This window comes from Lampris incognitus, chromosome 9 (genome assembly GCF_029633865.1).
Source record: "Lampris incognitus isolate fLamInc1 chromosome 9, fLamInc1.hap2, whole genome shotgun sequence".
In the NCBI taxonomy this organism is placed as follows: Eukaryota; Metazoa; Chordata; class Actinopteri; order Lampriformes; family Lampridae; genus Lampris; species Lampris incognitus.
Window position 1 is genome coordinate 43038068 of NC_079219.1, and position 141886 is coordinate 43179953.

A 141886-nucleotide genomic window follows, 5' to 3' on the forward strand; every position below is an offset into this window, starting at 1 on the left:
CTGTGTGATACTTGTAGTCGGCTAGACGGCTATATTTTTCGTTTCTATGTTAGCCTATCTGGTCGTTTTCTTTTCACACAATAATCTGATCTAGTCCTAGCCTACATTATTGGACGCCAGTTTGGATAAGATTTATGCGCCATTTTAAGGCCGTCTTCAATGTCCTGAAGAAGTTGCCAGTTTAATAATATATATTATACACATTATTATAGCCTACCTGGCTGTTTATTTATCTAGCCTAAGGTGTAGGGAGGTGAGGCATTCTGTAATTCATTTCATAATACATTTATCATTAAGCTAATTTTGTTGAGTAGGCTTATGTGTTTTTGTTTTCCCCCTCCCGACTCAGCCATATATTAGGCTATAATTCAATATTGGTCGCACTCCCTCTGGCTGTAGGCCTACTTTTGAATGTTATTATTTCCTGTGTCCTACCATGGAAGTGTGGTTTGTGTGATAGGCCAAACACTCATTACTGAGTAAGGATAGGTTAGTGGCTTATTAGCCTAGGCCTATCAATATTTTCGTAATAGGCCTACGCTTTTCTCCGCCTCCGCCTGGGCTCTAGGCCTATAGCCTATGGTTTTACTTTTAAGGTCGATTGTTTTTGGGCTACTGTTCGTTGTGGCCTAATTATCTACATATACTGTTTAGGCCTATCTTCTATGTTGTTTTTATAGTGTGGGGAGGTGGGGTTTTTTGCAATTATTATTTTTTATTTCATAATACAGTATGTGTTGGGTTTTTTTCTCCCCTCCCGACTCAGGCCTAGCCATATATTAGGCTATAATTCAATATTGGTCGCACTTCCGCTGGCTGTAGGCCTATGTCTGAATTTTATTGTCGATGGTTGTTTTTGGGCTACTGTTCGTTGTGGCCTAATTATCTACATATACTGCTTAGGCCTATCTTTTATGTTGTTTTTATAGTGTGGGGAGGTGAGGCTTTTTGCAATTATTATTTTTATTTCATAATACAGTATGTGTTTTTTTTTCTCCCCTCCCGACTCAGGCCTAGCCATTAGGCTATAATTCAATATTGGTCGCCCTCCCTCTGGCTGTAGGCCTACTTCTAATGTTATTGTTGATGGTTGTTTCTGGGCTACTGTTCGTAGTGGCCTAATTATCCTCATATACTGCTTATCTTTCATGTTGTTTCTTGAATATAATTCTGGTCGAATTTGCTGGATAGAAGCATTGCTTTGCATACCAGTCACAGCCTAGAGAAATGCAGGAACATCTCTATGCCTGTGTGCGCAATGGGGTTAATGTTATGTGGGTGGGTTTAGTTGGGATTTTTTTTGTTACTGTTTTCATTGATGCATCTTTCACTCGGACGAATGCCAGGTCAGTGGTCTGTCTAGTCAGCCGTTTTTACACTCTCAGCCCATGGCGATTCTAACGTTTATTAGCCTTAATGCCAATGGTCTGAATCACCATAGCAAGCGTGTTGCACTGATGGAGGTGGTTCATAAGAGGGGGGCAGACATCAATCTTTTACAAGAAACCCACAGATTATCCTCTGATATGAAAGGACTAGCTAATAAATATTTCAAGGTTGTGGCATCATCGTGCGCAAACAGTAGAACAAGAGGGGTAGCGATACTCTGCCGCCGCAGATTAAATATGGTTGTGAATGAGTGTTTCTCTGACGAGTCGGGTAGGATAACTTTGGTTAAGGTTTTTGTTGAAGGGCGGTGTATTGCTCTTGTATCTGCGTATGCTCCTAATGGCTGTGTCAAAGACTTTTTCAATCTACTTACTGTCACTATGTTAAAATATTCCGATTGTGCTTTCGTTGTGGGGGCCGATTTTAACGCGGTCATGAATAATGTGCTGGACAGGTCAGGGAGTAGTGCATCGCATGACCAAAGGCGGCCTCCGATATACTCGTAAGGTGGGCTGATGAGGTGGGTGTGATGGACCTTTGGAGAAGGTTTAATCCATCTGCTAAGGACTTTTCATTTTATTCAGCAAGGCATAAGTCCTTCTCGAGAATCGATTATATTTTTGTTTCGCAGGGCTTATTCCAACATATTGATAAGGTTATACTTGTCCCCATGTCCCTTGTCGATCACAAAGCAGTGTTAGCTAAGGCCTCTATCCGCCCTTCTTTAAACAAGGCCCCTCTCTGGTGCTTCAACACCTCCCTCCTGAATGATGAGTCATTTAAGACACAGTTTGTGGCTGCTATGAAAGACTTTTTAGTTATTAATGTCGGATCAGTTGGTGACCCAAGGATTCTTTGGAATGCGATTAAGGGTTTTATTTTGAATAATACTACAGTATATACTTCGACTCTAAGTAAGGCGAGGGCTAGGAAGCTTTGTGATCTTGAAAATAGGTTCATCGCTCTGGACAGTCAGTTACAGGCCAAATACAGTGACAGCACAGCCTTACAGCGCATTTTAGTTAAAAAAGAAATAAATGCTCTCCTTAAACGAAGAGCTGAATTCCAAATACACCGCACAAGGCAGTTTTATTATTTTAATGGGGCAAGACCGAGTCATCTGCTTGCCATGCGTTTGAAATCTAATGAACATTTTGTTGATATTTCTACTGTCAAGGATGCTGATGGCATAGTCAGATCTGATCCTGTGCAGGTGAACAAGGTATTCCAGTCCTTTTATGTAGACCTGTACGCCTCTGAGGTTACTCCAGATGCAGCCAAGCATAAAGATTTTCTAGACAATCTCGTACTACCTCGTCTCACAGAAGAGGAATCTGCCTCACTGAACTCTCCTGTCACTCTGGATGAGTTGAAGGAGGCGGTTAAGGCTATGCGCAGAGGCAAATCACCTGGGTGTGATGGCATCCCCCCCGAATTCTATTTAACTTTTTGGGAAGTCCTGGGTCCACACCTTCTCAACATGATATTGTTTTCTATTGATGAAGGGTCTCTCGCAAGGGATGTGAATATTGCTATTATTTCATTATTATTGAAGAAAGGCAACGATCCCACTGATTGTGGCAATTATAGACCTCTTTCTCTGCTCAATGCTGATGTTAAGATTTACGCTAAAACTTTAGCAGGCCGCCTCCAAAATTATATGCTTAAGTTAGTACACTGCGACCAGACTGGGTTTATCAGAACAAGGCTGGCCTCTGACAATGTCAGACGTTTGCTCCACATTATTGAAAAGCTTCTAGCATTAGAACGCCTGCTGCTGTGCTGTCACTTGATGCTCTTAAAGCTTTTGACCGGCTTGAGTGGTCTTTTCTCTGGTCTGTGCTGGCTGCCATGGGTATCGGTGATCCCTTTATTAATATGATCAGGGTGATGTGTGCTAACCCTACTGCTAGAGTTCTAACCGGGAAGACTTCTTCACCCTTGTTTGATATAGCCAGGGGCTCCAGGCAGGGTTGTCCCCTTAACCCCCTGCTGTTTGCGCTCTCACTGGAACCCCTAGCACAGACTATTAGGCAGTCTGATCTCGTTGTTCCCCTCGTGCTCAATGGTACCTCTCACCTTATTTCGTTATACGCGGACGATTGTCTCCTGTATGTAGCCGATGCCCCCAAATCAATTCCTCCTCTCCTGGATATTTTTGACCAATTTAGTTCCTTATTGGGTTACAGAATTAATTGGACCAAATCAGCGTTATTGCCCCTGAACGAGGCCATGCGTTCGGCCGTACTTCCCCCGCTTGTTCCGATTGTAAGCCACTTCAAATATTTAGGGATTGACATCTTTCCGTCTGACAGTCACAACAAAATCTAACTTCGACTTGATCTTCAAGAAGGTCTCTGAGGACATGAATAGATGGGCTTCAATGCCCAATTCCATTCATGCAAGGGTTTCCATCGTCAAGATGAATATATTGCCGCGGGTTAATTTTGTTAGCTCTATGCTCCCTCTTCCGCCCTCTCCTCGGTACTGGGATAAACTCCATTCAGCGATTACCAAATTCGTCTGGAAGAACAAACCTCCTCGCCTCAAACGCACGACCATGAATCGTAACAGATCAGATGGTGGCGTTGCGCTCCCTAACTTAAAGTATTACTGCTGGGCCTACACCTTGCGTTCACTTACGACCTGGCTCGATCCTGGTGCAGAGGTCGCGTGGGAATCTTTGGAAGAAAACTTGGTTCACCCCATACGACTAGCAGATTTACTGTTTTCTAATATTTCTACTGCCCAGTGTAGGAAACGATTTGGCCCCATCATATCACACCTGGTTGCGGTCTGGAGATCTGTTGAGTCGGCATGTAAGATCACCGCTAAGTGGAACGTTTGTTCTCCTATATTTTACAACCAAGGTCTCCTAGTTGATCGTCGTCCTATCCCGCATAATAGCTGGTCCAGTAGGGGTGTACACTCTCTTGGTAATCTGTGTGATGACCGTGGTCTGCGTTCTTTTGAGGATCTCAGGAATCAATATGATTTACCGGCCTGGTCTTTTTTTTTCTATCTTCAGTTGAGGGCTTCCATGAAGGCTCACGGGGTGCCGTAGCTCTCTTCTCTCCCAGTGCATCCACTTTATAGAATAATTAGTGAAAAGGTTAGTACTAGGGGTTTAGTTTCTGTGCTGTAAGGCTTTATCCTGGAAAGAACATACAAACCCCTTGCGCTGGACACAATTTGGAGAACAGATGTGCCCGATCTGGATACTGAGTTCTGTTGGGAGACGGTGTGGTCTAGCATTCTCTTAGCGTCTAGGAATCCAGATCATCAGCAGATACACCATAATTTTACACATCGGACATATCGCACCCCACGACAGAGGTTTTGTATGAAACTTGCTGATAGCCCAAACTGTACATTTTGTTCGCTGAATGTGGTTGGAACCTTCTTTCATATGGTCTGGGAATGTCCAAGGGTGAAAGGGTTTTGGGAAATGGTTGCTGACAAATTGTCCCAATTTTTGTCGATTACTGTACCCGCTGAGCCTGCGGTATTACTTCTAAATGAGTTCTCTGCACTACATGTACCACTAATCAAGCAGCGCATATTGCTTGCGGGACTCACAGCAGCCAAGAAGATGGTTGCTATGCGTTGGAAAGCTCCAGATGATTTGTCATCTCGTCATTGGTCCCTCTTATATCTGGACATTGTATATTTGGAGCTCTCGACAGTAAAGATCCATGGAGCAAGGGCTGGAACTATAGACATGTGGAATTCTGTGGCCGCTGAGTTGAAGAACTTTATTGACTGAACACTGACCGAGTACTGTATGCCGTTTCTTTTTTGCAATTTTTTCTGTAGTTTTTTTTTCTTCTTCTTTTCTTTTCCCTTTTTTCTCGTTTGTGGGTGGGTTTTTGTTTGCATTATTGTTCATTTGTGTGTCTTGTTTAAAAAATGATAAAATAAAAAATATTTGATCACAAAAAAAAAGAAAATCTGGCAACAAATTAGGCAACAGTTCAGCTGGACTTCTCTGCCCCTAGCTATACCTATCTGCAACAATCAACTCTTTCAACCAGCCAAGATTGATTCGAGATTTGCCATCTGGCACAGACAAGGCCTATCCTGCCTGGGTGATCTTTATTTTGATGGCCTGTTTGCTAGCTTTGCACAATTACGTTTCACATTCAAACTTGAACATTCTGATCTGTTTAGGTATTTTCAAATTCACAACTTTGCCAAATCCAGCACCCCAGCATTTCCACAGTCTCCGCCGGCCTCGGGCAATGGCCATCTTCTTGCAGTTACTGACTTGTCTAAAGGCCATATTTCTTGTATATACAATCTTTTATAAGCAACGACTCCCCCTGCTCTGCATAAGATCAAGACAAGCTGGGAGACTGAACTAGGTATCACTCTGTCCGATGATTGATGGGACACTGCAGTACGTGCAATACACTCATCCTCCTCTTGTGCGAGGCTTAGTCTCATTCAATTCAAAGTCCTTCATAGGATCCATTTTAGCAAAGCAAAATTATCAAAAATTTACCCAAAACTCTCTGATGTTTATGACAGATGCTCTCAAGCACCAGCAGACTTGACTCATATGTTCTGGTCATGCACGAGTTTGACGGAATACTGGAGGTCATTCTTTAACCTTATATCGGAGATTTTGGAATTGAATCTCGACCCATCGCCTCAAATTGCTATCTTTGGTGTCCTTGAGGAGGGAGTTAAAATTACTGCTAAACAAATTAATGTAATCTCCTTTGCCTCTTTAATTGTCCATCGCCGTATTCTCCTCCTATGGAAAAATCGCTCACCCCCCTCAAACATGTCCTGGCTACGGGACTTAATGTCATTTCTGAAATTGGAAAAGATCAAATTTGCTGCCCAGGGCTCAGTTGAAAATGTTTTACAAACACTGGCAGCCTCTTATCTCACTTTGAAACGATGTGCTCTATCCGATTGGACTAGAGCAGTGGATGTGTGATTTGGTTTAGACAACGGTGTACTGTTCTGAGATATGCATTTGCATGCATATACATATAATGTACACTACCGTTCAAAAGTTTGGGATCACCCAAACAATTTTGTGTTTTCCATGAAAAGTCACACTTATTCACCACCATATGTTGTGAAATGAATAGAAAATAGAATCAAGACATTGACAAGGTTAGAAATAATGATTTGTATTTGAAATAAGATTTTTTTTACATCAAACTTTGCTTTCGTCAAAGAATCCTCCATTTGCAGCAATTACAGCATTGCAGACCTTTGGCATTCTAGCTGTTAATTTGTTGAGGTAATCTGGAGAAATTGCACCCCACGCTTCCAGAAGCAGCTCCCACAAGTTGGATTGGTTGGATGGGCACTTCTTTGAGCAGATTGAGTTTCTGGAGCATCACATTTGTGGGGTCAATTAAACGCTCAAAATGGCCAGAAAAAGAGAACTTTCATCTGAAACTCGACAGTCTATTCTTGTTCTTAGAGATGAAGGCTATTCCATGCGAGAAATTGCTAAGAAATTGAAGATTTCCTACACCGGTGTGTACTACTCCCTTCAGAGGACAGCACAAACAGGCTCTAACCAGAGTAGAAAAAGAAGTGGGAGGCCGCGTTGCACAACTGAGCAAGAAGATAAGTACATTAGAGTCTCTAGTTTGAGAAACAGACGCCTCACAGGTCCCCAACTGGCATCTTCATTAAATAGTACCTGTTAGAGCCTGTTTGTGCTGTCCTCTGAAGGGAGTAGTACACACCGGTGTAGGAAATCTTCAATTTCTTAGCAATTTCTCGCATGGAATAGCCTTCATTTCTAAGAACAAGAATAGACTGTCGAGTTTCAGATGAAAGTTCCCCTTTTCTGGCCATTTTGAGCGTTTAATTGACCCCACAAATGTGATGCTCCAGAAACTCAATCTGCTCAAAGAAGTGCCCATCCAACCAATCCAACTTGTGGGAGCTGCTTCTGGAAGCGCGGGGTGCAATTTCTCCAGATTACCTCAACAAATTAACAGCTAGAATGCCAAAGGTCTGCAATGCTGTAATTGCTGCAAATGGAGGATTCTTTGACGAAAACAAAGTTTGATGTAAAAAAAATCTTATTTCAAATACAAATCATTATTTCTAACCTTGTCAATGTCTTGACTCTATTTTCTATTCATTTCACAACATATGGTGGTGAATAAGTGTGACTTTTCATGGAAAACACGAAATTGTTTGGGTGATCCCAAACTTTTGAACGGTAGTGTATATATAGGTACATTGGGCATGCGTTTATGTTGGTGGGTATGCGTGCAAATATAACAATGTGTGGGTGCATACACCTTGGACTTTGGCCTCGCGGGGTGCAGGCGGCGTTTGGGGGCAGATTGTCATGTTGATTTGGTGTATTATCAATTGTCCATACCTTTTTTTTCGTTTTTTTTTTGGGTTATGTATGTTTTGTGTATGTACAAGTATTTTGTACTTTGTCTTTGCTTATTTAATTCACTCATTTATTATTATTATTATTGCTGTTGGTGTGGTTGTTTGTGATATTAGCTATTAGGGGGGGGGGCAATGGTTATCAATGTCTTCCCCTTTTATATACGTATATTTTTTTTTTCTTCTTTGTATTGTGTGCTTTTGTTGAGATGCCGGGGTGGGGTGGGCTGGAAGGGTGGGTAGGAAAAGGAAATATGAAAAATGGTGACTTGTATTCCCAGTATTGTTTGTTGTTTGCTTGTTTTTCACCAATAAAAAATATATATTAAAAAAAAAGAAAGAAAGTGTGGGCTCGATGTCACGTGCTCAGAGCCATAAGACTCAGCAAAGTCCTTGTGCTCTTGGCTACTAAATTGTGGCCCATTGTCACACCACAGTCACTGGGATCCCGTGTCTTGCAAGGATAGCTTTGGTGTGTTTTATCACTATCTTTGCTGATGTGTCAGGCAGCAAGGCATATTCTGGAAAAGTCGACTGATGATCGATGATGACAAGGTAATATTTCCCTGCCAAGTGAAACAAGTGCTCACTTTCCTCCATGGCTCTGCAGGCTTGCTGTGAGCCATAAGGGCTCATTTTGTTGTTGATACCTGTGCCGCTGGCATGTCTCACAGCGCTGCACAAGTTGTTCAATGTCTCTGTTCATGTGCGGCCAAAACATCAGTGCTCTGGCTCGTCGCTTGCATTTTTCTATGCCCAAGTGTCCCTCGTGTGAGTTTTGCCATGTGTGAACGCATTGAGGTGGGTATGACAATCCTATTGCCTTTCATGAGAACCCCATTTACCTCAGTTAGTTCCTCCTTGAAGTTCAGGTATGGGTGTGGTAGCCTTTGTAATCCTGGCTGTTGTATTCTCTCCATAACAACCTGCAGTTCGCGGTCGTTTGCTGTTGCCTCTGCAATCTGCCTCCATTTCTCCTCAGACACAGGCATGTTCTTTTGTATACAGTCTATGTGTATTTGCCCATCTTGAGCTGTACTGCTTGGGCCTGTGTTGTTCAAATACGCTCTGCTAAGAGCGTCTGCCATGACAAGATGCTTGTCTGGTGTGAACTCGAATGTCAGACTGTACTTTTGGAGGCGGAGCACGTGGTAGTGTGTCACCCAGTGCCTTTTTTGAGATCGCCATCAGTGGTTTGCGATCAGTCTCTAGCACCACCTCTCGTCCATAAATGTATTCATGGAACCTTTCACTCCCAAATACTGCTCCTAATGTCTCTTTCTCAATTTGTGCGCAGTTACGCTCTGCTGCATTCATTGCTCTGAATGCGTAAGCTACAGGGAACCACGTACCGTCATGTTCCTGAAGCAAAACTGCTCCTAATCCATCTTTAGAAGCATCAGTGCACACTTTCAATGGGAGCTCTGGGTCATAGAATTTTAAGACTGGATCCTGTATGAGACACTTCTTTAGCTTTTCCCATTCAGCCTTGTGTTCATGCTCCCACTGCCACTCATTTTTATCTTCCAGTAGGCTGCGCAGTGCTCTTGTGTTTGCCGTTAGGTTGGGAATAAATCTGCCCACATAGTTAACTAAGCCCAAGGCACGTTGCAACTCTGTTTTGTCTTTTGGTGTCGGCATTTCTTTTATTGCTCTTATCTTTTCTGGGTCAGCGTGGATCCCTGTTGCAGATAGCTTGTCTCCCAGGTAAGTTATTTCACGCACCCCAAACTGACACTTCTGTTCATTCAGCTTTAACCCTGACTCTTTTGCCTTGGCCAACACTTTTCTTAGCCTCTCATCATGCTCTGATGTGCCAGCTACAGTTAGCAGCAGGGCTATCTTGCAACGGTCGTCATCTTCTTCTTTCCCTACCGCCAGCAGGTAAAACTCAAAACTCTGCCTGAAGCTTTTCCGTTCTCGTAGACATTGCCTGTTAACTTTAGCTCGTCAGGCGGACGTATATTAATCTTTTCTTCTTTTTTTTTACCTTTACTCTGGATTTACCCCTGGTACCATGTAATGACTGCTACTCAGGCCAGACGCTATTCTCAAGTGTGTAGTTTATTCGTCGTTACTGCATAACATACAACACAGTGTACTGCAATATCAGTAACGCCACAGCGCCATCTATAGACTAGGCTGTATCAGTACAGTAGGCTATATAATGTATATGTCTTGCTCGGATATCACTGTGTTTTGCGGCAAAATCAATAAAGCCATTGATTTTGCCGCAAAACACACAAGACAGATACATTAAATACCAGGTGAAGGAATATCATAATCATCATTATCGAGCCTTCCAAGTGATCAGTCCTCACTTGAAGCATCAATGCTGCAGGGGCTTAAAACCCAACTGTTAAAAATGTTAACAAAAATGATATTCCAGAAGTAAATACATCATTAGTAAGGGCGAGTTCTACCCCTCCATAAGGTAGAACTGGCAGACGCCAAAACATATAAATTTGCAGTTCTTCTTGTCATCTATGTTCTTAAACTATTCTAATACTTGGTCCGTGTTTTCCCATTGGTTTACGGGGACTTTTTTCAAGATTTGATTGTTCATGCTATCGATGATTTTTTGCTTATCTTTCCGATTGGTGGGGTTGATCAGTCTACATGTTGGCTTGTTTAAAAAGTTCGGTTTGTGGTCCTTCAAGGTGATAAAGGCTTGGTTCCTGGCAGTGGCATCAATGCAGTTGTCTAATTTTAGGTCCAATGCGATTTTTTTTGTCTTTCATCAGCCTCTCTTCCGGCGATCTCTGCAGCCCTCTTGTATGATTTTGTGACGTTATATTCTAGGAGGTCGCCGTATTGCTCGGGTTTTAATTTATATAAATTAGTGGTTTTGTCGGCTGCAATGAGTAGCATATCATCTTCTTTTATCGTTTTTGAATCATTGTGCAATTGTCACAATCGATGTGCTCAAGTTCTTTTGCGCCCCGGTGCAATTTCAGGACAGACGACCGACAACAGGTATTTCTTGAGGTAGCAATTTATTTAAGGAAAAAGTAGAAAAAACCGTTTAAAAGAGTTGTCCATTGAAATATGTCCATAAAAATAGTGTCTTTTGTGGTTTTCCTATAGGCTACAAAGCATTCCAAACAGTGTTTCTAGATCTGTAGTCCAAAAGGTTCCTATAATCCGATACTGCAAGGATTCCTATACTCCATGTAGGCTACTCATCCCAATTTTGTCAGTCCAAGGCATCTGGTCTCCTCTTCAGGGAGCGCCATCCCGTTCGTTGGATTAGTCGTCCCTCATCGGGTGGATGCGAGACTCCGGGTAGGCGGCTGCAACAGCCAACCGTAGCCGCTCTCGTTCTGTCTGCAGATCCTGCTTGGTCTCCTCATTTAAATGAGTCTCTCAATTTACTACACCTGGGCACAATCAAGATAATCGGGAAAAGGCATGCAGAGTGTTACTCAGTTCATGGGGTGAAGGCGTATCATTGGTTGAACGTCGATCTGCGAAACACGTGAGAAAAAGGCAGACTTCGTCACCAAGTGACACTCCTCCCCCTTTTGAGAGTTGACGTCCTGGCAACCTAAATTTGCGTTCTATGATTGGTACCTTAGTGGTCTTTGCCCGCTGGAACTATCGGGATCTGTCCTCAGCCACTTCAGGGCGAGCGGGGGGCACTCCTGGCACTTCTGGTTCTATATCTGGGGGAAGCAGGGGTCTCACCTCTAATGGTTGAACCACTCGACGTGCAACCCAAGGTTGTTTGAACCACTCCCATCCAGCCCAGGGTGTGGCCGTGTTTTCCTGGACTGGCTCCTCCCCGACAGGTGTTTGCCACTGTGCCGGACATGCTCGCAGGTGATTCCTGTGTATGGTCCGCTCAGGGCCCTCCTCTCCTTCGAGGCGGATCCAGTAAGATGGGTGGCCGGACTGTAGAGCGGCCAGCACCACATGGGGTCTAGGGTCCCAACGATCTGCCAGTTTTCCATGTGCTCTCCTACGTGTGGTGGGGAATGCTTCATTAGTAGGTTGAGTGGTTGTGAATGCAGCTCCAGGCCTGACTCCTCCCTCAGCCAATCTCCTCATCAGGGCCAGGTTATCTAAGCCACCTGTGACCACCTGTGCAATCCTTTTTTTGCCTTCTCTCTTCCTCGGCCTCGCATGTGTCTGGTAGTTGGTGCTGCAGTTCCTGAACTTCTAGCGTGCAACCTCTTTTGTTTGCTTCCACTGTTGTGCTGGTTATCAGGAGTATTTCCTGGTGTCAAGGTTCCCTGCTAGAGGTGGTTCACCTGCTGCTGTTTTGCCTTAGTTTCTTTTGATTACTAACTGGGTTGACCCTTCTTTAGTTTGTTGTTTTTGTTGACGTATTTGACTTATTTTGTTAGTTATTCCCCTCAGCGGTCTGAGTGTCATCTTGTGGGAGGCTAGGAACTTGTGGTGAGGTCCCTGCATGTGTGTGTGTGTGTGTGTGTGTGTGTGTGTGTGCGTGTGAGTAGGAGCACTGGGACACGTGTGTTCTAGCAAACCTCACAGTCTGCTGTGAGGTTTGCTGTGGGTTTGCTGTGCTGCACGGAAAGTGAGTATTGGTAGCACCCCTGGGCACTCCTCATTTAGTCTGCCTTCCACAGTTGGCCTCAGCCTAGCTTTCTAGTTTGGTTACCATTATTTGTGTAGGCTGGGCATTTCTTGGTATTTTAAAGTGTTTTTTATTTTCTTAATTGTATTAAAATAACCTTTTTACAAATTATTTGTAATAAAGATTCAGCGGCTTCATGTTGGTTTTAATCGTTTTTTTTCTTGATTTCCTTAGTAGCTCCAGTTCCGGTCCTTTCTTGTTTTGATTAATTAAATAAAGTATTTATATTTTTGAACCACATCTCTGTCCTTTTTCAGTAGCGAATCTGTTCACCTGGCTGAGCTTCAAGTCCTTAATTCTGGTTTTAAAGAGAAATAGTATTTCCTGGGGTGCAATTCCCCAGGTGGCATTGTTGGCCCTTTTCTTCGTCTTAGCCCTCCATCATATACGGAAATAACGAACAAGCACCCGCTCACCAGGTAGTAGGGGTGGGGCAAGTGGCCCGTTGTTCCTGCGCCGTTGGTCGTACGCCTGCCGTTGTCTGGTACCTTTTCCCGCCTTCTCATAGGCCTCCAAGAGAACCTCGTGGTGATGTAGCACCCACTGGTCCACTGATCTTGTTATGGCTCGCTCACCCCGCGCCGTGGCCCGCCCACCCAGCGCCGGCAGCCAATCGGCTCGTCAGGGCCGAGCTTAGTCATCAGGGCTGGGCTTAAGTTTGGTTGCCTCCCACGTGCCCGTTATCAGTTCGTGTTGTAACCTCCCCGCACCCGCAGTAGCGGCCACTCTCCTCTCACGGTCCTTTTCTCTACGAACTCATCCCAGCCCTTGGTTCATGTTTTTCCCTTACAAAGTTTCCCCATGGGAAGTATCCTGCCGTGTTCCCGTTTGGATTACCCGCGAGCCTTTTTCCCCTTGGACTTTCCGTTTTTTTCCTTGTCGCTCATTGCCTTCCTATGTTTGACTAGTTGTACGCGTAAGGAATAGAGTACGCCAGTTTTCGGCTAACCCCATCTCTGTCTGGTGTCGTGCGCTTCGGGTCTTCCACAAACCCTAACAGTACGAACTGACCATGACGACCCCAGCCGACACAGAGAGCGTACCGGCCAGCCCGCTTCGAGCGGCTCTCATCGAACAGATCCAACTGACTAACTCCCACACCCAGCAGCCAGAGGCGGCCTCCGCTGCGGTGAGAGATCTTCAGACTCGGGTCCCGCCCCTCCAGGCCTGTGTGGGTAACCTAACGAGGCAGCAGGCGGCGCTGGCAAGCCAACAAGCAGAGATCCTGCGGCAGTTGCAAACCATCACGGCGGCTCTCACCATCCAGCCGCCGGGCCAGCCTGCCCCTGGAGTCGTGGGTAACCCGCCCCCTGGGCCCGCTGCCCCGGTTAACCCTGTGGGGCTCAACCCAGTTCCCCGGGAGCCCTGCCTCTCCAGCCCACGACCGTTTGATGGCGACTTTGAGACCTGTGCCACGTTCATCATGCAGTGTGAGCTGGTCTTCCTGCACCAACCCAGCATGTTCACGTCTGATGCTGCCCGGGTCGCTTATGTGACCAGCCTGCTCACAGGCCAAGCAGCTCAGTGGGCCACTGCTTCCTGGTCCATGAAGGCCAGTTTCTGCCTCACCTACGAGGCCTTTGAGGCGGAACTACGGAAGGTTTTCCACCATCCAGTCGGTGGCCAGGACCCTGGTGCTCGGCTGAGCAGTATCCAGTAGGGCAGTGGCAGTGTCACAGACTACTGGGTGGAGTTCAGGCTGGCCGCAGCTGAGAGCGGCTGGAACGACCGGTCACTTCGGGTCACCTTCCGGAGAGGTCTCAGCGAGGCTGTCAAGGACCAGCTAGCCACCCGGGAGGAGCCCACCTCCCTCGAGGACCTGATCAAGCTCGCCATCCGCATCGACGGACGCCTCCGGGAGAGGAGGCGCGAGCGAGCCCTGCGTGGGTCCCCGTCCATTCCCCAGTCGTCCAGCACTCCTAACAGGATCCCTACTCCTGTTCGCCCCACTTTCCCTGTGGCCGTTTCTCCCCCCGCGCCCCAGACCATGACGGGGGAGGAACCTATGCAGCTGGGGCGCACGCGCCTTAGTCCGGCCGAACGGGAAGCCCGGTTCAAGGCGGGTCAATGCCTCTACTGTGGCCAGAAGGGACATCTGGTCAGCGGCTGCCCCACTCGGCCAAAAGACTAGGCTCACTGGGGCCCCGGGAGATCCTAGTGAGCCGACTTTCCTGTTCCCGCCGTCCTGCCCCACAGAACCATCTAGTTAGCGTTACCCTGGCCTGGGCTGACCAGCGGCTCACGGTGGGTGCACTCCTCGACTCGGGGGCTGATGAGTGTTTCCTGGACTCGGAGTTTGCTGCCCAGGCTAACATCCCGCTAGAGACGCTGGAGAAGCCCATGGAGGCCTTCGCGCTGGACGAGCGCTGCCTGGCCAGCGTCACCCAATGCACCCACCCTGTCTCTCTCACCATAGCAGGTAACCATGTGGAGAGACTTCGGTTCTACATCATCCAGTCCCCGTTAGTCCCTGTGATCCTAGGGCGCCCCTGGTTCGTGCAGCATGAGCCACACACCGCCTGGGCCTCTGGTACCATCATGGAGTGGAGCTCCTCCTGTCATGCCCAATGTCTCCAGGCGGCTCCCGCCCCATCCCCCCGACGTGCCCCTAGTACCCCGCCTCCCGACCTCTCCTCTGTTCCCCCTGAGTACCATGAGTTAGGTGAGGTTTTCAGCAAGACCCGGGCCCAATCTCTTCCTCCTCATCGGCCTTATGACTGTGCTATCGACCTCCACTCTGGGGCACCCCTCCCCAGCAGTCGTCTGTACAGTCTGACCATCCCCGAGAAAGCTGCGATGGACGAGTACATCTCCGAGTCCTTGGCAGCGGGGCTCATTCGGCCCTCGTCCTCCCAGGTGGCAGCTGGATTCTTTTTCGTGAAGAAGAAGGACGGGGGCCTCCGACCCTGCATTGACTATCGCCAACTCAATGAGATAACCGTCAAAAACAAGTACCCCCTTCCTCTCATGAGTTCCACCATTGAGCCCCTCACCCAGGGTACTGTCTTCACTAAGCTGGACCTCCGGTGTGCCTATCATCTTGTCCGGATCCGGAAGGGGGACGAGTGGAAGACAGCCTTTAAGATGCCCCGGGGTCATTACGAGTACCTGGTCATGCCGTTCGGCCTCACCAACGCGTATTCCAGGCTCTCATGAATGACATTCTCCGCGACATGCTTGATGAGTTTGTGGTGGTGTACCTCGATGACATCCTCATCTTCTCCAGGACCCTCGAGGAACATGTCCAGCGTGTCCGCCGGGTACTCGAACGTCTCCTCCGGAACCGGCTCTTCGTCAAGGCAGAGAGATGCCGGTTCCATTCCCCTTCCGTTGACTACCTGGGCTTAGTTGTTGAGAGGGGACAGACCCGGGCCGACCCCCGCAAGATCCAGGCTGTGGTGGACTGGCCCAATTCCACATCACGGAAGGAATTACAGAGCTTCCTCGGGTTTGCGAATTCTATCGGAGGTTCATCCGGAACTACAGCTGCGTGGAAGAACCTCTCACCAGGCTGACCTCCCCCTCCCAGCCGTTCATCTGGTCCCCGGCTGCCCGCTCTGTGTTCCAGTCCCTCAAGGAGAGGTTCACCAGCGCCCCGGTCCTGCTCCACCCCGACCCCAAGAGGCAGTTCATCGTAGAGGTGGACGCTTCGGACACCGGGTTGGGGGCTGTCCTCTCCCAGCAGTCAGCGTCTGACCAGAAGGTCCACCCATGCACCTTCTTCTCTCGCCGGTTCCTCCCCGCCGAGGAGAACTACGATGTTGGGAACCGGGAGCTGCTGGCAGTGGTGGCTGCTCTGGAGGAGTGGCGCCATTGGCTGGAGGGGGCGGAACAGCCGTTCACCATCTGGACGGATCATAAGAATTTGACGTTCATCCGGGCAACCAAGCGCCTCAATGGTCGGCAGGCACGGTGGGCCAGCTTCCTCAGTCGGTTTGACTTCACGCTGACTTATCGCCCCGGGTCCCGCAACACGAAGGCAGACTCCCTGTCCCGACAACACCCGAGGCGCTTGGGGTCTTCCACAAACCCTACCAAGTCTATTTATATAAAGTGAGAGTGTATGTTTGTATGTTTGCTTAAAACTCCAGAAATACTCATTGTAGAACAAAAATAAAGTTATCTTTAGAATTAGCACTTTCCAAGGATTGCAGTTTGAAAAACATTTCAAAAACCAAGTAAAAATTTGATTTATTTGCGAAATTTAGTTTATTTTGTGGCGATTTGCAGCGAAGGCGGCCAAGAGCGTATGTTTGTATGTTCGCTTAAAACTCCAGAAATACTCATTGTAGAACAAAAATAAAGGTATCTTTAAAATCAGCACATTCCAAGAACCGCACAGTTCGAAAAATATTTCAAAAACCAAGTAAAAAATTTGATTTATTTGTGAAAGAGGCATTCCAACGATGCTTTGTGGAGACTTCAGGCAAATCCTTCCAGTGGTCAAGGATGGCACTACACCTAACATTGTCAATTCTAGCCTGCAGGCACGCAATGTGGTTTACCCTGAGGCGCTTGCGCACTGAGCGATTAAATACACACACGTTAGCAAAGAAGCTTTATGAATGGATTGAAAATTGTCATTTGATAATTTTCGTTAATAACATTCGTTTTTTCGACATTCGTTTATCACATGTATCATATTGTGTAGGAACCAGATTTGTTTTTTTAATTGTATTTGCTACCCCCTGGTGGTTGTTCTTAGTAGTTCCTTTTGTTAACCCCGGAAACAGGAAGTGCTCCACTTCCTCTCGAGATCTTGCCAGAGACGGCCCATGTTACTGCTAGTTACAATACGACACAATCCTTTCCTTCATAGCTTATACATGGCATCATCTGTAAGTTGCATTTTTTATTGGTATAAAAGTAACATGTATGCGTCATTATGTGTTCTTTGTTGTTTAGTACAGTAGCGTAATATTTTCATTTGTATATCTTCTTTGTCCACAGTTTCACACTTATCCTGATTAAACTGCCAAATTCAACACATCTGTCTGTTCCTTGGAGCTTGATTAGGAGAGTGTTTAGCTGTCTGTATAGCCAATTACACAGTCATGAGGACAACGCTTAGCGAGGACAGAACACATATCATAAATTATCCTATATTTCATCATTGATAATATCGTAAAGATCAGATCGTGTTGGTTGTTTTGATGAGAACATTTTCCTGGGGCAATGCTGGGTACCTCTGCTAGTACCTAATAATCTACAGACTCAAACATTTAATGTTATCAAAAGTGTAACCGCATATCGTCCAAAGCGTTGGTCATCAAAATTGTCAACTAATAATAATAACTTTATTTATATAGCCCTTTTCTAAAACACTGTTACGAAGTGCTTTAAAAAGAAATAAAACCAGACAAGGCAAAAATAAGAGTAAGACAAATAAGAGTAAAAATAAATACAGTATAAATAAATAAAAAAAAATATCAAACATTTGTAAAAGCTTCCATAAAAAGAAAAGATTTAAGACAACATTTAAAAGAAGCTAGGGATTTGGTTCGTCTTAGCTATACAGGAAGATAATTCCATAGTGTGGGGGCTCTAACAGCAAAAGCCCGATCACCCTTTGTAATAAACCGAGACCTGGGAATAACCAGTAGGGCGCCGTCTGTGGATTTTAATGGTCGAGGGGGCATATACCAGGTCAAGAAATCAAAAATGTATGTAGGAGCAAGACCATTTAAAGCCTTAAAAGTGAGCAATACATTTTTAAAATCAATTCGGAATATAACGGAACCAGTGTAGAGAGGCAAGCACAGGAGTGATATGATCATGCCTCTTTGTCTTGGTAATGAGCCAGGCAGCGGCATTTTGTACCAACTGGACACAGTGGAGGGAGCCCTTGTTGATACCAGAATAAAATGCATTACAAGAGACAAACCGAGAATAGATAAAAAAGCATGTACAACGTTTTGCAGATCAGCAGTTGATAAAAATGACCTAATTTTGGAGATTAGCTTGAGCTGTAGAAAGCGTGACTGAACAACATGTTTGATTTGATTATCAAAACTGAGTTTAGCATCGAATATTACCCTCAGATTCCTAGCAGCCTGCTTAAGACTACCTGACAGATCACCAAGATTAGCACCAAAAGGGCTGATGGAATTTTTGGGACTCAACAGAACGACCTCAGACTTATCATCAATAAATTTGGGAAGTTTTTCGGACATCCAGGATTTAACATCAGAGAGGCAGGTTGTGATATTTGCTAGGGCGCTAGGATCTGTGGGTTTTAGTGGCATGTATAACTGAGTGCTGTCAGCACAAAAATGGTCGAGCACATCACGATTTTTGAATGACATGGCCAAGGGGCAGCATGTATATAGAAAAGAAAAGGGGGCCAAGAACTGAGCCTTGAGGGACACCACAACTCAACTGAGCCACCGAGGAGATAGTTACCCAGGGGGAGAAGAAAAAAAAGTTCTGTTGGTGAGGTAAGAGTGTAATAAGCTAAGAGCCAAGCCCTTGATGCCAACCCAAGTCTCTAACTGATGTAAGAGGATGCCGTAATCAACTGTGTCAAAGGCAGCACTTGAGTCTAAAAGAACTAAAATCAAGCAGTCACGTCTGTCTGCAGTCTCGGTACTATGAAGTGCTCTAAAACTAGACTGGAAACCATTAAAAACACTATTAATGTTCACAAAAGAAATCAAGTGAGAATTAATTACTCTCTCCAGAACCTCAGACAGCAAAGTAAATTTGGAGAGTGGTCTGTAGTTACTTAGAGGCAGGGGATCTAAATTAGGTTTCTTCAGCAATGGGTGAACAACGGTATGCTTTAAATGGTCAGGAAAAGAACCTGAATATTTTTTTTTTTTTTTGGGGATTTTTTCCCCCTTTTCTCCAAATTGTACTTGGTCAATTACACCACTCTTCCAAGTCATTCTGGTCACTGCTCCACCCCGTGCTGATCTGGAGAGGGCTGCAGACTACCGCATGCTTCCTCTGATACATGTGGAGTCGCCAGCTGCTTCTTTTCACCTGACAGTGAGGAGTTTCACCAGGAGGACGTAGCACATGGGACGATCACGCTATTCCCCCCAGTTCCTCCTCTCCCTGAACAGGCGCCACGGCAGACCAGAGGAGGCGCTAGTGCAGCGACCAGGACACATACCCACATCCGGCTTCCCACCAGCAGACACGGCCAATTGTGTCTGTAGGGGCTCCCGACCAAGCCGAAGGTGACATGGGGGTTCGAACCAGTGATATCCGTATTGGTAGGCAATGGAATAGACCGCTATGCTACCCAGACACCCCAAGCCAGAGAATAATTACGAATTTGCAGAATAACGTGGCTGATGTTTGAAAATACCTCCTTGAGCAGCTTAGTGGAAATGATGTCTAAGATGTAGGGGAAGGAGTTCATACTGGAGACTATACTCTCTAACACTGAAATTGGAATTGGTTGAAACTGGGTAAAAGAGGCAGAATTAACATGGGAAATGGAGTGAATGCAAAAGCCTGGCTGGATTTGGGACCTGATATTCTCCACTTTATTTAAAAAATGAGTGAGAAATTTTTTGGACAATTCAACATCAGGTCCAAAAAAAAAAAGAAAAAAAAAAGAAGTGGAGGGACCATTAATAACAGAATCAATTACGAACCCGAATCGCCCGCACCGCGGGAGACATCGCTAACCGCTCTACTAAAGAGTCAAGACTCGTCAGCCAGCGGCCAACGTGTCTACTTATCCATGCACGTTACAATATATATATATATATATATATATACATACATATATATATATATATATATATATATATATATATATATATATATATATATATATATATATATATATATATATATATATATATATATATATATATATATATATATATGTGCAACTGCTGGCCAGTTCATTCCTGTTATTCAATGTGGACATTTCTGGTTTGCAAATGATAAAATATTTTTCAGTTAGACATAGATTGCACATTTTACTACTGGATGAATATGCTTTGTTCTTTGAGGGGATTTTCCAGGTGGTTGAATAATGTTTCTGTCCGCCAATAACCAAATATAACAGCTTAAAGATGTTACATTCTTTAAACTGTTGTTTCTAAAGCTACACGTGTGCATTAAAACTCTTTTTGAATGTTCCCTCTGTTAGACCGACGTACAGGTGCATCTCAAAAAATTAGAATATTATGGAAAAGTTCATTATTTTCCATAATTTAATTCAAATAGTGAAACTTTCATATATTCTAGATTCATTACACATAAAGTGAAATATGTCAAGCCTTTTTTGTTTTAATCTTGATGATTACGGATTATAGCTCATGAAAATGAAAAATCCAGTATCTCAACATATTAGAATATTATATAAGAGCAATAAAAAAAGGATTTATAATACAGAAATGTCGACCTGGTGAAAAGTATGTTCATTTATGCACTCGATGCTTGGTCGGGGCTCCTTTTGCACGAATTACTGCATCAGTGCGGCGTGCCATGGAGGCAGTCAGCTTGTGGCACTGCTGAGGTGTTATGGAAGCCTAGGTTGCTTTTGTGATGAGCAGAGCTCTCGCCCCTTCTTCCGGGTCCAGCCACGCCTAACAATCACCCCGAATGACAACAGGTGAGGTTTAATCATCCTGGCGTCCCCTTAAATATAGCCGTGAGCAGCCAGCAGCAGGCTTGCCTCACGTTGTCTTGACCCCGCAGTTCGAGGGATTTTAATATCCAGTTATTGTGTGCATTAGCCTAACGTAGTGGCAGTTTCCTCCCCTCCTGGTGCTGTTTATGGGCGTGTGTGGTGCTCTGCGGGTGGAACCACTGGCCAACGAAGGGTTTGGGCTACACAACGTGCCGCTCCCAGGAACGGATAAAAGAACCATGTCGGCTAACAAGTGAACTCGCTACTGTACCTGCCAAGGAGGAGCTCGAGCTATCTGCTGTTTTTGTCCCCTTTGTTTTCCTAAATTGGTGTATAATTTTGGTCTTTTTTGTGATTTGTCCTGTTACTAAATCGGTAGTGGAAATCTGTGAGTTAGCCTTGGGGATATCAGGTGACTCTTGTTTTATTTTTTATTTCTTTTATTTAATTAGCAGTACAGGTGGGCTGTTAGTGGCTTGCCGGTGGTGGGTCACATTGGTGGAGGGCCCCCCTCCTTTTCCCGTTCTTTCTTTTGGGGGTTTATTTGCGTGCTTGGTTGTGTGTTTTCCAAATTTTGCGTAGCTTGTGGTCTTTTCCGATTAATTTGTCTGCTTTTGTTTTACAGTTTGTGTGAGACCTAGCCCTCATCTCTCCTGGTGGTGGTGATACCCCTCCCCCTCACTCATCCCCTCCTGCAGGTTTCCCTTGACACCCCCCCCCTCCTGTGCTGATAATTATTTTAATCGAGTGGTATCTTTTAACTGATATTAAAATTTATTGTAATAAAGTAAGCCTATTTCAATTGGAAGCTCATATCTCCTGCTCCTGTAATGACCTACTTTTCACTCTCACAGATAACACCGTTTCTGAATTAGCCGTGGAACTTCGGCATGTTTATTTCGCTCCATGCATAACGTGCACATAATCCGACTGACCCTCGTCTACCTTCCCGCTCCCGTGGCTGCTCTGTTTACTATCCCATAACTCCCTGTGTCCTTAAAGGTGTATTCCCCTAATACTGAACTTCACATCCCTCCAACATTCCCAAGAAAGTAAACATTACTTTCCTGCTATAGGATAGGGGTTGAAGTTTCTTTGTAACAAATCCCACTGGAGGTATCACAACATAAACTTTTTTTTTAATTAACGGCATACAAAAACCAAACTAATGCTCCACTACAATACAGTCCAAGGTGTTATGTTATGGCACAAAATCATTAAGCTACTCTGGCCACTTCACGGCAACCCTTCTTGGGTAGCGAGGGGGCCTGACGTTGGGTTGGATTCATCATTGTAAACAAAGTCATTTGGGTCAGTCTCACTCCGCGTGCTGTTGTCCTCTCCCAGTGTACCAGTTGGACCAAGTGTGGGGGACACTCGCTTGAAGTGTGACGCATTTCTTGTCACCACCTGCTGCCCGCGTTGAGCAGTGATCATTGTTCCTTTTGCTGCAGTGACTTGAAACGGCTCCGGATGGAAAAGGGACTGGAATTTGTTCTCTGGTCGCAGTCTTTTCACCAGCACATGGTCACCCACCTTCAGAGCAGGGGATGGGCGACAGAAGTGTTTGTCGTGATGCCCTTTCATCTTCTCTTTTGCTTGTGTGTCTCTGGCTCTCATGAGCTTGTCTGGAACTGTGTTTTGGACATTGGGTAGAGTTGTGCGCACTTGCCTGCTAAAGATGGCCATGGCAGGTGGTTTCCCAGTGGTGCTGTGTGGGGTTGTTCTGTATGCTCTCAGGAAGCGATTCAGTGCTTGTTGAGTGTTTTTGCATTCAAGTGTGGCAATGTGGATCGTTTTTTTCAACGTTTTCATAAAGTGCTCAACCTCCCCATTTGCTTGGGGCCAATAAGGGGTTCTCTTTCTGTGACGTAAGCCTAGGTATGAAGCAAACCTGGAGAAGTCCTCAGAATTGAAAGGAGGACCAGTGTCACTCTTGACAACTTCTGGGATGCCAAATAATGAGAACATGCTGTCTAGCTTTGGTATAACAGCTTTTGCAGATGTGGTGGACACCTTCTCCACCACCGGGAACCTTGAATAATCGTCCATCACGACAAGTAATTACTCTCCATTTGGCAATGAGCAGAAATCCACACTCACCTCAGTCCAGGGTGCAGCTGGAAGGGGAGTCATCTGGAGTGGTGCGTGAGATTGTGTTGTGTTTGTCAATTGCTTGGCAAGCAAGACAGGTTTTGACGCAGTCTTCTGTCTTTTGGTCTATACCAGGGAACCACACTTTTTCCCTCAAAAGTTTCTTTGTCTTTACCAACCCCTGGTGGCCTTCGTGAGCAATGTCAATCACTTGGTTATGCAGGAATGAGGGTATTACCAGCTTGTTATCTCTGAGAAGGAGATCAGATGTGGACACCATGAGCTCTGACCTCTGTGCATGAAAACATCGGAGGAGTGATTTTTGGGCTGGCGACATGTCTGCTGTCTGTTCCAGAAGAGTGTGCCACTGTCCTGTTCTGGCCGCAGCTATGACCCGCTGGAGGCATGGGTCAGACTGTATGGCAGTGTGGATCTCCTGCAGTGTCATAGCACGGGGAACATCATGGTCAATGATGAAACGCACGTGTGTTTCAGCCAGCTCGGTGGCGTGTGTGCTATTCGACTCGTGTGTGGGGACTGGGTGTCTGGAGAAGTAGTCTGCTGGGTTACCAACACCTGCCTTGTAGGTCACAGAGAAGTTGAAGTTCTGTAGCTTTAGTAGCCAGCGTTCAATTCTGGGAGGGGGAGAGGAAGATGGCTTGTTAAACATGGGCACCAGCGGCTTGTGGTAAGTAACCACTGTGAATGGGCATCCGAGTAGATATAGCTGGAAATGAAGGCAGCCCCAGATTATAGCTAAAGCCTCCCTCTCAGTCTGTGAGTATCGCTGTTCTACAGGTGACAGTGTTTTGCTGGCATAGGCAAGTGTGTGCAGTGTACCATCAGAGTCAGTTTGGGTAAGAACAGCCCCTAGGCCTACAGGGTTTGCGTCCACAACAACTTCTGTGTGTTTCGATTGGTCAAAATAGGCCATGACTGTGTCGCTGCTCAGTGCATTTTTGAGTTTGTCAAAAGCTGTCTGGTGGGTTGGGGACCAGTCCCACAGCTGGTCTTTCTTTGAGAGCTCTCTGAGAGGCTGTATCAGGGTGGCTAGACCTGGAATGAAACGACCACAGTATGTGACAAGGCCAAGGAAACTTCTGACCTCTCCTGGGTTCCGTGGGGCTGGGGTCTCCTTGACTGCAGCCACCTTCTTGGGGTCCACTGAGATGCCTTGATCTGAGAATACATATCCGAAAAACTCCACCTTGGTCTTGTTGAAGTCATATTTGTCAGCATTGAGTGTGAGGTTACATTCACTGAGACGCATAAGGACCGCCTCTAGGCTCTTGTCATGTTCTTCTTGGCTAGTGCCATACACCAGCATGTCATCACTGACGTTCAGAACACCCGGGATGTCAAACAGTGTCTCTCTAATGGTGTTTTGGAAAATCTCTGCCGCTGAAGATATCCCAAAGTTGAGTCGTTTGTAGCGCCCCAGGTCCACATGTGTTGTGAAGGTTGTTATGTAGCGGGAGTCAGGATGGAGTTCAACCTGGTGGTAGCCAGCTGTCAGATCAAGTGTGGAAAACACTTTTGCCCCATTGAGGTCTGCTAGAATGTCGTCCACTGTGGGAGTGAGGTTCCTCTCACGCTTGATGGCTTCGTTTGGGCATCTCATGTCAACACACAGTCGGATTTTTCCTAGTTGTTTGGGCTTTGGAGCTACTACCACCAGAGAGACCCATGGCGTGGGGCCTTAAACACTGTAGTGTCAATGTGGATTTTCACTTGGTGATCCTTGAGCTTTCCAATGCCTTGAAAAACGGTGGGGAATTTTTTTTGGAGCATGAGCGGCACACGTACATTGTTTACCAGGCAGACTAAGTCGAGGGCAACTGCTGTCTGACAGCTTACTACAGGAATCGCTGGCTTGTCGATCACGAAGAATGTTTCTCTGACAATTCTGTCTCGGAAGCTGAGTTGTGAGCAGAATTGCCCGCGCATTGGCAGAGGCGTGCAGGAGCCATAAGCAAAAATCTGGACTGATGTGTTCTGCAGTACTGGGCAGGCTGGGAGTGATTGAACTGTGCAATAGTCCATTACATTGACTGAGGCTCCTGTATCTACCAGCACTTCGAGAGGCGACCCATTTATCTGAATGGTCTGTTTTGGCGCTGTGATAGCTGGGTCTTTCAGTGTAAAAAAATATCTGGGGGAGCGGTCTGTGCTGTCTTCATTGGGACGCGGTGAGTGGGCATTTGATTTTGAGGTGTCATCTGACTGTTGACATTGTACATAGTTCCTACTTTGTCTTGGGCGCGACCGGCACATTTTTCAGAAATGATTTTGTTTGCCACAATTGCGACATGCAAGCCCACGTGCTGGGCAGTCACCTTGATGAGGGAATGAGCCACCGCAGTTGAAGCACTCACGTCCGCGCGCGCCTGGGGCCGTATGTGCAGGCTGCCGGGCAGAATGAGCAGGTTGCCTAGCCCGCTGATTCCTGCGCTCTCGTTGGCGCAGAGCCAAAATACCATCCGAAACGGTGTCTGATCGTTTTTCCATTTCACGTGCTTGTTGTTCAGACGCTTCTTCCAGCCTGGCTAGTTCCAGGAGTTTTGTCAGATTCACCGTGGGATCAGTGAGAGCTTTTCTCCTAAGCTTGTGCGATACGCAGGTTTGCACAATGTGGCGTCTTATTTCTGCGTCAACATCAGAGGAACTCACAGGATACTGCAAGTGTGCATAAGCGGACCTAGTATTCCCCAACGGTTTCATTTTCAGACTGTGTAGATTGCCTCAACTTGTACACCTCAAAATCCACATTCCACTTTGGTGAAAAATAAGTCTCAAGTGCCTTAACGGCTTTATCAAAGTCTTTAGCGTCTCCCTTATCAGGCAGCGTCACAAAAATGTCATATACCTGTTCACCCGCATAATGAAGTAGCATGGCACGTTTCCTAGTGTAAACTACTAATAAGACACGTTAGCCCCTAGCTAACGGGTCTGACCCTTTAGCCGAGTGGTTAGTGATGTCGCCTTGTGGTGCAGTACACCCCGTATCGAATACCGCACCGGGCAAGAAAATAACCGGTTACATTGGTGGCAGCGGTGGGATCCGGAAGTGTGCAGATCCTCAGAAGTCTCTTCGGAGCGCGGAACGAAAAAGCGCGAAGGCGCGCCTCCGGGGAGGGTGACGACTGTAAACTACTAATAAGACACGTTAGCCCCTAGCTAACGGGTCTGACCCTTCGGCCGAGCGGTTAGTGATGTCGCCTTATGGTGCAGTACATCCCGTGTCGAATCCCGCACCGGGCAAGAAAATAACCGGTTACACTAGTATTGTCTTTGATGTCCATGGCCAACAAGAAATTTTCGAAACGAGCCTTCCATTTCTCCCATCTAGGTCCCAACGTCCCCGGGGCACCTCCATGGATATCAAACGCCAGGAATGCGTCGCTCGACACGAAAAACTTTGCCATGATGAGATGGCGGATGACTTGGATGAACTTGTTGATTCGTGCTAGCTAGCTCAGCTAATGCAGTTAGCTGAACGTTACTACCCTTTTGTTACTACTGATTAGAGTTCATAATTCAATTCCGCAGTGCAGGTTCCGTCAATCCACACAGTCCTCGTCGCCATTGTAATGACCTACTTTTCACTCTCACAGATGATAACACCGTTTCTGAATTAGCCGTGGAACTTCGGCATGTTTATTTCGCTCCATGCATAACGTGCACATAATCCGACTGACTCTCGTCTACCTTCCCGCTCCCGTGGCTGCTCTGTTTACTATCCTATAACTCCCTGTGTCCTTAAAGGTGTATTCCCCTAATACTGAACATCACAGCTCCTTTTTATTAAATATAAGAACCGGTATATCAAGGGCATCCCCTGGGTGGCTTTGCCCTATTTGCGGTCAGGGGCTTATAGTTGCTCCTGTCACAATAAGCCCCTGACTGAGTACGCAGGTGTGACTCTGACATGGCGTCAGAAAAGACGGGCGTCCATTCTGTAGGACATTGGTCTATAGTGGGCTTTTGAGCACTGTCGATTAGGGTTGGGTATTAAAAACGGTGCCCATGTGGCACCGACCGAAATGTGTCAGGCCTACCGAGTATCAAACTCTTCGGAGAAAAACAGTGCCAAATTTCGATACTTTACGGTAGACGATGTGAACGCTATTGCAGCCAGCCAATCGCTACCGGCGTTGTTGTACACAGGCGACTGGTTGACAAATCAGCATGAATCTATTTGGTATGCGTGTGCGTCTCGTGACTGCGTTGGAGTTGAAAACTGGCGGGCAAGATTCAGTGAGCTACTATGGGTTCCAAAGCGTGGCTACACTTTGTAAAATAGACAGCAAACCTGACAGTAAAATGCAACCGCTGCAAAGCAATCATCAAATGCAAGTCTGGAAATACGTCGAATATGATGAAACATCTGATCACGCATGGGATAAATTTATGAGTGGACAACTGCTCTGTGTTTGATAACGTTACTGTCTGTGCTGCTGCCAACGTTAACGTTAGCTCTGGGACGTCTGCTGCTGGGTCTTCTTCTGGTGCCACTGCTAGCAATGATGAAACGGGTAAGGATGGTTCAGTCAAGTTTTTCTGGTTCTGTTTCGCTAGCTAGCAGTCTGGGTTAAAAAGATGAAGCTAGCTAACGTTAGCAGTCCGACTGAGGTAAAAAAAAGAAATGAAGCTAGTCTAACATCATAGAACCTTAGGTTATAAAAATGAAGCTAACGCAACGTTAGCTAGCGCTAGCTAACGTTAGCAGCATTTCTGAGATAAAAAAAGAAATGAAGCTAGTTTAACGTCATAGAACGTTAGCTATGCTAGGTTATAAAAATGAAGCTAACGTAGCAAGCACTAGCTAACTTTAGTTAACAGCAGTCTGAGGTAAAAAAAGAAAAGATAACGTTAGCTCTGCATTTTCCTGACTTTATCTCTTGTTTCATTCGTCCCTACTCCAAGCCTGCAGTAGTGTAGATCGCCAAGTCGAACCAAGTCAAGTCTCTGTGACTCCATTCTCTTTGGCTAGTACCAATGCTAAGATGAGGAAAGAAAAGAGAGAGAAATGTCATTGGGCTGTAACCCGCTTCATAGTTCTTTTTTCCCTTTGTTGTATTAAGAGAGATGGTTAGCAGCCCTCAGTCCCCATTACAAGCCCCCCTCCAGAGACATACTGTCAAACACTCTGATACCAGCGTGGTACAAGGTAGAGAGGGAGAGAGTGCACGAGGAGTTGAGGGAGGTGAAGGAAGTAGCGCTGACCTGTGATGGATGGACAAGCATAGCGCAGGACCACTACCTCTCAGTTACAGCCCACTTTATACAATCAGGCGCAGGCAAGGTCACAGAGAGTTCTGCAGACCAACCTGTCTACAAAGTGCAGACAGTAGTGAATGTGGCTGCAGAAATTAGCCTTATACTCGAGTTTAACCTCAAAGAGAAGGTGAATATGAATATTAGAATACAAAGTTGACAGTGAGCAGTGAGGTTATCCACCAAACTATCATTCTGACGTTCTAATAACAGTTTGTTAATCTGGCATCTAACAGTCTGTTCGCTGTGATGTACTGTATCGCCTACTTACTCCATCTAACAGGTGGTGGTGATCACCATGGACAATGCCACGAACATGGAAGTGGCGGCCAGGATAATGAGCTACTTGAAGTTGCCTTGTTTTGCTTATTGCCTAAACCTTGCAGCACAGAAGCTCTACTCAGAGCAAAGTGTTGCCAGGTGGGCTGCCCGAATCCGCACGATGGTGGTGTGGCTGTCAGATCTTTGAATTTTAGTGTTTTTAATTTGATAAAGAGGTGGTTTTTTGGTTCTCTGTAATTGGCTTTGTTTACTATCCTTATGGCTCTTTTTTGACTAATGAAGATTGAATCAGTGGTTGGTTTTATGTGTTTATGTATAAATATGGATTCTTTATGTTTTCTTACTTTCCACATTACTTCCACTACTGGTCTTTGCAATTTCCTCAGCCAAATCAGGACCAACACTAACAAAAAATGTATTGAACTCATTTGCAACCATCGTCATGTCATTAATAGTTGAGTTATTACTAGTCAGGAAATGGTTAGGGTATCCTGCCTTCCCACTTCCTTTTTTAATAACATAATTTAATACATTCCATGTTTGTTTAATATTGTATTTGTTGTCCTCTAGTAGTTTACTGTATGTTATATATTGTGATTATACCTGGTCCATTGCCGCCACCTATACAGGCGGACGTGGGTATTGATATTACAGGTGCCTTGGAGTGTCATGTTACAGTTTTGTATAATAAAACCACCGGCTGTCATGACGGAAAATTTCGAATCCGTCTCCCGACTGATTTATGTTGTAAACCTAGCAGTATAAATTGGTCAATACTCTAAGGAAGATACGACACTGTAATAATCCTTTTTGCTGATTCTCATAATTCTTGTTAGTTTGTTTTTATATAGCTTATATCTTTGATAAGCTTCTACTGTCCTTTTCTTTTTTATGATCAGTAGTTTTATTTTCCTTTAACACAAATACAGGCCATGACATCACACATGGATTACAGAGATGGAAGGAACAATTTAACAGGGCCTACTAGACAATATCAAGAGACAGACACATTTGGATTAAGGGTGATCATAGGACGAGTCTTAACAGTATACAAGACAATAGGAACAGCAGATAGAAAGTAAAAAAAAATAAAATAAAATAAAATAAAATAAAAACATAGTTGGCAGATAGAGAGTAGTCTATAAATAGATGTTAAGATATAGATTAGTTGTCACAGATTACACGGGGCCTTTAATGAAGGAAATATAGTGCGTCCACTTGGCCTCATATTTCTCCACCTGGCTGATGAGTCTAAAGGAGAGTCGTTCGTGTGCTGCCACAATTCCCAGATGGGAGAACCATACATTGGTGTGTGGTAGAGTGGCCGACCTCCACTCTGTTACCATGAGCTTTCTACCCAACATCAGGGCTGTCTGGACCCACTCTGCCCGTGCTCGTGGAAGGGCTTTTAAAGGAGTAGGGTCTCCCAGAACAAAGAGGCTTGGAGAAAATGGGATGTCTGTTGTTATTATAAGTTTGATATTCTAATATATAGCTGTCCAGAATTCTTGTGCAACACGGCAAGACCACAGCATGTGGATAAGTATACCCGGGCCCTCCCCACACCTCCAGCAGTCAGGGCTGTCTCTTAGTTTTGCCCTGTATAACCTTGAGGGGGTCCAGTATACCCTTTTAATTATTTTGAACTGTACTAATATTGTCCTGAGTTCCCGTGATGTTTTCTTATAATTCCTTAAAATGCTTTCCCACTCCTTACTGGTAAAGGTAAGATTAATTAACTTTAAATTGGATCCCAAACCATCAGAGTGTTTAGTCAACAACAAGTAATATTTTGAAGCTTCATGGCCTGTGCCAAACACCTTAACTATATCCGACAGTACATCTGAACTAGGCGGGGTTGTGGAGATAGACCCAAAAGTTTGAGACAAGAGGTGTCTTAGTTGAAGATATCTCCAGAACTGCTGTTGGGGGAGGCCATACTGTTGCACAAGCGCCGTGAATGATTTCATCGTACCACCTTCATTATATAAATCTCCTATAACCAATATTCCTTTTCCCTTCCATTGTGTCTTCAACTTGGGATTCAACCAGATACTGGCTGCTAAGTTCAGGTGGGGATTGAATTTGAGTCTTATTGAGATTTGTTTCCAAATCCATTGAGTGTTGACAACTATCGGATGGGTCATAGCTTCTGTAGGCAGTGCAGCGGTTATAAGATGGAGGGGAGGGAAAGCATCACAAAGTGTACTTTCGATGCCAAGCCGGGGGGGGGGGGGTAAAGTCCAGTGGGCAAGATGCCTGAGACCAAATGCTTGGTAGTATAACAGTAAGTTTGGGATACCCAGCCCACCCTGGTCCACTGGCCTTTGTAGTTTTTTCAAATTAAGTCGGGGGCGTTTACCATCCCAGAGGAATCTGCTACATAGCTTGTCAAATTGTTTGAAATATTTAAGCGGGATTCTCACTGGGAGTGCTTGCAGAATGTAATTGAACTTCGCTGTACAGGTCATTTTCAAAACCTTAGCTTTCCCCCATAGTGACAAGTAAAAAGTAGTCCATCTTTCAATGTCTGCACTAAATTGACTCAGTAGAGGCTCGATGTTGACCTTCACTAGATCATCTAATTTAGGGGGGAAAGTCACACCCAGGTATTTAATGCCATTGCTGGGCCAGGAGAATTTATCTCCCTGGAACAAGGTCTTGGGGCAGTACGAGGTTAAGGGGAGGGCTTCTGATTTTTGCCAATTAACTTTGTAACCTGATAAATGAGAGAATCTGTCTATAATTGTAAGCAGTGCAGGAAGGGAGCGCTCAGGGTCTGAGACTAGAACTAGGATGTCATCCGCGTAAAGCATCAGCTTGTGTATTGATTGACCAATTTGTATCCCTGGGAATGCCGGTTCTAATCGAATGGCCGCTGCCAGTGGTTCCAGAGCAAGTGCAAGTAGGCCCGGAGAGATGCCGTCGCCCTGCCTGGTCCCCCTACCTAGCTCAAACCAGGGTGAGATCAGGCCATTAGTTTGCACAGCAGTTTTGGGATGTGTGTACAGGAGTTGTATCCAGGTGATGAATGTATTGCTAAAACCAAATGACTCCAGGGTGAGGAATAGGTAAAGCCACTCAACCCTGTCGAACGCCTTTTCTGCATCCAGAGATATGGCCGCTGAGGGGGAGTTCGCATCAAGAGTGGCCCACATAATGTCTATCAGGCATCTGATGTTGTCAGCATAGCTACGTTTGGGGATAAAGCCCACCTGATCAGGGTGGATCAGGGTAGTGATGACTTTGTTGAGTCTGTTGGCTAGCAGTTTCGATAGCATTTTCATCATAGCCAAGCAATGAGATGGAACTGTAGCTTTTACAATCTACTGGATCTTTACCATTTTTTAAAATTACAATAATAACTGCTTCCATCAGGGAGGGGGGAAGGGAGCCATTTTGAAACGCTTCTGTGTACATATCTAATAGCATGGGGGCTAACTCCAGTGCATAGCACTTGTAGAATTCAGCTGTGAAGCCGTCAAGGCCAGGGGCTTTACCTGATGGTAGGCTTCTAGTGACCTCTACTATCTCCTCAACAGTGATGGGCTCATCTAATAACTCACACTGCTCATCAGACAGAGTGGGGAGGTTCAGACTACCAAGGAAGGTTCGGATTTCCTCACTGTTCGCCTGCAATTCAGAAGTATATGTTACCGGCCTAGACCTAGGGGAATCTGGGCGGTAGCAATGATCCACAGACAGTGGGTACTGTGGACTGGTGAGGTGAGCTGGGTAGATAAACTGTGGATCATAGAAGAGAAACGCATGAGTCCATGTTCACTCCAGCTCGAACCAGTTTATTCTGAGCAGGTTAGGAAGCTGGGAGTAGCTTGACTCCGGGGATCCACAGAAGCGCTACAGCGCCCTCTACTGGCTTGGTGGAGAAACACCCTTACTGCATTGCAATCACGTATCTAAGTTAGATCTCAATCTAAAAAATAGGGGGGGTATAGTTTTTAAGATAAACTTTTCATTGAGGCTATTTCAATCCCTTACACTCTCCCCTGCTTTAGAGATGTCTCCTGACATCTAGAACAAAACTAACGTCCTTTAGTCAGTGTCCCTCATGTTTCTAGCATGTCCACACTGCTTGCGTAGGATAGTAACAGATTTCAGGGATAACTGGGTAGGTCGGACTGGAGTATGGCAAACAGGACAGTATGACATTTGCTCCAAGTCTCCATGGTTGGTAAGTGGGCTGCCCTAGCTGGTCGTACATGAGGATATCTTTGGGTCTGACTTCTCGGGCAGACCTTCTCAGACTTGGCTCCTCGTCACCCGCTGACTCTGAAACAGACTCCATGATCATCCCAGGCTCCTCATCTGTTCCTTGGTCGCCGGTATCATTGTCCTCCGGTTGCTCCTGAACATCCATCGATGGAGGCATGTCAACCACAGGTGTTGGTACTCGTAATGGCTCTGGAGGTTCGTCTAGCGACCTCTCATCAATTTCAGCCTCTTGATGCCATGGCCGATACGCTGGTGCTACAGCTCTGAGCTCCCTGTGAGACTCAGCCTGACGGGGTGGACCTGTCATGGTCTCCCTTCGGTACACAGGCAAGTGTCGGAGGTTATATGAGAATTCTTCCTCATCCTCAGATTCACTAGAGTCTGCTGCCTCCCTGTAGCTTGCCTGTAGCTGTCTTGGTCTTTGTTTTCTCGTTTACTTTCCATGACAGTCCTGTTCATGTTCAAGTGGCAAGTCACTCACTGGTAGGAGGAGATTACGGTGAAGCGTACGGTGGGTCCCGTTCCCTGTTTGTACTCGGTACACAGGTCCGTCTTCAAGCCTTTCAACCACACGGAGAACCTTATCCTCCCACTATGCACGAAGTTTGCCTGGGCCACCTCTCTCTGACAGGTTTCTGACAAGCACATGATCCCCAGGTTGAAGCACAACTCCTTTGACACCTCGATCGTAGTGACGTTTTCCTTTCATTGAGCTCTTTTTGCTGTCTTCCGAGGCGATCTTGTATGCTTCCTGCATCCTAGGAGCCCATGTCTCTGCGTACTTCTCTCGCGTCTGTATCTCCTGCTCCGGTTCATGGTTGAAGAGCAGATCAATAGGCAACCTGGAGCTCTTCCAAACAGGAGATAGAAGGGTGAGTAACCTGTTGCTTCATGCCGGGTGCAATTGTAGGCATGGACGATGTTTGGCAAATGATCTTTCCACTGAGCTTTCTTTTCCTCCTGTAGAGTGCGGAGCATCTGGAGAAGTGTCCTGTTCAGCCGCTCAACAGGGTTCCCCTGCGGGTGGTAGGGAGTGGTTCGAGATTGGGCGATCCCCGCCAGCTGTTGGAGTCGATAGAAGAGCTTGTTCTCAAACTCCCTGCCTTGATCATGGTGCAGCTTTTGAGGGAAACCAAAACGTGGGATGAAGTCATAGAAAATCTTCTCCGCCGCCATCTTTCCCGATTTGTCCTTTGTCGGATAGGCTTGTGCGAACCGCGTGAAGTGGTCTACGAGGACTAAAATGTACTCGTAGCCTCCTCGACTTGGTTCAAGGTGGAGGTAGTCCACACAGATGAGCTCGAATGGACCATTCGTTATAATGGAGCCCATTGGTGCTTTCTCTGGAATGGTGGGCCGCTTCTGCTTGATACAGGAACACCGGCGGATGACGTAATCTTCAATCTCTCGCTGCATGAATGGCCAATAAAACCGCTGCCTTGCCAGGTGGGTGACCTTGTCAGCCCCGATATGCCCCATGTCGTTGTGCAGATGTTTCAGGACTGTTGACTTGAGTGTATTGGGAAGGACCAGTTGTTTATGTTGTCCTGTCTGTCTGTACAGAATCCCTTTGTCCAGTTTGAGTTTGTTCCATTCATGTACTAGTCCTCTTGTTTCTGGTCCCATTTGTCTTTTGTCTTGCTCATTCGGATTCCATCCCCTCCTTTTCAAGGATATCACTTCCCAGATGGCAGCGTCGTTTTTCTGGGCTGCTCTGATATCCTCTGGAGTGCACATGGGCGTGCTCGTCGGCAGGGAGTCATCACTAGAACGCAGTTGCAATGCTGCCACCTATGGCACATCTTCCTCTCTTTTGGCATGTTCCCCCTGCCAGATGGCAGAGATGATATCAGGGGGCATGATCTCTGTGTACTCCCTTATGTGGTCTTGGAGTTTTAATGGATACCGGGACAGAGTATCTGCATCGATGTTCACCCTGCCTTGCCTGTACTTGAGCGTGAAATGGAAGTCAGCTAACTCACCCACCCAGCGGTGCCCGACTGCATTCAATTTAGCTGTGGTTAAGACATAAGTAAGGGGATTATTATCTGTATAGACAGTAAATGTGGGGGCGTAGTACAAGTAATCCCTAAACGTATCACAGATTGCCCACTTTAAGGCAAGGAACTCAAGCTTGCTAGAATGGAGGTGATAGTTCTTTTCAGCAGGCGAGAGTGACCTTGATCCATATGCAATAACCCGGAGCTTGTTTCCATGTTCCTGATACACCACCTCTCCCAGGCCTTCATTGGATGTGTCGGTGTGTAAGACGAACGGTAAATTGAAATCTGGGTAAGCCAGGATGGGAGGATTGGTCAACATGTCAACCAGGCGGGACACCACGGCACTGTGCTCAGGGGTCCATTGGACGGGTGTCTTAGATGGCAACTGGCCACCCTTGGTGCCTTTCAGTGTAGCCTGGGCGGACCTAGATTGGGCAGTTCGCTCACTGGACTCTGTAGGGTTCTCTTGCAGTTTGAACAGAGGGCGTGCTATTCTGGAGAAATCCTGGATGAAGGGTCGATAGTATCCCAGGAATCCCAGCAGAGCACGGACTTCTCCGATGTTCTTCGGCTCTCTCTCCTTCAGCTGAAGCACTGCTTCTAGGTCTTTTGGGTCTACCTGAACACCTTCACTCGACACCAGACGCCCAACATATCTCACTTGGCGCTTGAACAATTCACATTTATTTGTGCATAACTTAACACCATGCTCTCGTAGCCGGCACAGTACTCTTCTTAGATCCTGCACATGCTCCTGAAATGTTTTGGAGAAACAGAGTACATCATCCAGGTATGGAGAACAGCACTTGTTCCTCAGACCATCCAGTACTCCTTCCATACATCGCTGAAATGCTGCCGGAGCATTGGTGAGGCCAAAAGGAAGGCGGAGCTACTCATACAGCCCCCAAGGCGTGCTAAAGGCTGTCAGGTGCCTGGAACCCTCCTCAACGAAGCCCTGATGGTAGGCACTGTCTCGGTCGAGTATGGAAAACCATGAGTAGCCTCCGAGGTTATCCAGTAGGTCTTGAATCCTTGGGAGTGGGTGACGATCAGGAACGGTTTTGCTGTTGAGCCCACGGAAGTCCACGTACAGACGTAAGCTCTTGTCTTTTTTTCTCACGCAGACCACAGGAGAAGAGTACGGTGAAGTTGACTTCCTGATCCATCCATGATCAAGCAGGTTCTGCACATAGTCCTTAACTTCCTTGTACAGTGGTTTTGGGATGCCATTGTAGGACTTTTGAACTGGTGTTTCATCTTTCAGATGGATTTTCAGTTGCAGGTTTGGAATGCAACCTACGTATATCTGCATCATTCTTGGCAAACACATTTGACTCATGGAAGAGCATGTCACGGACTATCTGCTGTTCATTTTCTCCAAGGTGTGACAAGTCAACTGGTGGGTGCCATTTTTCCTCTGTAGTCTGTGTGTTTGAGTGTGTGTCATCCCTTTTCCTTGTGTTGTTGACTTCATCTGAGTTCACTTGGGCAGAGCAGGTTTGGGCGGTGGGCTCAGGACTCAAAGTGGGACACCTGACAGGTTTTACGTCAATGAATTCCTCGAGGGTCCCTAATGCTGTTCTCTGTGCTAAATAAATATCATGTCTAGTGGAGTTCTGGATCGGGACTTTGGTGCATTTTGATGATCCACTAGGCACATCTACGAGAGAGGGAAACAGCTCTAAACCCTCGGGGCAGTTACTGTCTAAACTCGGCTGAAACAACATTTTCCCCCCACCTGGCTACCCCCTCACTCTGCATCTCACTTCTCTGATTTGTCCTGCAGGAATAACAACACCCTTCTTCCCAACTCTCACACTACACTGGGGTGGGGCTTTCTCATGGGTTGTTATCTGGAGAATGGAGATGATGGCCTCTACTGTACTCTCAGTAACACTCAAAGCTTCCTTAAGAATAGCTATAACATCTACTCTATTGCCCTGTTCTGTGTTCTCTCTGATAATCTCTGCGATCACATTGCTACCTAGTAGGGGATTGTTACAATTCTGACTGATCATTACTGGCACTCGGATTGTCACATACCCATGCTTTCATGCTACCTAGCTGAAGGTCAATTTCTGCCCAGCCGTCCAAGGGAACTTCTGTACCATTTGCGGCTGATACTTCGAGATCAAAAGGCAGGGATGTGAATGGCTGGATTCTGACATGGGGTAACTCTTTCTCAATCCATGTTCTTCCCACGATGGTCACCTGAGCTCCGGTGTCCAGTAGCATTTGGAAAGGGATGTCATTGACATAACAGGAGACCATACATCGCTCTCCTACTAGCTGAGCTACACGTTTTCGTGAGGTTTGTTGACCTGGTGGGTTTGGTGCGGTGGTTTTGACCTTTACTGGTGAGGGCCTCTCGCTGCTGAAGGTCGTCGGCTGCCCTTTTCCAACCACCCCCCCCCCCGTTTCCTGACGTCTTCCTTTGCAGTCAGCCGATGGCCCGATGTCCTGCCTGGCTGCAGATGAAGCAATGAGGACAGTTCACGTTGCCATTTTGGACACAGTCATTGCACCTACCCTTGGATTCAGTGACTGGTGGCTGGGAACGAGTCATCATTTGGGTCGGGCCTCCAGGACTCACATTCTCAGCAGGTTTCACCATCTGAGGCATGTGCTGAGTCAAAGCGGACACTTGTGCCGTCAGCTCGGAAATAGCTGCACGGTGGGCCTGTAATTCAGAGTCAACTGCCGTAGGTTTAGTCTGTTCAGTATTGTGTTGAGCTGCACTAGCAGTCACTGGTCTGGTTTTGGCTGGTATACCTTGACGTTTGAGTCTCTCTTCCTCCTCACTGGTTGCTTTGGTAATCTGCTCTAAAAGGAAGTCATCACTAACCTGCATGTTTGAGAGGAAAGGCTTTAAATCACATCTGACATGGCTGTTCTTCTCATTGAACCCTTGGTAGAGTGTGTGGAGGAATGTTCCCTGTACTAGCTTTGCATCATAGCTAAACCCTGCAGCAGGTTGTTGCGACTCAAAGAGAACCCTCTGCTTTAAACATATGACTCTATACAAAAACTGTTGTGGGGTCTCTTTGTCATGCTGTCTAGCATTGCTCAACTCTTGATAAAGCTCAGTAACATTTTTGTCTCTGATGTGAGAACGGAGAAACCTCTTTAACCCTTCTACTGTAAGATCATCCTTGTTGCTTAACATTTCTCTAAACACACCAGGTTTAGTGATCTTAAGTACAGTTCTGATGATCTCTGACTCACTAAACCCGTCTCGCAACCCCTCATCAATCTGTTTGTTCGGACTACCATATGGAATCTCAGAACCAGCATCAGACAATTGACCACCATGTAACTTGAACTCTCTGCGAGGTAAAAGGGTTGCTACATCAGACCATCTTACCACCTGACCTGTGACAGCAGAGGGTAAACGCAGGGGAGTCCCCCCACCAGCTTGGCGGCTGGAATCTGGAGTGGGAGGCTCTCCCGATGGCGTGGAGCTGGCCCTGCGCTCCGTGAAGGGGTCGGTGTTAATGTCTCTGTCCATAGTAGCGGTGTGAGTGTGAATGTCTCCATCTGTACTAGTTGAGTGTGTGGCAATGTCTTTGTCCGTTGAGGTGGGATGTGAAGGCGATTCACCCCCAGTCATGGGAGGTATGGCTTTGCCCACTCCAGCAGAGTCTGTGACTTGGGCAAGCAGCATCTCATCAGTCAGGTCAGTGAGGGCGAGGAGTTGACTCATACCCTCATCTTCCATTTCTTTAAGCTTCTTGCCCCTGACGTAGTCAACAATCAAGTCGTAGAGCTCTGAGTCACTAAGCTCTTCAACCGCAGTCTCTGTGCCAGAATCAAATGCATTTGCCACGTCCTGCAGCTGATTGTCACTCAAACCTGAGAGTTTCTTCTGTATCTGAACGATCAGCGTCCGCCGAGGAGGTACACTCAACATCTTGACTTGACACTTGTGGCCGTCACTCTCTGGATGACGCAAATTGCAGCCTTCCCTGAAGCTTCTGGGCACCGGATCTTGTCGTTGCAGTAACCACGTCCTCCTCTAGGTGGCGCTGAATCCCGGACGAGCCCCCAATTGTTACCGGCCTAGACCTAGGGGAATCTGGGCGGTAGCAAGGATCCACAGACAGTGGGTACTGTGGACCGGTGAGGTGAGCTGGGTAGATAAACTGTGGATCATAGAAGAGAAACGCATGAGTCCATATTCACTCCAGCTCGAACCAGTTTATTCTGAGCTGGTTAGGAAGCTGGGAGTAGCTTGACTCCGGGGATCCACAGAAGCGCTACAGCGCCTTCTACTGGCTTGGTGGAGAAACACCCTTATTGCATTGCAATCACATATCTAAGTTAGATCTAAATCTAAAAAATAGGGGGGGTATAGTTTTTAAGATAAACTTTTCATTGAGGCTATTTTCAATCCCTTACATATACAGGCTAGCGTAAAATTGTCTAAACTCTGCACTGATATCTGAGGAGTCTGATAATAGGGTCCCCCTCTGATCTCTAATCGCTGGTATGGCGCTCATTGTCTCCTTCTGCTTTATGTATCTGGCCAGAATTCTCCCTGCTTTGTCTCTCTCTTCAAATTGTTTTTGCCTGTCTCTGAATAGGGCAAACTCTGCTTTCTCAGTGAGAATGGAGTTAAAATGATATTTAAGATGTGTAAGTGAGGTTAAATTAGTAGGCGTCATGTTTTGTATATAGGCGGTCTCAGCTGTCTCAATTTGTTTTTCTAATTCAATTTGTTTAGCCATATTCCGTTTTTTCTTAAAAGAGGCATGTTGAATGACATGTCCTCTTAGGAAGGCTTTCATGGCTTCCCATGCTGTTCCCATTGATGGGGATGTTAGCAGATTAGTTTCCTTATAGAGGTTTATTTGGGCTTTTAAGGATTCTCTGAAGCCAGCATCCAGAAGAAGGCTTGAATTCATCCTCCATCTTGGAGTCCTATTCAACTTGTTAAAGGGGAGAATGCTGACCATTACGTGAGCGTGGTCTGAAATGTGAATACTACCAATACTAGATGATATTGCAGAGGATACAATGGAGTCTGAGATAAAGAGGTAATCAATCCTAGAGAGTGTGTCATGAGGTGGGGAGTAGTATGTATATTCTCTGGAAGTTGGATTATGTAGGCGCCATACATCTACCAGGCCCAGGTCCTTGCACATATCCTTCAATACACTCACTGACCTACGGGGTTTGGGCCTTGAAGGCTGACGATCCAGAACAGGATCCCACTGTCACCTGATTAAAATCTCCCCCCATGATGACTGGGTGGTCTCCTATCTCCCTCAATTTACACTCCAACCTACCAATAAAGGATGGGTCTTCAATGTTGGGCGCGTAGGCATTAGCTAGAATAACTGAGTGGCCCTGTATTTCAACTAGAACTACTAAGATCCTCCCTGAATCATCTGTGGTCTCCTTAATGCATTTATATTGGAGATGCTTATTAATCAGTATAGCCACCCCCCTATTGCGGCTAGATCCACACGCTACAGACACATATCCCACCCACCCAGTACGTAGTTTTCTTGCCTCCTGATCTAATAAATGCGTTTCCTGGAGAAACCCTACATCACAGTGTTTAGATTTCAGATAAGACAAAGCGTTTTTCCTCTTAGACCCTTAATATTATGTAGCTGGCTAATGACACTATGGTGTAAACAATTTCACACACGATGCAGGGACCACAACGCACACACGGCTGTTCATTTCCATGCTTTACTTGGAACTCTTCTTCTGTTGGTTACAACCCAGACAACAGCAATATAGAATACAGGTGCCACCTAGTGGTCACTGGTAGAATAGCATCATCCATACATAACACTTAACATTTAGCCTCAAGTAGCACACTCCCTTATGTGACTGCATACTGCGCGTGTGCAATATGTTTTTTCATACCCCTATCTGCCTTAGTAGACTCACACAAAAACAAGAAAAACACATAGCGTGGGCATTCAAAGAAACAAACACAAGAACAACTGTGAGTTGTGTAAACTCTGCCATGCAGTCTAACACTGCTTAGCTCTAAAACAAAACAGAATGGTCCGCGACTCGTAGAAATATGCTGCTCTCAGACCAAACCGGCATGGCTCTCAACTATTGCAGACGATTGAACGACGTCAACGCTCATGAACTAAAGAGCGAAATGGTAGCCTAATTTAACACATTTAACCATGAGCAAACATGTTAATGTTACCAACACTATGCAAATATGCAAAGCCTGTTTTCAACCTCGAGCAGAGTGCACTGACATAACAAAACTATTAGGCTGTCAGGCGAGTTAACGTTATGCTCTGCCTGCAACCAACTCCTTCACACGCACTCACCCCCCCTCCCATGTGGTCAGATGATTGCCCTACAACATTTAAAGCTAAAATCAAAATTCACGTCCAACAAATAGAGAACAGAAAAAAATAGCCTAATTCGGCTTTAGCCTAAGTGAAGAAATGAATACTAAAGTATAGGCTAATAAAATAAACCCTGATTTAGTCAGATAAACACAGGCCAGCTCATTGTAAAGTAGAACAGACGTTTCAAATGAGCTTGGACGTTACCTGTACGTTACGTCTTTGAGAGATTGGCAATCCTGCCCAAGGCTTGATTTAGGGGGGGAAAGTTATGTTCTAACGTTATGGGCAGTGAGGAACGATGTTCAGAAGTCTATGGCCCGTATGGATCAGTGGTCAAGTGTGTGGGCTCAAGTTAAGTCAAGTCACAGGGTCTGGATGTACTCTAGGGCTTTTCTTGGGTCCTCGAACTCATGTCGCTGTCCTCCCTGACCCTTAGGGTTGATGACCAACACTGCCGGAAAACGCAGGGAAAATGCAACTCGGCGTTCATGGAGCATCTCCTTGCATTGCTTGAATTGTCTGCGTTTATTATTCACCGCCTTTGCATAGTCAGGGAAGATCATGATGCGATGCCCTCTCCATTCCAATTTACCCTTGTTTCGGCTTGCTTGCATGCTCCGGTCACGGTCCTGAAAGCGCAGGAACCTAGACACAATGGCCCTCGGTGGTTGGTCGTCTGTTCTCCGTGGGGCTAGTGCGCGATGGGCTCTGTCCAGTTCCAAACCTTTGGGAAAGTCCAGACCCAAGATATCCGGGATCACCTCAGTTAGAAATGAGAGAGCCCCTTTATCCTCACAGGACTCGGGAAAGCCTACGAACACAAGGTTGTTGCGGCAGCCTCGGGAGTCTAGATCATCCACCCGCAGCCGGAGTTGCTCGAGTTCGGCCCGGGTGGCAGGCGGGTCCTTTTTCAGGGCCTTTTCGCTATCCTCCAGGAAGCCTGGCCGACCTTCGACGTCGGACGTGCGTGTGTTAATGGCAGTCAGTTTGGACTCCATGGAAGTGATGGTTCGTTGGATTTCATCAAGCTTGTTGTTGTGCCCAGTGGACATGTTTGTCAGGAGGGTGAATATATTCTTGATATCAGTGGCCACGTTGCTAGCAGTAGGCTCGTTGTCTGTGATGTTAGCAGTAGCGTCAGCCAACCCACCACGCTTGCTGCTGCTGCTAGGTCGATCAGGAGAGTCTGCTCTTTTTGACGTTGCGTTCTTTCCTTGGTGTTTCTTTTCTTTTCCCGACATTTCTTCGGTTGTAACTTCGTTTTAGCTCAGCAAATATTAACTATGACGTCGTTCAACTATAATTTAAAACTTATTTTAAAAGCCACGCTGGTCGGAGACGGTCTTCAAACAGCCATTCTCAAACTCCGCGTCACGTGACTCCCTATTGTCCTTTTCTTTAAAAATTCTTTATATAATACATTTTTCTTCTTACATGCCGACAGGATGTAGACGCATGTTCGCGCATACGCAAACAAATCGGGTTTCCGTAACAGATTGGGTAATGACAAGCTCTTTTTTTTTCAATTCCCCCCTTTTTCTCCCGAATTGTATCTGGCCAATTACCCCCTCTGTTTGACCTTAGTCCATGGGCCAGACGATATTTCGGTACACTCAAGGTGGCAAAACTTACTTATAATTTTTGAAAGGATCCATGTCTGTAGATGATATTTTGGTATGATAACCATTCCTGAGTGGCAGCTGTATCACAGTTATCAGCTCATGAAGTTAACCACCCGCTAAACTAAATTGCATTTTAGACGCTGGTGCATATCCTGGTTTAGCCTCATGGTCAGGAAATTTTTCAATGTTCTATAATATTGTCTTTGGTATCATTTTAAAGGGGACCTTCTTAGCTTTCATTCAAGCCTTGTTGTGGATATTTCTCACAAATATAGAGGTCACTTGAGCTCTTCAACCCGTCAATAACACATATCTTTCTGCAATTTTCGCCTAAACTATATACTTTCTTTTAGCCCTGTGGCATCTAGGAATATCAGGGACACAAAACACAAAAACTGGAATACTCACAGGACTGTAAAGATTCAGAAAATGTATAATATACCCATACTATTTCATTGTGTGAGGTGATTGTGAGCCTTAAATGAGAACTAGACCAAAGCCAGTTAGGTCACAAACTGGTCTCTATACATTTGTTTAAATACACAATCAAAATACATGATAAAAAGGAATACCATAGTGAGGTAATGAACTATTTTAATATTTTAAACAACATTGACATTTACATATACTTAGTCAATGATACATGTAATCCCATATCATTAGTGGGTATATGTAATGGTAATGGGTAGGGTAATGGGTATATGTGAATATGGTTACATTATTGTTATCAAGCTCTGGGTAACCAAGTCCAGAATCAACATCCTGTGCATCAATAGACTACTACCACAGTAATACCATCAGAATCATCACACTGTCATTCATCAAACTGCTCGTTTCTCTCATCATCTGACTCCCCAAGTTCAAAGTCCAGTTGTGGACCATCCTGCTGTTTTTGGTTACTGCAGGTCTGTAACCTGCACATGTCTGTGCATGGAAGTCCATTTGACAGGCACATGCAGCTTGGCATTTTGCTTGAATGCACACACTTGCATGTTAGCATTTCCAAGACCACATCTGGTGCAGGTGGGGAGCGCATCCAGTAAATGGCCAGCTTGCCTTCATCGTCTGTCCATCCGTACTCAGTAGGGCTTGGCACCACAGGGTTAGCCTGCAGACAGCACTTCCATATTGCTGCCTGATAGTTGGCTCGTTGAACATGCATAAAGAGACAGTCTCTACATGGTGGCAGCTGGCTGGACTCAACCTCTCCCCTTTTGGTGCAGAAGAGCTGGTAACGCAGTTTGTTCACCTCAGCAGTGCTGCTATTAGCAACATACATCCAACAGGTGAACTGCTCAATTTTCTGGAACAGCTCATCACTCACATTCCATGTCTGTCCCAGTTGACTAAGAGTCTCTTGGCAGGAAGTGTGCTTTCTCACTATCTTCAGGGCATTCAGCTTCCCTCGACCAGCGAATGCACTGACAGTGTCGCAGCCTGTGAAGGCATGTAAGCCAATTAGGCTGTCACAGATGCTGTCTCCAAGTGAACTTGCCAGTTTGGTGATGTCGACAAACCGTGTGCGGTTCTGAGTCCCACACTTCTGGTAGATGGGACAGGTGATGTCCTTCTGGAAGCCAAGACAAAGCACCATGACATCAGTGTCCTCAGCTGTGATGATAACTGACTTTGAGCCCGCATTTGCTGCATGCAATGCATGCAGGAGCAGACGGGTGTCAGCTTCTTCATGTGTGGAGTGCAGTTCTGCTGCTTCCTCACACCCATCTTCTGTCAACTTGTAGCAGGTTTCCTCACAGGTCATGTACAACACCTTGCCATGCAGCATAGTTCTGTATCGTGGGAGTTTCCACTCTTCCACCAGAAACTTGATGAGACTGGTCTTGTTGGAGGAACTGCACAGAAATTTTCTCCACTGCTGGATGTGGTGTCCCCCTGCAAGATTCTTGTACTGGAGAGTGATGTCTCCACCCCGGTTCAGTCGTTCAGCATCTTTGATCGAAGTCTGGTGATAGACATAAAAAACAACATCAATCCTCCCACTCTGTGCTCCCTCATGGAGGACCTGGGTCAAGGCTGACTCTGCCACCTGTGCAAAGGTTTTGTTGTTGCCATTCATTTTTTGGACCAGGCTCATCCCATCAATGATGGAAGTAGATGGGATTGGGATGTCTTCTGCAGGAGATACATTCTTTTCAAGCTCTCTGGCAAGTGCAGCCTTGTTTGTTTTTCGTAAGGACCCATCAGCATTTGCCAGTGCCCATGGTAGTGGGCCCAATGGGTAGGCAAGGACATCCTTCAGATTCACCTTCCTGCTTTCAGCCACCAGGATCATGTGACTGAAAAGGTTTCTATCTGCCTTCAGAACCACATCCTGTGCTTTCTTTCCATGAGCTTGTTTTGTGCTGACATTGGAGAATGTTTTCAGACTTTGCTTGGTCATCTTGTCGTGGAATTTCACAGGTGGTGGGTCTGCATCTAACCTTGTTTGCTGGAATGCTTGGTAGGCCTCTTCTCCTTTCTCAAGAGCTCTCAAGAGATCTATGGTCACATCAGGTGGAGCCATGTTGCCAGTGGAGAGGCTAACCAAATCAATCTCATCAGGGGACATAGGATTGAGCCAGTTATTCTCCATAAGGTCCATGAGAAACTGGACATCTGCTTCATCTCTCTTGATCCTTGGACTCTGTAGATCTGGATGAGACCATTTGCACCTGCCTTGACCTGTCAGGTCTCTCAGCTGTCTGAGGTACATGCGTCTATACTCAGCTGTGAGATAATATTTGGTCACAGCTCCTGGCTTCAAGCTGAATCCCTTTGTCCCTCCAGCTGTTTGGGTGTCTTTGTTCACCATTTCTTCTATAGCTTGGTCAACAGGGATTCGGCCAAAGGGATTGGTGGAGCCCAGTTGGACTGAGAAGCCTCCTTCCATGAATTCTGTGTACACATCTGGGTGTGTGATGGGCAGCTCAGACATCTGGGCGTAGTAGTAGGGGAGATAGCGTGCATAATTCATCCTGTCATAAGCAAAGCACCATGGGATCATTGCTCGAATGCTAGCCAAGTGTAGCCTCCAGTCTCCCTCTCTGGATGCTCAGATGAGCCCCAACAAGATTTCAACCATGTCCAAATAGGACATCCAGAAGTTCGAGAGGCTGCCGTTTCCACCTCTAAGGAACTCACGGTAGACTTCAAATAGATTCATGATGCGTGTACAAGAGCTGTTCTCGAGGACCTCCTTCAAAGCATGTTGTGAGACTTCTTTCCCAAGGCTGTCAATGGTCTTCAGTGTCTCATTCAGGTGAACCATGTCATTCCTGTGAGTTTCTTCCAACCAGGACAGGAAACCATTCAAGGTCAGTCGCATGAGAGCCTCATACAGGAGCTTGTGTAGTCGCACTGCCCTGTTGTACTTGCGGCCATCCATAACACCAGCAATTGAGCCTTCTGCAATCATGCCAGACTCAATGCAGAGGTCTTTGAGTCCAGCATCTTGGAAACGCTTTCCTATTATTGCCAGCAGTGTGCAGATGGTGTGGAATACCCCAAGCCTAACGATGATATCATGGAACTTGTCATGGTGTTTCCATGTGATCTCGACAGCCTTCGCATACAGGGCTTGGTCAAAGACACAGACAATCTTCCTCGGGCCTAAGCACTGCATGATGCTCAGTGACTGGTTAAGCACCTCGTTGACAGTAGACATTTGTGTCGCTGGAGCATTGATGGTAGGCAGATAGCCTATATTGTCGGGGATGACCGTCATCTCTCCTCGAGTCAGGATGTTGAAGCCTGTCCAGCTGCTGACTGACTGTTCTTCTTGTTGTGACATGCGTGCTAGGACCCAAAGAAGGTTTTTCTCTCTGGCAAGCTTAGTATTGGCTGTAGTATCGGCATCTGACTTTTTGCTTTGTGGTGGCCCTACCCGTTGTCCAGCATTGTAAGTTGGTAACATTGGTGGGGGTCCATCAATGCTTCTCTTCTTTGTTTTGGGAACAGTGGGCAGGGCAGTGTTGATCTCTTCCATCTGTGAATAGGACACACTGTGACCAAGTCGGTTGAGGATGTTTATCAACTCTACATTTCCTGTCAACGATTTGACACTGAATGGCAGAACAATGTGCTTTGAAGGCTTGGTATTTCCACATGTCACTGCATATACTATGTCATGGCCAAATGACTGCAGAAGGCACTGCACTCTCTGGGATGCAGGATCAGGATCATTTGAGCCTGTGAGTAGAGAGTACAGGAAGATAATGAGCGACTCTGGAATGGTAGGACATTCTGCTTCTGGTTTGACTTCAGGCAGCCAGGTTTGAGGAACATCTTGACTTTTAATGTCTGCTCTCAATTTGATGGCTGCTTTGGCTATAACATCTTGTGCACTGACCCTTTTCAGGGTCTGCAGCTCCCTTTTGAGAGACTGATTTTCTTTGGCAAGTTCCCTCATGGACAAGTTATCGGGATAGAGGAGGAATGTTCCTTTCTCATCAGGGAATATCTGCAAGGCTCCAGCAAACTCACTCTCCAGGTTTTGCCTTATGTGCTTCTTGGTTGATTCCCTGACTTGGGCAATGCCTTGGGAGTTCATTGAAGCTACCAGTCTAGAAGAGAGATCAGTCATTGTCATCACTTGAGGATTGCCAAAAAGCTCCATCCTGATGAAGAGGAACAGCTCATTGTATGCCTTATTCACAGCAGCTTCATACTGGGCTGCAGCATCATCATCTTCATTGCTGGCAATCTCTCCTTTGGAAACCTCTTCTTTGGTGTAAAGTCTATAGCATGACCTGTGGTAGTGCCCTTCAGCTGCTACAAGGTCTCTACTCACAATGGCAAGGATTCTGCTGTCCCTTTTCTTTGTGGCTGCACTCCTGATCTTTGCATCAGCTCGCAGTTCTCGACACTGCACCAGTACTTCTCTCGTATTCTGTCTCTTGGAATATTTGCTGTTTTTCTGACAAAATATGCACTCTGCATCATAAGTCCTAGATGTACTTGGAGCATGTCGAGCTACTTTCTTAGATTGTTTCTCTTCAGCAGAGACACAACTTTTCTTTTCTTTTGCAAGGAGGCCATCAAGAATTTGCTTCATAGTGAAGATACTGCGACACTTTCTGTGGTAGTAGATTGCTGGAATCTGTCCCTCAGGAATGTCTTTTGCCAGTTTCAAAACTGGTGCATGATTTCGTATCTGAGCTGCCCTGAGCAGAGTTCTCCATGAGTCAACACTTTGTAGTGAAACCAGCTTATCTGTATCATCAGAACAGTGGATAATGCACTCCACCCGTGGGCGCTTTGGTATTGGGTAAAAACTTGCTTGTTCACCAGTGGCCATATTCAGTCAGTTTTCACCTGCCACATACAAACAAATACATGTAACTTAGGTGTATGAACACTACTAAAACAAAGTTTACTTTGCTTCACCAGCGTCATATTACCATTATCTATCTTACATAGCCACAAATAGATACATTACCTAGTTGCTATGCAACAGCTGTATTTTGTCCACATGAGGCCGCTAAAATCAACACAAGATGAAAGTTCCTTGTAGCCACTTTAACTAATCATATTAACATTTACATTAAAAGAACATGCTAACATTATGGGAAATTAGCTTACAATTTTCTCCAGAGTGAGACAAGAAGATAGATACCAGTTTCCTCTATATGTGTTTAGTAGAAAGCTATCTGGCTGCACGTTAGCCTAGCTTAGCACAATGAATGGAAGTACACAGTACTGGTTATCCTTGGTTGTTGGCCAACTAAGAACTGTCCCAGAGTTTAAGCTAGGCTAATCAGTACCAGGGGTGTTGAAATGCTATATTTGTAAAAATCTGGGCAAATACACAATCGTGAGAGGCACAGAAACAGGTTTCCTGAAAGAAAAATGAAATAGCTGCTCATTTGGAAAGGTTATCATGTATTATTTTACTTCTGTTAGTGTACCAAATAAAATGGCACCAGTGAAGTTGTGTCACCTTGGGTGATATCGATATCTGGTCTGACCCATGGACTAACTGGCTTTGGTCTAGTTAGTTTCTTAGTAATAATGCCCTTCTAATTTAAGGCTCACAATCACCTCACACAATGAAATAGTATGGGTATATTATACATTTCCTGAATCTTTACAGTCCTGTGAGTATTCCAGTTTTTGTGTTTTGTGTCCCTGATATTCCTAGATGCCACAGGACTAAAAGAAAGTATATAGTTTAGGCGAACATTGCAGAAAGATGTGTGTTATTGACGGGTTGAAGAGCTCAAGTGACCTCTATATTTGTGAGAAATATCCACAACAGGGCTTGAATGAAAGCTAAGAAGGTCCCCTTTAAAATGATACCAAAGACAATATTATAGAACATTGAAAAATGTCCTGACCATGAGGCTAAACCAGGATATGCACCAGCGTCTAAAATGCAATTTACTTTAGGGGGTGGTTAACTTCATGAGCTGATAACTGTGATACAGCTGCCCCTCAGGAATGGTTATCATACCAAAATATCATCTACAGACATGGATCCTTTCAAAAATTATAAGTAAGTTTTGCCACCTTGAGTGTACCGAAATAGGAAATTTTGGGCTCTGGCCCATGGACTACCTGTCCCAGTCGCTGCTCCACCCACCCTCTGCCGATTCGGGGGGCGCCCCGACCGACCAGAGGGGGCGCTAGTGCAGCGACCAGGACAAATACCCACATCCGACTTCCCACCCGCAGACACGGCCAACTGTGTCTATAGCGATGCCCGACTAAGCCGGGGATAACACGGGGATTCGACCTGGCGATCCCGTGTTGGTAGGCAACGGAATAGACCGCTACGCTACCCGGGCTTAATGACAAGCTCTTGTAATGGGGAATGAGAGACAGCCTGCCACTCTGTGTGAATAGGCCCGGTGCATTAATGTCGCGCTGCGGTGTGTCTGTTTGCATAAGAACTTTCGGTACAACCGGATGCTTACGTCCAACTTAATCATTTTTTAGCTGCTAATTTGAGACTTGGGAGCAGTGTGTGTGTAACCATGGTCAAATTAACCCAGGTTAAGATAACCTATATATAATTACAGTTGAATCATAATAGTGTAGTGGTTATAGGGATACATAATTCCCCTTATTGAGCTAGTAGGAACGTTTGTTTACAGCTGCTGTTTTCTCGGTTCGTGTTTACAGTGACACACTTCCGCTGCGCGGGTTTTTGTGGTTGTTGTTATGGTGAAGGAATAAATGGTGCACGTTGTGTAGTCGAAAGAGAAAGTTGTCACGACTCCTGATTGAGCTCCTCTACAATAGATAAATAAATGAATAATCATAATTATTCAATTTGCAAATAAATAGTAAACAGTAGATAAGTAATTCATGGTATCGATAAATTCATATTCATATTGTTGGTTCAGATTGCTATTTCTTAAAACGCAGTGCGTGCAGTGCTGATTAGCCAATCAGCTGCCTTGCTCGAAAGGGAGAAAGTTCCAGAACTAGCTAGGATTCAGAACGCCAGGCAAACGCTTGAGAGAAGCCACTAGAACGAGAGCTGAAGATAAAAGATTCTACTTTGAAATTGCAGTGAGCTACAACTGTTTCTTTCTTTATCCAAATTGAGTATTTTGTTTGGTTTAATCATCCTCCGGACCCTGGGTTTTGTGTTGTGTCCGAGTATCATCCAGGACTTGGTGAGTCAATTGCTAACTAGCCAAACTTTTCCGTTTTCAATGTCTGTGTGCATAGGCTAGTTAAAGCTATAAGTAGCTCAGTTTTATGCTGTAGATCATATTTTGTGTAAAGATTATTGAGGAGCTACGTTTTTCTTTTGTAAACCGAATTCAGAATGTATTTTTCTTTTGTGCAAACCGAATTGATAAGCTAGCTATTTCCAGTTAGGCTGCAGCAGCATGGTGTATTAGCACAGAAAATTGACCTGCGTCACAGCTAGCTACATGCAGCCAGGCTGTAGTAGCATCGTGCACAAGCATAGGAGATTAAACTGTGTCACGTGTTAGCGGTTGGTAGATTGACTATGTCAATCGGTACTTCTGTTGTTTTCTTTTGATTATTTTATTGAGAGATATGTAAACTAATGTCTTTGCATGTGTGATGTGCCTGTTATAGTACAGGCCAGGTTTTTTTTTTGGATTGGGAAGATCGCGCTTGTTGTTTCATACCCCAAGCTGGAAACAAGATGGCGAGCCACCCATAGGAGACCTGCTGGACCCACGTGGTATGTCTGCGGCTGCAGACAGCTCATTCTCAGGACAGTAGCCTACAGATTAGAGCACCTGGATTGTGGTAGGACTGAAATTTCCAGTTTGTTACTGCAAAACGCGGTTGGACTCAGTGGAGCAACAACGGACTTTCCAAAAAGGACTGATTATAGCCTACATTGATTATTGATTTTGATTGTTGATCTGATATTGTATTGTTAATTGCTGTATCGGCTGACTTTATTACTCATTCATACTGTTCATGGGGTAATGCAATTGTGTGTTACTTTTGGAATTCTGATTTACTGGTTAAGTAACTTAGGTTAATGGAAATTAGAACTGAAACTTAAAGGCCTAATAGAACAAAATAGAACATAAAACAAATTAACATAATTTGTCAACTCAAACAAGAGATAACTTCAAACTACAATTAAAAGGATCCTAAATTAGAACTAAAATATCTATCTAAAATATCTGAAACTCAAAATAGTGGTTTAATAAGGGTTAAATCATAAAGCAAGAGGTTTCAAGGAATTTATCCATTCTCATTATTTTATTATGTAATTGTGTATGTTTCTCTGTCTATGTTTACAATTCTTTATATAAAAACAAGTCGGCAGTTCAAACTCTATTCCCTGGTCTGTGGTCTCCAATCACTTGATGCTGGTTATAAACTGCTCTTACGATCTAGAACTGGTCCTAGTCAACTGTCAACATCTACAGTGCTACACGTGATACCAAAGGACAGACAAAATGATTATGCCCATTTATCCCGGTGCACAGTGGGTGCCAAAATTTCAAAGCCCTTGTAGTCAGGCTAGATATGGGGAATGGAAGGAACAGCTAAACGGGCTTTTGGAAGTACAGAAGTTGACTGAACCCTTAAAGGTGAGCATTTTAATGGGAGCATTAACTGGGATGGCCAAACGTCAATTAGTGTGATTGCAATAGGGCAGCGTGATACAGCTGCTAAAATATTTGCTTCATTAGATAACCTTTATACAGAAAAGATCCCTATGCCGGTATTGAGATCTCAATTCTTTAGTTGTACACAAAAATCAGATAAATTAGTGCAAGATTACATACTGCTCAATCCTGTGGCCCAAGTCCAGCCAGAAGATTGAGTGGGAGACCATCAACTCTGACCTTCTCCTCTTGCTAGAAGGTCAAAAGGGAACAGTTGAAAGAAAACTGGAGAACATAGGAGCCATAATTTACAGCTATGGCGTAGAGATTTGGGGTAAAGGAGAAGATACCCAGTAGGCAGAAAGACCCTTCAACCCAGCCCAAATCCAGGAGGCAGCGGGAAATTGACAGGTTGGTGAAGGAGAGAAGACAACTGAGGAAGCAGTGGAGGAAGGCCACAGAGGGAGAGAGGGTTGGGCTTGACGCACTGCGGGCTGAAATAAAGCAGCGTTTGACAAAGCTGCGAAGAGCAGAACACCTCAGACAATAGCATAAGAGGAAAGAACGGGCTAGGACTCGCTTCTACAGCAACCCTTACAGCTTTGTCAAGAGCTTTTTTGACAGCGAGAAAAATGGGAGCCTTAGAGTCCCCATACGAGATCTGGAAGAGCACCTAAAGAAGACCTACTCTGATGTCCGGAGACATGAGCCAGTCACCATCCCGGATGACACGCCACCAATTCACCCACCTGACCACCATATGAACACAAGACCCCCCACATGGAGCGAGGTGGAGAGGACGGTAAAGCAGGCAAGATCAATGTCAGCTCCTGGGCCCAATGGTATTCAGTATAGACTCTATAAGAACACTCCTGGAGTCCTGAAATACCTCTGGAAGCTGATGAAAGTGGCATGGCAGAAAAGAGTCATACCCAGGGCATGGCAAAGAGCAGGAGGCATTCTGATCCCCAAGGAGAAGAACTCTTCCTGCACCAGCCAGTTTCGCCAGATCAGCCTTCTAAATGTAAAGGGAAAGATCTTTTTTAGAGTGATTGCCCAAAGGCTCTCCACATTCCTGCAAAGAAACAACTTTTTCGATACATCAGTGCGGAAAGCTGGGATCCATGGCTTCTCAGGATGTCTGGAGCATGCTAATATCATCTGGCACCAGATACAAGCTGCCAAGAAGGATTGGAGAGACCTGCACGTGGTTTTCTTAGACCTTGCCAACGCTTTTGGATTGGTTCCTCACAAGATCCTGTGGACGGCGTTTGATTTTTTCCATGTCCCCAGAAACATCACAGAGTTGGTCAAGACCTATTTTCAGGATCTCCAGTTCTGTGTTACAACACAGAACACCACCACCACTTGGCAACATCTGGAAATAGGCATCATGGCGGGCTGCACTATTTCCCCTCTGGCATTCACTATGGCAATGGAGCTTGTCATCTGTGCATCTCGATGGGTGGTGGGAGGCGAAAGGTCCAGGAATGGCCTGCGTCTTCCACCAATCCGGGCGTACATGGATGACTTGACCACCATAGCAACAACAAAACCATGCACCAGGCGCCTGCTGCAGAAACTCCAGGAGAACATCAAGTGGGCACGAATGGAGTTTAAACCAAGCAAATCTCGCAGCATCTCCATTGTTAAAGGCCATCTAACAGATGAACGGTTCTGCATCAGTGATCAACCAATCCCCACAGTCCGGGAGAAGCCCATCAAGAGTCTCGGACGGTGGTACAATGCAGACCTCAAAGACACCCAGCAACTGGAGCAACTTCGCCAGGATACAATCAGTGGCCTTAGGCAAATCAACAACACTGCACTGCCCGGGAAGTTGAAGCTCTGGTGCTTTCAGTTTGGGCTGCTACCCCGACTCATGTGGCCAATAACCATGTACGAAGTCTCACTATCTCATGCCAATCGCTTGGAGAGGCTAGTGAACTCGCAGGTGAGGAAGTGGCTTGGACTGCCAAAGTGCCTCAGCAGTGTTGGACTCTACGGCAATGGAGCCCTCGCACTGCCAATTCCCAGCCTGGTTGAGGAATTCAAATGTGCCAAAGTGAGGCTGGACATGTCCCTCACAGAATCCCGAGACCCAGTAGTGAGAGGAGTTGCTCCAACCCTAGCAACAGGGAAGAAATGGACCCCAGTTGCAGCTGTACTGGAGGCGAAATCTGCCCTCCGCCACCGAGACGTAGTAGGCCGTGTTCAACAAGGCAGAGGCGGCCTTGGCCTGGGAATAAAAACACCTACCTGGCAAAAGGGGACTACTACCGAACAGCAAACTATGGTGGTTGAGGAGGTTTGCCGACAGGAAGAAGCAGCCAGATGTTCTAAAGCCGTAGCACAAGCCAAACAGGGCCGCTGGATGAGGTGGGAGGGTGTTGAAAAGAGGAACCTAACTTATTTATCCGAAATCTTGATTTCGTCCAAAAAAATCAATGACTCAAACAGGGCAAAAAGGGGCGTTCAAGTATCAACGCCGTGAATCAGGCTCCACTGAGCACTGTTGTGTGCCACAGTGTGCGAATTCGGTGCACTATAATTCTCTTTTAAGTTTCCATTCATTCCCTGATAGCGAAGGGATGCATTTACCATCACCAAGAGTACAAAAGTGGTGTGTAGTCGGCATTTTGAACCGGGTGATTTCGCTGTGCCAGCTGCAGGTGTGTGAAGGCGGTTCAAGAAAGGAGCTTTCCCCACACTCTTTGTGTGGAACGAGTAAGTACTCCAAACCCGCACCCAGGCTAGGTGTGTGGGAGCATCCTGCTGTCACCCCTCTCCCAGCTCTGGACTCTCCTGATAATGAGATGGATGTCAGCAGCTGCCTGCAAGAGCATGACTGTTGCATGGCTCCTAATCCTGCCACTTTGGATGATGCCTTGGCCCGAAACGAGTCAATGAGTAAACAAATAGAAGTGCTCCAGAAACAACTAGAGACCGTCCAGCTACAGTCCAAATTCAGCCTGAGGCGATTTGCAGATTCTGATGAGGACATTCGGGTTTACACCAGGTATGTCTGGTTTATATCATTTCATTTAATCGCCCCTGCCAAATTAACCTGTTCAGTCTCTCCACACACACCCCTCCCACCACTACCATCACCACCACCACCATGCCTCTCTCACACCCACCCACACGTAGTAGATTGCAATAAGTACTGGGCTATACTTTAACAACTGTACAGAAGATACAATGTGAAAATTAGCTGACTAATAAAAACAAAGTACAAGATAAAGTTATTTGCAAGGCAGCCAGTTAGCATAGTTCTAATGATGCCGTTACTCACCCTCGTAGTTGTCAATGTAGCTCAAAATGTACATCTTAAACCCCTTTTCTTTTTTCTTTTTTTTTTGCTTGTCTGAGCTACCGAAGAAGCACTCACGATGCGATGTACATCGTTGACCGTGATTTTAGGGAGGTCCTGCAAACAGCGAATGTAAAACAAAGCTATCTCTTCTCTTGAAAAACGGACCGGAAGTTCTTGTGCAAGTACTTGTACGTCGGAAGTCGAACGACGCCATCTTACGCACCCAGGCTGTTGACTGCGCCCTATGCTACTTTCTTTAGAATAAACGAGCAGATCCTGATTCCTGGTGTGACTGGTGTTCTTCAGTCTGGGAGAAACCATCTGACAGCTGCTACAGTTTCATTCAATTAAAAAAAAAACTTCTGGGCTGTTAAGAATATGGATATGTAGGAAGGACAATTACAATGTTGGAGATTCTAAAGTTGCTAAAGCACAAGCAAAGTGACTGCGCTGTAAGAGAAATCATGATAGTGTCAAAAAAATTTAAAGAAGCGAAAGTAAACAAGATGAGAGAAGAAAAGGGATTGTCCTATGATGAAGCTGCTAAAAGAATGGAGAGAAACGAGAACGATGTGAGACAAGAAGCTAAGGAGGACAAGTCAGCATTGAAGCATGCTGAGTTTTGCTTTTGTAAGGACCAGATGAAATTTGTGGCCTTTTTGACAATGGTAGTTAACTGTACGGCTGGAGCAGAAAGAAAATCGGAGAGAATTGACGTAATTATAGTTGCAGCAAGGGCATTTCTGGATGTTGTAGGTATTGTATTTTTAAATCACGTCAGGACACAGTGCTGTCGCTCGACACAACCTCTCCGTGGCATTCTTTATTTAGACTGACACAGCATCAAAGGCAGACCCGATCAAACAACCCAGAGCCCGCAGGCATCACCAATCGATCCCAGCACAATAGAACAGCAACAAATCAAATGCAGCACTGTCGATGTGTGCATACATACCATTCCCCCCCCCCCCGGCAGGATTTCAAACATGAAAGGTTGACACAAAGTCTTCTAGGTGGCCAGGGCGTAAACGTGTGCGAACAGGTCGCGGGGCGGCCTGAGGCTGGGCAGGCCGAGGTGGGGAGGGAGATGGCAGGGGAAGCTGAGGCCCAGAAATGTCTGGGGCCCGTGTAGGAGCTGCATGAAGCCCCGGGGCATCTCGCCATGCTGAGGGAATGGCTATGGTTGTGTCACCAGCTGTGTGTGGCGGAGCTGACACCTTCCGTAGACGACTGGAGTGCCACCGAGTGCCATCGCTGAGGAGGTAAGTGGCTGGGCCCAGCTGACGGGTGACTTGGAGAGGAGAGGACCAGTATGAAGCCATTTTATTGTCTCTGTGGGGCCTGCGGACCCTGACCCAGTCTGACACATTGATGTCTGGCACCCTGGTTCGTTTTGACTGGTCAAACCGTTGCTTCATCCGCGTCTGCTGACGAGTGACTGAGGCTCTGACCCCAGAGGGAGGTGCCTGAGGTGTGGAGGGGCGGAGCCTGTCAAGGGGCATGCACAGTTCCCGGCCTAGCATGAGAGAGGCTGGGGAGACGCCTGTGGTCGAGTGCTGTGTGGCCCGATAGTGCAGCAGAGTGTGACGGATGGCCTGCGTGAAAGAGCACCCTTGGGCCATGTGTGCTCTGAGGCCGTTCTTCAGTGACTGGTGAAAACGTTCAACGCCGCCATTGGCCTGGGGGTGGTAGTACGCAGTGCGTATATGACAGATGCCCTTGCTTTCGAGATAAGCAGTGAACTCAGCAGAGACCAGCTGAGGGCCGTTGTCAGTGGTGATGGCCTTTGGGAGGCCCCAGCGAGAGAAAAGAGAGTCCAGGAAGTCGATGATGATCTGTGAGGTCACAGTGCCGGAAGTGGTGAGTTCAGGCCATTTTGAGTGTAGATCGTAGGCGACCACCATGAAGCGTTGGTGGTGGGGAACTCCATGGATCTCACCACAAATGTCCAACTGCAGGTGTTCCTAGGGCTGAGAGGGCCAGGCGAGAGGTTGCAGGGGTGGGGGAGCCTGGTGGCCAGTCTTGCCACTCACAAGGCAGGCAGAACAGTCCTTCACCAGAGCCTCAATATCTCTGTCTATCCCCGGCCACCACACCAGGTCTCGGCAGCGCTGTTTCAGTTTCACAATGCCCAGGTGGCCTTCATGCGCCGTATTCAAAACACGTGCACGGAGAGCAGCTGGGACCACTGTGCAAAACCCACGTGCCACGCAGGTGTCGTTCCAGCAGGAGAGCTCCTGTCTGACTCGGGCGAATGCAGCCAGCTCCTCTGGGACCTTGTGAGGCCAGCCGTTCTGGATGTAGGTGCGGAGCTGGGAGAGGACAGGGTCCTGTTCGGAGGCTGCCCTCAGCTCCTGCAGAGAGACAGTGGCCTGGAAGGGTGTGTGTAGCATTTGGACAATGTCCTTTTCCACACAGTCAGTGTCCGTCTGTGGAGCTGGGGTGGAGACAGAGCGAGAGAGCAGGTCGGCGACAACATTGTCTCTGCCTGGGGTGAACTGCAGGCTGAAGTTGTACTGGCGGAGGCGGTCAGACCAGCGGTGCAGCCTCAGGGGTTTGTGGCCTGTCCCAGATGTGGACAGCAGCGCTGTCAGGGCCTGGTGATCTGTCCTGAGGGTGAAGGAGCGGCCATAGAGGTAGAGGTGCCACCTTTCACAAGCCCAGATACAGGCTAACGCCTCACGCTCACCCACGGAGTACCGCTGCTCGGTCAGGTTGAGGGCACGGGAGGCGAAGGCAATGGGTTTCTCCACAGCGTTCTGGGTTTGAGACAGCACGGCCCCTATCGCTGTGGCTGATGCGTCACAGGTCACAAAGGTGGAGCTGGAGATGTCGAAGTGAGCCAACACTGGTGGTGAAGTCAGTTGAGTCTTGAGATCACGCACAGCGTCACTGCATGCCTTTGACCACACCCATGGCTCGTCCTTATGCAGCAGCTGGCGCAGGGGGGCTGTGGTCGCAGAGTACTGGGGAAGAAACCTCAGGTAGTAACTTGTCATATCCAGGAAGGAGGCGACCTGGGCGGCCGAGCTGGGCTCAGGGATGGCCTGAATGGCGTCCACGTTGGATTGTAGTGGAGTTACACCGCTCGCTGACAGCCGGAACCCCACGAAGTCGATGGCTGGCACAGAGAGGACACATTTCTCAGCATTGAGAGTTAGCTTGTGCTTGGACAGGGCTGCGAAGACCACGTTAAGGCGCTTGTCGTGGATTTCACTGGTGGGCCCGTGTACCACTATATCGTCCAGATAAATGGCCACGCCCAGTATGCCAGCCAGCACGGAGACCATGATTTTCTGGAAGCAGCTAGGGGCGGAGCTGAGACCGAAAGGCATCCTGGTGTAGCGAAACACTCCTGCATGTGTCACAAAGGCTGTGAGGTTTCGGCTGCTGGGGTGGAGGGGCACCTGTAAGTACCCCTGTCTGAGGTCGAGCTTGGAGAACACCTCAGAGCCATAGAACTGAGCAGTGAGTTCTTCTGAGGTGGGCAGTGGATACTTATCAGGGACCACTGCCTTATTTACTGCACGTAGATCGACGCAGACACGCAGGCCCCCCGACTTCTTCTTAGCCACCACGAGGTTTGAGACCCAAGGTGACACGTCCACCGGTTCAATGATGCCAGCTTCCAGCAGTTGTTGCAGCTCGGCGGAGATCCCATCACGGAGAGCCAACGGGATGCGGCGCAGTGGTTGGATGACAGATTTCACAGCAGGGTTGAGGAGAGGTTGATGGGTGAAGGCGGAGAGGCAGCCCAGCCCCATAAACAGCGATGGCCACTTCTGCTGCCAAGGTGTGGCGACAGTCAGGATTGCTGCCCCCCTTGTGTCTAAGAGGGAGAACCCCAGAGCGGAGAACAGGTCCACGCCCATCAGGTTGGCCCCACGGCGTGCCACATGAAAAACTGCATTAGGCACCAGCTTGGTTCCATAGCGGACAGTCACTTGGAGAGAGCCAACCAGATCGATTTTGGAGTCACCATACCCACAGAGGACAGCTGAGGGTGCGGACAGTGGCAGTGAACCGAAAAATTGACTGTAGGTATCGCCATTCAGGAGAGACACACTTGCACCGGTGTCCAACAGCAGGGGGATGCACACATCATTAATGTTGACTGTGCATGATTTGAATGACACTGGCGCAGAGCTCACCTTGTGAATGACGGCGGTTGAAGACTGGGGGGTGTGGCCCTCTGACCCAGCCGGGGAAGATCGACAGACGTTGGCAAAGTGATTGTGCTTACCGCAGCTACGGCATGTCTGGCCACGGGCAGGGCAGTTCTGAGCCCTTGAAACATGAGACCGAGACCCACAGTTACCACAGGACTGTTGAGGGCGGGGCCGAGAACGCCGTCGTTGCAGTTGCAAGACGTCCCCAGTGGAGTCGGCGCCCGCCTCGCTCTGGTTGGGTTGCGTCCCGAGGGGCAGCCGTGAGTAGAGGGAGGAGTCGTTGGCAGCTTGACTGGAGGTGGCCACTTGCTGTGTATTTAGCATAGCAGCACACTCAGCTGCTTCCTCAACCTGTAGTGCGATGGTAATTGCTCTGGACAGCAGCAGATCGTCTTTTTCCAGCAGGAGAGTCTCACGCACCTTTGCGTTGTTGGTGTGTTCGATTAGCTGGTCGCGAACCATCTCGTCCTGAAGCGCGCCAAACTTGCATGAGCTAGCTAGCGCTCGCAAATTAGCTACGTACTGCCGCACAGACTCACCAGGCAGTTGGTGTCGCTGACGGAATATAAATCGCCGAAGGAGGGCACTCTGTGGAGCAGCGAAATGGGTGCTCATAAGTCCCACAGCTTCGGCAAAGCTTGTGACGTTCCCCAGAGACCCGAGCACACGATGACCCTCTGCTCCCAAGCAGTGTAGCAACAGAGCCGTCTTCCTAGCCTGGCTCACGTCGTCGAGCCCTGAGGCGATGATGTAATTTTCAAAACTATGTAGCCAGCGAGTCCATGGTACCGGAGGCTCGCCAGGTAATGCCAGGAAGGGGGCAGGTGGTGGGAGAGAGATATCAGCCATCCTCGTCGCCAATATTGTATTTTTAAATCACGTCAGGACACAGCGCTGTCGCTCGACACAACCTCTCCGTGGCATTCTTTATTTAGACTGACACAGCATCAAAGACAGACCCGATCAAACAACCCAGAGCCCGCAGGCATCACCAATCGATCCCGATGTGTGCATACATAACAGTAGGAGTTTCTGGAGAAGGTGCGTAGCAGCTGCTGAGAGACTTTTGGTCCCTCTCAGAAACATGAGAAATAACCAGTTTAATTGAGAAGACGAGTTTTTTTTCTTTGTAAACAGACATTCTGGTGCACTCACCATTCCAGATGGTGACGGTAATGCACCAAATCGTGATTTGCCAACCGCCAATAAACCTTAAAAAAAAAAGAAGAAGAAGAAGACGAAAAAGAAGGCGAAGAAGAAGAAGGAGGAGGCGATGTAGGCGGAGGGCTTCTGCTTCGTAGCAGACCTCTTAAATACTAAGGGTCAAAGTGCTGGTCTGGATTTTCGTCGCCGTTTCCGCGTAGTTAGTGTCAATATGCTCCGCACGGTGATCACTGCGTCTCTACCAAGGCTGTCTCGAGTGCTAACTTGTCTCTATTCGGCCTCCGCCATTCCGAAACCAAACACACAGCCCGAAGTCCATTACAACAAGGTATTGTCAACTATCTGTCAACTTTTTAATAGAGTTTTGCGTTAGTGTTTTCTCCTACGTTTACTTGTGTCTTTTCGGGAGGGGGAGGGGGGTACCTTCCCGTATTGCGTCTTGAGCGTAACAGCCAAAAGCAGAAGAGGCAAAAAATGTTTTGCAGTTTGAGGTCGAAGCAGTTGTTTTGGCTAGTTTATATTATTTTTACAATATTGATAGCTAAAATCCAGGTTCGACCATAGGTTTTTGTTTGTTTGTTTGTTTTGCAGTGGGGGAGGACGGCGCGGACCTAAAATTAGAGGCGTTAATAAAAGCTCTGTCCGCGTCGTAATTGCAACAAATCTGCAGCGTGTAGAGATCGCATGACGCTCGATAGTCAACTCGTCTAACGTCACATGTCAACGGTTTATTCTCTCTTACTTCAAAGACATAAATGATACCAAATACTTGCGTTAATCGGTGTCATATTTTCGACTACACGTGGATTCTTCCCATGTAAGGTCTTTTTATGAATTGCACTCCCCATTGTTTTGCTTCATAGTTAGTAGTGCCAATACAGTTAGTGCTGACCGATTTGCCTGGCAGCGTGATTGGTTCAGTAAAATCAGTTTTGTAATTCTTTAACCGCACTGTGAGTGGGACACTACACTCTGCAACCTACACTACTTGCAAAGTGAACAGACTTAATCGGATGCCATATTTTTCCAGCTCTTCATCAACAATGATTGGCAGGATGCTGTAAGTGGGAGAAGCTTCCCTACAATCAACCCAGCAACTGGTGAGGTTATTTGCCAGGTTGCTGAGGCCGACAAGGTATGCACACTCTCCGCATAGACACCTTTATTCTTATTATTAAAGGTTGCATTTGTTATCTGTGTAACAGCTTTTCCAAACAAAACTTTACGTTGTGCATTACCCAGACAAAAGACACAAAATAGAAAAAGAGTTATCCAAAGACAGCCATGACAGTCCATCTTCGATGTAAATAGATTTCTTCCTTGAAGTGATTCCAATTCTAATTGTTTCATTCTTTACAAGTGTTGAAGAAACCCAGCTTTTGCTAGGAGTAAAGGCACGTGCAGAATTGTCAGTAAGAGAACATCAAGGAATGGATGACTTTCTTGATAATTGATATTTAAAAAGTTTTTTGATTCTAAAATTAACGGAAAGCCAGTGAAAAGAAGCCAAGATGGGTTTGATATTCTTCCCCCACCTTTTTTTCTTTTTCTGTTCAGCAGAAGTCTTCCAGCTGCATTTTTGAATTGGCTGTCACAACCTAGCTGAGGCTCTTGTCAAAAAGGGAGACAAGTACAGCTTACAAGAAATATTGATAAATCAAGGGTTCAACGTTAATGTTTTTTTCCCCTTGCCCGGGGGCAAGTGGGTCAGAAATCTACTTGTCCGAAGTCAATTTTTACTTGCCCCTATACAAGTTTTTTTTTAAATTTATTAGCAGTTATCAAATTACAACAAAGACTCTAGTTAATTGTCATGTTTAATTTTTATTTAAGTAAATGAAACATAACAAGGCCAGTGTGTCATAGATGCATAGCAACAAACATTCTTGCATATCGAAAATGGTATGACCCTTCCTTCTGTCCATCCGTCTGTCTTTCTCCCAGATGGACTCATTAACCGTGAGGGATTGAGTCGGGGTGGGGGCTAATAAGGCCAACGGCCGCAGGGAAACAAGTTAAACACCACAAAATGTAAACCATAGTAATTCAGCGAAAGATAAAATGGCCGTAGATGACATAGTAACCGTATCAGAGGGACCCATTGTATGTGGAGTTAGTGACGCTGCTGCGTGCGTAACCTCCCTGGCAGCTGCTGCAGCCAAGCCTGAGCAGGAGGCACAGAGTGACAGGGAGGAGGCAGCAGCAGACCCACCTGTCACGAAGAGCCATGAGAAAGAGGATGAGGATGAAATGGAGTCCGACTCTGACTCAGACGGCACAGTAACAGATTCTCAGTGACCAACAAGTGAACTGTACACTTTGGAGAAAATCAACGTTTTTTTGGATGAAACTGTCAGCAAGTCTGTCAAAGTAATTGATTATTTTCCGGACACAGCTAAATTTGTCAGAACTGCCAGAGCACTGCAAAAACTTGTGGGGTTTGATTTATTCAATGAAAAAAAGCCTTAAGAAAAAAAGCACCTGTTCACAAGGAAGGGGAGGACACTAAAAGACAAAAAACTAACAAATAATTGTAATGAATTACAGGGTGTTATTTTCTCTCTATCCATTCCATTTGTGTGTTTTTTTTCGTCTTTCTTTTCCCTATGCAGACTTACGTTTTGGGTCTTTAAATATAAAAGGAGGGAGAGCTAAGCAGATGAGAGCAGTACTTTATTGATTTTTGCACTCAAACATTTAGATATAATTTTTCTTCAGGATATACACACAGACATGGGTGGGGATTGGAACTACACTACAGATTTCACACTGGACAGAACAAGTGAGGAACCACATTCCTAAGCTTCCATCACTTTATCCAGGTTATTGTTACAATTTGATTTAATTGATGCTTGGAGAACAAAACATTCAAACAGAAGACCGTACACATGGGTAAAGGTTTCAGGGAACAGAGTCGGTGCTGCCAGGCTAGACAGGGTGTATTCATAGATACCCTGTGATGTCGCTGTGTTTTAGCGCCGCCATTTTTGTGTCCGGGTCACAGCTGCACAACCACTACTGCCAGAGCAGACTAGTTGTGATTCTAGAGTCTCTAGACACAAAAAAAGTCATAAGATATGCCCGGGATATGTTGTGCTGTTGGCTGTAACAGCAGTCATCAGAGAAACCCCAGACTACAATTTTATTCAATCGTAAAGGAGTTAGATCGGCAGAATAAATGGCTGGCTTCAATCAGAAGGGACCACACGCAGCCAACTTCTAACTCCAGATTGTGCAGTCAACACTTTGTCACCGGTAAGTTACGTTTGCCTTTAACTTAGTTAATTATTATTTATATCTTTTAGCTCCCTTTGCCAGGAAAACGCTTACAGCAGTATCATAAGCTTGTTATTTGCATACATTATGCTAATGTTAGCTAGCTAACGTTATGCTAATGTTAGCGAGCTAACTATTCAGATTGTGTAGTAAGCTAGCTAACGTTATCTTGCCCTGTGAGGGAAAAGAAGTAATGGTTAGATTTGTTACACTAATCACTTGCCCAGCTATTTTTTAAAAAGGAACGTGTTATTAAACCCAGTAGTTCTACCTTTACTTACCTCTGCACTTAGTTAAATATACAGTAAGGTAGAGAGGAACATTGGAGCAACCTGGGCAGTTGAGTCCTCTTTATTAAGGTGCAAGTGAAAGCACCTTCTTTCACTCGCACCTTAATAAAAAGGCTTCAACTGCTAGGGTTGCTCCAGTGTTCCTCTCCACCTTGATGCTTGTCCTCACTGAGAAGCACAGGATTGCCGATCAGCAGATGCATGCTGAGATCACCCATCTTATTACATATACATTATAATACTTACCTGCAGCATAAAGGTGAATAAGAGAGAAAAATGTCTGAGAGAAAAAGATGAAAGGGAAATTACCTTGCTCAAGTTGGTCAATATCTTGATGGTATGCACACATGTAATATTCTACCACTCTTGCCTCTCTGTCTGCGTAGGAAGAAAAAATTACAACCCCATGAGCCCTGATTATGTACCCAGCCTGTTTGCACACACTTCAGCTGGACAGCGGCAGAAAAACATCTATGCCAACAGTAGGTTTGAGCATACCCAGCAGATGAAATGGAAAAGGACTGAGACTTTGGCCTCTAGCAGTGACACTGACCATGAGACTGTGGCCCCTTCCAGCACCAGCGATGACACCGACAACACCATGGGAGTACAGGCAGACTGTGAGCACAATTACTCTCAAGCCACTCATGACCCAGGCATCGTGGAACCATGCTCAAACGCAGCCTGCAAAGCTACAGTCAAAGCATTAAAAAGTGAGTGTGATCGACTTAGAGCAGAGGTTCATAGTCTAAAGGACAAAGTTGATCTGCTTTCTTTTAACGAAGAGGCATTTAAAGAAAATGATGAAATGGTACAGGAACTCACAGGCCTTCCCAGCTATGCTAAATTAATGGTTGTCTTTACCTTTCTGTAAGGATTTCTGAAAGCTAGTCTAAGACTGACTCCCTTTCATAGCTTTCTGTTAATACTGATGAGAATGAGGCTCAATTTACCTCTATATCTTTTCATCTATTTATTTTGTATGTCTAAGACAAGTGTTGCCAGAATATTTAATAGTACATTGATGTCATGTATGTTAGACTGTCGCCACTTGTATTTTGGCCATCAAAAGAACAAATTCAGGCCAGTCTGCCCATCTGTTTCAGGGATAACTATAGCAACTGCACTTCTATCATTGACTCGAAATATTTATAGAGAAGCCAAAGAACTTGAGCGCTCATGCACAGACATACTCTCAGTACAAGCATCACAACACTGTAAAATACCTGATATCAATTACACCACAGGGTGTTATATCCTTTTGTGTCAAATGGCTGGGGTGGACGCACAAGCGACAAGCACATCACAGAAAACTGGATATCTTGAGAAATTGTCACCAGGAGATGTCATTCTTGCAGATAGAGGCTTCAATGTCAAAGATACGGTTGGCCTGTATTGTGCACAGTTGAAAATACCAAAATTCACCAAAGGCAAGCAGCAACTGCATCCACTGGAACTAGAAGCAACAAGGGGACTGGCTGCCATCAGGATCCATGTGGAAAGAGTCATCGGCCTGGTCAGGAACAAGTACACCATCCTTCAGACCACCATCCCACTGTCTCTCTGCCAAGCAGCCACTCAAGGATAACCTACCTCCCTTGACAAGATGGTAACAGTTTGCTGTGCTCTTTGTAATATTTGCCCATCTGTGATCCCCACAGAATAGACAGGCAGTAGTTGCATGTAAAATGTAAAACTGATACATCAAGGTAATAAATGTCAACTTTACTGTAACCTGTGGACTTATTGTATTTGGCTTTAAATAAACCAACAGTAACAGAGTTTACTTTTAATACAAAAGCAACCTTAACATCTCCAGTAGTACACCATTCATTTCATAATGTCTCCTACCATTTAAAAGAGTAACTATGTAGGGGTTAGAAATCATAAGTTGTCTGCCATCTAGCATATACTATCGTTAGCCTCATAGGATAAATGCCTAAGTCATTTTTTGGCCAAATTGAGATTTCTGCCTACATGTGTTCTCCTCAAGCTGCTGCATCGCCCTGGATTAGTGCCTATGTCCTAAGCCAATCAGAACACTTTTTACATTCAAAAATGACAATCTGCCTAAGTCACTCGTGTGACAAGCATTTTTACGTTGAAAAAAATAAAGAAAAAAGTTGCATACAAGAAAGGCTCCTGGTGCTCGGCTTTCTCTCTTTCCTTATCTGGTAAGATAATTAATATTTCTTTGATTTACTGTAGGCCTAGTGTAAATGTACTCAGTGGATATGAAAATGCGTTTTTTCTTATTATCAGAAAATCGTAAAAAATGACTTAGGCATTTATCCTATGAGGCTAACGCTATGCTATATTATAATTACTTTCTGCACAATCTACGGTATTTGCATGTGTTCAGTGAAGTCAGATGAATGCGTACAGACCATAAAGACAAAAGAAAAAACAGCAACAGTAGATCAGGGGCCTCATAACATTTATTCCAATTACAGCATCCAACTTAAAAGTTGCAGGAGCCAGAGCCAGCAGAGGGTTGAGTGGGTGAAACCAACCATTTTCATCTCTGATACAAACAGGTTAAAAAGGTATGGAGGTGGAGGCAGTAACAATGCAGTATTCCTGCCTTCAGGCCATCTCCAGTGTATGGGGATGGGTTGTGTACAAGGAAATATAAATGTCAGGAAAAGTAAGTTGGGGCAGACGCTTCATGGAAGTTAAGGAATAAAATAAAGCTGAAGGTAATAAATAGGGGTCGCTACCACTAATTGATGTTTTTTCAAATATCGCTCTCTTTCTCTCTCATTCAATAAGTATCATCCGCAGCTCTATCCAAAGAAAATTACGCCAAATGCAGGATTCATGGCTGAGCAACAAAGCTGATGAGATACAGCGCGTTGCAGACAGAAATGACATGAAAAACTTCTACAAGTCCTGAAAGAAGTCTACGGTTCCTACCATCGCTGGCTCATCCCCGCTCCTTAGCTCAGATGGGACAACACTAATCACAGACAAAGGGGAAGTTATTGAAAGATGGGCTGAACACTTCAGGAATGTTTTGAATCGCCCTTCTACCGTCAACTATGAAGTCAATGATCGACTACCCCAAATTCCGTCTGATGAGACGCTGAGCACCCTTCCAACAATGGAAAAGATGCTTAAGGAAATCGGACAGTTGTCAAGCGGAAAAGCGTCTGGCTCCATTCCAGCTGAAATTTATAAAGAAGGAGGGCCTGTGATTGCTAAGAAACTTCAGCAGTTGTTTGATCTCATATGGCAAACTGAAACAGTATCTCAGGACTTTAAAGATGCCTCAATTATCCACCTCTATAAGCGCAAGGGAAATCGCCAATCGTGATAACCACCGTGGAATTTCCCTGCTGTCCATTGCAGGCAAGCTGCTTGCAAGAGTTTTATTAAATCACCTCAGCGCACACCTCGAGAGAGGACTTCTACCTGAGAGTCAATGTGGATTCTGGAAACAACGCGGGACCATAGACATGGTGTTTGCTGTCCGCCAGCTTCAAGAAAAATGCCAGGAACAAAATGTTGACCTGTACTCCACTTTTGTTGATCTGACCAAGGCCTTTGATACTGTCTGCAGAGATGGCCTTTGGAGAATCATGGCAAAGTAAGGATGTCCAAAAAAGTTCATCACCACCATACAACAACTACACGATGGCATGCTAGCCAGAGTCCAAGACAACGGAGTTGCATCTGAGCCGTTCCCTGTCTCTAATGGAGTAAAGCAAGGCTGTGTCCTTGCCCCAACCCTGTTCAGTCTTATGTTCTCAGCCATGCTGTCAGACACCTTCAGAGAGGGGGATGCTTGCATTGCTGCCAATAACTGTTTTGATGGCTCTCTCTTCAACCTTCAGCAGTTTAAAGCAAAAACCTTAGTTAAAACAGGTCTGTGAATGTTCTCATTCATCCAGGTCATGGTTATCCAAAGGAGTTGAATCAAGTGCGACTGGACTTGGTATATATCCGTGAAGACGTTTCGCCTCTCTCATCCAAGAGGCTTCCTCAGTTCATGCCTTTCTAACTAGACTAAGCTAGTCTGACTGGCTGGTGATGAGACTCAGAATTTATCCTCTAGGAGTCATTGTCAGAGCTATTGATATGCGTGGCTCTTTGTGATCCGATGTTTACCAACGCCCGTCGCTAACAGAGCCATAGATATGAGTGGCTCTTTTGTGTACCGATGTTTGGCCGCGCCCGTCATTATCGGAGCTATTGATATGCGTGGCTCTCCTGTGCTCCGATGTCCAGCCGCGCCCGTCGCCATTGGAGCTATTGATTTGCATTTGTTTAGCAGCGACGGTCGTTGGGGTTGTTAGTTTCGACTTCATTGTTCAGTGGTCATGAGAGTCGTTGGAGCCGTTAGTGACCGACTGTTGTTCTTGGAGGCTAGGCTTCTTGAGTCTCCTGGGTAGAGATGAAAGGACGGCATTGTAAGTGGGAGATAGGTGGTGTCGCAGACCTCCTGCTCTGTTGAGAGATGGTTTTTCCAGTTTCGCATAGATGGCTTCTTTCATCCCTCTTTCAAACCATCTATCTTCTCTGTCCAAAATGTGTACGTTGCTGTCCTCGAAGGAGTGTGTCTTCTTCTTTAGGTGTAGATAGACTGTTGAGTCTTGTCCTGAGGAGTTTGGCCTTCTGTGTTGGGCCATCCGTTTGTCTAGTGGTTGTTTGGTTTCTCCTATGTATAAGTCAGTGCAATCCTCATTGCATTGTATGGCATACACCAGATTGCTTTTCCGGGTGTGTGGTACACGGTCTTTGGGATGAACCAGTCTTTGTTGGAGTGTGTTGCTTGGTTTGAAGTATACCGGGATGCGGTGTTTGTTGAAAATTCTCCTGAGTTTCTCGGAGATCCCAGAAACATACGGGATGACTGTGCTATTCCTTCTGTTCCTTTTCTCCTCGTCGCTCACCTGGTTGGTCTTTTTGGAACGTGTTGCAGTTTTCACAAAGGTCCAACTGGGGTAGCCGCAGGTTGTTAAAGCTCCCCTCAGGTGTTTGTGTTCTTCTCATTGGGCCTGAGTGCTGCTAGGTACATTGTCAGCTCTGTGTTGCAATGTTCTGATGATGCTCAGTTTGTGTTCCAGCGGGTGTTGTGAGTCAAAAAGTAAATATTGGTCTGTGTGAGTAGGTTTCCTGTAAACCCCAATGTGGAGGCTCCTGTCTTCCCCAATTTGGACGTCACAGTCCAAGAAGGGCAAACTGTTGTTCTTTACGTCTTCCCTTGTGAACTTAATGTTCTTGTCCACTGAGTTGATGTGTTTGGTAAACGCTTGCACCTCTTGTGTTTGGATTTTGACCCATGTGTCGTCCACATATCTGAACCAGTGGCTCGGAGGTGTTCCTCTGAAGGAGTTCAGGGCCCTGTGTTCTACCTCTTCCATATATAAGTTGGCCACAATGGGCGATACTGGTGAGCCCATTCCACAGCCGTGTTTCTGTCTGTAAAACTGGCTCCTGAATTGGAAATATGTAGTGTTCAGGCAAAGGTCCAGTAGTTGGCAAATCTGGTCTGGGCTGAGGTTGGTCCTATTGTGGAGAGTGTCGTCCCATAGCAAACGTTGCCTCACAGTTTCCAAAGCCTCCATGGTTGGGATGCAGGTGAATAACGAGGTCACGTCATAGGATACCATGGTTTCATCCGGTTCCAGTTTTACGCCTTGGACCTTGTCCACAAAGTCAATGGAGTTTTGGATATGGTGAGGTGTTTCGCCCACTAAAGGGGTCAAGATGTTGGCGATATGTTTGGCAATGTTGTACGTGACCGAGTTTATGCTGCTGACGATGGGCCTGGGGGGGGTTCCATCTTTATGGAATTTGGGAGTCCATATATGCATGGAATGTTATCTTGTGGGTAGAGACGGTGGTATTGTATCCGATCAATGGTTCCTCCTTTCCGTAGTTTCTGTAGGTACTCTATTATTCTCCTCTTGTAACCACTAGTAGGATCGCGTCTCAGAGGTTCATAGGTGTCGGTGTTGCTGAGTAATGACGTGATCTTGGCGTGGTAGTCTGTTGTGTTGAGGATAACCGTGCATCTCCCCTTATCTGCTGGAAGGATGGTGATGTTTTCGTCCTTGCTCAGGGCTGTCACGGCTTTCCTTTCCTCCATGGTTAGGTTGGAAGGAGGGAGTTTCGCATTGGACAGAGCTGCTGATACCTTTAACCTAAGCTGTTCCGCCTCGGTTTCCGTTAGCTTGTTTTTCCTTATGGCTGATTGTGTGGATGTGATGAGGTCAACTATAGGTAGTTGTTTGGGTGTCATGGCGAAGTTCAGTCCTTTGGCTAAGACCTCCTTCTCTGATTGTGAAAGTACCTTGTCCGACAGATTCTTGATCCATCTGTTCTGCGTTCCGTTTTGTGTGGGATTTTCTGTCTTTTGTCTCCAGGTAAGTATATCTGCTTGGCTAGCATTGCTGGTTCGTCGCTGTAAGTTTTGAAACTTCCTTGTCTGCCTTTCTTTGGTTTTGTGGTGTTGAGATAGTTGGGCTTTCTTGGTGAAATCAGTAATCCTCTCCAAGACCGCACCAGGCAAGTGGGATGTTATTTGCTGGAGTAGTTGGTCAGATTTCTCCTTCAGCCCTTCAATAGTGAAATGGACCTGTCTCACTCTTTCATTCAGGAGTTGATTATGTGCCTTCTCTATGATTCTGTCTGCTCTATGTCCTTTCATTGTGGTACACAGGCGCAGGCTAGTGGGTATGAGCCTGTGTTGTCTGCATCTCAGATTGAATCGCAAGTGGTTTCTGTAGTCTGCAATCTTCCGAGCCATCCTTTCATATTCCCTCACCATTTTAAGGGTATCAGACCCAAATTGTTCCGCAACATGTCTGTGAATGTTCTCATTCATCCAGGTCATGGTTATCCAAAGGAGTTGAACCAAGTGCGACTGGACTTGGTATATATCCGTGAAGACGTTTTGCCTCTCATCCAAGAGGCTTTCTCAGTTCGTGCCATTCTGACTAGACTAAGCTAGTCTGACTGGCTGGTGATGAGACTCAGAATTTATCCTCTAGGAGTCGTTGTCAGAGCCATAGATATGAGTGGCTCTTAGTTAAAACAGCAACCATCAACGATCTTCTGTTTTCCGATGACTGCACCCTCAATGCTACATCTGAAGCCAACATGCAACAAAGTATCAATAAGTTCTCAGAGGCTTGCAACAACTTCGGCCTCACCATCAACATAAAAAAGAATGAAGTACTTCATCATCCAGCTCCAGGCAAGTCATACAATGTACCCAACATCACCATAAATGGGCATCGATTAAATGCGGCTGACAAATTCACTTACCTGGGCAGCTCTCTCTGCAGATATGTCAGCACTGATAGAGAGATGACCGCACGACTTGCTAAAGCAAGTACTGCTTTTGGTAAACTCCACAAGAATGTGTGGAACAGGAGAGGCATCACCCAGGAGACAAAATTTAAAGTGTATCGGGCCATAGTTCTCACCATGCTGCTTTACGGCTGTGAAACATGGACAGTTTACAAACGCCATGCAAAAACACTAAACCACTTTCACACCACATGCCTCAGAAAACTTCTTGGCATAAAGTGGTATGACAAGATCCCTGACAGAGAGGTCCTCACTCGCTCAAGACTGCCGAGTATACACACCATCCTCATGCAATCACAGCTTCGTTGGGTGGGCCACGTAGTTCGCATGCCAGACCACCGGCTCCCAAAGAAACTGTTATATGGTGAACTCAAGCAAGGCAAACACTCCCATGGTGGTCAAAACCAGCGTTTCAAAGGCACCTTGAAGGTTTTGTTAAAGGCCTTCACCATCAACTACGATACATGGGAACAGAGAGCTTTGAACAGAGGAGAGTGGCGTGCAGCTGTCCGAAATGGTGCAAACACATATGAGTCTGCCAGGATTGCTGCAGCAGAGAGCCGCAGGCAGGCCAGGAAAGACCGTGCCAGCAATCCTGTAGCTACTCCCACTATCCCATGCCCACGTTGCCAAAGAACATTCAGGGCGCAGATTGGACTAACCAGCCATCTTTGCACCCACAGAATGCGGCCCTTACAGGATGACTAGATGGTCCTCGTCGCTGTGATGGTCAAACAACACCTGCACATACACTCACTGGCCACTTTATTAGGTACACCTTGCTAGTACCGGGTTGGACCCCCTTTTGCCTTCAGAACTGCCTTATCGTGGCATAGATTCAACAAGGTACTGGAAACATTCCTCAGAGAGTTTGGTCCATATTGACATGATAGCATCACGCAGTTGCTGCAGATTTGTCGGCTGCACATCCATGATGCGAATCTCCCGGTCCACCACATCCCAAAGGTGCTCTATTGGATTGAGATCTGGTGACTGTGGAGGCCATTTGAGTACAGTGAACTCATTGTCATGTTCAAGAAACCAGTCTGAGATGATTCGAGCTTTATGACATGGCGCGTTATCCTGCTGGAAGTAGCCATCAGAAGATGGGAACACTGTGGTCATAAAGGGATGGACATGGTCAGCAACAATATTCAGGTAGGCTGTGGCGTTGACACGATGCTCAATTGGTGCTAAGGGGCCCAAAGTGTGCCAAGAAAATATCCCCCACACCATTACACCACCACCACCAGCCTGAACCGTTGATACAAGGCAGGATGGATCCATGCTTTCATGTTGTTGACGCCAAATTCTGACCCTACCATCCGAATGTCGCAGCAGAAATCGAGACTCATCAGACCAGGCAACGTTTTTCCAGTCTTCTATTGTCCAATTTTGGTGAGCCTGTGCGAATTGTAGCCTCAGTTTCCTGTTCTTAGCTGACAGGAGTGGCACCCGGTGTGGTCTTCTGCTGCTGTAGCCCATCTGCCTCAAGGTTCGATGTGTTGTGCGTTCAGAGATGCTCTTCTGCATACCTCGGTTGTAATGAGTGGTTATTTGAGTTACTGTTGCCTTTCTATCAGCTCGAACCAGTCTGGCCATTCTCCTCTGACCTCTGGCATCAACAAGGCATTTTTGCCCACAGAACTGCCGCTCACTGGATATTTTCTCTTTTTCGGACCATTCTCTGTAAACCCTAGAGATGGTTGTGCGTGAAAATCCCAGTAGATCAGCAGTTTCTGAAATACTCAGACCAGCCTGTATGGCACCAACAACCATGCCACGTTCAAAGTCACTTAAATCACCTTTCTTCCCCATTCTGATGCTTGGTTTGATCTGCAGCAGATCGTCTTGACCATGTCTACATGCCTAAATGCATTGAGTTGCTGCCATGTGATTGGCTGATTAGAAATTTGCGTTGACGAGCAGTTGGACAGGTGTGCCTAATAAAGTGGCCGGTGAGTGTATATGTAACGTAAGCTAACATTAGTGAGTCAGTGTTTGCTACAGACATGTTGGCCTAGCTAGCTTAATGTTAGTTTTCACTGTTGTAACTTAATAAAATAAAATAAATATTTGTACAAACCTGTCCACATAAACCAGAATGCCCATCGGTGTCCTCTTCACTTTAATTTCGCCAACAAATCCGGCCTTGAAGTACGACTAAGCGTCAAGACTTTGTATACCTTCAGGCTTTGCTTTGTGTATTTCCCTGGCGTAGAAATCAAGTGCATATAAATATCAGGAAACTTGATTTGTGGACAAATGTTAATGTCCATGGACCACTGGTTATTTGGTAAGCTGTACGGGTCACTGTTAAATCCCACTTCCTTTAATTTAAGCAGATAATCTTGCGTTATAATCCCGGTTTCACTGTTTCCCCTACTAGAAGCAGCCATGTTGCGGGATTTTTTGCCACTCACTGCGACTGAGGGGGCATGTTCCAGTAGGAAAGTGACATCAATGCATATCCTCTACTGGGTAAGCTATGAGCCTTGTTATGTCATGTGACCAGCTTAATGAGATAACTGACTGAAAGTCGCCTCACTTTTGACTACTGTTAAATATGAATTTAACATAACTATTTTGTCTGTCACCTTATTAATTGGTCACATGGCAAAATGAGGCTCACAGCTTACCCTGTTTTGTGGGTGTAATGTACCATGAATGGATCACTCTGTTAATTTCTATTACTAGACTTTGACCCGAATTTAGAGGAAATAAGATTTTATTAGATTAAAAATTTTGAGAACATATTGAAGCTATTGAGAAAGGGGTTTGGCCTTTTAAGGCCACACCACTGCGTAAATAATTTTGAGAGGCACTTTACATGTTTTACATCATTCAGTACCAGTACTTAGGGTTCAAGAAATTATGGATTTTCCATCATTTCAATCCCAGTTTCAGAAAACCAGAAATTTTTTTTATCATTGCCTACCAGAGTCATGGTTTAACACCGGATCAACAGCAGAGGCTATGGTAATAACATGTTTCACTTTTTCAGTCCATGATGAAGGTGATGAGATCAGGAAGAAACCCACAAGCAGTCATAAAACAGTTGCAGACACTGAGCAGGGGCCTCTGCTGCATACATTTAGATTTCAAACCCAAAGAATTTACGCCAGACTTTAGTTTTTATCCACTACACTACTGGTGTGGTGGGTAAATTGGTGGTCAGTACCAGTATTAGATATTTTGCAACGTTCAGTAGGCTACTAGTGAATGATAATGAGTAATATCAGGGACACTTGAGAAATATTAGGCCTACCTGTTTCGAGGTTTAGCCAGTGCAGCGTCAGTTCTGTATTGGGGCTCTTGTCTAGTTTATCTCAACACCGCCTACACACTGCCTCGGCTCAGGCTCCGGCCTGTCACTCAATCCATCCCATATGACAATCTGACACTGTTTACGTTTGCCTGATTTCTATCAATAGTTATACGTGACTTGAATGTGCTATAAAACTGATTTCCACACACCAGTACCTTACAGACTCTCGGATTGCTCTAGGGAAGTTAGTTTATCAAAAAATTGTAAACACTAAAATGAACTCACCAAGCACAAGTAGGAATAAGCTGTGGGGGACCAGCCCAGCCTGCGAATATTCACAGTGCAAACTGTCCTCCTTTGTGCATCCTGTGGAAATCAATGCATCGTACGGCCTTGTCCCAGGTAAACAGAACAGCCCCAAGCTGCGCAACACACCATTTCTCCTTCAACTTCTACAAATCGTCGAGAAATGGGCCAACAAATGCAGGAAAAATCATTGAAACGTCATGATGACAGATCCAGACGTTGGTAGGCAGCATGGCACCCATCAGACGTGGCAGACTCTCAGCCAATCACAGCGCATGTTGCAAAGATCAAAGGATGGCCAGACTCTCTATATATGGCGCTAGGGGGTATGTTGCCCCATCGAAAGAAAATGCCAGACGAAAGAAGTTATCTACCAAGCTACAGTGACAAGAAATGACAATGGCAAAATAGAGACATATGTCAGTCTAACAGAGGGAACAATCAAAAAGAGGTTTAATGCACACTTGTAGCTTTAGAAACAACCGTTTAAAGACTAACATCTTTAAGCCGTTATATTTGGTCATTGGCAGACATTAATTATTCAACCACCTGGACGAGCCTCTCAAAAAACAAAGCATATTCAACAAGTAGTAAAATGTGCAATCTGTCTAGCTGAAAATATTTTACCGTTTGCAAACCAGAAATGTCCACATTGAATAACAGGAATGAATTGGCCAGCAGTTGCAGACATAGATATAAGCACCTATTTTGTAATTATAAATAAATCATGCCAATTGACAAATACCATTAACTTTGTATGCGACCTACCCCCCCCCCTTTACTGGACAGTTACGGATCATGTGTTTTTGAATTTTTGAATGTAGGCACCTCCCCCTTCCCCATTGGACGTTGTGCACGTGATGTGCATGGCAAGGCAGTAAATGTTATGTTCTTTCCCGTGTAACTTTATTGACAGCTGATGATTGCTTATGGCATGAAACAGGCTTTGTACTGTCTCATAAAGAATTTACTTGAATCACTTGATTATATAATATTACCTTATTTTCAGTGTTTCATTACTTTTATTCACTTATGAACATGTCGATTAACTTTTACTCCTTACTCATGTTTGGCTACTTGGCTGAGTGCTTGAGTCCTGACCTAATGAGTGATCAAATCCTTACTAAAAACACTTAATGCTCTCGTATTTCAAGGCTGATGTGGACAAGGCAGTGAAAGCAGCACGCAACGCCTTCAAGCTGGGGTCACCATGGCGACGAATGGATGCCTCTGACCGTGGGCTGCTGCTCAACCGTTTGGCAGATGCTATTGAGAGGGATGCTGCCTATCTAGCGGTGAGCTAGTCAAAAACCTCTATTGTTTTATTGACCTTTCAGCATTATTACAGGTTCCTAAAGACTGGTCGGTCGGGGTGCCTTTTCGGGGGGGAGGGGCAACTGGGGGGAATAGCGTGATTCTCCCACGTGCTACGTCCCCCTGGCGAAACTCCTCACTGTCGGGCAAAAAGAAGTGGCTGGTGACTCCACATGTATTGGAGGAGACGTGGTAGTCTGCAGCTCTCCCCGGATGGGCAGAGGGGGTGGAGCAGCGATTGGGACGGCTCGGAAGTGTGGGGTAATTGGTCACGAGTGGGGTAATTGGTCAGACGGTACTAGGTCTTATAAACCTAGTACTGTCTGTATGAAACGGTTATTTCAAAACTGTTACTTTTTCTCCCCGGAGAAAAAGGGGAAAGAAATCCAAAAAAACCAAAAAAAATAATTACTGAGCTTTGATTGTCAGGGTGTTTACCTTGGGTCAAGGTATCTAAAGGGTTTTCAGAGGCGGTGTTAAACATATTTGAAGAGTTTAATTGTTTATTCATTTTTTCCCTTACTGGAAGGTAATTTTTGGAGGCTATTTGGTAGCTCATCCTTAAGTTTTCTTTTTATGTGTATGAGCTTTTGTGTCTACAAAGTTAATGTTGTATTGGTGTTGCGTTAGGAACTGGAGACACTTGACAACGGGAAACCATATGCCATTGCCTATAGTGTGGACCTGCCCAATGTGGTGAAATGTCTGAGGTAACGCAACATGACATTGATGGGATTTCTGAAGATGGAAATAAGATGGAACAAAATATGATAGATAAGAGAACTGCCTCTTATTAATAACACATTTTATATCTTCTTATTTTATCTTTAATTCCCTAATGTTCTAAACGTTATCATGTCACTCTCCCCTATTGATGGATGAAATTTAAAAAAAGGGAAACGTAGGAACGTTGGTTGAAGAAAGAAAATAAATGGGGTTGATGCCATACAATAGTGCCCTGTATATACATATATAAAGTTGAAATACACCCGAAGGGGAATTTAATTTTTTTTTTGGTCAGTGTAGTAAATGTGTAAGTAACTGTCAGTGGTAAAGATGTAACCTGTGGCAAGTTGGCACTGAATAAGGAACCAGACAGTTTTTCCCCCATCTCGTTAATTGGTTGTAGCACCACGGAAGTTTGTCTCTAGAAACCAGCATTTTACAAAAATTGTCACAAACAGTTCAGATGAACATTGGCAACATCTGCAATATTAATATGGTGTGTGTGTGTGTGTGTGTGTCTGTGTCTGTGTGTCTCTGTGTGTGTGAGAACAGGTACTATGCAGGCTGGGCTGACAAATGGGAGGGGAAGACCATTCCAATAGATGGGGATTATTTTTGCTATACCAGGCATGAGCCTATTGGAGTCTGTGGACAAATCATACCGGTGAGCTGGAGACTGGAGAAATTGTATAAAAACTACCACCTATAGGTGGTGCCTCCACATTCATTCTTAACAGTAGTCTCACTGACACCATGAAGGCTTGAAAAGTAGGCTGCCGTTTGTTGAAATCATCGTGGAGCAAGCTACAGCCATTGTATGAACTCCTGCTAGGAGGAGTTCATACAATATCCTCAACCAGCGAAGACTTTGAGGAATGTAATGTCATCGCCAGGTGGCAATTGTTTTCATTTTTGGTGAATGTGATTTTCTTTTCAATTAGTAAAAGTCCAATTGCATTATGTAAACAACAGTAAAGTGTTGCAAAATTAAACATAGAACAAGTAGGACTTTCCTAAAATATATATAGTCTATATATATAATATATAGACTCATACAAAAATAATACCTCTCAATCATAACCTATCAGTCAATCAATCAATCAGTCAGACTTTATTTGTTTAGCATTTTTCATACAAACAAATGTAACACATAGTGCTTCACACAATAAAACAATAAAATACCCCCCTCACAACCACCCCCCCCCCCAAAAAAATACAACGGTCAGGTCAAAAACCAAGACAATACTGCTAGGGGAAGCTGCCTACCTAGCACTAACGATGGTTAAAAAGACCACTGCCATGGGACCTGAGAGTTCTTGCTTCAAACATGACTGCCAATCATTCTAGTACTTCAGCATGCATATCTTAGACACAGTAATGCCACAAGAAGCCAACCAAAGCAACATGTGATTTTTGATACAGTAGAAATGACTAAAAGGATCTGTAGAACTCGGACATGGGACACAGTACAACTATTTGCTCTTCCACCTAAAATATTGTCTGCAAATTATTAAGCAGAACAGATATTGGCAAATAGGCCACATTATGTCACATTTAAACAAATGGTGCTGGAAACATTGACAATACCCTCTTCTTCTTTCTACCCTTCAGTGGAACTTCCCCCTCTTGATGCAGGCCTGGAAGCTTGGGCCCGCCCTAGCGACTGGTAATACTGTGGTGATGAAGGTTGCAGAGCAGACACCGCTCACTGCACTCTATGTAGCCAGCCTTATTAAAGAGGTACATACACAATAGGCTAAATAACTACTTGATAAATATATACATTAAATGGATGGAAAGTTCGTCAGCTTATTGAAGACTATCACAGTTCTAGTATGTATATGTGATAGGTGGGATTTCCGGAAGGTGTGGTGAACATTCTCCCTGGCATGGGGTCATCAGCTGGTGCTGCCATTGCTGCGCATATGGATGTTGATAAATTGGCATTCACTGGGTCAACAGAGGTAGGATCCTTACACACTCATTTGTAATGTACAGAGGCATGCGTGCATTATAGAAACCAGGTCTTATAAATTGCAAATTAATAAGGATTTATGATCATTCATATCTGCATGAGCAATAACATGCATAGACATATCCATTTTTTTTTTTTTTTGGCATTTTCCACATTGGATAGTGATAGTAGAGAAAGGCAGGAGAGAAAGAGGGGATTACATGCAGTAAAGGGCCTGGGTCTGATTTGAACATTGGTCCCGAGGACCAATCTGCGATGCCGGAAGTTGGCGCGCCCCGGTCCCCGCCTTTGCCGTCCCCCTGGCCTGCATTGCACCCTACCCAATGCTCATCCCCGCGTGTGGTGGGTCCACGAGGTGGTGGCTGCATGTTGTTTTTTCAGGCTGGGCCCAACCGGGCCCCATGGGCCAAGGCCCAGCCACCAGATGCTCGCCGGTGAGCTCCCCTCCCAGGTCTGACTGCAGGAGGGGCCCTGGTTTCCCTTTTCTGGGCGAGGTGCTGTAGCTCTGCTGGTGTAAATTCATTGGTTTTTTTTGGGAATTGCTCTTAGTCTGGCCCCTCGCCTGGGACCACTTTGCCTTGGGAGACCCTACCAGGGGCTATTGCCCCCGACAACACAGCTCCCAGGATCACTGGGACACACAAACTCCTCCACCACGTTAAGGTTGCGATTCTCGGAGGAGTTACAATTGGCTGGATACAATTGGGGAGAAAAAGGGAGGAAAATCCCCCCCCCCCCAAAAAAAAATCTGCAACTCCTACATGATAGCTCTGTCATTCTTAACCACCAGTTGCAATGGCTCCCATCTGAACTTGGGAGGATCCAGCCCATACTTCGTTCAGATGATCCTGTACAGAATCCCCCTAACTTGGTTGTGGTACTCATGTGTCCTGTTGTCACTTGCATCTTACACCTTGCTATTATGTTTTGGACTGTCTGAGGCATATTTACACGGTATGCACCTCAGTTTCTGTCTGTTGTAGTATAATCCTGCTTCTATTGACTTGGTGCTGAGTACCTGCCTTGGTGTTGTCCGTCAGTGTAGCCTTTTCCAACCACTGGTAGGATTTCTGTCTCAACCATCTGCTATAAGCCAATGTCACATCTTGTGTAGGGGCTTGGCTTGCCATTGCCCCTCCTCTGCTTCCCCATCACAAACACATCTCAGCTTCTGGCTGAGATATTCTCTTAGCAGTTAATCCCAAGGAGCAATTTTTCTCTTGTATGCATGGATGCTTTGTGTTTCATTCAGAACAGTGGCTTTTATGCTTACTTAGCCCCAGCCCCCATTTTCCTGGCTGGTGTCGACTCGCTGGGTGTTCAATTTTGAGTGGGCTCTTCTGCCCATTTTGTGGTGTATCCAGCACTTGATATAACTGGCTTCCATTTCCGCTCCTGGCTAGCTTAATATAGTTGGGTATCTAATGACTGGTAGGGCATATGTGTGTGTGTTTTTTTTAGTACTTTATTGCTAAAGTTTTCCTTTACAATATTTGCAAAACATTTTAAAATTTGAAAAAAATTCTAAAAACATGTTTTCACTTTGTCATTATGGGTTATTGCATGTAGATTGATGGGCAAAACTGGCAATTTCATCCATTCAAAATTCAATCTACAACACAAAGAGTGCAAAAAAGTGAAGGGTTCTGATTTTTGTGACTATATATTTACATACACCCACACTCCCCTGTCTTTTTCTTTCAGGTTGGTCATCTGATTCAGCAAGCTTCAGGCAAAAGTAACCTGAAGAAAGTCACCCTGGAGCTTGGGGGAAAGAGTCCAAATATCATCATGTCTGACGCCAATAGTATGTTTTGTATGAAATTGTTTTGGCATTTAGAAGGCAATAATATCTGCTATGTACAGCTAAAAGAATTAGCTGTGTATATTAGTTGTGTCCTAGAAACTGTGTCGGGGGCGTCTGGGTAGCATAGCGGTCTATTCTGTTGCCTACCGATATGGGAATCGCCAGTTCGATTCCTCGTGTTACCTCCTGCTTGGTCAGGTGTCCCTACAGACACAGTTGGCTGTGTTTGCAGGTGGGAAAACAGATGTGAGTATGGGTCCTGGTCGCTGCACTAGCGCCTCCTCTGGTCGGTCAGGGCACCTGTTCGGGGGGGGGGGGGACTGGGAGGAATAGTGTGATCCTCTTACGTGCTACATCCCCCTGGCGAGATTCCTCATTGTCAGGTGAAAAGAAGCGTCTGGCAACTCAACATGTTTCAGAGGAGACGTGGTAGTCTGCAGCCCAACCCGGATCAATGGAGGGGGTGGAGCAGCGACCAGGATGGCTTGGAAGAGTGGGGTAATTGGTCAGATACAATTGGGGAGAGAAAGGGGGGGGAAATCAAAGAAACTGTAAGATATACGTGGGACTGTTTGTTTAATTGGATTTCATTTTCTTAGTACTTTACACAACTTGTGATGTGCAGAACTGTAGTAACTACAGTTGATCAACCACAGCTTAATAAAGCTGATCAGCCACAGCATGAAGATTTGGGAAAGAGTAATAGAAGCTAGGTTAAGAGGAGAAGTGATGATCAGCGAGCAGCAGTATGGTGTCATGCCACGAAAGCACACCACAGATACGATGTTTGCTTTGAGAAAGTTGATTGAGAAGTATAGAGAAGGTCAGAAGGAGTTACATTGTGTCTTTGTGGATTTAGAGAAAGCATATGACAGGGTGCCGAGAGAGGAGGTGTGGTGTTGTATGAGGAAGTCGGGAGTTGCAGAGAAGTATGCAGGAGTGGTGCAGGATATTTATGAGGGCAGTGTGAAGGTGGTGAGATGTGCGGTTGGAATGACAGATGGGTTCAAAGTGGAGGTGGGATTACATCAAGGATCAGCTCTGAGCCCTTGTTTGAAATGGTTATGTACAGGTTGATGGATGAGATCAGGCAGGAGTCTCCGTGGACTATGATGTTCGTGGATGACATTGTGATCTGTAGCGAGAGTAGGGTGCAGGTTGAGGAGAGCTTGGAGAGGTGGAGGTATGCACTGGAGAGAAGAGGAATGAAAGTCAGTAGGAGCAAGACGGAATACGTGTGAATGAGAGGGAGGACAGTGGAATGAGGGTGCAAGGAGTAGACGTGACTAAGGTGGATGAGTTTAAATACTTCGGGTCAACTGTCCAAAGTAAAAGGGAGTGCAGAAGAGAGGTGAAGAAGAGAGTGCAGGCAGGGTGGAAAAGAGTGTCAGGAGTGATTTGCGACAGGAGGGTACCAGCAAGAGTTAAAGGGTAGGTTTACAAGATGGTTGTTAAGACCAGCTATGTTATATGGTTTGGAGACAGCGGCACTGAAGAAAAGACAGGAGCTGGAGGTGGCAGAGTTGAATATGCTAAGATTTTCATTGGGAGTGATGAAGAAGGACAGAATTAGGAATGATTATATTAGAGGGACAACTCAGGTTGGACAGTTTGGAGACAAAGCAAGAGAGGCAAGATTGAGATGGTTTGGACATGTGTGGAGGAGAGATGCTGGGTATATTGGGAGAAGAATGCTGAATATGGAGCTGCCAGGGAAGAGGTAAAGAGGAAGACCAAAGAGGAGGTTTATGGATGTGGTGAGAGAGGACATGCAGATTGGCTGGTGTGACAGAGGAAGATGCAGAAGACAGGAAGAGATGGAAACGAATGATCTGCTGTGGCAACACCTAACAGGAGCAGCCAAAAGTAGTAGTAGCAGTAGTGACTTTACACAACTTAAAGTTGCTGACTGTATTGTACTGAATTTGTGCATGTGCTAAGTGTTGAAAAAGCAATCTTAGGTTTTAACAGTTTTGATTGTGCCTATTGCATTACTAAAAGACTCAAATTCCTTTCAACATTACCGGGTCATGAAATAACATTAAATTGAAGTTGTAAATTAAAAATTTCCCGATTATTGGAGGACCTCTAAATCAGACTACACTTTTGTATGTCAATTAGCAAAAAGTTTTCTCTGTATGATTAGAATTTGTTTCTCCCCCCCCCCCCCCCCATCCAACAGTGGAGGATGCAGTGGAGCAGTCCCACTTTGCTCTGTTTTTCAATCAAGGCCAGTGTTGCTGTGCTGGGTCTCGAACCTATGTTCAGGCAGACATCTACGATGAATTTCTGGAGCGTAGTACTGTGCGGGCCAAGAGACGAGTGGTGGGAGACCCCTTCAACCTCAACACTGAGCAGGGACCCCAGGTAAAATAGGTAGTAGGCCTGTCAGATAGCATTTGAAATTCGAATGTACATTCGAATTATGGTAATAATATTCGAATTTGAATATGAAAATATGAAATTCGATTTTTTGTAATATATTTTTTTAATATATTTTTTCCCCCTTTTTAATATTATTATTATTAATGCACACACGTTTAAATGGAAATAAATGATTTCGTGAAACGTATTTTATGAAAATAAGCATAGCCTACATCCGTAGTAAAACCGGAAATTAAAAAGCTCTTGTCAGTTCCCACGCCGAGCGGGCGGGCTCATAGAACACAGGAAATGGCGGAATCCGAGAAGAACGTTGGCTGTGACCCAAGCGCTAGCACTAGCACATCTCCTGCGAGAGTCATTCATACTCCACAACATCTGAGAAGTTACGTATGGAAATTCTTTGGGTTTTGGGCTGTTAATGGGAAAATCGAAGAGAGAATATATCCACACCTCGGGAAGATGGCTCAGAGATACCTCGCCGTGCCAGGGACATCCGTGCGCTCTGAGCGTGTCTTTTCTGATGCGGGAAACATAGTCACCAAAAAAAGGAGCGCTCTCGAGTCTGAACACGTGGACGCTTTGGTTTTTCTCGCAAACCACTATTAGCACAACTTCTTATACTACTACAGTGAGTAGGACTCTTGATTTTATTTTTTTAAGCCCCGTGGGTCATGGATAATTTACTATGCCTATGTTACTTACGGTAAATTCGTTAACACCATCTGGCCTTTTCCTAGTCAGATTTATTTTACTTGTATGTTACTTAGAGTAGGCCCTAGTTAACATCATCTGGCCTTTTCCTAGTCAGATTTATTTTATGTTTAGGGGTGCTCAACAACAGTTTTTGGACTAATATGTGCGGACAATGTGCTGGAGTTGTATGTTGTCATAAATATGCTGTTAATAAAAACACGGGCTACAATAGACTTACTCTCTCTGTATTGATTTTTGGGGGTGATATGCAAATTCAAGGTATTCGAATGCCATTCGAACCTCAGTGTGTAATATTCGTTATTCGTTCGAGGCCTATTTTTGGCATTCGTTCACAGCTCTAATAGGTAGACACACACACACGTGGACACGTACATCTATCCTTGATAACCAAACAGCTTAAGCTGTCCCCTGTAATCCTCCACTGTACTATGTAGACCTTTCAAACAAGGTTTTGTAATTTGTGGAATTTGACCTTGACTCTATTTTCCCCTTATTTGAAATCTGATTGATTCTGCTTATGTATAAGTGTTATACAGTATTATATTATAATAATTAAAATAATACATTAGTATATTGTATTATTCATACATAATACTTACATATAAATATATCAGTTTCAGAGTTTGCTGATAACAATTGGACACTAAAATTGCTGTTGATAAATATGGCAGTATTAAAAGTATTTGTAGCATTTTAGGTAAAATTCTCAATGTAAATTTGAAATTTGGATGCAGTGAAACATTGAATTGATTTATTCACAATAAAATATTAATTAAATTGGGGCACCACCTCCTTTGACAAAGGAATATTAAGTCTCACCGTCAGTCAAAGGAATATTAAGTCTCACCGTCAGTCAGATTACAAGACATTAGTCTTGTAATTTGAAGGACGCACTACCTCGTGTCAGGGATCTAAAGTATAACTAAACCTTAGACCATTTTATTGAGTTTGATATCTACAGATTAAAAACCATGTAAATGAGTTGGCAGAAAATGTTCTACAGCAAAATAAATTCTCTCTGCAAGTCGGTACTTGTATAGTTCAAATTTCAGTAGCTTTAATCTTAAAACTTTGGGCAAGAGAGACCAGTAGCATATGGTGATTCTGATAGACTGGCTCCCCGACTGTAGACTAGAGAGCAGAGGTTTGACTCTGGCAATATACTACTAGAAGGCAGACGAGGAAGGGGTGTTTCTACTCATGACAGACCAGTCTGTGCATAAAAATATTTAGACAGCCCCCCCCCCAAGATATTATTATACCAGAGGATTACATTTTTCAACAGATATCTTCATGTTTCAGTCACAAATGCAACCAAATACACATTCATCTTCAACTGGTTTAAGAAAGAAATCAATTTGTGCATACTTAAATGGTCCAAATAGAGGGGGATAGGTTGACACTGTCATCAAAGCTTATATATTTTTGCCAAATTTGGCATTTCTAATAATATTGTTGTGCATACCATGTAAAATATGGAGGACACCAATATTTGAAACATGTTAGTGTCATCCCTCACCTTGCTCACATGAGACATGCCACGTTAAGATATGACAAAGCCAAGTGGACAGAAAAGATGGAGGCACCATACCTCATGGTGTGTCCACAAGCCACTTGCATATTTACATCAATGAGAGAAACCATAACCTGTGTTCAGCAATGTCAGCCTTTTTTTTCATAAATGTATTTATTAAATGTTCTACGACTCAAAAACATTACAGCACACACATATATACACTATATGTACAAAAGTATTGGGACACCTGGCCATTACACCTACAGGAGCTTTTATGTCATCCCATTCTAAATCCATAGGCATTAATGTGGAGTTGGTCCCCCCTTTTGCGCTATAACAGCTTCCACTCTTTTGGGAAGGCTTTCCACAAGATTTTGGAATGTGTCTGTGGGAATTTTTGCCCATTTATCCAGAAGAGCATTTGTAAGGACAGGCACTAATGTTGGACGAGAAGACCTGGCTCGCAATCTCCGTTCTAGTTCATCCCAAAGGTGTTCGATGGGGTTGAAGTCGGGGCTTTGTGCGGGCCAGTTAAGTTCTTCTACACCAAACTTACCCAAACATGTCTTAATTGACCTTACTTTGTGCACTGGGTCACAGTCATGCTGAAACAGAAAAGGGCCCTCCCCAAACTGTTCCCACAAAGTTGGAAGCATAGAATTGTCCAAAATGTCTTGTTATGCTGAAGCATTAAGATTTCCCTTCACTGGAACTAAGGGGCCTAGCCCAACCCCTGAAAAATCTCATACCAGTATCCCTCCTCCACCAAACTTTACAGTTTGCACAATGTAGTCAGGCAGGTAATGTTCTCCTGGCGTCGGCCAAACCCAGACTCATCCATCAGACTGCCAGACAGAGAAGCGTGATTCGTCACTCCACAGAACAAGTTTCCACTGCTCCAGAGTCCAGTGGCAGCATGCTTTACACCACTCCATCCGATGCTTGGCATTGTGCTTGGTGTTGTAAGGCATGCATGCAGCTGCTCGGCCATGGAAACCCATTCCATAAAGCTCCCGGTGCACAGTTTTTGTGCTGATGTTAATGCCAGAGGAAGTTTGGGATTCCCCGGTTATTGAGTCAACAGAGCGTTGGCAACTTTTACGCACTATGCGCCTCAGCACTCATCGACCCTGCTGTGTGACTTTACATAGTCTGCCACTTTGTGACTGAGTTACTGTTGTTCCTAAACGCTTCCACTTTTCAATAATACCACTTACAGTTGACCGTGGAATATCTAGAAGGGAAGAAATTTCACGAACTGACTTATTGCAAAGGTGGCATCCTATGACAGTACCACACTTGAATACACTGAGCTCTTCAGAATAACCCATTCTTTCAAAAATGTCTGTAAATGCAGACTGCATGGCTAGCTGCTTGATTTTATACACCTGTGGCAATGGGTCTGAATTAAACAGCTGAATTCAATGATTAAGAGGTGTGTCCCAATACTTTCGTGTGTGTGTGTGTGTGTGTGTGTGTGTGTGCGCGCGCGCGCGTGCGCGTGCGTGCGTCAATGGTGTTATTAGTGCTCCACTAATGAGGAGCAGAATATCAACACAGATACAGGAAAAAAAAGTTTTAATGCATTGCAGTACAGGCCTGGTTTGTGCGTCGTGCACTCATCAGCTGCTAATGTGTGTATATGTATAATAAACATACCCACATTCTTCATACATGAAAATTACATCTGCATACAAATGTATGCATCTCTATATATGCATCTCTAGACACATACAACAAAAACAAATAATGGTAGTACTAAAAAGGCACTTTCAATGAAAGCACTAGAGTATGAGGGGCCATCCAAATTTTACACTACATTCATCCAGGTAAGTAGCTTAGACAGCCATGTTTTTGCAGAGGGCGCTGTTACCCTACCCCAGACTCATCCATTAAGTGAGATGAATCATTGTTCTTGATGTAATGTATAAATTGGCCCCACACTTTCTGAAACATCTCTTATTTTTTTTTAAGAGTTTATGTTATTCTTTTTAAAAGTAAACATACAGATAGTTCCTTAAACCACTGTGTAATACTTGGACTGCCCATCATTTTCCATGTTAGAGCAATCCCTTTTTTGCTTGTAAGAAACACATGTTAATAAAGATTTGTTCACTATGTTTTATATTATGCCCATCTGGACAGAGGCCGAGTAAAAAAAAAAAAAGTTTGGCTCCAACTATAATTTAATCAATAAATCACTTGCACAGTTAGTCTAACATTTTCCCAAAATCCCCTTATTTTGGGACATTGCCAGAAACAATGGAACAATGTACCCTTATCGTCACCACATCTGGTGCATAGGTCTGGAATGTTAGTATTAAATTTATTAAGTTTTTCTGGTGTAATATACACTCTCATTAGCCAAGTTTTAACCGTGTATTAGCTGTCTGTGTTTGGGCTACCTCACATACTTTGCTCCATTGTTCCAGTGTCAGTTCTTCCTGTAAGTCAACTTTCCATATGTTAAGTTTAGAGTCTGAGGATTCTGAAGAATTTTCTAACAACAAGTAATAGAGTTTCAGATAGTAACCCTTCCCAAAGGGGCTTTTGATTAGAACTTTCTACAATAAAGACAAAGAAGGGACCACCATGGATTGATTTTGATTAGCTCCAATAAAGCTCCTGAGCTGTAAATATTTGAAAAAGTCCTTACGGGGGATATTATATTTAATGACAAGTTCTTCAAACATTAAGACTCCCATCCTGAGCACCAAAGATATCTTTCAACCGTCCTACCCCGCTGTCAGCCCATATTTTAAAGCCCCTGTCAGCTTTACCTGGCACAAAATGGTTACTACCCCAGATTGGACTAAAGCAAGAGAGGGAAGACATTATCTTCAAGTAATTTTTAATCTCATACCATACACTTATCATGTTTTTGACTATAGGGTCGGGTGTTATCTTTTTGAGGTTTTTGGGGTTGTCCGAGTAGATGTATGTAGGAAGTGGTAGCTTTAAAGAGTATGATTCAGTGTATTTCCATGCTGGAGAGTTTTCTGCTGTGTAGTAAAACATCAATGTTCTTAATTGAGCTGCCCAGTAATACCACAGCATGTTGGGACATTGTAACCCTCCTCTATCATAAGGTAAAATGAAAGAGATAAACATAGTCTGGGGTGTCTATTCTTCCATAAAAAAATACTAAATAATATCTTCATTCTAGAAAAGAAGTTTGGTGGCGGTGGCAAGAGAATATTCTGAAACAAGTATAGCAGCTTGGGGAGTATATTCATTTTGAGTGTATTAATTCTTCTGATTAGGGAAATTGGGAGTTTTGACCACCTATCAACCGAATTAGAAATAGATGCTATAATAGGATTGTAGTTGGAATCTCCGATGTTCCAATTTGGGAACAATCTGGATTCTTAAATAAGTAAAAGTATTTACTGTTCTAAAATGACCAACATGTTTGGGTGGTTTAGACCTCTCCTCTGAGTTAAGGAGCATTATGGAGGATTTTGAGTTGTTTATTTTGTAACCAGAGATACAGCCAAATTCTTTTATCACATCCAAAAGAGCCAGGACAGAATCTCCTAATTTCCTAAGGAATAGAATCACATCGTCTGCATAAAGAGCTATGCGATGTTCTGATCGTCCTGTACTTATGCCCGTAATCATTGGGTGCTCTTTCACAGCAATCGCAAATGGTTCGATCGCGATTATAAAAAGTGGGGACAGAGGGAATCCTTGTCTGCAACCTCTACTAATCCTTATTGCTTTTAATATGATGTTATTAGTAATTACTTCTGCATAAGTGTCAATGAACAAAAGTTTTACCCAGTTGCAAAAATTCTCCCCAAAACCAAATCGACCAAGGAGCTGAAACAAATTAGACCATTCCACCCTGTTAAAAGCTTTCTCAGTGTCTAATGCCAAGAAAGCTGTATCTGATGCCCCCATTTGGGCATGTAGAATGTTCAAAATCCTTATGGCATTGTGAAATCCCTGACGACCCACAACAAATCCACTTTGATCTTCTTTTATGATTCCTGGTAGCAGATGTTCCAGCCTCTTTGCCGATATTTTACAAAGTATCTTCAAGTCTGAATTCAAGAGACTGATGGGGCACACTTTTTCACATTTATCATTTGATTTTCCAGGTTTTGGAAGGAGTGTAATCAGGGCCCTTCTCAGGGAGGGTGGGAGTATCCCTTTTTGAACAGATTCAGAAAACATTTCCAAAAGGGGTGTTTTTTAGTTTTGATTCAATTATTTTACAAATGTGTAGACCATCTGGTCCTGCTGATTTTCCAGATTTCATGTTCTTTATCGCCTCAGAGATCTCCCCTATGGTCAATTCTGTCCCTTACTTCAAACTTTCCTCCTCCAAGATTTTTGGAATATTGAGGTTGTTTAGGAATGTGTTTTGGTCTAGTTGTCTTTGGTCTGTTTCAGCACTATACAGTCTTTCCTAATAACCCTTAAATGACTCATTTATTGCAAAAGGTTCTGTGATGGTCTCCCCTCTGCCATTTTTTAAATACAGTGATCGTTTTCTCAATTTGAAGTTGTTTAATGCGCCACGCCAGAATCCTACCAGGCTTCTCACCTTGATCAGAGATGTTCTGTTCAAGTTTTAGTAGATTTTCTGCTACTTTAGAGGCTGAAATGTCATTATATTGTGACCTTAATAGTAAAAAATCTTGGTGTAATTTAGGACAGGGATTCTTAAAGTATTTGTGCTCCATGGTCTTAACTTTTGACTCCAGTTGGCTTTTTTTAGATTTGGAACTCGTGAAATTAATCATCTCACCCCTAACATAAGCTTTAAAAGCTTCCCATCTGGGGCTTGCAGATGTTTCAAAAGTGTTAACTGCAAAATACAAATCAATCTGTTTTCCAAGAAAATAAATTAATTCTGGGCCCTGTAGCCATTTTTGTTGAAATCTCCATCTTGGTGGGTCACATAGCAGCCCTGGGTCTGTAAAAAATTAGGCTATTTGGGGCATGATCTGAAATCAAAATACTGTCATAATTATAGTCTTTAACTTTGCATATCAAACTTGCCGAAATTAAAAAATAATTAATTCAGGAATATGATTTGTGTGTATTTGAGAAACATGAATACATTGATACTTCAGGGTTCCTGTCCCTCCATATGTCCCTTAAATGTAACTCTTTAGCAAATTGGTGTATTATTTCCCTACTTTTATTATGAGTCTTGTCAACTTGTGATGACCTGTCTTTATTAGGGTCTAATGTACAGTTAAAATCTCCAGCTATAATATATATTGGCCTTTGAGGGTCTACAAATTGAAAAATAAATTACTGAAAAAAATTGGGTCATCCTTATTTGGTGCATAAATGTTAACCAAATTAAGCCATTCTGTATAAAGAGTACCCTGAATTATCAGATATCTGCCCATTTTATCTTTCAATTGCCTTTGTAATATTCAGTGGGACAGATTTGTGGATAAGAGTCATAACCCCTCCCGTTTGAGTAGTTAAAGGTGCTGCAAATACTTACCCCTGCCACCTCTTCCTAATCCTAATATCTTCTTTCACTGCCAAGTGTGTTTCTTGAAGAAAAATAATTTGACTGTATATTTTTTAACCTCCCCATCACTTGTTTTACTTTTTCGATCTTTTGCAACCCTCTGCAATTCCAAGAAGTAAATTTAACTTCTAGTCTACTGGTCATAACTACTAATTCCTAATGTATTTCTCATATCGTCACCTTCTTAAAATAATGGCCTCAGTCATATTTTCAAGTTTTTCAAAAAACAGAATAAACTGACAGATGTTGTTTCAGTTTCAGTTTATTCTGTTTTTTTAAAAACTTGAAAATATGACTAATGGCCTAAGTCATATTTTCAAGTTTTTCAAAAAACAGGATAAACGCACGAATTTTGTTTCAGTTTATTTTTTTTTTGAAAAAATTAAAAATATGACTTAGGCCATTATTTTAAGAAGGTGATGATAGAAAGACTCAGAAACGTACCTTTAACTAAAAAAAAATAAGAATAACAAATATGAATGCTTCTAATCACTTCAAACCCAATATACAAACCCCAAAGCCCTGAAACCAGTCTTCTTCCCCCCCACCCTGTTGAACATCCCAGTAAAGCTGAAGACCACTCCACAAACAGTGAGGAGTAGTCAAACATTACCAGCCACTCTATCTCCCTAAACATAATGTCTCCCTCCTTTAATTAAGGAAAGCAGACCTCCCCAAAAACAAGTTGACCTGTTGAGCAACATGTTATGGAGTATGAATAACTAATGCCCTTCAAAGGCCTCTAAATAAACAAGTTTGTCCACATACAAAATAATATTTTTGTTTTTTTCTTCTTCCCCCTCCCTTCCTTTCTTTTTTCTTTTCTTCTTTAGTAAATAGCTGTTCTTGCCCATATGTAAACAAAAAAGGAGAGGACTTGAAACAGGATTCACCTCAAAATGTTAGAGAACATAGAAAACTGATGATAATCTATTAGCTATATTACACCTGATGATGACCTCAATGAGTCTTAACATATCCAGTGGTTTAGCCTGTTGAATGGGCGTATCTGTCAAAATAAGCTTTAAATATTATTGCAAATTTAATTTAATTGTAATTTTATTATTTAACTATTTAATTAATAATGATAAATTATACTTGTGTGTTACATTATTCTGCAAGAACAAAAAAGTATGTTCATACAGGAATGGAGCCCAGGTCACCCACAGGAAATGACTTGGCCAGATGGATTGAGCTATCACTGTGGTGTCAACGACATGTTATGTACGGATAATATAGCCAACACATGCACACAGGGGAGACTCACATCACGCCATTCACATACATGGGAGAAGAGACAAGAAAAGACATTAGTCACACATTGGAGAGAGAGAGAGAGAGAGAGAGAGAGAGAGAGAGAGAGAGAGAGAGAGAGAGAGAGAGAGAGAGAGAGAGAGAAGAGAGAGAGAAGAGAGAGAGAAGAGAGAGAGAGAGAGAGAGAGAGAGAGAGAGAGAGAGAGAGAGAGAGAGAGAGAGAGAGAGAGAGAGATACAACATTGAAACATCCATCCATCCATTCCATCCATTATCCAAACCACTTATCCTGCTGTCAGGGTCACGAGGATGCTAGAGCCTATCCCAGCAGTCATTGGGCGGCAGGCAGGGAGACACCCTGGACAGGCCGCCAGGCCAACATTGAAACAGGATAACAAAATTACATGGATTTATGAGCTATATAAAGAATGTAATGAGGAGGCTGCCATGCAGCATCCAGGTGGCAACCACCATCACCATGGCAACCTGGTAGGAGGACAGATTACATGTGCACACAGGGAAGACTCACATCACACCATTCACATACACCAGAGAAGAGACCGGAGAAGACATAATTCAGAGAGAGAGAAAAGACGTGAGAGAAAAGAACAATTCCATCCATTATCCAAGTCGCTTATCCCAACTGGGGTTGCGGGATGCTGGAGCCTATCCTAGTGGTCATTGGGCAGCAGGTGGGGAGACACCCCGTACAGACCGCCAGTCCATCACAGGGCGAAAAGAAACAAACCGTTGCAATAGTCAATATCTGTACTCTGTTATCTTTTATAAGAAAATACTTTGTCACTGTACATACATAGTTAAATTCATTTTCTGCATTTAACCCATCCTCTATACACGCACTAGAAAAAGTGGGCAGCCGTGCACACTAGGAGAAGTGAGCAGCTGCAGTGCCTGTCCCTGGAGACCAATTGCAGTTCTTTGTCATCACCTTGGTCAGGGGCGCAGGTAGAAGTAAAAACCTTAACATGCATATTTTTTGATGATGGAAGGAAACCGGAACGTCCGGGGGAAACCCACGTAGACATGGGGAGAACATACAAATTCCACAAAGAAAGACCTGGGATGGCCTGGGGTTCAAACCCAGGACCTTCTTGCTGTAAAGCAACAGTGCTAACCACTGGGCCACCATGCTGCCCTAATCTCATCAGCGGAACAGTGCTTGGTAAATTCATTTAGACAGAAGCCTACATGCCATGCTGTACAGGTCGTGAAGTACTCAATTTTAGACAACTAATTGTAGGTTAAGGCAAAGAGATGAGATTTAAGGTTGGATTTGAAGGACTCAACAGACTCTGTCTGATGGCAGCAGGCAGGTTATTCCATAAAGATGGGGCCCAATAGGAAAAGTCTCTGCCACCAGCTGACTTCTTTTTAACTTTGGGTACACACAGGAGACCTGTATTTTGAGAGCAGAGGGCTTGAGACAGAATATATAGTTTAAGGAGATCAGACAGGTATGATGGGACAAGCCCACTTAGGATTTTATAAGTCAGCAGAAGCACCGTGAAGTCTGATCTAACATCGATAGGATGGGAATCAAGGGAGGCAAGAATTGGTGTAATATGATCAATCTTTTTTCCTTTTACTTAAAATTCTAGCTACAGTATTTTGAATCATCTGAAGACTTTATTAATCCCCTTGGGTAAATTCAGGTGCTGCAAATTAACCCATCCTAGCTGTGGTCTGTATAGCTAGGAGCAGTGGTCTGCTGCCTTGATATTGCGCTCGGGAACCAACTCCAGTTCTTCTTTTCCCATTGCCTTGGTTAGGGGCACAGACAGGAGTATAAATCCTCACATGCATGTTTGTTTGTTTTTTTGTTTTTTGATGGTGGGGGAAACTGCAGCACCTGGAGAAAACCCACCACAGCCACGGGGAGAACATGCAAACTCCACACAGAGGATGACCTGGGATGATCCCCAAGGTTGGACAACCCGGGGGTTTGAACCCAGGACCTTCTTGCTGTGAGGTGACAGTGCTAGCCACTGGGCCACCGTGCTGCCCCTTTAGTACTAGCATGTGGCAGACCTGAAAACAGAACATTACAGTAATTAAGTCTGGATGAAACAAATGCATGTATTACTCTCTGCGTCAGCCATTGACAAGAAAGGTCAAATTTTAGCTATTACATATCAGAAAAAATGCAGTCTCGGTGATTTCTTTAATGTGCTTATCAAAGGAAATGTTACGGCTCGCCCATCCTGCGCCTGCAGCCAATCAGCTCGTCAGGGCTGGGCTTAGTTGTCAGGGCTGGGCTTAAGTTTGCCGGTCTCCCGGAGCCCGTTGCCAGTTCGTGCCGTAACATCCTTGTTGAAGTGGTTACGCTTCCCTCCCTGTGTATTCTCTCCGAGTTTATCTCAACCCGTGGATTTGCTATTTTCTCTGCAGAGTTTTTTTCCCTGGGGAATCATCCTGCCGCATCGGCAATTTGGATTACCCGTGAGTTTTCCCGTATTTTCTGTTTGTTGGTGGCTACCTGAAAAGCGACTCGCCGGACTCTTTTCGTTGCCGTGTATGTTGTCCCGTTGGACCTTTGTATGAACTGTTAATAAAGTACGCCAGTTTCGGCGAACTCTATCTCTGCTTGGTGTCGTGCACTTGGGGTCTTCCACAAACCCTAACAGTACGAACTGGCCCTGACGACACCAGCCGGCACAGAGAGCGTACCGACCAGTCCGGTTCAAGCAGCTCTCATTGAACAGATCTGCCTGACCAATTCCCACACCCAGCAGTTAGAGGCAGCCTCTGTCGCTGTGAGGGATCTCCAGACTTGGGTCCAGCCCCTCCAGGCCTCTGTGGATAACCTAATGGGCCAGCAGGCGGCGTTGGCAAGCCAACAAGCAGAGATCCTGCGGCAGTTGCAGACCATCACGGCGGCTCTCGCCACCCAGTCGCTGTGCCAGCCTGCTCCTGGAGTCGTGGGTAACCCGCCCCCTGGGCCCACTGCCCCAGTCAACCCTGTGGGGCTCAACCCAGTTCCCCGGGAGCCCTGCCTCTCCAGTCCACGACCATTTGATGGTAACTTCGAGACCTGTGCCACGTTCATCATGCAGTGTGAGCTGGTCTTCACGTACCAACCTAGCCTGTTCACTTCTGATGCTGCCCGTGTGACTTACATGACCAACCTGCTCACAGGCCGAGCAGTTCAGTGGGCCACTGCTTCCTGGTCCATGAGGGCCAGTTTATGCTTCACCTACGAGGACTTTGTGGCGGAACTACGGAAGGTATTCCACCGTCCAGTCTGTGGTCAGGACCCTGGTGCTCGGCTGAGCAATATCCAGCAGGTCAGTGGCAGTGTCACGGACTACTCAGTGGCATTCAGGCTGGCCGCAGCTGAGAGTGGCTGGAACGACCAGTCACTTCGGGTCACCTTCCGGAGAGGTCTCAGCGAGGCTGTCAAGGACCAGCTAGCCACCTGGGAGGAGCCCACCTCCCTCGATGACCTGATCAAGCTCACCATCCGCATCGATGGACGCCTCCGGGAGAGGAGGCGTGAGCGAGCCCTGCGTGGATCCCCGTCCATTCCCCAGTCGTCCAGCACCCCTGACAGAACCCCTACTCCTGTTCGCCCCACGTTCCCTGTGGCCATTTCTCCCTCCACGCCCCAGACCATGACAGGGGAGGAACCTATGCAGCTGGGGCGCACGTGCCTTAGTCCGGCCGAACGGGAGGCCCGGTTCAAGGTGGGTCAATGCCTCTACTGCGGCCAGAAGGGACATCTGATCAGCAGTTGCCCCACTCGACTAAAAGACTAGGCTCACTGGGACCCTGGGAGATCCTAGTGAGCTGCCTTTCCTGTTCCCGCCGTCCTGCCCCACAGAACCATCTGGTTAGTGTTACCCTGGCCTGGGCTGACCAGCGGCTCACGGTGGGTGCACTCCTCGACTCAGGAGCTGATGAATGTTTCCGGGACTCAGAGTTTGCTGCCCAGGCCAACATCCCGCTAGAGACGCTGGAGAAGCCCATGGAGGCCTTCGCGCTGGACGAGCGCTGCCTGGCCAGCGTCACCCAACGCACCCACCCTGTCTCTCTCACCATAGCCGGGAACCATGTGGAGAGACTTCGGTTCCTCATTATCCAGTCCCCGTTAGTCCCTGTGATCCTAGGGCGCCCCTGGTTCGTGCAGCATGAGCCACACATCGCCTGGGCCTCCGGTACCATCATGGAGTGGAGCTCCTCCTGTCATGCCCAATGTCTCCAGGCTGCTCCTGGCCCATCCCCCCGACGTGCCCCCGAATGCCCCTCCTCCCGACCTCTCCTCTGTTCCCCCCGAGTACCATGATCTAGGGGAGGTTTTCAGCAAGACCCGAGCCCAATCTCTTCCTCCTCATCAGCCGTATGACTGTGCTATCGACCTCCGCTCTGGGGCACCCCTTCCCAGCAGTCGCCTGTACAGTCTGACCATCCCTGAGAAGGCTGCAATGGACGAGTACATCTCTGAGTCCTTGGCAGCGGGCTCATTCGGCCCCCGTCCTCCCAGGTGGCAGCTGGATTCTTTTTCGTGAAGAAGACGGACGGGGGCCTCTGGCCCTGCATTGACTATCGCCAACTCAATGAGATAACCGTCAAGAACAGGTATCCCCTTCCCCTCATGAGTTCCACCCTTGAGCCCCTGACCCAGGGTACTGTCTTCACTAAGCTGGACCTCCGGTGTGCCTATCATCTGGTCCGGATCCGGAAGGAGGACGAGTGGAAGACAGCCTTTAAGATGCCCCGGGGTCATTGTGAGCACCTAGCCATGCCGTTCGGCCTCACCAACGCCCCGGCGGTATTCCAGGCTCTCATGAATGACATTCTCCGCGACATGCTTGACGAGTTCGTTGTCTACCTCGATGACATCCTCATCTTCTCCAGGACCCTCGAGGAACATGTCCAGCATGTCCGCCGCGTACTCGAATGTCTCCTCCGGAACCGGCTCTTCATCAAGGCAGAGAAATGCCGGTTCCATTCCCCTTCCGTTGACTACCTGGGCTTCGTCGTTGAGAGGGGACAGACCCGGGCCGACCCCCACAAGATCCAGGCCGATGTCTTAGAGCTTGTACTCTCATCTGGTTTCTCTCTCGAATGTCTTAATCTGATGGATATGCCTGTATCGGACCATAAAGCTATCATTTTCAAAGTCCAGCTGTTCCTAGTCACTATTCTAAAACATGCTCTTGCATTCTCAATGCTGGCTCTGCAGTTAAATTCTGTGATGCTTTAATTCATCATCCTTTAATCCCTCTTTATTCCTTCTCAATCAAGATGCACTGGTAAATTGATGCAACGATCAGTGCCTATCTATCCATCCTCCACCAAATTGCACCATTTAAAACTAGGAAACAAAATCAAATAACCTCCCCTTGCTGAATGATCACACTAATGCCCTTAGAAGACGCTGTAGAAAATCAGAACGACAATGGAAGGTCAACAAGTCTGAATTAACACATAACAGCCTTAAAAATCAAATGTTAATTTACCAGAAGGCAGTTAAAGATGCGAGATCAGCATACTTCTCTGAGCTAACATCAAGAAATGGCCACAATCCTAAAGTTCTCTTTAGGGTAATTGATTCTGTTATTAATGGTCCCTCCACTTCTTTTTTTTTTCTTCTTTTTTTTTTTCTCTTTTTTTTTTTTTTTGGACCTGATGTTGAGTTGTCCAAAAAATGTCTCACTCATTTTATAAATAAAGTGGAGAGTATCAGGTCCCAAATCCAGCCAGGCTTTTGCATTCACTCCATTTCCCATGTTAATTCTGCCTCTTTTACCCAGTTTCAACCAATTCCAATTTCAGTGTTAGAGAGTATAGTCTCCAGTATGAACTCCTTCCCCTGCATCTTAGACATATTTCCACTAAGCTGCTCAAGGAGGTATTTTCAACCATCAGCCATGTTATTCTGCAAATTCTTAATTATTCTCTGGCTTGGGGTGTCTGGGTAGCATAGCGGTCTATTCCATTGCCTACCAACACGGATATCACTGGTTCGAACCCCCATGTTACCTTTGGCTTGGTCGGGCGCCCCTACAGACACAATTGGCCGTGTCTGCTAGTGGGAAGCCGGATGTGGGTATGTGTCCTGGTCGCTGCACTAGCGCCTCCTCTGGTCTGCCGTGGCACCTGTTCAGGGAGAGGAAGAACTGGGGGGAATAGCATGATCGTCCCATGCGCTACGTCCTCCTGGTGAAACTCCTCACTGTCAGGTGAAAAGAAGCAGCTGGCGACTCCACATGTATCAGAGGAAGCATGTGGTAGTCTGCAGCCCTCTCCAGATCGGCACGGGTTGGAGCAGTGATCAGAATGGCTTGGAAGAGTGGTGTAATTGACCAAGTACAATTTGGAGAAAAGGGGGAAAAATCCAAAAACAAAAAAAAAAAAAAAAATTCAGATTCTTTTCCTGACCATTTAAAGCATACCGTTGTTCACCCATTGCTGAAGAAACCTAATTTAGATCCCCTGCCCCTAAGTAACTACAGACCAATCTCCAAATTTACTTTGCTGTCTGAGGTTCTGGAGAGAGTAATTCATTCTCTCTTGATTTCTTTTGTGAACATTAATAGTGTTTTTAATAGTTTCCAGTCTAGTTTTAGAGCACTTCATAGTACCGAGACTGCAGACAAAGGTGACTGCTTGATTTTAGTTCTTTTAGACTCAAGTGCTGCCTTTGACACAGTTGATTACAGCATCCTCTTTCATCAGTTAGAGACTTGGGTTGGCATCAAGGGCGTGGCTCTTAGCTTATTACACTCTTACCTCACCAACAGAACTTTTTTTTCTTCTCCCCCTGGGTAACTATCTCCTCGGTGGCTCAGTTGAGTTGTGGTGTCCCTCAAGGCTCAGTTCTTGGGCCCCTTTTCTTTTCTATATACATGCTGCCCCTTGGCCATGTCATTCTAAAATTGTGATGTGCTCGACCATTTTTGTGCTGACAGCACTCAGTTATACATGCCACTAAAACCCACAGATCCTAGCGCCCTGGCAAATATCACAACCTGCCTCTCTGACGTTAAATCCTGGATGTCCGAAAAACTTCCCAAATTTATTGATGATAAGTCTGAGGTCGTTCTGTTGAGTCCCAAAAATTCCATCAGCCCTTTTGGTGCTAATCTTGGTGATCTGTCAGGTAGTCTTAAGCAGGCTGCTAGGAATCTGAGGGTAATATTCGATGCTAAACTCAGTGTTGATAATCAAATCAAACATGTTGTTCAGTCACGCTTTCTCCAGCTCAAGCTAATCTCCAAAATTAGGTCATTTTTATCAACTGCTGATCTGCAAAATGTTGTACATGCTTTTTTATCTATTCTCGGTTTGTCTCTTGTAATGCACTTTATTCTGGTATCAACAAGGGCTCCCTCCACTGTGTCCAGTTGGTACAAAATGCCACTGCCTGGCTCATTACCAAGACAAAGAGGCATGACCATATCACTCCTGTGCTTGCCTCTCTACACTGGTTCCATTATATTCCGAATTGATTTTAAAAATGTATTGCTCACTTTTAAGGCTTTAAATGGTCTTGCTCCTACATACATTTTTGATTTCTTGACCTGGTATATGCTCCCTCGACCATTAAAATCCACAGACGGCGCCCTACTGGTTATTCCCAGGTCTCGGTTTATTACAAAGGGTGATCGGGCTTTTGCTGTTAGAGCCCCCACACTATGGAATTCTCTTCCTGTATAGCTAAGACGAACCAAATCCCTAGCTTCTTTTAAATGTTGTCTTAAATCTTTTCTTTTTATGGAAGCTTTTACAAATGTTTGATATTTTTTTTTATTTATTTATACTGTATTTATTTTTACTCTTATTTGTCTTACTCTTATTTTTGCCTTGTCTGGTTTTATTTCTTTTTAAAGCACTTCGTAACAGTGTTTTAGAAAAGGGCTATATAAATAAAGTTATTATTATTAGTTGACAATTTTGATGACCAACGCTTTGGACGATATGTGGTCACACTTTTGATAACATTAAATGTTTGAGTCTGTAGATTATTAGGTACTAGCAGAGGTACCCAGCATTGCCCCAGGAAAATGTTCTCACCAAAACAACCAACACGATCTGATCTTTACAATATAATCAATGATGAAATATAGGATAATTTATGATATGTGTTCTGTCCTCGCTAAGCGTTGTCCTCATGACTGTGTAATTGGCTATACAGGCAGCTAAACACTCTCCTAATCAAGCTCCAAGGAACAGACAGATGTGTTGAATTTGGCAGTTTAATCAGGATAAGTGTGAAACTGTGGACAAAGAAGATATACAAATGAAAATATTACGCTACTGTACTAAACAACAAAGAACACATAATGACGCATACATGTTACTTTTATACCAATAAAAAATGCAACTTACAGATGATGCCATGTATAAGCTATGAAGGAAAGGATTGCGTCGTATTGTAACTAGCAGTAACATGGGCCGTCTCTGGCAAGATCTCGAGAGGAAGTGGAGCACTTCCTGTTTCCGGGGTTAACAAAAGGAACTACTAAGAACAACCACCAGGGGGTAGCAAATACAATTAAAAAAACAAATCTGGTTCCTACACAATATGATACATGTGATAAACGAATGTCGAAAAAACGAATGTTATTAACGAAAATTATCAAATGACAATTTTCAATCCATTCATAAAGCTTCTTTGCTAACGTGTGTGTATTTAATCGCTCAGTGCGCAAGCGCCTCAGGGTAAACCACATTGCGTGCCTGCAGGCTAGCATTGACAGTGTTAGGTGTAGTGCCTCCCTTGACCACTGGAAGGATTTGCCTGAAGTCTCCACAAAGCATCGTTGGAATGCCTCTTTCACAAATAAATCAAATTTTTTACTTGGTTTTTGAAATATTTTTCGAACTGTGCGGTTCTTGGAATGTGCTGATTCTAAAGATACCTTTATTTTTGTTCTACAGTGAGTATTTCTGGAGTTTTAAGCGAACATACAAACATACGCTCTTGGCCGCCTTCGCTGCAAATCGCCACAAAATAAACTAAATTTCGCAAATAAATCAAATTTTTTACTTGGTTTTTGAAATATTTTTCAAACTGTGCAATCCTTGGAAAGTGCTAATTCTAAAGATAACTTTATTTTTGTTCTACAATGAGTATTTCTGGAGTTTTAAGCAAACATACAAACATACACTCTCACTTTATATAAATAGATTTCGTTGCACATTTCACCACCACCAGTGGTAGGAATGATTTATTAAATTACTGTGATTCACACATTTAGGAGAGGAGAGCTTGGGAGCAATACAACAGGGTAGGGAGATGGTGTCAATGGTATCCAGGAGTGGCTAACCATGTGCCGTGGAGAGCCATGTGTATGCAGGTTTTCATTCCAGCCGAACTCCATGCCAGGGGATTTCACTGATTAGCAACCCTTCAACCAAAGAGGAAGATTGTATCAGTGAAATCACCTGGTGTGGAGTCGGGTTGGAATTAAAACCTGCATACACATGGCTCTCCATGGCACATGGTTAGCCACCACTGTTATAGACCAAGCTGTCAATCTGATAATCTATTAGAAATCTGTGAGAAATTCCCTGACTAAACATATTAATTAAAACCAGCTGACTCCACATGCACACTAGATGTAAACCTAGCAGGCTGTCCAATTACCTGCAACCTGCTAAATGATAAGTCCCTAGTGTCAGACTAAACGTTTGCAGGTCAAAATACACTAGAATATTGAGGGCAAAAAAAACTCAAGGGAGAGTGGTATATGTTCGGAACAATGGGCCTTCGTAGCAGTGGGCTTTTTTTCGGGATAATGGGCTGTTGGACAAATGGGCCTTTGGTCCAATGGGACATTTTTCAGACTATTGTGGTTTCGGAATAATGGGCCAGCTGGTCAGCACAGACTTTCAGACAGGAGGTTGACACGCCATCCGGGCCCGGTGCCTTCCTGGTCTTCTGTCTGGAAAAGCTGGTGCACGTTCTCCACACAGATCCTGAGTGCGGGTGGGGGTTCGGTGGGGAGGGGAGAGTGGCTGGGGAAAGTTGAATGCTCTCATTTTAGAGAGTAACATTAAATTGAAAACTGTTTCCCAATGTTTAATGCTTGATAGAAAGCACTGTTTACCAGTGTCTGAGCCACCAGTGACTGAACATCTGTAACACTAGGAGGAGGAATATGGCACTTACTGTTCAGTCGCTAATAAAACAATTTCAAAAGTGGATATTTTAAATGACCGGTGTTGCATGAGTTTTATGATCTTGCAGTGTTGCCAACTAAAAAATTGGAGAGGTTCTCCCTTTACCAAATCTATCTTACATCTGTATTACATATTCCCACTCTTTTCCCTCTCTCTCTCTGTGCTTCCCTCTCAAGGTGGATGAGGAGCAGTTTAAGAAGATTCTCGGCTACATCAGCAGTGGAAAGAGAGAGGGAGCCAAGCTAATGTGTGGAGGTGGTGAAGCTGCAGACAGAGGGTATTTCATCCAACCGACCATCTTCGGAGATGTCCAGGACAACATGACCATTGCAAGGGAGGAGGTAGTTAAGGATAGTAATTGCATCACACTACAAAAAAAGGAATTATGTTTTATTTACCATTCCACAGAGTAGGGTGATATGACCAAAATCTCATATAGGTCATTCATATCACGATATACAGGTCATTCATATCATGATAACAATACATATAACAATATAGCACATTTTCTGTAAATTCAATGAATAAATAGTTTATATTAAATGACCACATGGAAAGGCCTATTTTTTTGTTACATTTTGAATTATATCAGACGAATCAGAAACTATTTGGTTGAGTGGACAATTTTTAGGCCACTTTTTCCAGGCCCCTCCCCGATTGGGGAGGGCAGTGTGGTCCCTAACATACTTTTTCATGGCACTCTGTGTGTGTGTGTGTGTGTCTGTCTCATTGGTCAGGCTGTGAATCTGAAGGGGTGAAAATGAAGACCAAAGAGCATTGTAAAACCAATTATGCCTATTTTCCTATTATTTTTCTCTCACCAGCCGTTTCCTTTTGATTCTTCCTCATCATTCAGTTTTGTCTTTACTCTTTTTCTTCTCATCAGATCTTTGGCCCAGTGATGCAAATCCTGAAGTTTAAAACGCTGGAGGAAGTAGTGGAAAGAGCTAATGACACGAAATACGGCCTGGCAGCAGCTGTTTTCACAAGAGACATTGATAAGGCTCACTATATCTCTAACAGACTCCGTGCTGGAACTGTCTGGTAGGATTATCCTTTTGATCTATTTTATATTCTGTTATTATTTAGTATTCAATTATTCCAATTTAATTAGGAAATATATAGATTGGTTTTCTGGTCATGGAAAGCACCTGGAATATTATAAAATTGATCAAATGTCTGGGAAATTTATTGAGGTTATGAAAAATTATAAAGCTAGACTATACACTCACTGGCCACTTTATTAGGTACACCTTGCTATTACCGGGTTGGACCCCCTTTTGCCTTCAGAACTGCCTTAATCCTTCATGGCATAGATTCAACAAGGTACTGGAAACATTCCTCAGAGTTTGGTCCATATTGACATGATAGCATCACGCAGTTGCTGCAGATTTGTCGGCTGCACATCCATGATGCGAATCTCCCGGTCCACCACATCCCAAAGGTGCTCTATTGGATTGAGATCTGGTGACTGTGGAGGCCATTTGAGTACAGTGAACTCATTGTCATGTTCAAGAAACCAGTCTGAGATGATTCGAGCTTTATGACTTGGCGCGTTAACCTGCTGGAAGTAGCCATCAGAAGATGGGAACACTGTGGTCATAAAGGGATGGACATGGTCAGCAACAATACTCAGGTAGGCTGTGGCGTTGACACGATGCTCAATTGGTACTAAAGGGCGCAAAGTGTGCCAAGAAAATATCCCCCACACCATTACACCACCACCTCCAGCCTGAACCGTTGATACAAGGCAGGATGGATCCATGCTTTCATGTTGTTGACGCCAAATTCTGACCCTACCATCTGAATGTCGCAGCAGAAATCGAGACTCATCAGACCAGGCAACGTTTTTTCCAATCTTCTATTGTCCAATTTTGGTGAGCCTGTGCGAATTGTAGCCTCAGTTTCCTGTTCTTAGCTGACAGGAGTGGCACCCGGTGTGGTCTTCTGCTGCTGTAGCCCATCTGCCGCAAGGTTCGACGTGTTGTGCGTTCAGAGATGCTCTTCTGCATACCTCGGTTGTAATGAGTGATTATTTGAGTTACTGTTGCCTTTCTATCAGCTCGAACCAGTCTGGCCATTCTCCTCTGACCTCTGGCATCAACAAGGCATTTTCGCCCACAGAACTGCCGCTCACTGGATATTTTCTCTTTTTCGGACCATTCTCTGTAAACCCTAGAGATGGTTGTGCGTGAAAATCCCAGTAGATCAGCAGTTTCTGAAATACTCAGACCAGCCCGTCTGGCACCCACAACCATGCCACGTTCAAAGTCACTTAAATCACCTTTCTTCCCCATTCTGATGCTCGGTTTGAACTGCAGCAGATCGTCTTGACCATGTCTACATGCCTAAATGCATTGAGTTGCTGCCATGTGATTGGCTGATTAGAAATTTGCGTTAACGAGCAATTGGACAGGTGTGCCTAATAAAGTGGCCGGTGAGTGTATTTCTAACTGCTGAAATGGCATTTTTTTATGCTTAATTCTGTTCGCTGAGATTTCACATCAGTGCTTGAAATTTGGGCGGTATGTTCAGTGACCAGCTAAAGCTTACACAGTCCATTTACAGACTGTTGTGGCTTCCACTGATAGTTAAGAATAATATTAGGAAAAAATACCGGGTGCTCACAGTAGTAAAGTAGTAAAATCCAGGTAAATCCAAGGTGCTCTTGAAGTCAATAAGGTCAACTATAGAAAAGGGGAGCCCCTGGGCTTACTTCAGGCACACTCGCACCAAGTCATGGATGTAGATTGCCTGTAGAATGCCTGTATTAGTTAAGGGCATCTCAAAGTAAAACAAAATCACAAACAGAAGGTCAGGAGAATGCCAACTGGTTTCGGCCCACACTGGGTCTACCCAATGACTGGAAGAGGAATCAACCAGAGTGAAAAGTCGTGATTACTTATAGTGGACAAGATTGGGCTAAAAAGTGACAGTGATGAGAGGACCTATAGGAGGGAAGTGGAAGATTTAACCATATGGTACCCTGATAACAACCTCTCTCTAAATGTCAATAAGACAAAAGAAGTCATTTTTGACTTTAGAAAGATCAGGGGAAATCACATTTCTATTTCCATCAATGGGTTATCTGTTGAAATTGTGGGCAGTTTTAGATTTCTCAGTTTACGCATCACAGACACCCTCACATGGTCTCTCAACACCAATTGCATCCTCAAGAAGGTACAGCAGAGACTGTATTTTATGAGGCATCTCAAGAGTTTTGGTATGAATACCAAAACTCCTGTGAACTCTTATCTCAGTACCATTGGGAGTGTGTTGACAGGCTGTATCACAGTGTGGTTTGGCAACCTGACTGCTCAGGACTGCAGACTGCTTCAAAGGATTGTATAGACAGCAGCAAAAGTCATTGGCATGGATCTACCGCAACTTCATAATATTTACACCACTTGCTGCAAAAGGAAAGCCCAAAACATCATTAGTGACACCAGCCACCCTGCTCATGTTCTGTTCTCGCTCTATCTAAAAAAATGCTACCTGAGAATCAAATCACACACCACCTGTCTCAGTAATAGTTTCTTGCCACAGGCAAGGTTGCTGAACAGCTGACACACCCATATGCACTTTACAGTGTTGTGTTATCGTGTACTTTTTTATATTATGTATATAATATATGAAATCATGTGTGCATAGTCTATGTAGGTCTGTAGTGTTTTTGGGGCTGGTGTGCCCCTGTGTCCTGTGTGTTAAGGCAGAGAGAGCCGGAGCACAAGAATTTCATTGTATTCTAATACATGTGACAATAAAGTTGAACTTGAAGAGGCCAAATTGCACCAGCATCTACTACTACTACTACTTTTGGCTGTTCCCGTTAGAGGTCACCACAGTGGATCATCCATTTATATCTCTTCTTCTCCTCAGTGTCTTCCTCTGTCAAGCCAGCCACCTGCAGCCACTCTCACCACATCCATAAACATCCTCTTTGGTCTTCCTCTTTTCCTCTTCCCTGGCAGCTTCCCAATATATCAGGGGTGGAAATTAACTTTTTTGTCCACCTGCCACTGTGGCTGGCGGATTCCAAAATCTACCAGCCACTCAATTTTTTTACCAGCCACTTTCTTGTTTTAACCGGCAGTGTGTAACTGCATGTGAAAAATAATAAAACAAGATCTACAATATTCAAGCAATAGGCTATTTTAAATATTTAAACTCTTAAAATACTATTTTCAAAATCTAATTTACTCTTCTATGGTTTTCAAAAGTGTGTACACTACCTTTAAAACATTTAACATGTTTGTCAAAAAATAACCAGTGTATCAGTGCCACCAATATTCCCTTTATTATTACATAAACCAAGACTGTAAAAAGTAGAAGGAATTGTGTCAGTATGGGTCTTAATTCAACACTTAGTCTAACGTTAGTAAATGACGATTTACTTGCTAACTACACGTAACGTTAGCTAGCTAATGACATTACATGACAGCTATATTCTGACCTTAATTCAACACTTAATCTAACGTTAGTGAATAGATTTTTAAAAAATTACGATTTACTTGTATTGCCACACGTAATCTGTAAACGGCCTTCTTTTTTTCGCGATTGCGTGGGCATTTCTAAACAGTAGGCTCATCTTCTCCAACTGGGCTGTCTTCAGGCTGTTTAGTGCCTTCATGGCAGCGGTATCCTGTGGGGTCGATTTTCCCTGTACTATCTTTATTACATGGATGTGGCATTTGGATGATTCATGGTCTTTTATGGCTTCCAATTTTAGGTTTTTAGTCCCAATAATGAAACTGTTAGCTTTCTTGTTGGCATCCGAAGTGTGTTGACGACATACCGAACAGAAAATTGTCTGGCTTGTCTTGTCGTAAACTAACCAATCATGGGACTCTCTGTCTCCGTTGTCAGTTATTCTCCAATTCTCATTAAAAAAAAACGTTTTCGTTTCGTCTTTGCCTCTTTAACCTGTGTCTCCTCCTGGGATGTTTTCTCTGCAGACCTCTTAACCCCTGCGATGTAACGCCACATTGTGTTTTCTGGCTCTCTCCTCGTCCTCGAAAGTGTCTGTGTGAATTAGCAGACTCGCAAAACAAGCGTCCCTATACTCTGCCTCTGATTGGCTAACCAACGATGGCAACAAGTACTAGCCAACCAGAGACAGAGTAGGGTGGGTCATAGGGGGGAAAATAAGGCAGATTCGCAATTCAGTGTGTCACAAATTGCTACTTTTCTTTACCAGCCACCGTGGCTGGTACGTTGAGCAAATTCACCCGCCAATATGCAAATCCACCCGCATTTGGCGTGTAGCGGGTGCTAATTTCCATCCCTGCAATATACCCAGCATCTTTCCTCCGCACATGTCCAAACCGTCTCAATCTTGCCTCTCTCTCTTTGTCTCCAAACCATCCAACCCGAGCTTTCCCTCTAATTATACTCATTCCTAATCCTGTCCTTTGTCACTCCCAACGAAAATCTTAGCATCTTCAACTCTACTACCTCCAGCTCTGCCTCCAGACTTTTCATTAGTGCCATTGTCTCCAAACCATACAACATAGCTTGTCTCACTACCAACTTGTAAACCTTACCTTTAACTCTTGCTGGTACCCTTCTGTCGCAAATCACTCCTGACACTCTTCTCCACCCAACTCCACCCTGCCTGCACTCTCTTCTTCACCTCTACTGCACTCCATTAGTTTGAACAGTTGACCCCAAGTATTTAAATGCATCCGCCTTTGCCACCTGTACTCCTTGTATCCTCACCATTCTGCTGTCCTCCCTCTCATTCATGCATATGTATTCTCTTTTGCTCCTACTGACTTTCATTCCTCTTCTCTCCAGTGCTACCTCTACCTCTCCAGGCTCTTATCCTGCACCCTACTCTCGCTACAGATCACAATGTCATCCGCAAACATCATAGTCCACACAGACTCCCGCCTGATCTCGTCCGTCAACCTGTCCATCACCATTGCAAACAAGAAAGGGCTCAGAGCCGATCCTTGATATAATCCCACCTCCACCTTGAACCCATCTGTCACTCCAACCACACACCTCAACACTGTCACACTGCCCTTATACATATCCTGCACCACTCCTACATACTTCTCTCCCATTCCCAACTTCCTCATACAATACCACACCTCCTCTCTCGGCACCCTGTCATATGTTTTCTCTAAATCCACAAAGACAAAAGCTAACTCCTTCTGGCCTTCTCTATATTTTTCCATCAACATTCTCAAAGCAAACATCACATCTGTAGTGCTCTTTCATGGCATGAAACCGTACTGCTGCTCACTAATCATCACCTCTCTTCTTAACCTAGCTTCTATTACTCTTTCCCATATTTTCATGCTGGGGCTGATCAGCTTTATACCTCTGTAGTTTCTACAGCTCTGCACATCACCCTTATTTATTTATTTTTGTCATTAATATTTTTTCCCAAAACACCAACATTACAGTAAAAACAAAACAAAAACAAAAAACAGAACCCCACCCTTATTCTTGAAAATCAGTATGCTTCACCACTCCTTAGGCATCCTCTCACTTTCCAAGATTTTGTTAAACAATTCTAGTTAAAAACTCCACTGCCATCTCTCCTAAACATCTCCATGCCTCCACAGGTATGTTATCGGGACCAACCGCCTTCCACTCTTCATTCTCTTCATAATGTCCCTCAGTTCCTCCTTGCCAATCAGCCGCACTTCCTGATTCACTATCCCCACACCACCCATCCTTCTCTCTCTCTTTTCCTTCATTCATCAGCCCCTTTAAATACTCATTCCACCTTCTCAACACACTCTCCTCGCTTGTCATCAAGATGGCGCTGTAGACGGTAGCCTCGGTTCTGAGCTCTCTTGTACTTTTTCTGTTTTTGTTTAGTTGTTTAGTTTCCAGTGCCCACTCACTGATCACATAAAGCAGGGAAGAATTTTTAAGTCTCCAACTGTCCACTGGACAAACTGAACAGACTTTTTTACCGACTTTAATTGTACATTTTAACGAACGTCTTGCCGAGATCTTGAACAGTACAGCCCTGTGTAGATGATGACGAAGACGCTAAGGGGGTAGCAAGCCAGAGCACTCGTTAAACTATCACAGCCGGGCTTTAGAACCGTGTTCCTGTCAATCCACCTGGTGAATGTCTGCTCTCTGGCCAACAAAGTGGACAAACTGCTACTACTAAACGGAAAAAACTCTTGACTTTTCGAGATCTGCCGCCCTGTGTCTCACTGAAACCTGGCTTAATGAGCATATCACGGACAGTACAGTATATCTGCCACAGTTCCAACTCCTCTGGGTGGAACGCAATATGGAGCTATCGGGGGGGAACGGGGTGGTAGCGTATGCTTCTATATACACTCACTGGCCACTGTATTAGGTACACCTTGCTAGTACCGGGTTGGATCCCCTTTTGCCTTCAGAACTGCCTTAATCCTTCGTGGCATAGATTCAACAAGGTACTGGAAACATTCCTCAGAGAGTTTGGTCCATATTGACATGATAGCATCAAGCAGTTGCTGCAGATTTGTCGGCTGCACATCCATGATGCGAATCTCCCGGTCCACCACATCCCAAAGGTGCTCTATTGGATTGAGATCTGGTGACTGTGGAGGCCATTTGAGTACAGTGAACTCATTGTCATGTTCAAGAAACCAGTCTGAGATGATTCGAGCTTTATGACATGGCGCGTTATCCTGCTGGAAGTAGCCATCAGAAGATGGGAACACTGTGGTCATAAAGGGATGGACATGGTCAGCAACAATATTCAGGTAGGCTGTGGCGTTGACACGATGCTCAATTGGTGCTAAGGGGCCCAAAGTGTGCCAAGAAAATATCCCCCACACCATTACACCACCACCACCAGCCTGAACAGTTGATACAAGGCAGGATGAATCCATGCTTTCATGTTGTTGACGCCAAATTCTGACCCTACCATCCGAATGTCGCAGCAGAAATCGAGACTCATCAGACCAGGCAACGTTTTTCCAATCTTCTATTGTCCAATTTTTGTGAGCCTGTGCGAATTGTAGCCTCAGTTTCCTGTTCTTAGCTGACAGGAGTGGCACCCGGTGTGGTCCTCTGCTGCTGTAGCCCATCTGCCTCAAGGTTCGACGTGTTGTGCGTTCAGAGATGCTCTTCTGCATACCTTGGTTGTAATGAGTGGTTATTTGAGTTACTGTTGCCTTTCTATCAGCTCGAACCAGTCTGGCCATTCTCCTCTGACCTCTGGCATCAACAAGGCATTTTCGCCCACAGAACTGCCGCTCACTGGATATTTTCTCTTTTTCGGACCATTCTCTGTAAACCCTAGAGATGGTTGTGCGTGAAAATCCCAGTAGATCAGCAGTTTCTGAAATACTCAGACCAGCCCGTCTGGCACCAACAACCATGCCACGTTCAAAGTCACTTAAATCACCTTTCTTCCCCATTCTGATGCTCGGTTTGAACTGCAGCAGATCGTCTTGACCATGTCTACATGCCTAAATGCATTGAGTTGCTACCATGTGATTAGCTGATTAGAAATTTGCATTAACGAGCAGTTGGACAGGTGTGCCTAATAAAATGGCCGGTGAGTGTATATGAAGGTTGGTGTACAGATGTCACAGTGTTGAAAAAATGCAGCCCTCACTTAGAGATCTTTTTCATTGACTGTAAACCATTCTATTCACCATGGGAATTTTCATCATTTGTTCTGGTGGGTGTTTATATTAGGCGACAAGCATGGGCGCAAGTTCATGAATAATGAGATGGCAGCCATCACTTCACCTGTGCCCCCATCCCTAGGGTTAGTGATTGTGTCAGGAAGGGCATCTAACGTAAAATTTTGCCAAATCAGCATGCGGAGTGACAAAACCATACCAGATCAGTCAAGGCCTGGGTTAACAACAGCTGCCATTGGTGTTGTGCCCTCACATGGTACCAATGGAAACTACAAACCCCAATTCCAATGAAGTTGGGACGTTGTGTAAAACGTAAATAGAAACAGAATACAATGATTTCCAAATCCTTTTCGACCTATATTCAATTGAGTACACTACAAAGACAAGATATTTAATGTTCAAACTGATAAACTTTTTTGTTGTTTTTTTTTTTTTTTTGCAAATATTCACTCATTTTGAATTTGATGCCTGCAACACGTTCCAAAAAAGCTGGGACAGGGGCATGTTTACCACTGTGTTACATCACCTTTCCTTTTAAAAACACTCAATAAGCATTTGGGAACTGAGGACACTAATTGTTGAAGCTTTGTAGATGGAATTCTTTCCCATTCTTGCTTGATGTACGACTTCAGTTGCTCAACAGCCCGGGGTCTCCGTTGTCGTATTTTGTGCTTCATAATGCATCACACATTTTCAATGGGAGACAGGTCTGGACTGCAGGCAGGCCAGTCTAGTACCCGCACTCTTTTACTACGAAGCCCCGCTGTTGTAACACGTGCAGAATGTGGCTTGGCATTGCCTTGCTGAAATAAGCAGGGACGTCCCTGAAAAAGAAGTCGCTTGGATGGCAGCATATGTTGCTCCAAAACATGTATGTACCTTTCAGCATTAATGGTGCTTTCACAGATGTGCAAGTTGCCCATGCCATGGGCACTAACACACCCCCATACCATCACAGATGCTGGCTTTTTGACTTTGCGCTGATAACAATCTGGATGGTCCTTTTCCTCTTTAGCCCGGAGGACACAACGTCCATGATTTCCAAAATAATTTGAAATGTGGACTTGTCAGACCACAGCACACTTGTCCACTTTGTGTCAGTCCATCTCACATGAGCTCGGGCCCAGAGAAGCCGGCGCCGTTTCTGGGTATTGTTGATATATGGCTTTCGCTTTGCATGGTAGAATTTTAACTTGCACTTGTAGATGTAGCGACGAACTGTGTTAAGTGACGATGGTTTTCCAAAGTGTTCCTGAACCCACGTGGTAATATCCTTTACAGAATGATGTCGGTTTTTAATGCAGTGCCGCCTGAGGGATCGAAGGTCACGGGCATTCAGTGTTGGTTTTCGGCCTTGCTGCTTACATGCAGAGATGTCCCTGGATTCTCTGTATCTGTTGATGATATTATGGACTGTAGATGATGAAATCCCTAAATTCCTTGCAATTGTACGTTGAGAAAGGTTGTTCTTAAACTGTTGGACTATTTGCTCACGCAATTGTTCACAAAGTGGTGAACCTCACCCCATCCTTGCTTGTGAATGACTGAGCCTTTCGGGGATGCTCCTTTTATACCCAATCTTGACACTCACCTGTTTCCAATTAACCTGCTCACCCGTGGAATGTTCCAAACAGGTGTTTTGTTGCCCCTGTCCTAGCTTCTTTGGAACGTGTTGCAGGCATCAAATTCAAAATGAGTGAATATTTGCAAAAAACAATAAAGTTTATCAGTTTGAACATTAAATATCTTGTCTTTGTAGTGTATTCAATTGAATATAGGTCGAAAAGGATTTGCAAATCATTTTATTCTGTTTTTATTCACGTTTTACACTACGTCCCAACTTCATTGGAATTGGGGTTTGTATAAAATCTGCTGTGGCGAATCCTGAAAAACGGGGAACAAGCCAAAAGAAGAAGATGATTCTGGTTGGTGTCTATATATCCCACCCCAGGCCTATGTTAAAGATGCATTAAAATGAGATTTCTGGTTATGGCGGCATGTTGAGAAGCTGAGGCTAGTCCTGCTCTGTTGCTAATCCTTAAAGTAATACTATTTAAATAATTCCAATCGCTGTAAAAAGTGCCACAATTTAAACATATAGGCACACTACAAGTGACCATGCCAAAAAAGGAAAAAAGAACAAACAAAAAAAAATTGGAAGGCTCATTGATGAAGAAAATGTGTTGGGATCTGACTTTGAAGATGGAAGCGTCGCAGAGGCCGGTAATACCAATAATGCTGAAATCATGAACAATCCCTCCACTGTGGACATCATGAAGGCTATACAGTTATTCAAACAAGATTTTCACACAGAAATGGAAGGCGTACTGGCAGCAATTAAAAAATGTTCAGTCCGACATGAAAAAAATGCAGCGATCGCATCACGGCAGAGCAGCACATAACTACAGCTGAAGACATGATTAACATGCTGCAAGGTGTCACGAAAAAACTTGAAAAGAAGACAGAACTTCTCGCCACTAAGGTAGAAGACTTGGAGTGTAGGAGCTGGCGCAACAACATACACATACTGGGCCTACCCGAGAAAGAAGAAGGCTCTGACCCCCGCTCCTACATGGAGAAATTACTGGTGGTTAATTTGAACATACCGTCTCTGCCTGAACTACAAAGACAGAGAGCACATCATCAGAGGTGCGAGAGTGAAGAAAGATGTGATGTACAAAAACAGTAAAATAAGACTTCTCCCAGATCTGTCAGCAGATGTCTACAAATAGCAAAGGCAATACGACAGTGTGAGAAAAAGAGCTGCAGGACAGGGGAATCCTTCAACACCGGATCATCTTCCCCACCAGGCTGCTGCTGACCAACGGCAAGTACAAAACTGTCTTTGACACACCGGCGGACGTGGAAAAATTCATCAGAGAGCTGTGAGAACCACTACTTTGAGATTAGTAGGAGAAAACCTATTTGAAAGTTATGGTCACTATTAACCTAACGTTAACGTTGTGACATTGTATATACTCTGTTTAGCTGACTGAAAGGACTTGAGATTGACATATGCCTCGATTCTAGACTTTTTAATATTTTATTTTATGTTTGAGCCATGTTACAAAGCTAAAAATTTAAATCATCTGTTAAAGGCTAAAATAGCTATCGAAGTTATATATAGTCTTCATTCACACATTATTACTATTACTGGAAGAGATGTGGATTATGCTCAAATCAATAAGCAACATGAGCAGGGCATTTAAAGAACATGCAAAAAAATGACTCATTATGGTGTGGACCTGTTCTAAGTATTAGAGGAAGATATTTAATAGGGGTTAAGGGTTGCCCACATTCAAATCGGGTATGTTCGGGAATGGGCTGGGGTAATCTCTCCATGATATGGTACCCATTTTATTTATTGTTTTAAATGCCAAACACCTAAAACACCTCAGAGCACATACTAATCAAATCAAATCAAAATCAAATCAATTTTATTTGTATAGCCCAATATCACAATTTACAAATTTGCCTCAGTGGTTTTAACAGCAACACAACAACCTGTCCTTAGACCCTCTCATCGGATAAGGAACAACTCCCTTAAAAAAAAACCTTTAACAGGGAGAAAAAATAGGAAGAAACCTCAGGGAGAGCAACAGAGGAGGGATCTCTCTCCCAAGACGGACAGCGTGCAATGGATGTTGTGTTCACGCAATTTACATAATATAACATTGAAAGAGGATAACAGAATTATAATGGACATAAAATTTAAAGAAAAGATTTAAAGAAATTAAAAGAAAAACTTATGTGAGGAGAGGAAGGGCAGGCAGCATCCAAATGGCGACCACCATCACCACGGAGACCTGGGAGGAGAACCAACTGCACATGCACGCAAGAGAGACTCACATGACACCATTCAAACACAGAAAAAGAGAAAAGGGAAGACATCATTCAGAGAGAGAGAAAAGGCATGTTAGAGAAGAGAACAGTTTGCAATAGTCATTAGCCATAATCAATTAAGTCATTGATTAGTCATAATCTATACTCTGTAATCTATACTCGATAATCTCGTCGGCAGAACAGTGGTTGGTAAATTCATTGAGACAGAAAACCAACCCGCCATCCAGTACAGGTTGTGAAGCACTCAACTTAAAGGCAACTAATTGTAAGATAAGGCAAAAAGATGAGTTTTAAATTTGGATTTAAAGGACTCAACAGATGGCAGCAGGCAGGTTATTCCACAACAATGGAGCCTGATAGGAAAATACTACCCATCCTATAGTGCTTAATATGGTTAATGTATGGTATGAGGTAAAGAAATATATGAATATATCTAACTCCTTGTCACAACTCAGTCCAATCTGGGGCAATGTTTCATTTAAACCAGGCAATTTGGATGCTGAATTCCAACTATGGACAAAGAAATGGCTAAGCAAAATATCTGGACTTTATAAAGAAGATGTTCTAATGTCTTTCGAGGAAATCTCCTTAGCATATAACATCCCAAGAAAGCATTTTTTTTAAATACCTGCAATTGAGGGGTTTTATTTCTTCTATGCAAAATCAGTCATTGGTAATTCCTGAGCTTTCATCCTTAGAATAAATTATTACCTAAAATTGCAACAGTAAGGGTTTGATTTCATTAATACACAACTGGCTTGCATCTGGTTCTAATGAGACCTCAGTATCCAAACTTGATGCATGGAGGGTCAATTTAAAAGAGGACATTTCAAATAATGATTGGAACATATCCTGTGAGAAGACTCAGACACGAACAGGCAGTACTAATTTAAAGCTACTTCAATATAACTGGTTGATGCGGACTTATGTAACCCCTGTCAAATTGAATAAATATAAGAGCAATATACCTGACACATGTTTCAAATGTAATGAGGCTCAAGGAATATTTATACATTGTATTTGGGAGTGTGACAAAATTAAGAAATTCTGGAGGGAGATGATCAATACAATCATGATCATTTTGTCTGTAAATATTCCACTAGACTCCAAGATGATATTGTTACACATGTATCCAACAGATCTTAATTTAAGAATTAAAGAATACAAATTTATTTATGTGGCTATACTGCAGGCAAAACGATTGATAGCTTTGAACTGGAAGAACACTGTTGCACCTACAGTTGGTACTTGGATTAAGAATATGGTGCACTTTATGTCAATAGATAGAATAACGTATACCTTGAAAAATAAAATGGGTGTTTACGAAGGAATCTGGAAACTATTCATTGATTTTTACAAAAAATTGAGATATCGGGGAGCTCTTGGAGGAAAACTTAGGACAGGGTACTTAAAGAATATAACATATAAAGGCAAAGGGTAGATTCCAGAAGGGGATGGAGGCATGTATGTTTTGAAAGTTGTTGCTGTTCGTGTGAGGTTATGTAACAGTGTCCTCATGTGGCGAAATTCGGCATATTGGATGGCTTTGAAAAATGAAAACCGAAAACTCTGAGCCTTGCATATGTACAATGAAAAATCAATAAAGACATTGTTTAAAAAAAAAAGAAGATGCATTAAAACACCTGGCTGATCAAAGCATGGTGCCTGTCGACGTGGCAACCTAAGAACCCACTGGTGGACACTGGCGGTGAGGGAAGCCGTCAGGCTGAAGAAGGAGGCCTTTTGGGCTTGGTTGGCCCAGGGGTCTCCTGAAGCAGCAGACCGGTACCGGGGGGCCATGGTCATGAGCTTTGGGTAGTGACCAAAAGGGTGAGATCGCGTATACAAGCGGCTGAAATTAGTTCCTCTGTAGGGTGTCTGGGCTCAGCCTTAGGTTGAGGAGCTCAGACATCCGGAGAGAGCTTGGAGTAGAGCCGCTGCTCCGTCGTGTCGAAAGGAGCCAGTTGAGGTGGTTCGGGCATCTGATTGTGAATTGTAGGTCAAGTCAAGTCAGTTTTATTTGTATAGCCCAATATCAAAAATTACAAATTTGCCTCAGGGTCTTTTTTTTTTTTTTTTTTTTTTTTGCTTGCCAACTGGATTCTGGTTGTAGTTTTATTTTTATTTTTTCATGTGAGTCTGGGCTTTCTCTACCTCTTCCTCATATACATGAAATCTTTACTCTTGTGTTACTAAAAGAAATTGCAGTATAGCATATGCATGATACTCATATCTCTCCACAACTTAATGTGTGTGTGTGTGTGTGTGTGTGTGTGTGTGTGTGTGTGTGTGTGTGTGTGTGTGTGTGTGTGTGTGTGTGTGTGTGTGTGTGTCATCCTCCCCCTGCAGGATCAACTGCTATGATGTGTTCGGGGCCCAGGCTCCCTTTGGAGGCTACAAAGCTTCAGGAAACGGCAGAGAGTTGGGGGAGTATGGTCTGGACAACTACACAGAGGTCAAAACGGTAAATATTATCATATCATGATGAAACTTCAAAACTGTTGATATGACTCCCTGAAAAGGTAAAAGTAACAATATGATTTGGTCCATCAGTATAATTATATCTTAGTGTTAATTAATTGCTTTTACATTTTGAATTAATTTTAATTTTTAATTTTGAAAAAATCTATAATGTTTTTTCACTCTGAGACTGAGCAAGACGAGTTGTTCACCTACTGTGTTTCTTTAGTATATAGTATAAATAGTTAATGTTCTTTATTAATCACATTTTACTATTAAATATGCAGTTGTATTATTTGATGCAAATTTTTTCTTAGTATTGTAACATTGTGATGATATAATATTCAACAGTGAATAATTAAGTACATTTTACAATGAATTATTAAAGAAATTAATCTAAAAATTTTATTCAGTTGAGATCAAAACTGAATATTAAAATTCATTCATTCAAATTGACTACAGTTACACATTAGATTAAGAAACCGAAGTACATAAAACAAGGAAAATAAGTGAGAATAAAAAGCCAAAAGATGAGGAACATGATAATAAGAATGAAATAAACTGACAGTGGAGATGAAGTGTGGTATACTCAGGAAAACACAACTCTGAATCAAGGCTCAAAATAATTGCAATCATTGAGCTACTGTTGCTAATATCTGGTCGGGTATCTATTGATTGATAAATAATGTAAAGGGCAGTGGTTTTGTGCTGTGAGCAAGAATGGGAGAGCGGCAGAATTGAGCGGCTCGGATAATGTAGAGTTGTGATAACTAAACTGGCCTACTACTTTACACATAAAGTACTTTAAAAGTACTTTACACATCAGTTGCCAGTAACCAAAAAACGTGTAAAGTTCTGACATGATTTATTTTGGTTTCCTTTTTTACATCACAAAAACCTGCCATTTTAACAGGGGTGTCTAGACTTCTTTTATCCACTTTAACTAGGTCTGTCAACATGTTAATGCTTGCGATTAATCTAAAAGATTAATCTGGAAGCCTTTACACGTTAATTTATTTTTGAAGATTTTTTTTTGGCATTTTCGCCTTTATTATTATATTATATTATATGTTAAATTATACCCCTTTCACATTGGCCAAAAAACCCACTAACATCCGCCTTTGGTGGTCAATGGTATATATTGACCAAAGGCGGATAGTAGCGGGATTTTTGGCCAGTGTGAAAGGGGTATTAGATAGCGATAGTAGAGAGAGACAGGAAAAGCAGGGGAGAGAGAGGGGATGACATGCAGCAAAGGACCGGGTCTGTATTCGAACCCAGGCCACTTCAGTAAGGACTCAGCCCTATGTGGTAACCACTTTACCAGGAGAGCCAAATTAATGCAAATTAATCATATTACCAAGTTTGATCCCAACTTCCTCCTGTAATTCCAGTGTGGATGTTCCCCTGGCTGAATTATTGAAAGGTGTGGCCAATGCAGGTAGCATGATGACTGAGGAGACATCCCCCGGTGTGCTTAATGGCAAATATAATTTTAAAAAGCTTCTGGATGGAAGTTTAGATAAAACCAAAGTTGTGTGCACATATTGCAGTCTTTGCACTGAGGCACAACAAGCCATATGCCCCTTTTCCACTACACGGTACCGGCTCGACTCGAGTCGACTCGCTTCTGTGTCGTTTTCCATTACTGTAACAGTAACCCCTTAGTGTAGCTGGTCGTCATGGCGACGCCTGGTTAAACTGCTGTGACGTCATCTTGTCATCGGCTACGGGGATAAGAAACGTCTGTACTTCTTCGATAGACTGTGTTGCGTGGATTTTCGGCTCTCGTTTTTTTTTTCAAATGTACTTTTAAGATAAGATAACTCCGCTCCGGTATTTAAAAATGCCGGGTGATATCCCATGCGCGCATTGATGACGCAGTGATGCAAAATAATACAGTGACACATTTCTCTTACCAGTCAGAGGTCTGCATTGATTTTGGTACTCGCTCCATTTTTTTTGGAACCTCGACAAAGGTGGTACCAGAAAAGTGGTAACAGTTACCAAAATGCTGGTACTTTCCAGTGATGGAAAACGAAAAAAGGGCGAGTCAAGTTGAGCCGGTACCATGTAGTGGAAAAGGGGCAATAGTGTCTCTTCAAAGGCGCTATGGCATTCAGTTCCTTAAATAGGCCTACACATTAATTTGGGTGAGATGTTACTTTGCAAACAATTTACAGGCAAGCGGTTTACATTAACTTTGGAGCAGACATTACTATGTAACTGTTCTTTATGTGGTTGTCTGCTAAGTAAGTCTGCAATTCATTATGGATGTTGTGGGCAATGCCAAGCACTCTCCGAGACTTGTTTACTTGGCAAATTAAGAGATTCTAATTCAGAAAGTAAGCTGAGATGTTAAAATAAAGTTTAAAAAAAAAACCTGATCCTCAAACCAGTTTGTCGTGCATTTCTTTATTCCAACACCACACGTGTATTTGTTTTATCGCCCCCAAAAATACAAGTAAATACTAGTATTTTAAACTGGTGATTAATCATTAATCACAGCCTATTATTGTGATTAATTCTATTAAATTTTTGATTGACAGCACAAACTGTAATTTGTTTCCTCAGAGTTGCATTTGACATTATAAATCAATTTGTACATTATGCAATATTTATACATCACCAATTACACGAGGAAATCATATTTTCTTTGAAACATGAATAGACCTTTGAAGTTCTCTGTTTGATTCAGAGGGAAGAACTGCTCCATTCCACAGCCCTGTGCACCTGTGCAGGCTGGGGGGTAGAACAATGAGAAAAAGGGGACTGTCAAGTCTGGCTTTGATGGACAAAGGCAGACTTGACTTGGTTAATTGACTTCTGAAAAGTGCTTGTTCAAATTGTGCAAACAATTCTTCGAAAATATTTACTAAAATGCTAACACATTTTAAAAACTTTAGGGCACAAAAGTGTGAAAGGCTCACATAGTTCCATTTGACAGAAGTTGCAGGTGAAATTTAATCTATCCTGGACAATAATAAAAGTGGGCAAGCCTGCTTATATTTTAATTGATAGATATGTATGGAAATGTAAGTGATGGGGTAACTTGCAGAAGTATCTAACTCCCTCAAGGCTTGTAAATGATTTTTCTACCTATTCCCTGTCAGGTGACCATCAAGGTGCCTCAGAAGAACTCCTAGACTGGTCTCCATTTCTCCTGCCATGAAGTGCCAAGCCAGCTAAGAGTAGAGATGGGTTTCTTGCTGTTGTCTGCTCTACACCACAAATGAAGGAGATATACTGAACATGACAACCAGTCATGTCAGTCTTGGGTCCTTGACACAATGGTTAACGTTCATGGCATGCGGGAAAAAATTAAACATCGTAAAACAGTCTGGCTGTCATGCATTAAATGCTCTGTAACCTTACTTCTCTTACTTTCTTTTTTTGCATCATAACCATATTTTTAGGATAAATGTGTCAAAACATGAAAAATTTATCAAGTCTAGGACATGTAGATTGATCTTTCAATGCTTACCATCTACTTCATTACTTAATACTGATGTTATTTTTGTCTTCCTTCCTGTGAAAATGAGATGTGAAACAAATTAGGGCAATAAAGGATCTTAAAGCTCTGACATTCTGCTGCCTCTTCTGTGTTCGTTTTCTCTTCTGTTCCATTGTCAGAACAGATGCCTTTGCAATGAAAAACCAGATTGGGTCAGAATTGAAGAATACTCAAAAGTTTATACACAAATCTGCAAGCTACTATCAGATGGAACAATCAACATTGTGAATTCTTCCCAATCCAAAAGGGTGTAAGACAAGGCTGTACTCTATCGCCTCATCTATTCAGTGTCTACAAAGAGCAGATAACGAAATGAAACAAAACGGCTGAAATTGAAGCTAAATAATGAAACGGCTGAAATTGAAGAGCTTGGCATCAAAGTAGGCGAACAGATTATCACAAATCTTCGCTATGCAGATGACACGGCACTCGCATCAAACATGCACACTAATAGCAGAATTTACTGGATCGTGTCAACCAAGCCAGAACAGTAGCTGGTCTAAAGTTAAATGCAGAGAAAACCAAAGTCGTGCACATTGGCGGGAATCAAGACAAAATATGTATTGAAGGCAAGGCTTTAGAAAGCGTAGAACATTTCAAGTATCTGGACTCGATCAAAATGACAAATGGTTTGTGTACTACTGACATTAAAATGAGAATCGGGATGGCTCCTGGGGTGTTCCCAGGCCATACTGGACATGTAGTCCCTTCAGCGAGTTCTGGGTCTACCCCTGGGTCTCCCAGTTGGATGTGCCTGGAAAACCCTCAAAGGAAGGCAACCAGGAGGCATCCTAATCAGATGCCCGAACCACCTCATCTGGCTCCTTCCGACGCGAAGGAGGAGCGGCTCTAATCTGAGCTCCCTCTGGATGTCCGAGCTCCTCACCCTATCTCTAAGGCTGAGCCCAGACACCCTACGGAGGAAACGCATTTCAGCCGCTTGTATCTGCGATCTCACCCTTTCAGTCACTACCCAAAGCTCATGACCATAGGTGAGGGCTGAAACGAAGATTGACTGGTAAATAGAGAGCTTTGCCTTCCGGCTCAGCTCCCTCTTCACCACAATGGTCCGGTAAAACGTCCGCATTACTGCTGATGCGGCACAAATCCGCCTGTCAAGCTCCTGCTCCATCCAACCCTCACTTGTGAACAAGACCCCGAGATACTTGAACTCCTTCACTTGAGGCAACAACTCGTCCCCAACCCGGAGGGCGCAATCCACAATTTTCCGGCAGAGAACTATGGCCTCAGACTTGGAGGTGCTGATTCTCTTCCCAGCCATTTCACACTCAGCTGCAAACCGTCCCAGTGCGCGCTGGAGGTGGCGTTCTGATGAAGCCAACAAAACCACATCATCTTCGAAGAGCAGAGATGCAAGTCTGAGGTTCCCAATACGGACACACTCCTCACCTTGGCTGTGCCTTGAGATCCTGTCCATGAATATCACAAACAGAATTGGAGACAAGGGACAACCTTGGCGGAGTCCGACACCCACCGGAAATATGTTTGACTTTATGCCGAGAATGCGAACACAGCTCTCACTTTGGTTATACAAGGACCGGATGACTTGTAGCAACTGCCCCGGTACCCTGGTCCGAGTTAAAGTGTGTTGTTTCCTTCTACTAATGAGACGTCACTACTCGTTTCAACCCCACTGGGCTATAAACTTTAATAATAACTTCGGCACGTAAGGTTATGCATCATGCTCGGTCCGTTATTCCAGGTGCCACAACATAAACGACCCCTGTGTAAACAAGGAACTAAACAATGGTTCCTAACAATAGTTCCTATTGTTACATCCTTTCTCTTTTCAGTTTCTTCTTTTTTTTTAGAACCTTTAATACATTTTTTTAATTGTCTATTGCTGTAAACAATAAAATATAAACAAAACTCTTTGCTACTAACAGTGTACGAATATCAACATTCAAAATGTTTTTCATATTAACAATGACATATATTTATCAGTTACTTATAGCTCCCAATGAAAATGAACATTATCAACGACTGTGTATCAAAGTGCTATGGCTTTTCTTCACAGTTTAACATAACCAATGTTTAAATGAATACGTCAACTTGCAGATAACCAGGTGAACAAGAACACATGTACACAACATTTGTGATTCACTTTTTTTTCCTTTTTTTTCCATTCATGCCCCCCCCCCCCCCAAAGTCCATTAGTGCTACAGATCCATTCATCTGTGTGAGGTCACAAAGTCTTTGTATCGCTTTGTATCCAACAGAGCGGCCTGATCTGGTGGTAACAGGGTTGGCCCTGTCACCAGTGTCCTTGGTTTCTTGTAAAAAAACGATAACGTTCCACAGTCTCGTTAGCGCTGGGGTCGCAGTGATCATCAAACTTCTTGATAACGTCATCTAACTTCCATGCATCTTTCGGTGTGTCGCCCAGTAACGTGTCCATAAGTTCCCTGCCGCTCTCCCCGACAAGATAGCTGAACAGTTTCACCTTCTGTTTGTCATCGGCGTCAGCCATGGCTAAATCCACATACAGAGCAAACTCGTCCCTCCAGGCCTTCCATGTCTTCAAAAGGTTGCTTGAGTCCAGACAACGTTTGCGGTGGTTTTAGCCCATCCATGTCACACGGCAGTCTCACGCTAGCAGCTAATGCTAACATATACTGAACGTTGCTTAGGAACACTAACCGCTCTCCCGCTCCTAGAAACTTTTCCACACCAAACTTTAAACCGAGTCGTCCGCCGCTGCCACCATGTTAAAGTGTGTTGTTTCCTTCTACTAATGAGACGTTACTACTCGTTTCAACCCCACTGGGCTATAAACTTTAATAATAACTTCGGCACGTAAGGTTATGCATCGTGCTCGGTCCGTTATTCCAGGTGCCACAACATAAACGACCCCTGTGTAAACAAGGAACTAAACAATGGTTCCTAACAATAGTTCCTATTGTTACAGTCCGTACTAATCCAAGGATTTACCGGGGCCCCGACGTCGTGAGGGGGCCACGAGGCTCGCCGGGGTCATCTGTGTCTGTACTCCCGACTGGTGTGTGTGTGTGTGTGTGTGTGTGTGTGTGTGTGTGTGTGTGTGTGTGTGTGTGTGTGTGTGTGTGTGTGTGTTGGCCGTTGGCCGCCCTCGGGGGCGGGGGTGCTTAATATCTGACAAATCACAATGTCAGACCCGTTAGGCAACCAATCACACGTATGACGTGCCTGTCAAGGCTAATATTATTGTACAATGGATGTAACCCACATAAAGTAGCCAACATGCAGCGTTAGGTTATTTCCTAGTTTTATATATGATTTAATTTAGTTTCCTTGCCATTTTCAACTATGCATTTTCCCTGCATATTAAACTTGCCCAGTAGATGGCAATAGTAATGCTGCAGATAGTAGAAACTGTTACAGTGTTTACAGCAAAGAAGAAGAATGAAACTCGTGCTCAGCAGAGCTGGAGCAAAAACGAATTCAACTACAAGAGATACAAAGTGAAAATATGAGATTTAAGAGCTAGTTAATGAGTTCTCTTTCAATAATGCACTTTTCAGCAAGTAATACAGCAAAACGTGTCGGAGTTCTTAGGAGGATTCCGTGAACTTATAATTATTTTCACCGGTTGGTTTTTTGTTTATGCGAGAAATCGAGACGATCCAGTGGCCCGCTAGACATTGGACAGACGAGTGCGCAGCCGAGGAACAGAGGGCTGAAGTGGAGCGTCTCACCGCCAACGCGAACTGTTCCAATTCCACGCTGTCTCCATTTCGTTACACAGATAAGCGCTTGAGATCTCACCACACTTTAAAAGCATACTACCCGGGTAGATGGACTTTGGGTTTTATTTTGGGCTTATTTTATCAGAGCTCTGAATAGGTACTTTTATTTTATATTTTTGGGCTACACGCGCATTTTGATTTACTGCAACTGAAAGGACATTGAAAAAGAAAGTGAGAAATCACAAACAGTGTGTTGAATAGTTCATGTTTAATAAATGACAGCTATTGTTCTGAGTTAAACTAAAAGAAGTGTTTTTTTGAGTCACTCCTCCTCGAAAAGGTCCTTAGATCCGGGGCATTTGAATATTGTAAACATATCTAGTCAGGTGCCCTGCCTTACAAATGACTTGCTGTTTTTCAACTGTATACAACAATAACGTTACCACTCAACTTGCTAGCTGCTTGAAACTTGCTGTCTGGGGAGAAGAAAAAAACATGTCTGTGTAGCAGAGTGATGTTGTTACGCTAGATTGTGGACTGAGGCTTTAATTTGATATTGTGGTGACCCACATCTATATAACTAGAGACATTCACCTAAGAGGACAGTGTACCTTTAAGGGAAGAGGTGAGGGGTCAGATAATGCACTTCCGCTTCCGGTACACAGTTCAGTGTCGTTGTCGAACGTATGACATGCAAAGTTGGAGCTAGTAAACTACCTCGACTACGTCTACTCTCACGTCTCCTGTCTCGTTGTTTTCTAACTCCACATTGGTGACCCCGACGTGATCGACCTACTAATACGAGTATGTCTGACAACGACGACGCCGGTGCTAACAACATGACTATTGCTAACGCTAGCATTTACACCGCTACTGTGAAGCTACCCGACTTTTGGCAGCATAATCCACGGCCGTGGTTTCAACATGTGGAAGCCCAGTTCCAGCTGAGAGGGATAACGCAGGATGCAACGCAGTACTTCCACGTAGTGGCGGCGTTAGACGCATCGACAACGGCGCGAGCAATGACACTGTTGGAAGCTCCGCCAGCTGCTGGCAAGTACGATACTATAAAGACATTCCTCCTGAAACTATTTGAACTGTCGGAGCTGGAGAAGGCAGACCGTTTACTGTCCCCGAATGGCCTCGGCGACGGCAAACCGTCTGAGTTAATGGAAAAAATGCTGTCTGTGCTGGGATCGGCTGATCCGGCCTTTCTTTTCACACACATTTTTCTGAGGCAGCTCCCCGCACCTGTACGCACAGCACTGGCCAGTTCTCCTCTCGCCGCCTCCAAGGACTACCGTTCTCTGGCTGCTGAAGCAGACAGGGTTTTCCTGGCCAACCGGCAACAGTTTGTGCATGCCCTGCTACCCCACCAGACCGCCCCACCACCACCTGTGTACGACTATATGGACACCGCGGCTGCGGTGACAGCCCGCCGCCAACCTGACGACGGGCTCTGTTATTACCATGCCAGGTTTGGGGCAAAAGCAAAACGGTGTCGCAAACCCTGCAGTTACAGGGTTCAGGGAAACGCCAAGGCCGGCGCTCGTTAACGGCTATGGGCGCCGGCCGTGACTGCAAGCTGTTGTTCATCAGAGACTCCTTGTCGGGCCGGCGGCTGCTGGTTGACTCTGGCGCTCAACGCAGCATACTACCAGCACAAGCTGTGGACACGATGACCGACAGTCACGGCCCCCAGATGGACGCCGCCAACGGCACGTCCATTCGGACGTACGGTATCAGACATGTGGACGTGTGTTTTGGCGGCCGACGTTTCGGCTGGGACTTTGTGATGGCTGCTGTATCCACCCCGCTCCTAGGTGCGGATTTCCTCTGTGCTTTCAACCTGCTGGTGGATGTTAAAAACTGTCGCGTGATTGATGCCGTCTCTTTTGCGTCATACCCCTGCACGCTTGGGGGCGCTGGAGCGCTGTGCCTCGCTAACACACTCTCCACCGGGGATCCATACCAACGCCTGCTCACAAATTTCCCCGAACTCACCACACCCACCTTCTCCTCGGCGGTGGCCAAGCACGGCGTGGAACATCATATCACCACAGTGGGCCCCCCAGTTTACGCCCGGGCCCGACGCCTCGACTCGGCCAAGCTTGCAATAGCCAGGGAGGAGTTTTCGACTATGGAGCGCCTCGGCATTGTCCGCCGTTCTGACAGCCCGTGGGCTTCCCCTCTTCACATGGTTACTAAGGCCAATGGGGGTTGGCGCCCGTGCGGGGACTACCGTCGCCTAAACAATGCCACGACCCCCGACCGGTACCCCATACCGCACATACAAGATTTCTCTACCCACCTGGCGGGCGCTGCCATCTATTCCAAAATCGACTTAGTGCGGGGGTATCACCAAGTGCCGGTCCACCCACTGGATGTCCCAAAAACGGCTGTCATCACACCCTTTGGGCTCTTTGAGTTTTTACGTATGCCTTTCGGCCTTAAAGGGGCGGCGCAGACGTTTCAGCGCCTTATGGATTCTGTGCTCCGCGACATGCCATTTTTGTTTGTGTACTTAGACGACATCCTCGTGGCCAGCGCGTCGGCGGAGGAACACATGACGCACCTCAGACAGCTGTTTGACAGGCTCAGCGAACACGGCCTCATCATCAACCCAGCTAAGTGTCAGTTCGGGGAGTCGTCCATCACCTTCCTCGGGCACCACATCACTCCACAGGGGGCCGTTCCCCTCCCTGGCAGGGTTGAGGCTGTCACCATGTCCCCCCGCCCCCACACTGTACAGTCGCTGCAGGAATTCCTGGGCATGGTGAACTTTTATAACCGTTTCCTGTCCCGTGCCGCCCACATCATGCGTCCCCTGTATGAGGCCCTGCGGGGTAAGAAGTCTAAGGACGAGCTGGACTGGTCTTCGGGGATGGACGAGGCTTTTGTGGCCGCCAAGACCGCGCTGGCCAACGCTGCGCTGCTAGCTCACCCGTCGCCTGCCGCCCCCATAGCCCTTACAACGGATGCCTCCGACTACGCCGTGGGGGCCGTGTGTGAGCAGTGGGTGGGGGGGGGCTGGCAGCCGTTGGCGTTCTTCAGTAAACAACTCCGTGAGAGTGAGCGCAAATACAGCACCTTTGATAGGGAACTACTGGGTCTCTTCCTCGCAACCCGACACTTTAGGTTCCTATTGGAGGGCCGACAGTTCACCGCTTTCGTGGACCACAAACCGCTGACGTTCTGTATGGCCAAAACCTCAGAACCGTGGTCTGGGCGTCAGCAGCGCCATCTCGCGGCGGTTTCCGAGTTTACCACGGACATACAACACGTGTCGGGCAAGGATAACTTCGTCGCCGACTGCCTTTCACGGGCGGTTGTTAACGCCGTTCACTTGGGACTCGACTACGCCGCTATGGCAGCGGACCAAGCCAAGGACGCGACCGTTCAAGACTACCGGTCGACCCCTACGGCGCTACGGCTGTAGGACGTGACGTTCGACGCGGCCAACACCACCCTCCTCTGTGACATCTCCACCGGTCAACTGCGCCCCCTGGTGCCTACTTCCTGGCGGCGCCGAGTTTTCGACACCGTCCACGGCCTTTCCCACCCGGGAGTGAAGGCCTCGACCAAGCTGGTGAGCGTCAAGTTTGTTTGGCCTGGGCTCCGTAAGGATGTTAGAGCCTGGGCCGGCTCGTGTGTGGCGTGCCAACGCGCCAAGGTGCACCGCCATACCAAGGCCCCTTTGGCGCCATTTGTGGTTCCAGAAAGGCGGTTTGACCACGTCAATGTTGACCTGGTGGGTCCCCTGCCCCCCTCCCGTGGTTATACGTTCCTCCTCACTATTGTGGACAGGGCCACCAGGTGGCCAGAGGCTATTCCCTTGTCCTCCACGACGGCAGCAGAGGTAGCACGGGCGTTCATCGGCTGCTGGGTGGCCCGTTTCGGCACGCCGGGTGACATCACGAGCGACCGGGGCTCCCAGTTTACCTCGGAGCTCTGGACGGCGGTTGCTGAGCACCTGGGGATGAAGATCCACCGCACTACGGCGTACAACCCGCAGAGCAACGGCCTTTGTGAGCGGTTCCATCGGGACATGAAAGCCGCTCTGCGGGCAAGCCTCACTGGCTGCGACTGGATGGACCGGCTCCCATGTGTCATGCTCGGCCTGCGAGGAAGACCTCCAGACCTCCTCCGCTGAGCTGGTGTATGGCCAGCCCCTGCGAGTTCCGGGGGAGTTTCTTCCGGATGCTACGGCTCCCTGGTTGGCCGCCTCTCACCTCAGTGCGTCCCGGAGCGCTGCCGGTGCCTTCGTTCCCGTTCCGATGTCTCAACACTGCCTCCCCCGGTCCTACGTCCCCAAGGATCTGCCATCGGCGAGGTACGTCTTCATTAGGCACGACAGCCATCGGTCCCCGCTGCAGCCCCCATACGACGGGCCCTTCCGCGTCCTGGAGGCGGGCACTTTTTCTTTGTGTCTGGCCAGCCAGTGAGTGTGGCTAGTCTGAGTGCGGTGAGCTATGGATCTTGCGCTGTTTCCTGCTTGATTTCTGTGAGTCTTGTGTCGCTCACAGGGATGTTGCTGAGGACTGTGTGCACTTGGGCCTCCATCCCTTCCTGTAGGTCACTGCCATGGTGTTCTATTGACTTGCGTGACAGTGTGTCGGCCACCGGTATGTCCTTACCGGGGCGGTGGATGATTTGGATGTCGTATTTTTGGAGCGCCAGGATCATCCGTTGCAGCCGGGGTGGTGCTGCTGCCAGTGGCTTTTTTAGTATTGCCTCCAGAGGCTTGTGGTCTGACTCCACAATCACTTTTCGTCCGTACATGTACTCGTGGAACCTCTTGCAGCCGAAGACCACAGCGGCGAGCTCCTTCTCTATGGGTGCGTAGTTTTCTTCGGTGCTGTTGAGTGACTTGGACGCATAGGCAATTGGTTTGACATCTTGGAGCATGACAGCCCCAAGGCCACTTTTGGATGCATCCACTTGGAGTCGCAGCTCTTTCTGCGGGTCGAAATATGAGAGTACTGGACCTGGGTGCTGTGTAATGAGATTCTTCATCTCCTGGAACGCCTTGTCGTGGACTGCTTCCCACACAAACTCACTGTCCTGTTTCAGAAGCTGTCTGAGGGGTGAGTTTATCTGTGAGAGGTGTGGAGCGAATCTGGCGAGGTAGTTGATCATCCCGAGGACTGTCTCCAGCTCTGCTTTGTTCTGTGGGGGTTGCATGTCCTTGACTGCCTTCACCTTGTGTGGGTCTCGTTTGATGCCTTCGTGTGAGAGCGTGTGGCCGAAGTAGCTTACCTCTGACACGCATATGTGACACTTGTCGGAGTTGAGCCTCACCCCTCGCTCCCTTGTGTATTTCAGCATCGCTCTGAGGTGCTGGTCATGTTCCTCTTTAGTCTTGCCGAACACTAGTATGTCGTCCACTATGGCCGTCACACCGTCCAGTCCTTCATATGTTTCATCCACGCGTCTCTGGAACTCGTCTTGAGCGGACACGATTCCGAAGGGCAGTCTGAGGAAACGATACCTGCCAAACACTGTGTTAAAAGTCGTCAACATTGAGGACAGTTTGATGGCTCAATAGCCTGACCGCGCGTCTAACACGCTTAAGTACTCAGCTCCAGCGAGCTTTGTGGTGGCGTCCTCCAGCGTGGGGAGGGGGTAGTGAGGTGGTTGTATCACTTTGTTAAGAGCTCTGGGGTCTAAACACACTCTAAGTTTGCCTGTCTTTGGCTTCTCAACAACGACGAGTGCGTTCACCCATTCTGTGGGTTCGGTTACCTTACAGATTATGCTGCCTTTCTCCATGCTGTCAAGCTCGTCCCTCAGTTTGCTGCGTAGGGCGATGGGGATTCTGCGTGGCGGGCAGACGACTGGCGTTGCATCTGGTGTGACGCGGAAGTTGCACTCGCCTGGGAACTCTCCTATTCCCTGGAAAACATCTGCATACTCATCCATTATGCTCTGTGATGTGACATTGTTTTCCTCGCTCACAGCCGTCACTATTTTTACCAAGTTTAGGTCACGGCATGTTTTCATTGCCATGACTGGTGGGGCGTTTGTGTCAATGACGTAAAAGTCCAGCATCATTGCATTGTCTCTGTACTTACATCTGAGTTTGCATGTGCCTTTCACGCTCAACGCGCCTCCTCCATATTCAGTGAGTCTGTGTATTGCTGGTTTCAGTGTCACATTTTTGAACAGCGCCTGGAACAGGTTGGTGGGAATAGTATTGGCCTGTGCCCCAGTGTCTAGTTTGAACTTTACCTTCTGTGGAGGTGTGCCTATTCCAACCTCTACGTAGGCCTGCTCGTTGCTTTTCCCGTTATTCTCTATTGAGATGCAGTCTATGTACAGCTCTCTGTTCTCCCACAGCGGTGCTCTCCACTGTAATGTTGTCGAAGTACAGTTCTTCCTGCTCTCTGTCAGTGGTGTACTCTTCTGGGTTCTCTCCGACGGCATGTACTGTGCCGCGGTAGTACTTTGTCTGTCCCTGGGAGCTAGACTTGCATACTTAAGCAAAATCATTGAGCTTCTTGCATTTAATGCATTGTTTACCCTTAGCTGGGCAAGTGGCTTTAGCACCGTGTAGCCCTCCACAATAGCTACACGCCCTAGCGGCGGTGCTAACGTTACCCTCCCTTTGTCTGAAGTTAGCATTGGGTGCGTTCGGTTTGTAAGTCTTTCTGCCTATTGCGTGCACCGTTTCATGCGTGCTGCCCTGGCCCATAGACTTTAGCTGTTGCTTTGCTAGCTCGTGTGAGCGGGCTACATCTATGGCTTTTTCTAGCGTTAGCTCAGCTCCCTGGCTAAGTAGCTTTTCTCTCACTCTGGGTGAGTTGGTGGCAAACACGATGCGGTCCCTGACCATCTCGTCGGCATTTGGGTAGCCACAGTCTTTGACTAGAAGCTTTAGCTCAGTTACAAATTGTTCGAAGGATTCACTCTCTCCCTACATCTTTTCATGAAATTTATATCTGGCATAAATCGGTTTTGCTTTGGGGGTGATGTACTCAGTGTACTTATCGTAGTACGTTTCTAGCTTCTTGGCTTGTTCTCCGCTGAGTGTCCAAGTGTTGCGCACATCGCGCCCTTTTTCCCCTATCCAGAGCAAGAGGTAGCTGCATTTCTCCTCTTCATTCTTCCCGCGCAGGGGGCCCTTGAACATTAGCTCCGTTGTTTGTCGAAATCGTCTCCATGCTTCAGGTAAATTCGCCGATTCCCAGTCCATCCGTGGAGCTGGAACGCCGTACGAATCCATATTGGGTATTAAAACTCCGCTACTCTGACACCATGTAATGATCTGTACCCTCTGGCTATGTTAACTTATAACATTAATAAAGCAAGGACGACTTCTCTCGTGCTGGGTGTTTATTCACCGACCGGATTCAGACTGACGTTGTTACGTACATCACGTGACTTTGTTGTGGTGCTACGGAAAGCCGTAAGGGACATTAGCAAATCAAATATTACTAGCAAATATTACATGCACAATTCCAGATAGTTATGAATTTGAGCTGTAAGCTAGTTAACATTAGCTATGGTACTAGGCTAACTGCGGTATTTATAACCATCCGTCCCAGCCTAGCTGCCTAGCATTAGCATTAATGTGCTAGTGACACTTTATAAGGGTACAAATAATCATATACTTGTAGAGCCGAAGGAACGGAGAAGACCGTAGGTTCACACTTTAGCCGTGTAGGCAACTTTCTTTAATCCACGGTAAATCAGAGAGACAACCAAACCACAGCTCGACTGAGCGGAGGTGGCAAGAATAACCAGAAAACTGGCTGGACAACCATAACTTAACCCTGCGTTAACCTGCCAGGGCAACCATGACTTAACCCTTAGTTCCTGGGTTGAATTCTGTCCCCAATACGTGTCCACCACATGAGCCCCCCCAGAATTCGCCCTAGTAATCGAAGTCAGGCAGGCGCGGGGGGACGACAGGCCGGCCGCGGCGGCTCCGGATAACAGGGGCCGGAGTGTCTCTGGGAGGCATTGACGCGGGCCTGTGGAGGTCGGCCTGAGGAGCAGAAGAGGCAGCTCGGGCCTCCACGGGGGGAGGAGGCGGAGCCGGGGGACGACCGCGACGAGGAGGTTGGGCTAACTCCAACGGCTGCGTCAAGTCCAGGTGTGCGGGTTTAACTCGGTCCACTGAAACATGCTCTGCCGTGCCCCCAAAATCCACCACCAGGTGCTTAGTTCCCCATTCCAGGACGCGGAAGGGGCCGTCATAAGGGGGTTGCAGAGGGGGGCGGTGTGCGTCGTGACGGATGAACACGTAGTCCGCTGACTGCAGACCTGGGGGCACCTGGGACACCGGAGCGCCGTGTTGGGCGGTAGGGACGGGTGTGAAAGCTCTGACCCCGTCCAGCAAGGAGGCTCGTTGGTCCACAGCTGACCAGGGACGCGTTGCATTGGGCATGAAATCGCCTGGGACTCGCAGCGGCGTGCCGTACACCAGCTCCGCAGAAGAGGCTTGTAGGTCTTCCTTCGGGGCGGTCCGCAGGCCCAGCATGACCCATGGGAGCTTGTCGACCCAGTTGCAGTCCTTGAGAGTAGCCCGAAGCGCAGCCTTCATGGACCGGTGGAAGCGCTCACATAGGCCGTTCGCCTGAGGGTGGTATGCGGTAGTGCGATGAAGCTTGACGTCCAGAGCCTCACCCACAGCATTCCATAGCTCTGAGGTAAACTGTGGCCCGCGGTCAGATGAAAGGTCGGAAGGCGTACCGAAACGTGAGACCCACGACCCAATAAAAGCCCGGGCCACATCAGCAGACGTCGTGGATGCCAGGGGAACAGCTTCAGGCCAGCGCGTAGTCCTGTCCACCACAGTGAAGAGGTAGGTGAACCCATGGGAGGGGGGTAGGGGACCAACCAGGTCGACGTGGACATGGTCAAATCGTCTCTCCGGCACTGCGAAGCGTTCCAGGGGCGCCTTAATGTGGCGGTGTATCTTAGCCCGCTGACAGGCAACACACGAGTCGGCCCACGCTTTCACGTCTCTCTTAAGTCCCTCCCACACAAACTTAGCAGAGGTCAGGCGCACGGATGGCTTACCGCCTGGATGAGAGAGGCCGTGCACAGCTTCAAATACGGGGCGTCTCCAGCTGTGCGGGACGATGGGCCTGGGCTGTCCTGTGGAGATGTCACACAGGAGGGTGACACCTGTGTCGCTGAAAGGAACGTCCTGCAGGCGGAGCCCCGTGTCGGAGGCCCGGAGACGGAGGATGCTCGGGTCCGTGGCCTGGTCAGCAGCCATCTGTGCATAGTCAAGGCCTAGGTGGACCGCTCCAATCACTGCCCTAGAGAGGCAGTCAGCTACCTGGTTAGACTTACCAGCGACGTGCTGGATGTCGGTAGTGAATTCCGAAATGCAGGAGAGTTGTCGCTGCTGGCGAGCGGACCATGGCTCGGCCGTCTTGGACATGGCAAACGTGAGGGGCTTGTGGTCCACGTACGCAGTAAACTCGCGGCCCTCTAGCAGGAAACGGAAATGCCGGACGGCGAGCCAGAGACCGAGGAGTTCCCTGTCAAAAGTACTATACTTGCGCTCTCGGGGTGTAAGCTGGCGACTGAAAAAGGCCAAAGGCTGCCAAGCCCCCCCCACCCACTGTTCGTGAACCGCACCAACAGCATAGTCCGATGCATCCGTGGTTATGGAAATAGGCGCTGAAGGTGAAGGATGCGCTAGCAGGGTAGCCTGGGAGAGCGCAGCTTTAGTCTCGGTGAACGCACGGTCCCGCTCTGCTGTCCAGTCGACCGCCTGGTTGGGGGACATGCCTTTCAGCGCCTCGTACAGTGGCCGGATGATAAAGGCGGCTCGGGGAATGAAGCGGTGGTAGAATGTCACCATCCCGATGAACTCCCTGAGTGCACGAGCTGTTTGGGGGCGCGGAAAGGCCGCCACCGCTTCCACCTTTGAGGGCAGGGGGACTGCCCCGTCCCCAGTGATGCGGTGCCCGAGGAAATCAATGGCTGGCAGCCCGAACCGGCACTTCGCCGGGTTGACGATCAGCCCATGCTGGCTGAGGCGTGTGAAGAGGGCATGAAGATGGGACAGGTGTTCTTCCTCGGAGGCGCTGGCGATGAGTATGTCGTCCAAATAGACGAAGATGAAAGGAAGGCCACGGAGCACTGAATCCATCAGCCGCTGAAAGGACTGGGCCGCGTTTTTGAGTCCAAATGGCATTCGTAGGAATTCAAATAGGCCGAATGGGGTAGTCACCGCTTTCTTGGGGATGTCTGAGGGGTGCACGGGAACTTGATGATAACCACGGACCAGGTCGACTTTTGAGAAGACGCATTTGCCAGACAGGTTTGCAGAAAAGTCCTGGATATGCGGGACAGGATAGCGGTCGGGCATGGTGGCGTCATTTAGTCGGCGGTAGTCCCCGCATAGGCGCCAACCTCCATCAGGCTTAGCGATGATGTGGAGTGGGGACGCCCACGGGCTGTCAGAGCGGCGGATGATCCCTATGCGTTCCAGGTGCTCGAACTCAGACTTGGCAATGGCGAGTTTGGCGGGGTCGAGACGCCTGGCTCTGGCGTAGACCGGGGGCCCCTTCGTAGCAATGTGATGCTCACCCCATGCTTAGCGGTGGGTGCAGAGAAGGTAGGCTGGGTGAGGTCAGGGAACTCAGCGAGGAGGCGGTTGAACTTGTCTGCCTCTGAGAGAGAGTTGGCTAGACCTGCATAGGCCGCTTCCCTCCGCGTACATGCGAAGGAGGAGAAGGTTAAGGCATCGACCAGACGGCTGTTCTGAATGTCCACTAGCAAACCGTAAGTGCACAAAAAATCAGCTCCGAGGAGGGGAAGCGTTACATTGGCCATGACGAACTCCCACGTGAAACGTTGTCCACCAAAACACAGTTCTACAGACCGCACGCCGTAGGTGTGGATAGGGCTGCCGTCAGCCGTCGCCAACTGGGGGCCCCGCTCCCCGCCCATGATGTCGACGTCAGTAGCAGGGAGCACGCTTCTCTGTGCGCCCGTGTCACAAAGAAATCGCCGACCGGAGATGGTGTCGAGGATGAAGAGTAGCCTGCTCGTATCGCCAACACTCATGGCCACTACTGAGTGTTGGCCCTCTCGTTTCCCGTCGGCCTGTAGTTGCAGGGGGAACGGCACCGTTTAGCTTTCGCACCAAATCGAGCGTGGTACATACAGAGTCCAGAGGGCTTGTAGCGGTCTGATGCTGTGGCGCCACCGTCGGGCCACGCCCGCGATGTCGGCGGGGGGCCAGTGAAGGTAGGAGCCAGCACCCCGGCATGGGAGGAACGTTGTGTAGCGACGAAGAATCGGTCAGCCTCCTTTGCCAGCTCACGGGGATCAGTGATGGTGGAGTTAGCGAGCGCAGTCTGGACGTGGGGCGGCATGTTGCGCAGAAACAGCTCCATAAACAGGAAACATGGCTTTTCTTGACCCAGTAGGTTTAACATCCTGCTCATTAGCTCCGATGGTTTGCCATCTCCCAAGCCCTGAATTGCGAAGAGGCGACGTGCTCTCTCCGTTGTTGACAGTTCAAAAGTTTCAAGGAGGAGATGTTTAAGTGCGGCGTATTTACCATCGGCCGGTGGGTTGGTTATGAAACCGCTTATCCTGGAAGCAGTAGCGCCCCCCAGCGCTGCCACTACGTAGTAGTACCTGGTCTCGTCTGCTGTTATGTCTCTGAGCGCGAACTGTGCCTCAGCCTGCGCGAACCATGTAGCCGCGGAAGACTCCCAAAACTCCGGCAGTTTAATTGCAACGGCGTTCGTAGCCATAATGTGTGTGGTTTCAGAAAACTTATCCGAAAACCGACGTCGGGGTCACCAGTGTAGAGCCGAAGGAACGGAGAAGACCGTAGGTTCACACTTTAGCCGTGTAGGCAACTTTCTTTAATCCACGGTAAATCAGAGAGACAACCAAACCACAGCTCGACTGAGCGGAGGTGGCAAGAATAACCAGAAAACTGGCTGGACAACCATAACTTAACCCTGCGTTAACCTGCCAGGGCAACCATGACTTAACCCTTAGTTCCTGGGTTGAATTCTGTCCCCAATACGTGTCCACCACATACTTAATAAAACGCTTCACTAATGCATGACTCGTGATGATTTAATGTGTGAATTAATGCAGCCAGGATGTATCATGAATTCATTTTGCTCACATTATTCCACACACACTGGCAACTTGTTTATTTTATCACCATCTCCAAATGCTGAACCAATGTGTTTAATTTGCAACAAGTGCTTTATGGCAGTGTTAATTTCGTTAACAAAATGTTTGACAAAAAATATCCATTAACGATCTTTTTCCCATGACCTAGACGTCATGAAAACTGATCTTTGAAAATAAAAACTAAATCTATTTTTACTTTAGTTGACGAGACGAGACTCAAATGTTAGTGGTGGGCTAACGGACAATTCAAAATTGAATGAATTATTTTTTAGAAACTTGCACCTAGGAAACGCAATGAATCCTTATCATTGGTTGAATGTCGCCCGTTCCATCCTGCATGTCTGGGCATCATGCAAATGACGCCCTAACAAATGCTATATGATGGCTCAAGTTCAAGCACTTGGTACTGGAAGAATAGCCTAACTGTCAACCTTAACGTAGCCTTACAGTGTGATCTGTATGGGCACTAAGCATTCGAGGACAGATATCTCCCATAAGCTAGGCTAGATATCCAGCTAAGGTAAGAATATTAAATACAAGTTAACAGTGAAATGTTGCTGTAAGAGTTGCAACAGCCACTCGGTACATTACATCTGTTGAAATTCCAGCATACTTGATATAACCTGTCAACTTGCATCCAATTTCCAATACCTGTATTAGCCTAGTTGAATTAGTTTAAAGAGAGAAAACATGTAAAGAGAAGACATTTAAGAATATAAAGCACGGTGTTGTGTTGGTGCGTAATCAGGAGGCAGAACAATGTAATAGAATCAACTGGTAGAGGCTTTACATAAAAACAGCAGGGCATAGCATGTCATACTCCATCTTACATATCTTATATCTCCAAAGCCTTTTAAGGCTTTAATAACTCATCCCTTCCTCAGTATGTCACATCCTATAGACCTATCCTAGGAGGGACAGCTAATGGACAACTTAAATACAGCAAAGTAGACTATTATGCAGTTGTAGACACAGAAGAAGGGAAGGAAATTAGTTTAATGTGGCTATAAGATGGACTATTAAATGTGACTAAAACTAGACTAAAATTTTGAGTTTCCGTCGACAAAACTAGACTAAAACTAAGAAGGATAAAAATGACTAAATGTGACTAAAACTAATATGCATTTTCGTCTAAAGACTAAGACTATGAGTATATCAAAAACTAAATCTGACTAAAAAAAAATTTTTTTTTAAAATATGACTAAATCACGTGAGCTCTGACCTCTTGGTTTTGCATACTAGCTTGCGGATCTGGCTCCGTCCCCCAACCCCCGCTGGATTATTTATTTTATTTCCCCTCGGCAGTGGACACTATCCCTCTTTGGGCCATCATCAATTGGGACTAGCATAATCTGGACATCACCATCCCAGGCGGCACTCCCCTTCATCGTGAGTAGCTAGCCCCATCCCACCCGTGTTTTGCGCTATCCCTCGTACTTTTCCAACGTTATTAATCCACCTGCCTCATGGAAACAACACTCTGCCCTCTTCTGTTTTTACTTACGTTACCCCCCTAATTACGACTACATAGAATACCCTGGTTTCCCTTTTTATTTTCTCCCCTGATTAGCTTCTCTCCTCCTCCCTTACATTACTCTCCTGATGAACTCCTGTCCCTCAACAAAAACTACCGGCTATCCTCTGTTGCACGCACCTCCGCTCTGTCTGCTGGCGTCCTCCGCTACCGCCGTTATCTTCATCGCGGCCCCAGACACTCCCGCCATCTACATCCTTCCACTAACCCCGATACGATATCCCACATCCAAACCGTATGCTCCCACCGGCCCCCCTCCACTGCACCTCCCCGCACTGCTAACCTTGACAACCTCAGACCTCTCCAGCATGCCCCCACTACGTTGCCCTCTCATTCCATCAACCTTGCCCTCCTTAATACACGATCACTAAATAACAAAGCTCTTATCCTTCATGACACAATCACTGATAATTCATTTGACTTTCTCCTGCTCACTGAAACCTGGCAAGAACCTGGCGAATTTTTCTCCCTCAACGAAGCATCCCCCTCTGGTTTTGGCTACATCTGCAGACCCCGTCCCTCCCGTCGTGGAGGTGGTCTTGCTGTTTTATTCAATCGGAATTTCAGGACAACTGAGCTCTCACTCCCCACCGTCTCATCATTTGAATTCCTCGCCTTTAAAACCTGCTCAATGGCTGTCATTCTCATCTACCGGCCACCCACACTAAATCTATCTTTTCTGTCTGACCTCTCTGAACTCCTCACAATAGCCTCATCTCTCTCCTCACACTTACTACTGCTTGGTGATTTTAACATCCACATTGATTTACCCACCTGTAAGTTTGCATCAGAATTCATCACTCTATTGGACAATTTCAACCTCACCCAGAACGTCACTTTCCCCACCCACGTCAAAGGCCATATCCTTGACCTGGTCTGCTCTGTCAATCTACCGGTATACAACATCCATTCATCTTAATTTCCTCTGTCAGACTATAATCTCATCCAGTTCACTATTCCATCCCCAACTCCTCAGCCACACCTCCTCAGAGAAATAACATTCCACAATACTAAATCTATTGACCCCCTCCAACTCTCTGATCTGCTGTCCTCTGCTCTGCCCCTGGAACCAGCCTCTACCTCACCTGATGGTCTCACCAATCACCTCAACGCCACTCTGTCTGCCTCCCTCAACACACTGGCCCCTCTCAAAACAACAACAGTCTCTTTCAACACCTCTGCACCCTGGTTCACACCTGAGCGCTGCACAATGAAACCAACTGCCCGCCAACTGGAACGACTCGTCAAGAAAACATCTCTCACTGTACATCAAGAAGCCCACAACCTCCACCTCTCTGCCTACAAAGATGCCCTCACCGCCGCCAAATCTACCTATTTTCCCACCATCATTAATGATTCCAACCGTAACCTCCGCACCCTCTTTTCCACTGTAAACAACCTCCTCAAGCCCCGTGCCGATACCCTCTCCAACTCTACTCACGAACAATGCAAATCATTTCTCCAATTGTTTTGCAGACAAAATCAACGCTATCAACACATCACTGTCCCCTGCATCTGACTCGGCAGCACCTACTCCGGCCCCTCTTCTCTCCATTCCTCTTGACCTTCCTACCCCTCCCCCTGATCGCCGCCTCTCCCGGTTTGTTACAGTTGCCCCTACCGCTATCTCTGAACTCATCAACTCATCAAAATCCACAACCTGCTCCCTTGATCCCCTCCCCACCCCTCTGCTGAAGAAATGCCTCCCTGCCCTATGCCCCTACCTCAACAACCTTTTCAATTCCTCACTGTCCCATGGAATTGTCCCCTCTTCCTACAAAACTGCCGCTGTCACCCCAATTCTCAAGAAACCCGGTCTTGATCCATCCTGCCTCAACCACTACCGGCCAATTTCCAATCTCCCCTTCCTCTCTAAAACCCTGGAACGCATTGTCGCCACACAACTCCAAACCTACCTACACTCCAACATCCTACTCAAACCCCTCCAGTTCGGTTTTCGCCCACTCCACAGCACTGAAACTGCACTCCTTAAAGTACTTAATGACCTCCTCACCTCTGCTGATACTGGAGCCCTTAACATCCCCACCCTCCTCGACCTGAGTGCAACCTTAGATACTGTGAGCCACAACATCCTGCTCACCAGATTGAAAGATGTCAGTATTGAAGGTACCGTACTCAGCTGGCTCCAGTCCTACCTCTCCAACAGGTCACACTTCATCTCGCTCCACAACCACTCCTCTGTTCCATCCACAGTCACACAAGGTGTTCCCCAAGGTTCTGTACTCGGCCCACTCCTTTTCATCATCTACATCCTCCCTCTTGGTCAGATTCTCCGCCATTTCAACTTGGACTTCCACTGTTATGCTGATGACACCCAGATATACCTCAGCACCAAATCCCCTCACAATCCACCCCTCTCTCACTTGACTCCTGTCTGTCTGCAATTAAAGTCTGGATGCAGCAAAACCCTCTCAAACTCAACAGTGACAAAACTGAACTCTTCTTCATTGGCTCCAAGTCCACTCTCAGCCAAATCAACAACCTTGCACTCACCATCGATGGCACTACTGTCTCCTCTTCCTCCCAGACACGCAACTTTGGTGTCATCATTGATCCCACCCTCTCCCTTGAGCCACATATCCGCCAAATGGTCAAATCCTCCTTCTATCACCTTGGCAACATCGCAAAAATAAGATCCTCTCTCACACGCCCTGCTGCTGAGATACTGATCCATGCCTTCATCTCCTCCCGCCTTGATTACTGCAACTCACTCCTCTATGGCATCAGTGCTAGCTGTATCAAGAGACTCCAATTGGTCCAGAACGCATCCGCCCGACTTTTAACTTTCACCAAATCCTGGCACCACATCACCCCAGTCCTAAAAGACATCCAGTGGCAACCCATCTCCCACCGGATCAATTACATCATCCTAGTTCTTACTTATAAAACCCTTCACAAACTGGCTCCCCCATACCTCACCGATCTCCTCTCCCCCTACCAACCCTTTCGGTCCCTCAGATCCACCTCAGCCTCCCTTCTCTCTACCCCCAGGTCCAACCTCCGCGGCTTTGGTGACCGAGCCTTCTCCAGGACAGCTCCCAGGCTCTGGAACTCACTCCCCCAAATCATTAGACTCAGAATCCCTCCCGCTCTTCCAATCCTGTCTCAAGACACACCTTTTCTCTATGCCTTCTCATGCCCCCCCCGTCCGCTCATCCACCCCTGGTCTGGGGCAGGCTGGCGGCTGAGCGCTCGACCTGCCCCCTCCCTCAACTTCCTCTCCAATTCCTTCCCCAAGCGCATCGGACCCTGCTGCGGGCTGCCCACATTCAGGTCATTGGTCGGGACTCACCTTTTCAGACTTCATCTGTGATTTATGTGATTTATGATGTTTGTTTTTCTTTCCCTTTTGTATCTGTCCAAGTCGGAGCGTACTGCTGGCATTGTGTGTGGCTGCCGCTTCTCCCTCTCGTAGCCTCCCTTCCCATTCACCCCTGTATGTCATGTTATGTTTAGCTGTCGTCTTGTTTCACCTTGTTTATTGTAAAGTGACTTTGAGTATTAGAAAAGCGCTATATAAGATTAATATATTATTATTATTATTATTATTAAAAATAGCTGCCAAAATGAACATTGCTTTGTGGTAGTTAAAGGTCCCATATTATGCTATTTTAACTTTTTCAATTCTTGTGCATACACATTTGGGTCTCTGATTGGCCTACCTGATCATTTGTTAGTGTGAGCAATAAGAATTCATGATACATTCTGTATTAAATCATCAGTCTCATGCATTAGTGAAGCATAACTTTACTACTTTACTTTTTTAG

The 141886-nt window shown here is 45.5% G+C and overlaps 1 protein-coding gene across 1 annotated transcript; it reads left to right on the top strand.

Annotated features, from left to right (window-relative positions):
• The first annotated feature begins 60490 nt into the window (after positions 1-60490).
• LOC130117477 (aldehyde dehydrogenase, mitochondrial-like) lies at positions 60491-120816 on the top strand. Its single transcript, XM_056285563.1, has 13 exons — positions 60491-60845; positions 61548-61652; positions 76132-76272; positions 76922-77001; positions 77570-77681; positions 78629-78757; positions 78868-78981; positions 80697-80799; positions 82982-83166; positions 102494-102658; positions 103204-103361; positions 117125-117239; positions 120349-120816. The coding sequence occupies exons 1-13, from the start codon at positions 60729-60731 to the stop codon at positions 120379-120381; spliced, it is 1557 nt and encodes a 518-aa protein (XP_056141538.1). The 5' UTR covers positions 60491-60728; the 3' UTR covers positions 120382-120816.
• The last annotated feature ends 21070 nt before the right edge of the window (positions 120817-141886 follow it).

Excerpts from the sequence above, each read along its gene's own strand:
- LOC130117477 (XM_056285563.1), top strand. The coding sequence starts at position 60,729 with ATGCTCCGCACGGTGATCACTGCGTCTCTACCAAGGCTGTCTCGAGTG. Across the intron at positions 76,273-76,921 it reads GGGATGCTGCCTATCTAGCG|GAACTGGAGACACTTGACAA; the intron begins GTGAGCTAGTCA and ends GTGTTGCGTTAG. Across the intron at positions 77,002-77,569 it reads AATGTGGTGAAATGTCTGAG|GTACTATGCAGGCTGGGCTG; the intron begins GTAACGCAACAT and ends GTGTGAGAACAG.